This window comes from Chlorocebus sabaeus, chromosome X (assembly GCF_047675955.1).
Source record: "Chlorocebus sabaeus isolate Y175 chromosome X, mChlSab1.0.hap1, whole genome shotgun sequence".
Lineage (NCBI taxonomy): Eukaryota > Metazoa > Chordata > Mammalia > Primates > Cercopithecidae > Chlorocebus > Chlorocebus sabaeus.
In genome coordinates this window covers 102970055-103114233 of record NC_132933.1, presented here as the reverse complement: position 1 = coordinate 103114233, position 144179 = coordinate 102970055, and the positions used below count along the sequence as shown (strand labels likewise).

The following is a 144179-nucleotide window of genomic DNA, read 5'->3' as shown; positions in this document are numbered from 1 at the left end:
TTTGTCAATTGTTTCCTTTGCTGTGCAGAAGCTTTTTAACCTGATGTGATTCCATTTGTCCATTTTTGCTTTATTTGCCTGTGCTTTTGGGGTATTTCTCTAGAAATCTTTGCCCAGTACAATGTCCTGGAGAGGTTCTCCAATGTTTTCTTGTAGTAGTTTTATTTCTCTATTCTGTTCCAGTGATTTTTGTGTCTGTTTCCTTGTCAGTACCATGACATTTTGGTTATTATACTTTAGCATAATTTAAGTCAGGTAATGTGATTCTTCAGTTTTGTTCTTTTTGCTTAGGATAGCTTTCGCTATTCTGGACCTTTTTTGGTTTTATACAAATTTTAGTATTTTTTTTTCTATTTGTGTGAAGAATGTCATTGGTATTTTGATAGGGATTGCATTGAATCTATAGATTGTTTTGGGTAGTATGGACATTTTCACAACAGTGATTCTTCCAATCCATAAACACAGAATATTTTTCCATTTTTTGGTGTCCTCTTCAATTTCTTTCATCGGTGTTTTATAGTTTTCATTGTAGAAATCTTCCACTTCCTTGGTTAATTCCTAGATATTTTGTTTTATTTGTAGTTATTGTAAATGGGATTACTTTTTAAATTTCTTTATCAGATTGTTCACTGATGGCATATATAACTGCTACTGATTTTTTTTTTTTATTTTGATGTTTATATCCTGCAGCTTTACTGAATTTGTTTATCAGTTCTAATAGCCTTTTGGTGGAGTCTTTAGGATTTTCCAAATATAAGATCATATCATCTACAAACAAGGATAATTTGACTTCTTGCTTTCCAATTTGGATACCCTTTCTTTCTCTTGTCTGATTGCTCTAGATAAGACTCCCAGTATGATGTTGAATAACAGTTGGTGAAAGTGGACATCTTTGTTGTGTTCCAGATCTTAGAGGAAAGGCTGTCCATTTTTCTCTGTTTAGTATGATCCTAGCTGTGGGTCTGTCTTATATGGCTATTACTGTGCTGAGGTATGTTCCTTCTATGCCCAGTGTTTTGAGAGTTTTTATCATGAAGGGATGTTGAATTTTATCAAATTCTTTTCAGCATCAATTGAAATGATCATATGGTTTCTGCCTTTCATTCTGTTGATATAATGTATCACATTGATTGATTTGCATATTTTGAACCATGCTTACATCCCAGGGATGAATCCCACTTGATCATAATGAATGACCTTTTTAATGTGTCATTGAATTCAGTTTGCTAGTACTTTGTTGAGAATTTTGGCATCAATGTTCATCAGAGATATAGGCCTGTAGTTTTCTTTCTTTCTTTCTTTTTTCAAGACTAGGTCTCACTCTGTCGCCCAGGCTGGTGTGATCTCGGCTCACTGCAACCTCTGCCTCCCAGGTTCAAGTGATTCTCCCACCTCAGTCTTCTGATTAGCTGGGACTACAGGCATGTACCACACCTAGCTAATTTTTATATTTTTTGGTAGAGACAAGTTTCACCATGCTGCCCAGGCTAGTCTCAAACTCCTGAGCTCAAGTGATCCTCCCACCTTGGCCTCCCAAAGTGCTGGGACTACAAGCATGAGCCATTGTGCCCAGCCGAATTTTTTGATATCTTTGTCTGGTTTTGATTAATACTGGCCTCATAGAATGAGTTTGGAAATATTCCCTTCTCATTTTTTTTTTTTTCTTTTGAGGTGGAGTCTTGCACTGTCGCCCAGGCTGGAGTGCAGTGGCCGGATCTCAGCTCACTGCAAGCTCTGCCTCCCAGGTTCACGTCATTCTCCTGCCTCAGCCTCCCAAGTAGCTGGGACTGCAGGCGCCCGCCACCACGCCCGGCTAGTTTTTTGTGTTTTTTCATAGAGACAGAGTTTCACCGTGTTAGCCAGGATGGTCTCGATCTCCTGACCTCGTGATCTGCCCGTCTCAGCCTCCCAAAGTGCTGGGATTACAGGCTTTAGCCACTGTGCCCGGCCTTATTTATTTATTTATTTTAACAGTAGTACGAGTAAGATTGGTGGTAATTCTCCTTTTTTTTTTTTTTTTTTGAGACAGAGTCTCACTCTGTCACCCAGGCTGGAGTGCAGTGGCCGGATCTCAGCTCACTGCAAGCTCTGCCTCCCAGGTTTACGCCATTCTCCTGCCTCAGCCTCCTGAGTAGCTGGGACTACAGGGGCCTGCCACCTCGCCTGGCTAGTTTTTTTTTGTATTTTTTAGTAGAGACGGGGTTTCACTGGATTAGCCAGGATGGTCTCGATCTCCTGACCTCCTGATCTGCCCGCCTCGGCCTCCCAAAGTGCTAGGATTACAGGCATGAGCCACCGCGCCCAGCCTTTTTTTTTTTTTTTTTTTTTTAAGATGGAGTCTCACTCTGTTACTCAGGCTGGAGTGCATGGCACAATCTCTGCTCACTGCAAGCTCCACCTCCTGGGTTCACACCGTTCTCCTGCCTCAGCCTCCAGAGTAGCTGAGACTACAGGCACCCACCACCACGTCAGGCTAATTTTTTTGCAGTTTTAGTAGAGACGGGGTTTCACTGTGTTAGCCAGAATGGTCTGGATCTTCTGACCTCGTGATCTGCCTGCCTCGGCCTCCCAAAGTGCTGGGATTACAGGCATGAGCCACTGCGCCCGGCCAGTTCTTTAAATGGTTGGTAAAATTCAGCAATGAAGCCATTGGATCCTGGTCTTTTCTTTGCTGGGAGACTTTTTATTACAGCTTTGATCTCATTACTTGCTTTTGGGCTGTTCAGGTTTTGCATTTCTTCACGGTTCAAGTTGAGTAGGTTGTGTGTACTTTTATCAATTTTTTCTAGGTTTTCCAATTTATTGGCATATAGTTGCTCATAGAGGTTTTAATGATTAGAATTTCTGTGGTATCATTTGTAATGGCTCCCTTTTCATCTCTGATTTTATTTATTTGGGTCTTCTCTGTTTTACTTAGTTGGTCTGACTAAAGTTTTGTTGATTTCATTTATCTTTTCAGAAAACCAAGTTTTAGTTTTGTTGATCTTTCATATTGTTCTTTTCATTTTAAGTTCATTTATTTCTGCTTGATCTTTCTCATTTCTTCTACTAATTTTGGGTTTGGTTTGCTATCGCTTTTCTAGTTCTTTAAGATATCTCATTAGGTTGTTTGTTTGAAGATTTTCTACTTTTTTGATGTAGGTTCTTATTGTTATAAACTTTCCTCTTAGTACTGCTTTCATTGTATCCCATAGGTCTTGGTATGTTGTGTTTCTATTTTCATTTGTTTCAAGAAATTTTTCAATTTTCTTCTTAGTTTCTTCACTGGCCTGCTGTTTTTTTGGGAGCATATTGTTTAAATTCCATGCGCTTATATAGTTTCCAAAATTCTTCTTGTTATTGACTTCCAGTTTTAGCTCCTTTTTGTGTTATTTGCTACTTTTGTCTTGATGCTTTTAGGATCCTTTCTTTATTCTTCACCTTTGGGAGTTTGATTATTAAGTGCCTTGATATAGTCTTCTTTGGGTTAAATTGGGTTGGTGTTTTATAACCTTCTTGTACTTGAATATTTATATCTTCCTCTAGGTTTGGTAAATGATCTGTTATTATCCCTTTGAATAAACTTTCTACCCCAATCTCTCTCTCTCTACCTCCTTTTTAGGCCAATAACTCGGATTAGCCCTTTTGAGGTTATTTTCTAGATCTTCTAGGTGAGCTTCATTCTCTTATTCTTTTTTCTTTTATCTTCTCTGTGTTTTCCTTTTATTTCCTTTCCTTTTTTAGATGGAGTCTTCATTCTGTCGCCCAGGCTGGAGTGCAGTGGCATGATCTTGGTTTACTGCAACCTCCACCTCCCGGGTTCATGTGATTCTCCTGCCTCAGCCTCCTGAGTAGCTAGAAATACAGGCGCCCTGCCACCACACCCAGCTAAATGTTTTTGTATATTTAGTAGAGTTGGGGTTTCACCATATTGGCCAGGCTGGTCTTGAGCCCCTGACCTCAAGTGATCTGCCTGCCTCAGCTTCCCAAAGTGCTGGGATTATAGGCATGAGCCACCGTGCCTGGCCTGACTGTGTATTTTCAATTAGCTTGTCTTCAAGCTCACTAATTTTTTTCTTGATTCTTTTAAATTATTTCAATGTCTTTGTGAAATTTATCAGATAGAATTCTGAATTCCTTCTATTATCTTGAAAATCTTTGAGTTTCCTCAATACAGCTGTTTTGAATTCTCTGTTTGAAAGGTCAGATATCTGTTTCTCCAGGATTGGTCCCTGATGCCTTATTTAGTTCACTTGGTGAGGTCATGTTTTCTTGGATAGCCTTGATACTTGTTGATGTTCATCAGTATCTGGGAGTTGAAGAATTAGGTATTTATTGTAGTCTTCGCAGTCTGGGTTTGTTTATACCTGTCCTTGGGAAGGTTTTTCAAGTATTTGAAGGGACTTGAGTATTGTGGTCTAAGTCTTTGGTCACTGCAACCATAGCTGCATTTGTGGTCCCCTAAGCCCAGTAACACTGTGGCTTTTGAAGACTGACAGAGGTACTATCTTGGTGTTCTTGAGTAAGATTTGGGAGAATTCTTTGCATTACATGGCAGACACTCTTGTTCTCTTCCCTTTCTTTCCCTCAAATAAATGGAGTCTCTTTCTCTGTGCTGAGCTGTCTGGAGCTGGGAGAGGGGTAACACAAGCATTCCTGCTGAGAGACAGGACTAGCTGAATTTCCTAGGCCGACTAAGAATCCCTAAGCTTAGCTGGGAAGGTGACCACATCCATCTTTAAACATGGAGCTTGCAACTTAGCTCACACCCGACCAATCAGGTAGTAAAGAGAGCTCACTAAAATGCGAATTAGGCAAAAACAGGAGGTAAAGAAATAGCCAATCATCTATCGCCTGACCGCACAGGAGGAGGGACAATGATCAGGATATAAACCCAGGCATTCGAGCTGGCAACGGCAACCCACTTTGGGTCCTCTCCCATTTTATGGGAACTCTGTTTTCACTCTATTAAATCTTGCAACTGCACACTCTTCTGGTCTGTGTTTGTCACAGCTGGAGCTGAGCTTTCACTCACCATCCACCACTGCTGTTTGCTACCGTCACAGACCCGCTGCTGACTTCCACCCCTCTGGATCCAGCAGGATGTCTGCTGCACTTCTGATCCAGTGAGGCAGTGCCCATTGCCACTCCCAATCAGGCTAGAGGCTCACCATTGTTCCTGCGTGGGCTAAGTGCCCAGGGTTCGTCCTAATCGAGCTAAAAGGAGCTATGTTATGCCCAGACCGTTAGTTCCCCAAAGAAGACCACCAGAGTCCAGTGTCAAAGCCAAGCGGCAAGGATCTTTATTACAAGTTCGAACCTGGTCCCTCCATTCTACAGCATGCAAGAGGGCCCCGAACAATGCGAGTGTTTGCTTTTTATAGCCCGAAAGTCACAGGGGAACAAAGAAATTCTTTTGGTTCCCGCGCTTTCAGTGAAACCTTGAACGGCTGTCTCCTTATCGGAGGCTTTCCAGGTGGTGTTTATACTGGGCTCAGGGAGTTTGAGAGATATATGGCGATATGTGGTGGGATGGGAGGATGGAATGTGTTTGTACTAGGCTCAGGGAGTTTTGAGCCCGGGGCTGAGGAATGTGCCCAGCTCCTTTCAGCTATAACACTCACTGCATAGCCCAAGATTCCATAACTTGGAATCTGTGAGGCCAAGAACCCCAGATCAAAGAACAAGAGGCTTGCTGCCATCTTGGAAGTGGCCTGCCACCATCTTGGGAGCTCTAAGAACAAGAAACCCCCAGTAACATTTTGGCGACCATGAAGGGACCTCCAAAGTGGTGAGTAATATTAGACCACTTTCACTTGCTATCCTTCCTTAGAATTGGAGGAAAATACCGGGCACCTGTCAGCAGGTTAAAAACGATTAGTGTGGTCGCCTCACTTAAGACTCAGGTGTGAGGCTGTCTGGGAAAGGGCTTTCTAACAACCCCCAATCCTTCTGGGTTCGGAGCGTTGGTCTGCCTGGAACCAGCTTCCGCTTTCAATTTTCCTGGGGAAGCTGAGGGCCGACAAGAGGCAGAAAGCTGTCATCCCAAACTCCCGGTGTTAGCCAGTTGAGATCATGGTGCAGCCAGAAGTCTCTACTCAACAGTCGCCCATGTGTACGCCCCTTTCCTTCTGACCCATACCTCCTGGGTCCCGACCATGACTTTCTTGAAAGTGTAGCCCCAAAATTCTCCTTACCTCTGAATCTAGTTCCTCCGATCCCTGCCTCCTAGGTACTAATGCTTCAGAATTTCACTTCCTTTCCCAAGATTAGAGCAGGTTGTATCTCCAAAGGGATCTAAGGAAGTTCTATGCTGTGTCCTTAGGCATGTAGGCTATGAACCCAGGGAGTCTTGTCCCTGGTGTCCCTCTCAGTTTAGGCATACAGCTCTCAACATGGGCAGTTATGTGAGACCTGTTCTCCACCACCCTTGCCAGGGCCCCAAGTTTGTAAATGGCTTGGAGGATTGCTCTCCCATTGTGTAAGATGCTCTCCTCCCCCAATTTCTATCCAGCTTACCCTCTGCAATACAATCTCCAAGGCTTGGCTCCTTGACCAGGACCTTAGAACTGATGACCCAGTACTTTAACAACTGGAACTGGGTCTACAACAACATAATAGATCAGGATGAAAGTGAATTGAGTAAGTCAAAGAGAGTAAGTCAAGACAGAGAGAGAGCAACAGAGAGAGAGAAAAAAGAGTGGGAGAGAGAGAGGAAAAGAAGTAGTAAAGAAAAAACAGTGTGCCCTATTCCTTTAAAAGCCAGGGTAAATTTAAAACCTATGTTCATCATTGAAGGTCTTCTCAGTGACCCTATAACACTCCAGTACTACCTTGTTGTCCATGTAAACAAGGGCGTAGCCTGAAAACACTGAGACTGCTGACAACCAGTAGCCTTCCTGTCAAAAATCCTTAAACCAGGAACCTATGGATGGCCCAAATGCATTCAATCTGTAGTGGCAACTGCTTTGCTAACAGAAGAAAGTAGAAAAGTAACTTTCAGAGGAAACCTCATTGTGAGCACACCTCAGCAGTTCAGAATTATTCTAAGTCAGAAAAGCAAAAAGGTAGCTTACTAACTCAAAAATCCTAAAGTATGAGGCTCTTCTGTTAGAAAAAGGTGATTTAACATTAACCACTGAAAATTCCCTTAACCCTGCAGATTTCCTAACAGGGGATTTAAATCTTAATTACCATACAAAGGTCCCACCAGACCTAGGAGGAACTCCCTTCAGAACAGAACGATAGATGGCTCCTCCAGGGTGATTGAGGAAAAAACACAATGGGTGGTCAGTAATTGATAGGGAGACTCTTGTGGAAGCAGAGTTAGGAGAATTGCCTAATAATTGGTCTGCTCAAAGGTGCAAGCTGTTTGTACTCAGCCAAGCCTTAAAGTACTTACAGAATAAAAAAGACTGTATCTCAATCCTGACTCAAAAGGTTACCTACACTCTCTCTGAAATAAATTTGCATAAGAACTGTTGTTTATGGGAATGCATCTTGATGGGGCAGCTGGGTTGTTATGAAATACTCAGGAACCCAGCTCAGCTTTAGAACTCACCTCTGAGTGCAAAGGCAATGTTGGGCACGCTGGTAAAGGACCACTAGAATCCAGCAGCCCGGACCCCTTTCTTTGTGGTCAAGAAAAGCAGGAAAACAGTGCAGGACTGCTACATCAGTAAGGTTAACTAATCCGATAAGCAGAAGCCCATGGGTGGCTATGCATCCTGGAAAGGAATAAGCATTAGGACCATAGAGGACACTCTAGGACTAATGCTCATCAGTAAATGACTAGGGGTGCTGGCATCCCTGTTTTTTTTTTTTTTTTCAGATGCAAAACTTTCCCCCCAAGGCAAAAATGCCCCAAGATGTATTCTGGAGAATTCGGCCCAGTCAGAGTGTATGTACCTTTTTCCCTGTCAGACTTGAAGCAAATTAAAATAGACCTAGGTAAATTCTCAGATAACCCTGATGGCTATATTGATGTTTTACAAGGGTTAAGACAATCCTTTGATCTGACATGGAGAGATATGTTACTGCTAGATCAGACACTAACCCCAAATGAGAGAAGTGCTGACATAACTGTAGCCTGAGAGTTTGGCAATCTCTGATATCTCAGTCAGGTCAATGACAGGATGACAACAGAGGGAAGAGAACAGTTCCCCACAGGCCAGCAGGCAGTTCCCAGTGTACACCCTCATTAGGATGTGAAAGGAGCTGGGCACATTCCTCAGCCCCGGGCTCAAAACTCCCTGAGCCTAGTACAAACACATCCCATCCTCCCATCCCACCACATATCGCCATATATCTCTCAAAACTCCCTGAGCCTAGTACAAACACATCCCATCCTCCCATCCCACCACATATCGCCATATATCTCTCAAACTCCCTGAGCCTAGTACAAACACCACCTGGAAAGTCTCCGATAAGGAGACAGCCGTTCAAAGTTTTACCGAAAGCGTGGGAACCAAAAGAATTTCTTTGTTCCCCTGTAACTTTCGGGCTATAAAAAGCAAACGCTCGCATTGTTCGGGGCCCTCTTGTATGCTGTGGAATGGAGGGACCAGGTTCGAACTTGTAGTAAAGATCCTTGCTGCTTGGCTTTGACACTGGACTCTGGTGGTCTTCTTTGGGGAACAAACGGTCTGGGCATAACAGATGCAGAATCAGAACATGGAGATTGGTGCTGCAGATATTTACTAACCTGTGTGCTAGAAGGACTAAGGAAAACTAGGAAGAAGCCTGTAAATTATTCAATGATGTCCACTATAACACAGGGAAATGAAGAAAATCCTACTGCCTTTCTGGAGAGACCAAGGGAGGCATTGAGGAAGCATACCTCTCTGTCATCTGACTCTATTGAAGGGCAACTAATCTTAAAGGATAAGTTTATCACTGTGGACATTAAAAAAAACTTCATAAGTCCACCTTAGGCCTGGAGCGAAACTTAGAAACCCTATTGAACCTGGCAACCTCGGTTTTTTATAATAGATATCAGGAGGAACAGGTGGAACAGGACATACAAGATAAAAAAAAGGCCACCGCTTTAGTCATGGCCCTCAGGCAAGTGGACCTTGGAGACTCTGGAACACGGAAAGGCTGGGCAAATCGAATGCCTAAGATGGGTTGCTTCCAGTATGGTCTACAAGGACACTTTAAAAAAGATTGTCCAAATAGAAATAAGCTGCCCCCTCGTCCATGCCGCATTTGTCAAGGGAATCACTGCAAGATCCACTTCCCCAGGGGATGAAGGTCCTCTGAGTCAGAAGCCACTAACCAGATGATCCAGCAGCAGGACTGAGGGTGCCCAGGGCAAGCGCCAACCCATGCCATCACCCTCACAGAGCCCCGGGTTTGCTTGACCATTGAGGGCCAGGAGGTTAACTGTCTCCTGGACACTGGCACAGCCTTCTCAGTCTTACTCTCCTGTCCTGGACAACTGTCCTCTATATCTGTCACTATCTGAGGATTCCTAGGACAGTCAGTCACTAGATACTTCTCCCAGCCACTAAGTTGTGACTGGGGAACTTTACTATTTTCACATGCTTTTCTCATTATGCCTGAAAGCCCCACTCCTTTGTTAAGGAGAGACATTCTAGCAAAAGCAGGAGCCATTATACACTAGAATTAGGAGAAGGAAAAAGGGTAAATATATATACAGACTCAAAGTATGCTTACCTAGTCCTCCATGCCCACGCAGCAATATGGAGAGAAAGGGAATTCCGAACTTCCGAGGGAACACCTATCAAACATCAGGAAGCCATCAGGAGATTATTATTGGCTGTACAGAAACCTAAAGAGGTGGCAGTCTTACACTGCCAGGGTCATCAGAAAGGAAAGGAAAGAAGAAATAGAAGGGAACTGCCAAGTGGATATTGAAGCCAAAAGAGCTGCAAGGTGGGACCCTCCATTAGAAATGCTTATAGAAGGCTGGGAGTGGTGGCTCATACCTGTAATCCTAGCTCTCAGGGAGGCAGGAGCAGGAGGATACCTTGAGCCCAGGAGTTTGAGACCTGCCTGGCCAATATAGCGAGACCCCATTCTCCACAAAAAGGAAGAAAAAAAAAAAGACAAAAATAATGCTTATAGAAGAACCCCTAGTATGGGGTAATCCCCTGCAGGAAACCAAACCCCAGTACTCAGCAGGAGGAATAGAATGGGGAACCTCACGAGGACATAGTTTCCTCCCCTCAGGATGGCTAGCCACTGAAGAAGGAAAAGTACTTTTGCCTGCAGCTAACCAATGGAAATTACTTAAAACCCTTCACCAAACCTTTCACTTAGGCATTGATAGCACCCATCAGATGGCCAAATTATTATATACTGGACCAGGCCTTTTCAAAACTATCAAGCAGATAGTCAGGGCCTGTGAAGTGTGCCAAAGAAATAATCCCCTACACTACAGGCCATACATTTCAATCCCTTTATCTTTAACCTTCTTATTAAGTTTGTCTCTTCCAGAGCTGAAGGTGTAAAACTACAAATCGTTCTTCAAATAGAGCTCCAGATGCAGTCCATGACTAAGATCTACCGCGGACCCCTGGACGGGCCTGCTAGCCCATGCTCTGATGTTGGTGACATTGAAGGCACCCCTCCTGAGGAAACCTCAACTGCACAACCCCTACTCTACCCCAATTCAGCAGGAAGCAGTTAGAGTGGTCATCAGTCAACCTCCCCAACAGCACTTGGGTTTTCCTGTTGAGAGGGGGCACTGAGAGACAGGACTAGCTGGATTTCCTAGGCTGACTAAGAATCCCTCAGCCTAGCTGGGAAGGTGACTACATCCACCTTTAAACATGGGGCTTACAACTTAGCTCACACCCGACCAATCAGGTAGTAAAGAGAGCTCACTAAAATGCGAATTAGGCAAAAACAGGAGGTAAAGAAATAGCCAATCATCTATCGCCTGAGAGCACAGGAAGAGGGACAATGATTGGGATATAAACCCAGGCATTTGAGCTGGCAATGGCAACCCACTTCGGGTCCCCTCCCATTTTATGGGAGCTCTGTTTTCACTCTATTAAATCTTGCAGTGACACACTCTTCTGGTCAGTGTTTGTTATGGCTCGAGCTGAGCTTTCACTTACCTTCCACCACTGCTGTTTGCCTCTGTCACAGACCCACCACTGACTTCCACCCCTCTGGATCTGGCAGGGTGTCTGCTGCACTTCTGATACAGTGAGGCGGCGCCCATTGCTGCTCCCAATCAGGCTACAGGCTCTCCATTGCTCCTGCGTGGGATAAGTGCTCAGGGTTTGACCTAATCGAGTTGAATGGAGCCATAACACTCACCACATGGTGCAAGATTCCAGTCCTTGAAATCTGTGAGGCCAAGAACCCCAGGTCAAAGAACAAGAGGTTTGCTGTCATCTTGGAAATGGCCTGCCACCATCTTGGGAACTCTAAGAACAAAGATCCCTCGGTAACACTGTGGCTACCACCACTGGGACAGCATTGGGTCAGACCCGAAGCCAGCACAGCATTGGGTCTTGTGCAGGGCCCATGGTGACCGCTTCCTGGTTACCACCTATGTTCGCCCTAGGCCCAAGGGCTCTACAATCAGCAGGTGGTGAATCCAGCCAAGCTTGTGTCCTTTCCTTCAGGGTGTTGAGTTCCCTCTAGCCTTGGGTGGGCCAGAAGTTGCCATCTGGAGCCAAGGACTGGAGTTTGGAAACTTAAGAATATACTTAGTGCTCTATTATACTGTGGCTGAGCTGGGACCCAAGCTGCCAGACAAAAATAAATGGGACTTAATTAAACAAAAGCTTCTGCATAACAAAAGAAATAATTAGCAGAGTAAACAGACAACCCACAGAGTGGGAGAAAATATTTGCAAACTATGCATCCAACAAAGAATTAATACCCAGAATCTTTATGGGACTCAAACAGATTGGCCAAAAAAAAAAAAAAAAAAAAAAAAAAAAAAAAAAAAAAAAATCCCATTAAAAAGTAGGCAAAGGACATGAATAGAAAATTCTCAAAAGAGGATATACAAACAGCCAACAAACATATGAAAAAAAAAAAGCTCAACATCACTGATGATCAGGGAAATGCAGATTAAAACCACAACCAGATACCACTTTATTGCTGCAAGAATGGCCATAATTAAAAAGTCAAAAAATAATAGGTGCTGGTATGGATGTGGTAAAAAGAGAACACTTTTACACTGCAGGTGGGAATGTAAACTAGTACAACCGTTATGGAAAACAGTATGGAGATTCCTTAAAGAACTAAAATTAGAACTAACATTTAATCCAGCAATCCCACTACTGGGTATCTACTCAAAGGAAAACAAGTAATTATATGAAAAAGACACACACATGTATGTTTATAGAAGCACAATTCACAGTTGGAAAAATATGGAACTGTTATGCCCAGACCGTTTGTTCCCCAAAGAAGACCACCAGAGTCCAGTGTCAAAGCCAAGCGGCAAGGATCTTTATTACAAGTTGGAACCTGGTCCCTCCATTCTACAGCATACAAGAGAGGGCCCCGAACAATGCGAGCGTTTGCTTTTTATAGCCCGAAAGTTACAGGGGAACAAAGAAATTCTTTTGGTTCCCGCGCTTTCAGTAAAACCTTGAACGGCTGTCTCCTTATCGGAGGCTTTCCAGGTGGTGTTTATACTGGGCTCAGGGAGTTTGAGAGATATATGGCGATATGTGGTGGGATGGGAGGATGGAATGTGTTTGTACTAGGCTCAGGGAGTCTTGAGCCCGGGGCTGAGGAATGTGCCCAGCTCCTTTCAGAACCAACTTAAGTGCCCATTAACCAACAAGTAGATAAAGAAAATGTGGTATATGGAATAATACTCAGACATAAAAAGGAATGAAATAGTGTCTTTGGCAGCAACTTGAATGGAGCTGGAGGCCATTATTCTAAGTGAAGTAACTCAGGAATGGAAAATCAAATATCATATGCTCTTACTTATAAGTAGGAGCTAAGCTATGAGGACACAAAGGCATAAGAATGATATAATGGACATTGGGGACTGGGTTGGGGGGAAGGTGGGGAGGACCTGAGGGATAAAAGACTACATATTGGGCACGATGTACACTGCTTGTGTGACAGATGCATCAAAATCTCAGAACTCACCACTAAATAACTTTTTCATGTAACCAAAAACTACCTGTACCCCAAAAGCTTTTTTAAAAAACCCCAACAGAGCATTTCTGTATTAGTCAGTTCTTGCACTGTTATAAAGAAATACCTGAGACTGGGTAATTTATAAAGAAAAGAGGTTTAATTGGCTTATGGTTCCACAGGCTGTACAGAAAGCATGATAGCGTCTGGGGAGTCGCAGGAAATGTATAATCACGGCAGAAGGCAAAAGAGAAGCAGGCACGTCTTACATGACCAGAGCAGGAGGACGAGAAAGAGGAGGGGGAGGTGCTACACACTTTTAAACAACTACTTCTCATAAGAACTCACTCACTATCATGAGAAGAGCAAGGGGAAAATCTGCCCTCATGATCCAATCCCCTCCCACCAGTCCCCTCCTCCAACATTGGGGATTACAATTCAACATGGGATTTGGGTGGGGACACAGATCCAATTCAGATCCATATCAATTTTCAACTGAAAGAAAAAGACTGTCTTTCCTACCCTCTTCAGTGCCTCTTTCCATGATATGATGTTAAAACCAGGCACTGTGATCACTCATCTTGTTTTTGGTTCTTATGAAGGTCCTTTTTTGTGTGTGGATAGTTGTTCAATTTGATGTTCCTGCAGGATGGACAATAATTGGAAGCTTCTACTTGGCCATCTTGCCCTACCTCCCCTCCTCAAGGGCTGTTTTTGAGCACCTGCTTGCCAGTCCTTGTATTAGGCATTGGGGTTAGAGTTGTGAATGATACTAAAATGGTCCCTGTCCTTCATAGTCCTTATAGTCTAGACTCTAGGCCATCTCTATGGGCAGGTGCTGTGTTGAGATGCAAACATGAATGAAAGCTTTTCCTAGCCTTTTAGGAGCTTCCCCTGTAGGGAGGTGATAAAGAATCTCTCTCCTTGACCAAACTCTACTCAGTCTCCTTTGAACTTTCTTCTCATTGAGGCGCTGACTGTTAGGCTTCTGTGTTTGTCTCTACAGAGTCTAATTTTGGCCAGGATCATGGTAAGTAAATTTAGCCAGAATTCCCGCATTCTTGATATCCAATCATCCTTGCTATCTGATCAGGTTCCTCATCCTCCACCATCCCCCAGGCAATGTCTGATCCCCCTGGCCTGTCTTCAGCAAGAATCCTGTTAGGTCGGTTTAATCAGAATCTTTCCTTACCCTTGATATCTCCTTTCAGTAATTTTTCATTTACTGGACCCCCACGCCACCCCTTGGGTATAAATTCTGACTTTTCCTTGTTGTATTCAGAGTTACATCCAACCCCTTTCCCCTACTGCAAAACTCCATTGTAGTGGTCCCCCTGGATAAAGTCTGTCTTACCATCTTTAACAAGTGTCATGAATAATTTTTTGTTTAACAGGAGGCAGACCCAGACTGACAGATGGTTTTATTATATTGGGATAGCATATTAAAGAAACATATAAGAAATATATATATGTATATAATTTTTAGACCCAACTCATTAAGGAGGTGATGCTTAAGATTGATAAGTGAAAAAGTAAAAAAAGAATGGAAAGCATATTCTAAAGGGCAAGTCATAAAAAGACTTGGAGGAAAGAAACAGCAGAGTGTGTGGGGAGAAATATAAAAATTCCAGTATAATCATTAAAATAAATCGCACAGCAGGAAGTTTCTGGAGATGGTACTGAGAAGCAGGGAAGGAAAAGCCCTGGCAGTTCTTGTGTGCCAGGCTTAGGCTTTCACTTATAGACGATGAAGAGTTCTCATCACAGGAGTAACCAGGTTCCAGGTTAGCATGGTGGATGAGTTACTCTGGTTATACTGTTGTCAACAAGAAGAATCAAACTCTGTAAAATATTTGAAGGGATTTATTCCGAGCCAAATATGAGTGACCATGGCCCATGACACAGCCCTCACAAGGTCCTAAGAACATGTGCCTAAGGTGTTCAGGGTGCCGCTTGGTTTTATACATTTTAGGGAAGCATGAGACATCAATCAAATACATTTAAGAAATACATTGGTTTGGTCCAGAAAGGCAGGACAATTCAAAGTGGAGGGGCTTCCAGGCTATAGGTAAATTTAAACATTTTCTGGTTGACAATTGGTTAAGTTTGTCTAAAGACCTGGAATCTATAGAAAGGAAATGTTCAGGTCAAGATAAAAGATTGTGGAGATCAAGGTTCTTTTGAAGTCTTACCGTGGCTGCCCTTAGAGATAATAGATGACAACATTTTCCTATTCAGATCTTTAAAAGGTGCTAGACTTTTAGTTAATCTCTTTAGGATTGGGAAGGCCTGGAACAAAAAGAGCTAACTGTGTTAATAGAGATTCTTTACAGATGCAAATTTTTCCCCCAAAGGACAACTTTGCAAGGCCATTTCAAGATATAGAAAATAAACGTTTTGTGGTAGAATGTTGTATTTTCTTTCTTGTCTTATAATGTTATGCCAGAGTCAGGTCGGAAAGTAAGTCACGGTATGTAGGGTTAAATAAAACCCATCTGATGAGAATTTATGGTTTGTAGGGCATGACTCCCCAAGGCCCTTAGATGGGAATTTGGGCAAGATAAAAAAATCAGAGCTTAGTCCTCACTGTGCAGGAGGAATTTAAAGGAAACGTGTTGGTTATCCTTTCTGTACTCCCCCAGACCAATTTTCTGCTCTTTCTTTGCCTTGCTCCCTGCCCAAAAGGCTAACCCCCTAAAAAGCTGCATTATGTGGGCTTTCAGACTTCTGGTTGTCTACAGTTGTATAACAAACCACCTCAAACTTAATGACATAAAGCAAACATAACTGAAACTGCCTTTGCAAAATTACGACTGAGACAATGAAAGAGATTTAGCTTAACTGACTCCATCTAGCTTCTAACCTCCAAGCCGTTCTTGCTCATTCCTAGGTGTAGGCAGAACTAACTTTGGGAGGAACTTGCTTATAGTTTATAGTTTAAACAAAGACGGTAACAGCCCTTTCCCAAAGCAGACCTCCTTCTTGCCTGGGGACTAGATTGCCTCTGTAAGACTAACATTAGCCACAAGATTAGAAATTATGGTTTAGGAGTCATGCAGCCGGAGGCTACAAGATTCTGACCCTCCCTAAACTGCTCCTAAGATCAGTGCTGGAGATATTTTGCAGACCCTGCACTTGACGAATCAGCTGGCGCCACCTAGATCAATAAACTGGCTCATCTGATCTTGTGGCCCCCACCCAGGAACTGACTGAGCACAAGAAGAGAGTTTCAATTCCCTATGATTTCATCTCTGACCAATCAGCACTCCTAGCTCACTGGCTTTCCCCCACCCACCAAGTTGTCCTTAAAAACTCTGCTCCCTGAATGCTTGGAGAGACTGATTTGGGTAATAATAAAACTACAGTCTGCCACACAGCCGGCTCTGCATGAATTACTCTTTCTGTATTGCAATTCACTTGTCTTGGTGAATCAGCTCTGTCTAGGCAGTGGGCAAAGTGAACCCCTTGGTCAGTTACATAACCATTTATTATTATGATCTCTCACAGATCTGGGGGTTGACTGGGCTTAGCTAGGCAGTTCTCAGTTGAGAGTCTCTCATGAGGTTACAGTCAGACAGCAGCTGGGGCTGGCATCATCCTGAAGGTATTCTCACTTACTTGTCTGGTGCTTGATGCTGGCTGTCAGCAATTACCTAATGGATACTAGAATATGCCACCCCAAAATATACCTCTTTGGCACATGAATTAGTTTGAGCTAAAGGCCATTGAGAACTAACAGATGCAAGAAAATCTCTAGAAATGGCACAAGTTTTTCTTTTGTAAAGGAAATTTACATTTATAAGGGAAGTTTCTATTTGTGAAAGGTGCCTCCCTCTCCCATATCAGGAAGAGGAGGATTCTTAACTCTTATCAACCGAGAATGTAGACTTAACTCTACATAACTAACCTTACTGAACAACCCTTGTTTACTCTACTTTTCCTGGTCATCTTCCCACAACTTGCCTCCCTTGCCCAGAAGCCCCAAACCCCTTTTCCTTTGTTTTAGCCTAAGGTGGTATATAAATCCAGGTTCTAACCACCACTTTGGGTTACTCACTGCTGGGTAGTCCCATGCATACATGTGCAATGCATATGTTAATAAAAAACTTCTATTTGTTTTTCTCTTGTCAGTCTATTATTGGTGAACCTAATTTACAGGGCCCCACCTGGAGAACCTAAGATGCGTAGAGGAAAAGATTATTTTTCTCTCCTACGGACCTCTGCAGGGGCTTTTGGCCAGAATACTTACCTACACATGTCCTCTTCAAGTGGCTTAGGCTTCCTCATGGCTGTGTTCCAAAGGCAAGCATCCCAAAAGTGAGAGCCAGGCAGAAGCTGTATTGTCTTTTATGGATTAGCCTTAAAATTCATGTAGCATTGCTTCTACTACATTCTATTTGTTAGAGATGAGTCTTTAAGTCTGGCCTGTATTTAAGTGGAGGAGAATTAGACTGCACCCCTTGATGAAAGCAATGTAAAATAATTTGAAGACATGTTTTAAAACTACTATTCCTCTAACTTCAGGTTGAATTTGGACAATGTGTATGTGTGGTGAGGGGAAGGGTGGGGTGGGAGGAAGTGGGCCCCAGCAAATTAGAGTGTGGTTAGCAAGAGATTTTGTGAATATTTATCCCTCCCTCCTTCCCTGCCTGGCTGTGGTTCCATCAGTGGCTGTAGTTCCTTACAGCCCACAGATCCTATCTGGTGGCCCCTCTTCTACTGTTCCAGTTGTAGTCCCTGGGTTCTAGTAATACAACTTCTTCCCCTTGCCCCTCACATCTAGGGATGGTAATGACTTCTTCATGTTGCTATTCCCCAAGTGTCTTATCACTGGTTTCTTTAACTCTGCCAAAACCTTTGGGAATGGCTCATTAATTCAGCTCTTTAAATTTGAACACATTAACCATCTTTTTTATTGCCATGAAGCCTACTAAATCAAGGGACGAAAACGGAGGCAGAGAAACTAGATAGGAATGAGTTATTATTAAAGAAGATAGAATCTTGCTACCCCAAACTCACTATGCCAAAGCGAAAGTTAAACTTGGGAACTGAGTCACACAATACTGCCTTCCTCTTGCTCTGTCGCCCAGGCTGGAGTACAGTGGTGTGATCTCGGCTCACTGAAACCTCTGCCTCCCAGGTTCGAGTGATTCTCCTGCCTCAGCCTTCCGAGTAGCTGGGACTACAGGTGCATACCACCATGCCTGGCTAATTTTTTTGTGTTCTTATTAGAGACAGGGTTCCACTATGTTGGCCAGGATGGTCTTGAACCCCTGACCTCAGGTGATCTTCCCACTTCAGCCTCCCACAGTGTTGAGATTACTGGTGTGAGCCACCGCACCTGGCCAATACTGCCTTCCTTTTGTTCCCAAACAGATAGCTGTAATTTTACAATCCTGTGTCATAGTGTAACTGCCCAGTGGGTTCACCTTGCCTGCTGCCTAGACAGAACCGATTTATCAAGACAGGGGAATTGCAATAAAAAAAGAGTAATTCACACAGAGCTGGCTGTACGGGAGATTGGCGTTTTATTATTACTAAAATCAGTCTCCCCAACATTTAGGGAGCAGAGGTTTTTTTTTTTTTTTTTTGGGGGGGGTTTGTTTTGTTTTGTTTTGTTTTGAGACTGGATCTTGCTCTATCACCCAGGCTAGAGTGCAGTGGCATGATCTTAGCTCACTTCAACCTCTGCTTCCTGGGTTCAAGTAATTCTCCTGCCTCAGCCTCCCAAGTAGCTGGGATTATAGGCGCCTGCCACCACGCCTGGCTAATTTTTGTATTTTTAGTAGAGATGGGGTTTCACCATGTTGGCCAGGCTGGTCTTGAACTCCTGACCTCAAGTAATCCACCCACCTCGGCCTCCCAAAGGGCTGGAATTACAGGCGTGAGTCACCGTGCCCGGCCTGGGGAGCAAAGTTTTTAAGGAAAACTTGGTGGGTGGGGGGAAGCCAGTGAGCCAGGAGTACTGATTGGTCAGGGATGAAATAATAGGGAGTCAGACCTGTCTTCTTGCACTGAGTCAGTTCCTAGTTGGGGCCCACAAGATCAGATGAGCTTCTTTATTAATCTGGGTGGTGCCAGCTGATCCATCAAGTGCAGGGTCTCCAGCACTGATCTTAGGAGCAGTTTAGGAAAGGTCAGAATCTTGTAGGCTCCAGCTGCATGACTCCTAAACCATAACTTCTAATCTTGTCGCTAATTTGTTAGTCCTGAAAAGGCAGTCTAGTCCCCAGGCAGGAAGGAGGTTTCTTTTGGGAAAAGGCTTTGTTTTAAACCGTAAACTATAAACTAAGTTCCTCCCAAAGTTAGTTCAGCATATGCCCAGGAAGGAACAAGGACAGCTTAAGGGTTAGAAGCAAGATAGACTCAGTTAGGTTAGATCTCTTTCAGTCATAATTTTGCAAAGGTGGTTTCAATAGCCTCATCTATAAGGCAGGTTCCCACAGTGACAGAAGGCCACATATCCTCCCAAATGGCCTCCCTCACAAATTGCTCACAAGGAATTTCCTTGTGAGCTCTTAAATCTTTCAGGATACCTATCTCCCCTATAAACTAGCCCTTAAACTAAGTTGTATTGAATTTCACCCTGACAATGTCGATTACCAGCTTATCGTCACAAGTACAGGACAAGGACAAGACCAGAAATCATCCCTCCACCTACCTTGAGACAAATGCATAATTGACTTTTTCCTCTACTCCCTCTTTTCGCATGTCAAATGTAGATTTACTGAGTGCTAATCAGAGTCTCACAAGCATGTAACTGTTTGCCTCACTGCCTAACTTCCCTCTTTTTTCCTTCCTTTTGCTTGCTCTTTGCTCTTTAAATACTGAATTTCCCAAAACCCTCTTTGGAAAAGCACAGGTCACAGATGCTCCTGTGTCCTGTGTATTTCCCAAGCATACCCTCAAACTTTGGTTAATATACCTCTATTGATTGAGAGACCTGTCTCAGTAACTTTTTGGTTAATGTCTTAAAAGCATAAGTGAGAGATGACAAGGGCCTGAGAATAGTAGTTGGATTCTAGATGGATTATTAAGAGAAAATTTGCAAAACTTTTTGGCAGATCATAGATTACGGGAGTAGGTACCATAGATCAGATCCATAAGAGGTCAATTTCAGGAGAAGCAGATGGAAGATTGGGACAGACCAGGCAGTTACCAGAGATCCAGTGGGGTATAGGTCGATCTTTTGTAGGTCATAGGGCAGAGCTAATGATCCCAGGAGCTAGGAATACCCACATGAGCACTGATCCTAAGACAGAAGTTGTTTAGCTCAGTCTTGTCTACTTGTTAGAGTTGAATGAATTCACCTAATTCACACAAAAATGCTCTGAATATTATAAAGCACTATACATGTATGAAAGTCATTGGGAGTTAGTGTTATAACTATAATAATTATAATTTTCGCTGGGTATTTTTATGCCTAGATTAGTACATTTGATCATATACAGAAGAGAGTCTGAGCTCAATTGAAGAAGCGATAGAAATGGTATTTCCCCATGTTTTACAGTTGGGATGTGGTTTGTTTGTCCCCAGAAAATCTTGTATTGAAATGTGATCCCTAGTGTGGCAGTGTTGGGAGGTGGGGCCTAGTGGGAGGTATTTGGGTCATGGGGGTGGATCCCTCATGAGTGGCTTGGTGCCATTTTCAAGGTAGTGAGTGAATTCTCATTCTTGTGAGACTGGATTGACTTTTGCAGGGAATGGGTTATTATAAAGCCAGAATACCTCTTGGGTTTGGTCACCCCTCTTTACCTGTGCCCACTTCTCCTTTGACCTTCTCTGCCATGTTTTGATGCAGCAGAAAAGCCCTCACCAGAAGTCAATCAAATGCTGGCACCACACTTCCTGTACAGCTTGTGGAACCATGAGCTAAGTAAAACCTCTTTCTTTATAAATTACCCAGCCTCAGGTATTTTGCTATAGTAACACAAAATGGATTAAGGCACCATGACTCTTCTGGTTAAACTGGAGAGACTGTAATTAAGTTCCTCTCTTTCTCACAAATGCTCATTATTGTGTCTCTGTCTACGCATTGTCACTACCTAGTGTTCTTTACCTTTAAAAAAGTTTACAATAACACAGATGATCCTCTACAGTCATGTTAGTGCCCTTGCAATTTCCAAATCTCATTCTATGGGATGGATGCTGCCTCTGAATGATGGTGACTAAACAATTTGTCAGGGTGCTGTCAAAGACAAACCACAGCTGGACAGTAGTTAAAGTGGCAAAAACAAATTTTATTCAGGACTATGGCAATAGGAGACCTCAGTATAGAACTGAGCTCAATTTTGAATACATTTATCAGTTCTAAGAACCTTTTGGAGGAGTCTTACGGTTTTCTAGGTATATAATCATATCATTGACAGCAGTCACAGGCTGTTCAGGGCAGCCACTGCCATCACTACAGCTGCAATGGGGTGATGTGGGTGGTGGCAGTGGGAGTGGCTGCGGGAGCAGCAGTGGTGGTGATGGGACCCCTGTGCCCCACGTCCCCTGTGCCCCACGTCCCCTGTGCCCCACGTCCCTGAGGCAGCTGACTACACTGCCCTTACCCTCACACAGCCAGGAGGGGCCCCCTCCCAGGCCCAGAGCCTCCTTTGCTCTGGACCCTGGCCTCACGTCGCTGCTCTTGCCCACCACCACTGTGGGGAGGGTGTGGCAGGGAGGCCAACAGTACCTGGAACTACTTTTAGCAGGGTTAAAAAAGCTGTGATACAAACAGGGCTGAAACACCACATTGCGGGTGACAAGGAGGAGAGCTCCCTGGAAGCTCCTGGAGCCCACCACCCTAGGGGCCACTGTGATGGTGTTGGGCCAAGCTGCCTGCCAGCCACAGAACAATGTGGTCGGACATGGAGGAGTGGCCAGAGATGGGCCCACTGATGACCTGGAGCACTTCCCCACCACAGCTGCAAGGATGGGACTGCTTGCTCCTTGGAGCTGGTGGGAGCCAGGGACAAGCAGGAGCCCTGCTCTTTCTGAGTTGGCGGGGTGGGAACTCCCTGGTGCAGCTGCAGCTGCCCTGCTACGGCTGCAGATGCAGGCATCTATGTACTCTTGGGAGCCTGGGGAGACCCTCTGCCACACTGCAAGCTCAGAAGTGCCTGCTCCTGCTGCCTGGTTTCTCCCCAGTGTCAGTGCCAGCTCCAATTCAGAGCAAAGTCAGGGACAAGCCTGGGTACTGTTGCAACCCAGTTGGGTGTGCACACAGCCGGGGGCAGCACTGACATATCAGCCCCCTGCCGCCTCTGCCCCCTCCAAATTTTGGGTACTGATAAGCATGGGAGGGAGGCTGAGGGGGTGCTGAGGACAGTCCAGTGCTGGTCTGCAGGTGCCCATTGGCATGAACAGCCTGGGTGCCTGAACAGTGGCAGGAGGCAGACAGACCCCTGGGTGGAAGGGGTTGGGTCCCTGGTGAAGTCCCGCCTTCAATCCAGGGAAGTCCTGAAGCCTGGGGGCCGGGCCGCCAATTCCACGGACTGGAGGGAGAACTTGTGGTGCTTTTCCCTGGGCCCACCCGTGGCTGCCCATGGACCAATCAGCATGCACATCTTCCTCTCTGAGGCCCACAAAAACCCTGGACTCAGTCATACTCAAGCAGGGGACAGAGAAATGATGGGGAGATGACAGGACGACCAGCTGCAAAGAGGAGCTACCCCCTCTGCTGAGAGCTGAGCACTTGTTGGGGCACCCTAGCTACGGAGAGGAACTGCTTACTATGGAGAGGAACTGCCCGCTAGGGGTCTTCTCTGAGCTGTTCTATTGCTCAATAAAGTGTCTCTTCGTCTTGCTCACCCTCCACTTGTCTGCATACCTCATTCTTCCTGGACACAGGACAAGAATCCAGGACTCAGCAAATGGCAGGGCTAAAAGAGCTGTAATACAAACAGGGCTGAAACACATCCCTTGCTCATCACATTGTGGGTGACAAGGAGGAGAGAAGAGAGGAGCGAAGGGGAGAAGACCTGTAGCCCTCTGGGGAACACAGACCTGGGAGCTCCCTGAGTCAGGGCTGTGACTCCCCTTTGGGGCCCTGTGGTTCCTGGAGTCTCCAAGCATCTGAGTACCACTCCGTTTCCTGGTGCCAGCTGTGGAAGCTGCTTGCAATGCGCCTGGTCCAGCTGCAGCCTCACAGTGAGCCAGTACCCATGCTGGCACCTATAGCTGCCTGCCCTGCTGCAGCAGCTGGCGTGCCTCACTGTGCGCAGTGGCTGGACCGCACGATTGGCTCGCTTGCTCACATACCCCTCGCTGCTCTGCTTCAGTCTTTTTGGAGGTGTGGGATCCAGGCCAGTAGCACGAGCTGAGCACAGCCTACCAGGCTGAGTGGGCCCAGCAGGCCCAAACAAAACTCATGCAAAAGTGCCACCAGCCACAGAGATTTCTGGCCAGAAAAACAACACCCTCAAGGATCTCATAACATTATCAGCAAACAGTGACAGTGTGACTTCCCCTTTACTGATTTGGATGCCCTTTATTTCATTCACTTGTCTGATTGCTCTGGCTAAGACTTCCAGTACTATGTTGAAGAGGAATGATGAGAGTGGGCATCCTTGTCTTGTTCAAGTTCTCAGGGAACAACTTTCAACTTTTCTCTGTTCGGTATAATGTTGGCTGTTGGTTTGACATAGATGGCTTTTATTACATTAAGGTATGTGCCTTGTGTGCCAGTTTTGGTGAGGGTTTTAATCATAAAGGGATGCTGGATTTTGTCAAATGCTTTTGCTGTATCTGTTGAGATGATCATGTGATTTTTGTTTTTCATTCCATTTATGTGGTGTATTACATGAATATTGTATATGTGACTCAAGTGTATATATTGACTCGCATATGTTAAACCATCCCTGCATCCCTGGTATGAAACCCACTTGATCACAGTGGATTATTTTTTGATATGCTGTTGGATTTCTTTAGCTAGTATTTTGTTAAGGATTTTTGCATCTATGTTCATCAGGGATATTGGTCTGTAGTTTTCTTTTTTTTTGTCCTTCAAGTTTTTTTTTTCTTTTTTTCATTTCAGTTATTGTACTTTTTAACTCTCGAATTTCCATTTGGTTCTTCTTTATAATTTCTATTTATTGATGTTCTCTATTTGATAGATCATTGTCATAAAACTTTAATTATTTAAACATGGTTTCCTCTTAATTATTTGAACAAATTTATGATATCTTCTTTGAAATCTTTGTCTGCTAAGTTCTACACATGGACTCCCCACTTTTTTTTTGAGACATGGTCTCACTCTGTTGCCTAGGCTGGAGTGCAGTGGCATGATTATAGCTCACGGCAGCCTCAACTTCCTGGGCTCAAGCAATCCTCCTGCCTCAGCCTTCAGAGTATCTGAGACTGCAGGTGCACACCACCATGCCCAGTTAATCATTTTATTTTATTTTTGTAGAGATGAGGTCTTGCTTTGTTGTCCAGACCGGTCTCAAACTCCTGGGCTCAAGGTATCTTTCCACCTCAGCCTTCCAAAGTGCTAGGATTATAGGCATGAGCTACTGCACCTGGTCAGCACATGGCCCCTTGAAGGCAATTCCTGTTTTGTGCTTTTTGTTTGAATGATACAAGAATCATTATCCCATTTCTTCCCAAGACTCGTAACTTTTTGTTGAACACTAGATATTTCAGATAATATAGCAACTCTGGATTCTTATTTATTCTGTACTCCCTCTGAGGCTTAGTGATATCACTGGTTTGTGTTAGCTTGTTCGTTTAATGTCTTGCCTAGACCAATTCTATGAAGTATATTTCCCTCTCAGTGTGCAGTCTCTGACATCACTACTCAGTTTGTTTTTTCTCCTTGGCTTTATTTTTTAAGCCTAGTTTCCTAGGAGTTGCCCCTGGGTCAGTATAGCTTAGTGTTCAATCAGTGATTATTCCAAGGTTGTGCTTATGCTCTGTTATGATCCGCATAAGTTCTTCCAAATTCATTTGTTGAAACTTAATTGCCAGTGTGATAGTATTAAGAGGTGAGGCCTTTAGGAGGTGGTTAAATCATGAGTGCAGAGCCCTCATGAATGGGATTGGCAACCTTATAAAAGGGCTGGAGGGAACTAGTGTTCATTCCTTCTGCCCTTCCCTCCCTTCCACCATGTGAGGACATGGAGTCATCCCTTCTGGAGGATGCGGCAACAAGGCACCATCTTGGAAGCAGAGAACAGTTCTTGCCAGACACCGAATCTGCTGGTGCCTTGACCTCGGGCTTCCCAGCCACCTGAACTGCAAGAAATAAAATTTCTCTTCTTTATGAATCACCTGTTCTCAGGCATTTTGTTTTTCTTTGTTTTGTTTTGCTTTGAGACACAGTCTCACTCTATCGCCCAGGCTGGAGTGCAGTGGCACCATCTTGGCTCCCTGCAACCTCTGCCTCCAGGGTTTAAGCCATTCTCCTGCCTCAGCCTCCTGAGTAGCTGGGAGTACAGGCATGTGCCACCACACTTAGCTAATTTTTGTAATTTTAGTAGAGACAAGGTTTCGTCATATTGGCCAGGCTGGTCTTGAACTACTGGCCTCAAGTGATGCACCTGCTTCAGCCTCCCAAAGTGCTTGAATTATAGGCATGGGCCACTGTGCCCAGCCGAAGCATTTTATTATAGCAGCACAAGTGGACTAAGACATGCTCCTTGAGTCAATAAGGGTTCAAGCCTTAGCTGATGGATCTGAGTAGCTTTGGGGATGCTTTCAATTCTGCCACATGCTCTAGTAGGGACCAGTAGCTTTCAAATGCCTGCTTCAGTTGCTCATAGACTGGAGGACTTATCCCTGATTGTAAGGGATAAATATGATTTTAACAGGGTACTTTTTCCCTGTCCATTCCACTGGTTGCCTTTGTGAGACTTCTGGCTGATTTGCTGTTTTGTCTGTTGGTATTGGTTTCATGGAAATATTCGTCTTCTCTTTTTTTTTTTTTTTTGAGACGGAGTCTCGCTCTGTCGCCCAGGCTGGAGTGCAGTGGCCGGATCTCAGCTCACTGCAAGCTCCGCCTCCCGGGTTTACGCCATTCTCCTGCCTCAGCCTCCCGAGTAGCTGGGACTAAAGGCGCCCGCCACCTCACCCGGCTAGTTTTTGTACTTTTTAGTAGAGACGAGGTTTCACCATGTTAGCCAGGATGGTCTCAATCTCCTGACCTCGTGATCTGCCCTTCTCGGCCTCCCAAAGTGCTGGGATTACAGGCTTGAGCCACCACGCCCAGCCTCGTCTTCTCTTAATTGCCTGACACGAAAGTTGTTCTTGTTTTTCACTACTCCTTAAGGCATGGGTTCCTCCACACTCTGTTCCAAATAAAACCAGCCCCTCTCTAGAGCTGTGGAGTTATGAGTCCTCCAGTCCTGCCCTTCCCCTTGGGCAGAACCTCTGTGCATTGCACTAGAGATAAAGCTGGGGCAGGGATGGTGGCCTACATCTCCCAAAATGATGCCTCTACCCTGCAAATTGGAGCTGAAAGGGACTGTAGCTCTTGTCTTGTCTGATTGCCCTTCCCTATATGGAACCTCTTTCCTGTGAGTGGGATCTGGAGTGGGTGTTGCTACTGGGGCCACAGCATTGCCTTGCCTGGGGTACAGCCTCTACTCTGTGAATGGGAGCTGGGTGAGGGGAAGGGAGCCCCCATCTTCTTTGTAGTGGAATAGACCTTGTGTAACACAGAGCTGGTGGTGGGGGGTAGGGGGATGAGAGATGCTTGTGACCTTTCCCTCCACAGGTGAAACTGTAGTCCCAAAACTGGGATCTGTGGGTAAAGGGAGCGCTCATCTTCTTGGCCACACTCTCCTGAGGTTACAACTTCTGTAATATGGAGTTGGGAGGGTTGAGGTGGAGGGGTGAAAGCAGGTTCTAGTTCAGGTGCCATAGACTTGTGCAGTTCTTACGAAGATGTATTAGGTTTTCTTAAATAAATGCCTTTTGATTTGCTTAGATTGACCTCTGAAAACTTTAAATGGCTGTGTTTGATACTTTTCACCAGTTAAATGACTGTTTACTGCAGAGAGGTCCACCAAGCTCCTCACACTGTTTTAGAAGTCCCATTCTGTCTCACTATTCTTGATGAAAGTACCATGATCCATCAAAATGACTTAACAGACAAAATGCAGCAAATGTAATATTCAGAAAGCCCATTTTCTGCAATCGTGTCCACGCTTCAGCTGTGCCTGCTGATGCAGGTCTGTGTTCCATTGGTGACTCATGCTCTCTTTCATCCTTGGAGGCTTGAAAGCCTTGGTTTAAGACCAGAGCAACCTAAGAGGAGTTGTCCTGAAACTGCCTATATGTACACTCTTGCCTCTATAGCAACAGCCCCTTGCTTGCTCATGGATAAAACTGTCATAAGCTATAGTCACCGGTTGAGGACAAAACACCCATGGCCACCTTAAAGTCTTTCACATAGGACAGAGCTGAATATTCTCCTCCAGGTTTCAAGGCTAGAAGCCTTTAGCTACTCAATGATAGTCCAGCCCAAAGCCTATAGGTCCCAGCTTCAACAAGAGCCTCAGTCTGCTATAGTTTGAATGCTTTTATACCCTCCAAAACTCATGTGTTGGAAACTTTTGTGTATGTGTGTGTGTGAGACGGAGTCTTGCTCTGTCACCAGGCTGGAATGCAGTGGCACAATCTTGGCTCACTGAAACCTCTACCTCCCAGGTTCAAACGACTCTCCTGCCTCAGCCTCTCGAGTAGCTGGGACTACAGGCATGCGCCACCACACCCAGTTGTTTCTTGTATTTTTAGTAGAGACGGGGTTTCACCATGTTGGCTAGGATGGTCTTGAATTCTTTTTTTTTTTTTTTTTCTTTTTTTCTGAGATGGAGTCTTGCTCAGTCGCCCAGGCTGGAGTGCGGTGGCGCGATCTCGGCTCACTGCAAGCTCCGCCTCCCGGGTTCAGGCCATTCTCCTGCCTCAGCCTCCCGAGTAGCTGGGACTACAGGCACCCGCCACTACGCCCAGCTAATTTTTTTGTATTTTTAGTAGAGACGGGGTTTCACCAGGTTAGCCAGGATAGTCTCGATCTCCTGACCTTGTGATCCGCCCGTCTCAGCCTCCCAAAGTGCTGGGATTACAGGCCTGAGCCACCGCGCCCGGCCTGGTCTTGAATTCTTGACCTCGTGATCCACCCGCCTCGGCCTCCCAAAGTGCTGGGATAACAGGCATGAGATATCGCGCCAGGGCATGTGTTGGAAACTTAATCCTCACTACAACAGTATTGAGATGTGAGACCTGACTGGCAGTGTTTAGGTCATGAGGGCACCATCCTCATGAATGGATTAATGCTGCTATAAAAACAGGAGCTTGCAGGAGTTGGTTTTCTCTCTCTTGCTCTTCTGCCATGTGAGAAACAGCAATTCTCCCCTCCGAAGGATGCAGCATTAAACATGCCATCTCGGAATCAGAGAGGCCAGGCCCTCACCAGACACCAGATACCAGCACCTTTATCTTAGACTTCTCAGCCTCTAGAACTATGAGAAAATAAAATGTTGTCTTTATAAATTATCCAGTCTCAGATATTTTGTTATAGCAGCACAAAATGGACTAAGTCACAGTTACTTTATGAATTTTTACTTCCCCAAATTCTGGTGTTTTTAATTTTTATATTAATGTTCCCAGATGATATACAAAAACCGTTGAGATCCTAAGCTACTTTCACCAAAATACAGCTCTTTCCCACCTCAGCTGCTCCGTAATTTTTAAGGCAAGCAAACCCTGTCAGAGAACTGGCCAGGGTTTCCCTTTGTCTTCTTTTAGGTATATTCCCATTAGTGTTGTTGAGATCATTTGCTTGATCCTGAGGCCACAGTGTTTATCGTCCCTGCAATGAAACAAACAGATCTCAGTAAGGATGTTGAAAAGATTATGCATTTCTGTGAGTTATAAAAAGCCTGTGAGCATTTCTAGTCACAGGGGTCTCTCCTAGTAAATTCTGCAGTTGAAGATGTTTCTGACTGTATGAATTAAAACATACATTTTAAAAATTGCTGGCTGGGCATGGTGGCTCATGCCTGTAATCTTAGCACTTTGAGAGGCTAAGGCAGGAGGATCACTTGAGTCTAGGAGTTTGAGACCAGCTTGGGTAACATGGTAAAGCTCTGTCTCTACTAAAAATACAAAAAATTAGCTGGGTGTGGTGGCACATGCCTGTAATCCCAGCTCCTTGGGAGGCTGAGGTTGGGGAATCACCTGAGCCTGGGAACTCAAGGCTGCAGTGAGCTGTGATTGCACCAGTCCACTCCAGCCTGGGTGACAGGAGTGAGACCCTGTCTCAAAAAAAAAAAAAAAAAAAAAAAAAAAAAGATTAAAAGTTTGCTGGTGATTAGATGAGAAAGAAAAAGATTCATTAGAAGTTTCTAATATTGCCCGTTGACTCTTGCTGAGAAATATTTGTCACAAGGCAGTTTTGTAATTGATAAAGTTAAAACAATTTTCAGAGGTAGTTGTAGGCCTTTATTTCTGTGTTGACTTTTCTAACAGTTGTGCTGTGATCATGTTTTCACTTATTCCTTCCCCACAGGTGAGGGTCACAAACTTTTGTGCCCAGAGCATGCTGCCAGCACACATTACCACTGCTTCCCCTTATTCTGAGGGAAATGACTCCGTCTTTGCCTGCAATGTTGGTATTGACTATTTTCATAACTTTCATGTTGATTACTTTTATATGTCAACTAGACTGGGCTAAGGGGTGCTCAGATAGCTGATAAAACATTATTTCTGGGTGCCATGATTTAAATGTGTCCTCTCCAAAATTCAGGTGTTACCCATGTGATAGTATTAAGAGGTGACTAGGTCATGACGGTTCCTCCCTCATGAATGGGGTTGAGGTCCTCATAAAAGAGCTTCATGCAGTGTTCAGCTACTTGCCCTTCCCCCTTCCACCATGTGAGGACACGGCGTCCCTCCCCTCCAGAGGATGCAACTCTCACTAGACAACCAAACCTACCGGCACCTTTGATCTTGGATTTCTCAAACGTCAGAACTGTGAGCTGATACATTTCTGTCCTTTCTAAATGATCCAGTCTGTAGTATTATGTTATAGCAGCAAAAACAGACTAAGACACTAGGTGTGTCTGCGAAGGTGTTTCTGGAAAAGATTTGCATTTTAATTGCGGACTAAGTAAAGAAAAATGTCCTCCCCACTGTGGGCAGGCATTATCCAATCTATTAATGGCCTGAATAAAACAAAAAGGTAGAGGAAGAGATAATTTGCTCTCTGCTTGAACTGGGACATCCATCTTCTCCTGCCCTCCTGCTTCTCAGGCCTTTGGGTTTAGACTGAATTACACCAACTTTCTTGAGCCTCCACCTTGAAGATGGCAGACCATGGGACTTCTTAGCCTCCATAATTGCGTGAGCCAATTTCTCACAGTAAATCTCTTTCTATATATTTATATACATCTGATTGATTCTGTTTCTCTGAAGAATGCTGACTAATACAGCTTCTCATTGGAGGTAAGGGGGAAATGGTAACTGAAGTTCTTGATTGAAATCCTCCAGATTGAAGCCTTATACTTCTACCCAAACAACCGGCAGGCATAGAAGTATTCTCTAGGCTGAACATCTTGGTGGTCACTATAGTTTTGGGAAGGCCTGAGGCAGGGTTTGTTGATTCTGCATTCAGAACAGTAAGGCTTCTTAGCAGCAACTCGAGTTTATATCAGAACACTAAATATAGATGCTCAACCACATAGCAGAAGAGAACACTGCCACGAAATAATCAGCATTTTATAACAGTATTTATTATTGTAGAGATTCAGTATTGCTTGTTCACAAAGTCATTCTTAACCACCTACAATCTGGTGAGACTGCCAGGCATACAAGAGAAGCAGAGACAGAAGTGTTTAAAATCTGAAGTAGAGAAAAAATGGATACATATAAAACACATTATGATGAAAGACTATGTATAATTATTAAATTATGAAGGTTCCTTCAAATGCAACAATACTGTGAAATAAATGATTTCTCATGCACTAAAGTTGCTAGAGGGAGTGATAGTTCAGAGTAGCTCATGGATTCCCAGAAGCTCATCTAAGAGTTCTTTGCCTGCCAGGGAGTCCATCCACCCCAGATTAAGAAACTTTAAACTAGCTAGTATCTAGGACCCTTTGTAGCTCCAAAATACTCTGAGCTTGGGCTCCTAGGCTTAATATCAACTTCAGCTCCTTCCTACTTTTGCAAGCATGTTCTCCACTTTCCTGCCTCATGGATCTCCTTCTTTTGCCAGGAAGACAACCCAGTGTGTTCAGTTTCACCCCCTTCCTTGCTCATACCATATTTCATCTGTTCAGTGGCTCAGAAAATATCTGTGGTGCAACCATGAAGCATGGGCTCCATGACACAGCAGGGAAGCACCCAGACAAAGCCTTGCTCCTGCGGATTGACACTCCGTCTCCTAACAGAAATGGCTTTTCCTTTACTTCTTGGCTTCCCACTTATCACCAACCTAGCTGACCATTTTCCCTGCTTCTAAAATTCTGCATTTCCTCAGATGACGCCTGAATGTTCGGCCTTCATTACGAGATGTTTCTGCAGTGGGTGAGCTTACCTGGGCTCAGTCATCGCTTCTCTACAGTTTGATGCCTGTCCTTCAGTGGAGGGATCCTGTCATGTTTCTTCTTTTTTTCTCTTTTCTTTTTCTTTTTTTTTTTCTGAGACAGAGTCTCGCTCTCTCGTCCAGGCTGGAGTGCAGTGGCACGATCTCAACTCACTGTAAGCTCTGCCTCCCGGGTTCAAGAGATTCTCCTGCCTCAGCCTCCTGTGTAGTTGGGACCACAGGTGTGTGCCACCACACCCAGCTAATTTTTGTATTTTTAGTAGAGACAAAGTTTTGTCATGTTGGCCAAGCTGGTCTCAAACTCCTGGCTTCAAGCAGTCCACCTGCCTCAGCCTCCCAAAGTGCTGGGATTACAGGTGCGAGCCACCCTGCCCAGCCCTGTCATGTTTCTTTATCATCTCTAGGCACCTGTTAGATTTTGGTTTTGAAATTCTGTTTGACTGATTATCATATGTGTTATTCTGCCCTAAAACAGTGACTCCAGGCAGAACCTTAAGAAAATACTTTGCATTTGTATGGCTCTTTAATCATTTGTGTTAACATATTATTCTGAGACATTCTCACTATAGCCCTAGGATTTGATGAGCTAACTAGGTGTGGGCGTTATTTCCCATTTTGCATAAGGGAGGGTTGATCCCACAAGAGGTAATTTCAAGAATTTGTTCTCAGTCACAGATCACAGAAGTCACAAAGTAAGAATGGATCTGAGATTTACTGGGTCCTAGCCCTAGTGCCTAGTTCCTTCAACAAGACTCTAGGATTAGGAAACACCCTCCCATCAAGAGCAATCAGCATCTCAGGTTAGAACAGAGTTTGGCGTGCTGGGAATTCTATCACTTCGAATGGAGCGAGAGACATTCAGGCACTGTTGACTGGACTCTACAGATAACTTGCAGACTTCCATTTAATTTCAGTATCCTTCTCCACAAAATCAGTGACTAGATGCACAAATAGGGATTCTCTTTAATCCTTAATTTATAATTGCCGACAGACATTCCAGCTCCACTGCCAAGCTGTGTGGATTCCCATTTTTGGGGCCGGCTTTCTTTGTGACTTCGAGGAAGTCACCAATTGACCCTTTTAGACCTAGACTTTCCTATGTGTAAAATGGGGGATAATTCCACTCTCTCTACTTATGCTTTAATAAATCATAGCTTCTAATATGGATGTGCTGGAATAATACATACTGACCTGAAAGGTTAAAACATCTCCCTATATCCCCTGCTCTGACAAGGTCATTCCACCAAGGTGTGGAGTGATTTTTTTGCTCTATAGTCTTACGAAAGACTTCTGTCTCATCTGTAAATTGTGCATATCATTTATAGCCTTATGCTGATCACAGCCTTGTTTCTCTTTCCTCATTGGATTATAATATATTTGCATTGTCCACTGTTTCCAAAGTAGCGTCTTCCACATTGTTTCACATAATTCCTAAAATAACCCTTGTGACTTAGGCAAGTCTGGTGTCCAAATTTCCATTTTTCTCCCTAGCTTCTTCAACCCATCAGTACCAGCCCTCTCATGGAGCCTCACTTTACCACCTCCTACAGGAAGTCTGCCCTGATTGGAGCCTGGGAGAGCACAACACTCTGCACAAAGGAAAGGCCTGAGAAACACTAGAATAAATACATGAATCTGTGAGCCCCCAGTAGCATCACTCTAACTTGGCAATGAAAAATAAAGGTTCTGACCATTTTTGTTTTTCTGCTTTACCTGAGTGCAAAACGCTAAAAGTTAGAAATGCGAGCATAGTGACATTTGGGGAATGGGCACCATAAAAACTCTTACCATGTTATAACCTCATTATTATATCAGCATCATTTTTTTTTAACGCAAAAGGGAAAGAATGCACAACTGAAAAGCCTTTTATTTCTATTTAAAGCACAGATGCTTTTAAGCAGCACTTACTACATTTTTAAAATGTGTTGAGAGGATGGAAAGTTTGGAGAGCTGCAGACTGTTTTTCAACTTTGATATGGATGGACTATGTGGTACTCTGAGATTTTCCATGTTTTTTTTTTTTCCCCAGGAGGTTAAAATGATACCTTTTTGTATAATGTGAAAGATGTGTTTGAGGGAACCTGGGGAGCAAAGGTAATTATTGTGATGATTCAGTCCAAAAACCATTCTGTCATGAAGGAGGAAAACAAAGTGTGTAGTTGGACCTGAGCTGTCCAGATTGCCAGTTGACATAACTCACATTCACAGAACACATTATTCCTTTGCTTGTTTCGCTAGAGCACCTTTTGGGTGCGTCTCTTAGTTTGTTAAGACTGATAAGTAAATCAGCATCTTATAACCAAAGAATAGCAGAGATCTGAGAAGCTCTGCATCCCTGGAGTTGCTGGGTTTATAAAGCATTTCCACCTTCCAAGGGCATGCCCTAAACTAGCACTCAAGAGGAAGGGAGAAGAAAAGGAGCACCTGTGTGCGGAACAGTGTGTTGGGTGATTTACAAGACTTCGTCCCTCTTTTAATTCTCACAACACCACTCTGAGATCAGAATTTACAGATGACAAGACTAGAGCTCTAATAGATTAAGGTGCTCACAAAGAGTGGGCCAACCTGAGATGAGAACCTCAGAAACTGCAAAGTCCCAATGTCCTTGAGCCATCGACTACAACTCCTCCTGCTTCTGGAGCATTCTAGGTGTGACTCAAGTTAGTGCATTATTAGTCAGATCCATTATTGAGCACCCACAATGTGCAGGAATAATACCAGGAGCTGAAGACACTAAGATGAATAAGGCAAGACCTCACCTGTTGAGGAATCGAGTATGGTACCAGGTGAGCCTGAAACACATCTTCACGACAGTAGCGTTGCTGCAAGACTGCAAAGGAGGAGCTGATCAGCAGTTTCCTAGAAACGTTCTTAAGGGCCACAGCAGGAGGGAGAAATCTGAAACCCTGGGGTCACCTGGACCAGAGTCTCCTCTCTTCTACGCTAGATCACATGGTTATATGGAGAACTTCACCAGAAAGACCCTGGCATTCAATCACGGGAAGACTGGGCTCAAATCCTAGCTGTGGTATTTATAATGTGTGCTGCATGGCACAAGTTACTTAACCTCTCTGGGTCTTGGGGCTTGCTTTTGTAAAAATATTAGGATAAAAATGCCAGCTTTATGGAATTGTTGTGAAGCAGAAATCTCAAGATGCTTTTTGTATTTTAGTCCTTGTCTGTCTTCTTTCCAGTCTGCAATATTGCTTCTTGCTGTGCACTAACCATTGTGAGGTTCTCCGTATAACCATGTAGCCTAGTGCAGAAGAGAAGAGACTCTGATCCAGGTGACCCTGGAGTTTTAGATGAAAATGTGCCAATTTGCATTGAAGGTCTTCCAGACAGAGCACCCTCTGAGGACATAATCTATGGGAAAGCAGGCCAATAATACTCACTACTTCAGGTGAAAAGAGACCAGGCCCAGGAGGCAGGCAGGCTGGGCACCATAAAATAAACTGGAGAAAGATCAGCACCAGGTTTTTGCCAGGATACTCAGGTGTAACACCTCAGTGACTTGGTGGAAAACAAAATGGGAATAACACTTGTCGATGATAATATTTGGGTGCCGATAAAGAGGGGCAGATGATTAATATTAACATGCTAGGGCTGGGAAGACAGACAGAATATCTAAACTCCCCAGGAGGAAGGCTGGCCTTGGAATGGGTTACATTCCCCCAAAGCCCCAGGCTGCTAATGAGATAGATTACCCGGCTGCAGCTAATGAGAAAGGGGCTCATGAATCTGCAGATCGCCTGTCTACTGGCCAGCCTTAGCTGTAGGTCACCAAGCAGGGAGACTACTGCCCTTTTTTATAGAACCATTCATTTGAAATAATAGGTGTGATGTGGTGTTTGCTTCTTGGCTCCTTAATAGTGACACTGATTCCTTATCCTGGCCGGGCTGCCACAGGGAACAGTTCCCTGATTAATTGATTGGAAGGAGATGCCTCCTGGGAAGGCCACAGAGGATTTGTGGGTGGGACAGGGAGACATGGACAGAATGGGGCCCACTGAGAATACAGATATTCTCTAGGCTCTGCAGTGTGAACCCCGGATGAAGGGCACATCCTAGATTCCCAGATTTAGACAGATAGTGGGAGCAGGAGTATATGAATATCTGAATTTTTGCCATGCAAACAACAGTCTGGCTTTATAAGTGACCTTGACCACAATCATGGTTTTGTTTGTGGGTCCCCAATACCACCCTCAGGTTTAATTATTTGCTAGAAGCACTCACAGAGCTAAGCAAAGCTATTGTACTCATGGTTATTGTTTATTACACTGAAAGGATACAGATTAAAATCAGCAATGGAAAAAGGTGCATAGGGAAGAGCCCAGGAGAGACCAGGTGCCAGCTTCCTGTTGTGATCTCCCAATGAAATTTTATGAACAGCACTTAATTCTCCCAGCAATGATGTGTGTATGTTAACTGGTGAAGCTCACTTGAGCCTTGGTGTCCAAGGTTTTGACTGGGGGTTGGTCATATAGGCATGGAATGTCCATGTGATTGATCCTACCTTAATCTCCAGCCCCCAGAGTTCAAACTGATACACAAGTGATCCTCCGACCTCAGCCCCCCAAGTGACTGGGAGTACAGCACGCACCACCATGTCCAGCTAATGAATCACATGGCCCAAGCAATAAGTCACACCATTAGCAGACACTATCTCACCTGACCTCTCAGATGAACAAAGACACTCTCAATAGGCAGGACATTCCAAGGGCTTAGAAGTCCCCGGAGCCTGGGTCAAAGAATCAAACATTTCTTGGGAGCTTGCAGAGTTTGCACAACTCAGACCCTCTGAGTTAATTCTTTACTGCATGATGGAAGAAATAGAAGAGTGGTGGTTCCTCTCCTTTCTAGAGCACAGGATTAGTTTGGCTTGTGGCTTGAAATTTTAAAACATGTGTAAGCCACTTTTCTATTGGACTGAAATCTCACTGGCATGCCACATTTGGCAGGGCCTAAAAGTAGTACTGTGAAGAGGCAAATGCATTGGAGTAGGGAGAAGAAATGTGAGTCACCTTGGAGCTGTATCTCAGCTGACTAGAACCACAGACAAGTCTCTCAGCCTCCTTGGTTCCAGTTTTATCCCATCATACGTGACTGGCAACATTTAATCTACTTCCTGTGAACAACATCTACCCTTTTGGGGAGTATCAAATTAACTAATAAATATGAAATCAACTTGAAATTTGATCACAATACACAAATGAGATATTAAAATAGCAGCTTGCTGTTCAATAGCTTTTACGGGAAGAAATACCACACGATTCCTGACTGAGAATATTGGTTGGGGGCAGTGGTAATTTTTAATTTGACTTTTTAGGTGCAGTGTTATCACTATTCTTGAAATATTGATTTGAAAACCTCAAAGAAGATTAAAAATGTTGTTAAAATCCCTAAAGGTTGGAGACAGAGGGCCTACTAATGCTACCCATCATATTTATTGGTTATATGACAAGCCCCCTTATCCAGGGGGCACCTGCGTCTGCACTGGTTCAAACAGTTCTCTTTTGAAATTGTTATAGCAAGTTGGTCAGCATTATTCTTCCACCTGAGAGGTCTGGAAGGGGCTGCTGCATATGGCCATGCCTATTGTGAACTGCACTATTCGCATAGACTATGACATGAATCACACTCCTTAGAGCTGTGCAATGTGGAAACCCTCATTCTGGGAAGGATCAAAAAGAATATATGTAGGATTTTAAAATGTTTAACCAAGCAGTGCTAAAATCAGATTTTTGTAGTTAAGGTCATTTTTGGATTCCCCTATGTCCAACGAGTGTGAAAAGCAGTTGACTACAAATCATTTGCTTTATTTATTTATTTATTATTATACTTTAAGTTCCAGGGTACGTGTGCACAATGTGCAGGTTTGTTACATATGTATACATGTACCATGTTGGTGTGCTGCACCCATTAACTCGTCATTTACATTAGGTATATCTCCTAATGCTATCCCTCCCCCCTCCCCCCTCCCCCCACCCCACAACAGGCCCCAGTGTGTGATGTTCCTCTTCCTGTGTCCAAGTGTTCTCATTGTTCAATTCCCACCTATGAGTGAGAACATGTGGTGTTTGATTTTCTGTTCTTGCGATAGTTTGCTGAGAATGATGGTTTTCAGCTGCATCCATGTCCCTACAAAGGACATGAATTCATCCTTTTTTATGGCTGCATAGTATTCCATGGTGTATATGTGCCTGTCATGACTGGTCACCTATTTCTCCTTCCAGAATTTTTTTTCCACAGGGTTGACCTAAGGACTATGCTTTCTGTTTTCAGATATGAATATGCCTCAGAGTATGTGGGAATGTTTCATTTTCATAATCCCCTTAGCTCCTGATTGCCACCTAGCTGAGAGTTGATGATGACATTGAAAATATTATGCTACCAAATTGAAGGCTGACACTCATTGTGTCATTAAGTAAACTGCACTTATTTAACTGATTAGGCAAAATATAAATGTGTAAAACTGCTTTAATTTTTTTTCCTTTTTTATACCTGCTAGTAAAGATTCTTAAGGCTTTACTTCAGTGGCAAGCATTCCATAAGCTGGGCTCTTCCTTCATCCTAAATACCTACTATGTCAAAAGCCCTTTTCACTCCAAAGTTAGGAAGAGGTGGCCACTATCTGATCATTTTAATCTTGTCTATACAATCTTAATTTTTAGATAATTGCCATTGCTTTTATCTGTGCTTCATACATAGTTTTTGCCATGTTTTACTTTAGCTAGATTAAAGGTAAAGAGACCAACAAAAGTGGCAACTTTTATTTTTCTCCTTCAAGAATGCATCAGTATATTCCACAAAATAGAAACCAACAATGAGCAATAGTAGCTATATTTATATCAGATAAAATAGACTTTAAGTCAAAACTGTAAAGAGAGACAAATAAGGTCACTAAATAATAATAACAGAATCAATTTAGCTAGGGAATGTAACAATTGTAAATATATATGCACCCAACACTTGAGCACCCAGACATATAAAGCAAATATTGGGTTAGAACCCAATACTGTAATGGTTGTGGGCTTTAACACTTCACTCTCAGCAGTGGATGAATCATCTAGACAGAAAATCACAAAGAAAGATCAGATTTAAATTGCACTACCGATCAAATGGAATTAACAGACATTTATAGAAGATTTCATAAAACAATGACAGAATACACATTCTTCTTTTTTCTTTTTCTTTTTGTCTTTTTAGTCAGAGTCTTGTTCTGTCTCCCAGGCTGGAGTGCAGTGGCACGATCTTGGCTAACTGCAACCTCCACTTCCTGGTTCAAGCAATTCTTGTGCCTCAGCCTCCTGAGTAGCTGGGATTACAGGAGTAGGCCACCACACCTGGTTAATTTTTGTGTTTTTAGTAGAGATGGGGTTTTGCCATGTTGGCCAGGCTGGTCTCAAACTCCTGACCTCAAGTGATCCACCCGTCTCAGCCTCCCAAAGTGTTGGGATTATAGGCATGTGCCACCACACCCAGCCCACATTCTTCTCATCAGCGCTTGGAACATTCTCCTTGATAGACCATATGTGAGGCCGCAAAACAAGCTTCAACATGTTAAAAAATTGAAATCATATCAAGTATTTTTTTCTGACTAGAATGTAATAAAACTAGAAATCAATCACAAGAGGAACTTTGGAAACTGTACAAATACAAGGAAATTAAATAACATGCTTATGAATGACCAATAGGTCATGGAAGAAATTTAAAAGAAAATTTTTTTAAAAATGTGTTGAAACGAATGAGAATAGAAACACAATATACCAAAACCTATAGGATATAGCTAAAGTAGCACTAAGAGGGAAGTTTATAGCAATGAACACCAACATCAAAAAAAGCAGAAGTTTAGAAAGAACAAGATTACATAAAAAAAGAAAAGAAAGCAGAAAAATTTCAAATAAACAACCTAACTATGTGCCTTAAGGAATTAGAAAAGCAAGAACAAACAAAACCCAAATTTGTAAAAAGAAAGAAAGAAAGATCAGAGCAGAAATAAATGAAATAGAGACTAAAAAATACAAAAGATCAACAAATGAAAAGTTGGTCTTTTGAAAGATAAACTAAGTTGACAAACCATTAGCTAGATAACAAAGGAAAAAAGAAAGAAGAGCCAAATAAATAAAATCAGAAACAAAAAGGGAGACATTACAACTGCTACCACAGAAATACAAAGGATCATTAGAGACTATTATGAACAACTAACTCTACACCAACAAATTGGAAAATGTGGAGGAAATGGATAAATTTCTGGACACATTCAACCTACCAAGATTAAACCAGGAAGAAATAGGAAATCTGAACAGACCAATAACAAATAGTGAAATTGAATCAGTAATAAAAAGTTTCCAAACAAAGAAAGGCCCAGGACTAGATGGCTTCACCATTGAATTCTACCAAACTTTCAAAGAAGAATTAACACCGGGTTCCCGGAGCAAGATGGCCAAATAGGAACAGCTCCCAGTGCGAGCGACACAGAAGACGGGTGATTTCTGCATTTTCAATTGAGGTACTAGGGAGTGCTGGAAAATCAGTGCTGGTCAGCTGGTGCAGCCTGACCAGCGAGAGCTGAAGCAGGGCAAAGCATCGCCTCACCTGTAAAGTGCAAGGGGGAAGGGAATCCCTTTTCCTAGCCAAGGGAAATTGAGACCCACAACACCTGGAAAATCGGGTAACTCCCACCCTAATACTGCGCTTTACCAAGGGTCTTAGCAAATGGCACACCAGGAGATTATATCCCACACCTGGCTGGGAGGGTCCCATGCCCACGGAGCCTCCCTCATTGCTAGCATAGCAGTCTGAGATCCAACTGCAAGGTGGCAGCAAGGCTGGGGGAGGTGCACCCGCCATTGCTGAGGCTTAAGTAGGTAAACAAAGCCTCCTGGAAGCTCCAACTGGGTGGAGCCCACCACAGTTCAAGGAGGCCTGCCTGTCTCCGTAGACTCCACCTCTGGGGACAGGGCCTAGCTAAACAAAAAGCGGCAGAAACCTCTGCAGATGTTAATGAGCCTGTCTGACAGCTTTGAAGAGAGCAGTGGATCTCCCAGCACAGAGGTTGAGATCTGAGAATGGACAGACTGCCTGCTCAAGTGGGTCCCTGACCCCTGAGTAGCCTAACTGGGAGACATCCCCCACTAGGTACAGACTGACACCTCACACCTCACATGGCAGGGTACACCCCTGAGACGAAGCTTCCAGAGCAAGAATCAGACAGCAGCACTCACTGTTCAACAATATTTTATCTGCTGCAGCCTCTGCTGCTGATACCCAGGCAAACAGGGTCTGGAGTGGACCTCAAGCAATCTCCAACAGACCTACGGCTGAGGGTCCTGACAGTTAGAAGGGAAACTAACAAACAGAAAGGACACCCACACCAAAACCCCATCAGTACGTCACCAGCATCAAAGATCAAAAGCAGACAAAGCCACAAAAATGGGGAAAAAGCAGGGCAGAAAAGCTGGAAATTCAAAAAATCAGAGCGCATCTCCCCCTCCAAAGGAACGCAGCTCATCACCAGCAACGGATCAAAGCTGGATGGAGAATGACTTTGACGAGTTGGAAAAAGAAGGCTTCAGTCAATCAAACTTCTCAGAGCTAAAGGAGGAACTACATACCCAGCACAAAGAAACTAAAAATCTTGGAAAAAGAATGGCAGAATGGATAACTAGAATAATCAATGCAGGAAGGCCATAAATAAACTGACAGAGATAAAAACCATGACACGAGAAATATGTGACAAATGCACAAGCTTCAGTAACCGACTCGATCAACTGGAAGAAAGAGTATCAATAATTGAAGATCAAATGAATGAAATGAAGCGAGAAGAGAAGTCTAGAGAAAAAAAAGGAAAAAGTAATGAACAAAGCCTCCAAGAAGTATGGGATTATGTGAAAAGACCAAATCTATGTCTGATTGGTGTGCCTGAAAGGGAGGGGGAAAACGGAACCAAGTTGGAAAACACTCTTCAGGATATCATCCAGGAGAACTTCCCCAACCTAGTAAGGCAGGCCAACATTCAAATTCAGGAAATACAAAGAAGGCCACAAAGATATTTCTTGAGAAGAGCAACTCCAAGACACATAATTGTCAGATTTACTAAAGTTGAAATGAAGGAAAAATGTTAAGGGTAGCCAGAGAGAAAGGCTGAGTTACCCACAAAGGGAAGCCCATTAGACTAACAGCAGATCTCTCAGCAGAAACTCTACAAGCCAGAAGAGAGTGGGGGCCAATATTCAATATTCTTAAAGAAAAGAATTTTCAATCCAGAATTTCATATCCAGCCAAACTAAGTTTCATAAGTGAAGGAGAAATAAAATCCTTTACAGACAAACAAATGCTTAGAGATTTTGTCACCACTAGGCCTGCCCTACAAGAGACCCTGAAGGAAGCACTAAACATGGAAAGCAACAACTGGTACCAGCCATTGCAAAAACATGCCAAAATGTAAAGACCATCGATGCGAGGAAGAAACTGCATCAACTAATGAGCAAAATGACCAGCTAGCATCATAATGACAGGATCAAGTTCACACATAACAATATTAACCTTAAATGTAAATGGACTAAATGGTCCAATTAAAAGACACAGACTGGCAAATTGGATAAAGAGTCAAGACCCATCAGTTTGCTGTATTCAGGAGACCCATCTCACATGCAGAGACATACATAGGCTCAAAATAAAGGGATGGAGGAAGATTTACCAAGCAAATGGAGAACAAAAAAAAGCAGAGGTTGCAATCCTAGTCTCTGATAAAACAGACTTTAAACCATCAAAGATCAAAAAAGACAAAGAAGGCCATTACATAATGGTAAAGGGATCAATTCAACAGGAAGAGCTAACTATCCTAAATATATATGCGCCCAATACAGGAGCACCCAGATTAATAAAGCAAGTCCTTAGAGACTTACAAAGAGACTTAGACTCCCATACAATAATAATGGGAGACTTCAACACCCCACTGTCAACATTAGACAGTTCAATGAGACAGAAAGTTAACAAGGATATCCAGGAATTGAACTCAACTTTGCACCAAGCGGACCTAATAGACATCTACGGAACTCTCCACCCCAAATCAACAGAATATACATTCTTCTCAGCACCACATTGCACTTATTCCAAAATTGACCATATAATTGGAAGTAAAGCACTCCTCAGCAAATGTAAAAGAACACAAATTATAACAAACTGTCTCTCAGACCACAGTGCAATAAAACTAGAACTCAGGACTAAGAAACTCAATCAAAACTGCTCAACTACATGGAAACTGAACAACCTGCTCCTGAGTGACTACTGGGTACATAACGAAATGAAGGCAGAAATAAAGATGTTCTTTGAAACCAATGAGAACAAAGATAAAACATACCAGAATCTCTGGGACACATTTAAAGCAGTGTGTAGAGGGATATTTATAGCACTAAATGCCCACAAGAGAAAGCTGGAAAGATCTAAAATTGACACCCTAACATCACAATGAAAAGAATTAGAGAAGCAAGAGCAAATGCATTCAAAAGCTAGCAGAAGGCAAGAAATAACTAAGATCAGAGCAGAACTGAAGGAGATAGAGACACAAAAAACCCTCCAAAAAATCAGTGAATCCAGGAGTTGATTTTTTGAAAAGGTCAACAAAATTGATAGACCGCTAGCAAGACTAATAAAGAAGAAAAGAGAGAAGAATCAAATAGACACAATAAAAAATGATAAAGGGGATATCACCACCGACCCCACAGAAATACAAACTACTATCTGAAAATACTATAAACACCTCTATGCAAATAAGCTAGAAAACCTAGAAGAAATGGATAATTTCCTGGACACTTACACTCTCCCAAGACTAAACCAGGGAGAAGTTGAATCCCTGAATAGACCAATAGCAGGCTCTGAAATTGAGGCAATAATTAATAGCCTACCAACCAAAAAAAGTCCAGGACCAGATGGATTCACAGCTGAATTCTACCGGAGGTACAAGGAGGAACTGGTACCATTCCTTCTGAAACTATTCCAATCTATAGAAAAAGAGAGAATCCTCCCTAACTCATTTAATGAGGCCAACATCATCCTGATACCAAAGCCTGGCAGAGACACAACAAAAAAAAGAGAATTTTAGACCAATATCCCTGATGAACATCAATGCAAAAATCCTCAATAAAATACTGGCAAACCAGATCCAGCAGCACATCAAAAAGCTTATCCACCATGATCAAGTGGGCTTCATCCCTGGGATGCAAGGCTGGTTCAACATATGCAAATCAATAAATGTAATCCAGCATATAAACAGAACCAAAGACAAAAACCACATGATTATCTCAATAGATGCAGAAAAGGCCTTTGACAAAATTCAACAGCGCTTCATGCTAAAAACTCTCAATAAATTCGGTATTGATGGAGCATATCTCAAAATAATAAGAGCTGTTTATGACAAACCCACAGCCAATGTCATACTGAATGGGCAAAAACTGGAAGCATTCCCTTTGAAAACTGGCACAAGACAGGGATGCCCTCTCTCACCACTCCTGTTCAACATAGTGTTGGAAGTTCTGGCTAGGGCAGTCAGGCAAGAGAAAGAAATAAAGGGTATTCAGTTAGGAAAAGAAGAAGTCAAATTGTCCCTGTTTGCAGATGACATTATTGTATATTTAGAAAACCCCATTGTCTCAGCCCCAAATCTCCTTAAGCTGATAAGCAACTTCAGCAAAGTCTCAGGATACAAAATTAATGTGCAAAAATCACAAGCATTCTTATACACCAGTAACAGACAAACAGAGAGCCAAATCATGAATGAACTTCCATTCACAATTGCTTCAAAGAGAATAAAATACCAAGGAATCCAACTTACAAGGGATGTAAAGGACCTCTTCAAGGAGAACTACAAACCACTGCTCAGTGAAATAAAAGAGGACACAAACAAATGGAAGAACATACCATGCTCATGGATAGGAAGAATCAATATCGTGAAAATGGCCATACTGCCCAAGGTAATTTATAGATTCAATGCCATTCCCATCAAGCTACCAATGACTTTATTCACAGAATTGGAAAAAACTGCTTTAAAGTTCATATGGAACCAAAAAAGAGCTCACATCTCCAAGACAATCCTAAGTCAAAAGAACAAAGCTGGAGGCATCACGCTACCTGACTTCAAACTATACTACAAGGCTGTCATAATCAAAACAGCACGGTACTGGTACCAAAACAGAGATATAGACCAATGGAATAGAACAGAGCCCTCAGAAATAATATCATACATCTACAGCCATCTGATCTTTGACAAACCTGAGAGAAACAAGAAATGGGGAAAGGATTCCCTATTTAATAAATGGTGCTGGGAAAATTGGCTAGCCATAAGCAGAAAGCTGAAACTGGATCCTTTCCTTACTCCTTATACGAAAATTAATTCAAGATGGATTAGAGACTTAAATGTTAGACCTAAAACTATAAAAACCCTAGAAGAAAACCTAGGAAATACCATTCAGGACATAGGCATGGGCAAGGACTTCATGTCTAAAACACCAAAAGTAATGGCAACAAAAGCCAAAATTGACAAATGGGATCTAATTAAACTAAAGAGCTTCTGCACAGCAAAAGAAACTACCATCAGAGTGAACAGGCAACCTACAGAATGGGAGAACATTTTTGCAATCTACTCATCTGATAAAGGGCTAATATCCAGAACCTACAAAGAACTCAAACAAATTTATGAGAAAAAAAAAACCAACTCCATCAAAAAGTGGGCAAAGGATATGAATAGACATTTCTCAAAAGAAGACATGCATACAGCCAACAGGCACATGAAAAAATGCTCATTATCACTGGCCATCAGAGAAATGCAAATCAAAACCACAATGAGATACCATCTCACACCAGTTAGAATGGTAATCATTAAAAAGTCAGGAAACAACGGGTGCTGGAGAGGATGTGGAGAAATAGGAACACTTTTACACTGTTGGTGGGATTGTAAACTGGTTCAACTATTGTGGAAAACAGTGTGGCGATTCCTCAAGGATCTAGAACTAGAAATACCATATGACCCAGCCATCCCATTACTGGGTATATACCCAAAGGATTATAAATCATGCTGCTATAAAGACAAATGCACATGTATGTTTATTGTGGCATTATTCACAATAGCAAAGACTTGGAAGCAACCCAAATGTCCATCAGTGACAGACTGGATTAAGAAAATGTAGCACATATACACCATGGAATACTATGCAGCCATAAAAAAGGATGAGTTTGTGTCCTTTGTAGGGACATGGATGCAGCTGGAAACCATCCTTCTCAGCAAACTATAGCAAGAACAGCAAACCAAACACCACATATTCTCACTCATAGGTGGGAATTGAACAATGAGATGACTTGGACTCGGGAAGGGGAACATCACACACTGGGGCCTATTATGGGGACGGGGAGGAGAGGGATGGCATTGGGAGTTATACCTGATGTAAATGACAAGTTGATGGGTGCTGACGAGTTGATGGATGCAGCACACCAACATGGCACAAGTATACGTATGTAACAAACCTGCATGTTGTGCACATGTAGCCTAGAACTTAAAGTATAATAAGAAAAAAAAAGAAGAAGAATTAACACCAATTCTTCATAAACTATTCCAAAAAATCAAAAACTGGGGAATTCTTCTAAACTTATTCTGAGGCTAGCATTACCCTGATACCAAAACCAGACAAGGACACAACAACAACAACAAAATAAAACTACAGGACAATATCCCTGATTAACATCGATGCAAAAATCCTTAACACAATCTTAGCAAACTGAATCCAATAGCACATCAAAAAAAAAGAAAAAAAATATATATATCATGATCATGTAGGATTTATTCCAGGGATGCCAGGATGGTTTAACATATGTAATTCTATAAACATGAACAGAATAAAGGACAAAACCCATATCATCTCAATACATGCAGAAAATCCATCTGATAAGATTCAACATCCATTCATGATAAAAATTCTCAACAAGTTAGGTACAGAAGGAACGCACCTAAACTTTCAATAAATTAAGTACAGAAGGAATGTACCTAAACACAATACCCCACAACCAACATTGTACTGAATGTGGAAAAGTTGAAAGTTTTCTTTCTAAGAACTGGGATAGGACAAGAATGCCCACTTTTACCACTCTTATTCAGCATAGTACTTTAGGAAGCCCTAGCCAGAACAATTACGCAAGAGAAGGAAATAAAAAGGCATCCAAAGTGTAAAGGAGGAAATAAAATTGTCTCTGTTAGCAGACAGCATGATCTTATATATTGAAAAACTAAAGATTCCACCAAAAGACTCTTGGATCTGATGAATGAATTCAGTAAAGTTACAGGATTAAAAAACCAACATACAAAAATCAGTAGCATTTCTGTACACCAATAACAAACTAGCTGAAAAAGAAATCAAGAAAGCAATCCCATTTACAATAGATACAAAAAAAATACCTAGGAATAACTTTAACCAAGGAGGTTAAAGATCTCTACAATGTAAACTGTAAAACACTGACCAAAAAAAAAAAAAAAAAAAAAAAAAAGGAATCCAGCACAACTGGACATGAGGAACAAAAATAAATAAACAAATAAATAAATAAATGAATGAATAAATAAATAAAATAAACTGAAAAAGACACACAAAAAATGGAAAGACATTCTATGTTCAGAGATTGGAAGAATAAATATTGTTAAAATGACTATACTACTCAAAGCCATCTACAGATTCAATGCAATCTCTATTAAAATACCAATGACATTCTTCACAGAAATAGAAAAAGCAATCCTAAAATGTATATGGAACCACAAAGACCTCAGATAGCTAAAGCAAGCTTGGTCAAAAAGTACAAAGCTGGAGGCATCACACCACCTGACTTCAAAATATACTACAAAGCCATAGTAACCAAAACAGCATGGTATTGGCATAAAAATGGACACACAGACCAATGGAACAGAGTAGGGAACCTAGAAAATCCATACATCTACATGGATCTGAATAGACATTTCTCAAAAGAAGATGAACAAATAGCCAACATATATGTGAAAAAAAGCTCAATCCTACTATTCATCAGGGAAATGAAAATTAAAATCACAATGAAATATCACTTTACCCCACTTAGAATGGCTATTACAAAAAAGAGAAAAAATAACAAATACTGGCAAAGATGTGGAGAAAAGGGAACCCTCATACACTGTCAGTAAGAATGTAAATTAGTACAATCTCTATGAAGAACAGTTTGGAGGTTCCTCAAAAAGCTAAAAATAGACCTACCATGTGATCTAGCAATCCCACTACTGGGTATATATCTATAGGAAATGAAATAAGTATGTTGAAGAGATATCTGCACTTCCACATTCATTGTAGCACTATTCACAATAGCTAAGATATGGAATCAACTTAAGTGTCCATCAATGAATGAATGGATAAAGAAAATGTGGTATACATATAATCAATAGAATACTATTCAGCCATAAAAAATAATGAAATCCTGTCATATGCAGCAACATGGATTAACCTGGAGGACATCATGTTAAGTAAAATAAGTCAGGCACAGAAAGATAAATACCACATGTTCTCACTCATATGTGGGAGCTAAAAAAGTTAGCTCATAGGAGTAGAATTGAGAGATTGAGAATAGAAGTAGAAGTAGAGAGTAGAATTGTGAGTATTAGAGGCTGGGAAGGGTAAGGGTAAGGGGAGGTTGTGGAGAGGCTGGTTAATGGATACAAAATTATAGCTAGATAGGAGAAATAAGTTCTAGTGTTCTATAGCCCTGTAGGGTGACTATTGTAAAATACTGTATTTTTCCTTATCGCTAGAAGAGACTTTTTTTTTTTTTTTTTTTTTTTTTTTTTTTTTGGTGAAGTCTCACTCTGTCGCCCAGGCTGGAGTACAGTGGCATGATCTCGGTTCACTGCAACCTCCGCCTCCCGAGTTCAAGCGATTCTCCTGCCTCAGCCTCCCCAGTAGCTGGGACTACAGGCGTGAGCTACCACGCCTGGCTAATTTTTGTGTTTTTTAGTAGAGACGGGGTTTCACCATATTGGCCAGGCTGGTCTCAAACTCCTGACCTCGTGATCCACCTACAATGGCCTCCCAAAGTGCTGGGATTACAGGCTTGAGCCACCATGCCCGGCAAAGAGATGATTTTGAATGTTACCACAAGAAGAAATAATAAAAGTTTGGGTGATGAATATGCTGTTACCCTGATTTGATCATTATACATCATATACATGTATCAAAATTTCACATTGTACTGCACAAATATGTACAATTATTATGTGTCAATGAAAAATATATATTAAAAAATTAGAAAAAAAATTCTGTCTCTAAGCCTGTGGTTGTTGTTGTAGTAAAAATTCTCAAGCACAAATATGCAGGACAATAAAACAAAGCTTAAAATGAAAAAAATAAGGTTGTCAGAAAGGAATTTTTTAAAATAAAAATCTGCTTATAGGCTGTTTAATAAAAAAGGATGCATTGTTAAGAGAATAACATTTTTCCACGTAATTAGCCTAAGAGGCAATGGGTTTGTTTGTGTTACTTGAAGAACTAGCAAGACCTTCAGAACTCCTCAGTCATTCAGTTTAGTAAATAAGTTTGGTCACCTAACATTTTGTTTATTTTGTATACAGTACTTCAGTTTTTTAAAATCATTGCTAATTCCTGGAAATCTGTTCTCCTCTTCATGCTTTTGCTGTTGTATTTGCAGTTACCCCCTCACATATTGCTGGATCTTCTCTTCTTCCTATTCTATTCACCTTGCTAATTTCTAAAGCCCCAGAGCTTCTAATGCAGATCAGGGAGTGCGACACAGGGAACCACTGAGGGTCAGGATCAGACCAATGAACATACAAGGTTCTTGAGAGGGGGCATGTGGACAGCTATGCTGAACTCTCAGTCATCTTCTGCCTCCTCAGAACCTCTTGACACACACAAAGACAGGCAATTGCAGTATCTAAATGACCACATAAATTGCCATTTCTTTCCTTTTCTTAAAGACACATCCTGAGACACTTATGAAATCAAAGTGGAACATATGGTTTTTTTCTCTTTAAAAGCACTGCTTGTCCTCTGTCCCTCTCTGCCAACTCTCTCACATTCCCAACAACATTATCTAACAGTCTTTAAAGGACAAATGCTCACCTCCCCTCTCCACCCAGGGAACAGGAAGAGCCAGAGAAAAACAACTGATGGAGAAGATGCCCTAAGGTTGAATATTTCTTCCCTTGGGGGAGCTGAACGTCCAGAGAAAACAAATTAAATTATCCTCCTTATCCCTGGACTGTGACAGCAAAGTGGACATTGTGTACCAATACCCCTTGCTTTGTTTTATAACCTCAAATTAAAATTAATCTGTTGTCACATTTGTTTATGGTGACTAACCAAAAGCCTGAATTATTCAAGAAAAGCAGTTTGAGACACAAGAACAGGAAGAACGACCTAGCAACCACAGATCATTCTTTTCCTGCTTTCACAGGGGTAACATTTCCCATCCTCTATTTCTGGAAGCCCTAGTAAAGCCTTCCACTCTGCTATCTGAAGTCAAGTTTGAGTGCCTAGAGAGAAGAGAATCCTTTGTGTTGCAGGTCAGTTAATCTGGAGCAGGTCCTACACAGTCTCTCCTATGCATTTATTTAGCAAGGGAGCAGTTATTAAGCACTGATTTTGAGTTCAGCCCTTACCATACATTTTTTTTTTTTTTCATTCATACAGTCATTGGGAACTTGACTTGTGAATTGCTGGGAAGTCGTTTATGAAAAGGTCACGGTCACTGCTATTGAATAGCTTTTAGTTCTGTCATGGAGGAAACAAATCAACAGCTGTATATGTGATACAGCTTGGTGAGCACTATAAGGGACCTGCACAGGGTGCTATAGGAGTATACAGAAGGAGTCTCAAGTGCAGCCATGGGCAATCAAGGAGGAGGAGAAGGTGGCATTTAAACTGAAACCAGGGGAACTGCATACAACAGATAGGGGTTAGCCTGGTGAAGCTGGTGGGCAATGTCCTTCCTGGCAGGACAGCAGAGCAAAAGCTGGGAACTGTATTATGAGTGTAGAAAGCATTGGGAGGTGTCTTAGTCACCTTGGGCTGTTATAACAAAATATCATAGCGTGGGTGGCTTTTCAACAACGTATTTTTTTTCTTACAGCTCTGGAGACTGGAAATCTGAAATCAGGGTGTCAGCATGGTTTTGGTGAGGACCTTTTCCTCTTGCAGACTGCTGACTTCTTTTTGCATCCTTACATGGTGGAAAGGGCATGAGAGAGCTCTCTGGGGTCCCTTTTATAAGGACATGAATCCCATCCATGAGGGCACCATTCTCATCACCTCTCAAAGGCCCTACCTCCTGATACCATCACATGCGGGTTTAGGATTTCAACATAGGAACTTGAGGGAATGCAAGCATGCAGTCCATTGCAGGAGGCAATGTGAAATCATTGAAGAGTTGTAGGGAAGAGCACAACCTGATCAGATTTGCATTTTAGAAAGCTGTCTCTAGCTACAAAAAGTTGACTCTGAAAAGGCAAGCCTGGAGGCAGAGCAAGTTAGTTAGTGGTCTTCATACTTCTTATAAAGGACAGTGGTGGTGGCTGGCTGGAAGGCAATGGAGTTGATGAGGTAGAGAAATTAATGCCTTCAAAACGTATTTAGAAGGAGGAGACACAAGATCGGCTGGCTGATTAGATGAGGAGGGGCAGATGTGAGAAAGACAGAGGCCAAATACAGAGCCTCTGCCTTCCAGGAGCTTACAGAATGCTTGAGAGAGCATAACCTGTAAATGTCAGCCTTGTACATTTCAGGCAGTTCAGTGTAGTGGTAAGAATTTGGTCTTTGAAATCAGCCAAACTTGCTTTGAATTCCTGTCATATCACCGATTAGCCACATGATATAGAAAGATTACTCGAATGCACTGCATCTCAGGCTCCTTATTCCTTACAGGTGGTTATGTGTGTTCATATGTGAAAAGTATGTGGCACCCAAAAGATGTTCTAAAAATATTAGTACATCTTTCTATGGAATGATAATCATTATCATATATACTTATTACTATAACACTAGGAAAATAGTAGTCATTATTATATAAAACCGTGAAAAACACTTTTTGGGGGGATCAAATGTATATTAAAAGGTAATTTTTTTTTTCTCTTAAAAGTTTCCAAGTATCAGAAAACTCCCTCTATTGTGCTGTTAGGAAACTAAATAGAAATATGTATCATTTTTCTGAATATCTGTGGGTAATAAGCTCTATACCTCCTTGGATCAACAGTTTATACCTGTTGACGAAAAGAGTCAAACTCTTTAAAATATTGTAAGAGATTTATTCTGAGCCAAATATGAGTGACCATGGCCCATGACACAGCCCTCAGAAGGTCTTGAGAACATGTGCCCAAGTGGTCAGGGTACAGCTTGGTTTTATATATTTAGGGAGGTATGAGACATCAATCAAATACGTTTAAGAAATACATTGGTTTCATTCAGAAAGGCAGGACAACACAAAATGGGGAAGGCTTCCAGTCTATAGGTAAATTTAAACATTTTCTGGTTGACAATTGGTTGAGTTTATCTGAAGACCTGGGATCGAAGGAAACGTTCAGGGTAAGGTAAAGGATTGTGGAGACCAAGTTTTATTGTGCAGAGGAAGCTCTCAGATAGTAGACTTCAGAGAGAGCAAGTTGTAAAATGTTTCTTACCGGACTTAAACGGGTGCTTGACTCTTGGTTGATAATCTCCTGGATCTGGAAAGGAAGGAAGGAAAACAAAGGGGGAAAGGGATTCTCTATAGAAGGCGGATTTTTCCTACAAGAGACTTTGCAGGGCAATTCCAAGGTATGCCAAGGAAATATATTTTGCGGTAAAACATTTTGATTTTTTCCCTTGTTATATCAGAGTCAGATTGAGAAGTAAGCCATGATATACAGGGTTAAACAAAACCCTTCTGATGAGAATTTATGGTTTGTAGGGCATGACTCCCCAGACCCCTTAGAAAGGAATTTGGGCAAGATTAAAACAAAAACAAAAACTGAGCTTAGTCCTCATCCCTATAACGGTCTGGAAGTTCTTCCATATATCTCACCAGAATCCCTCTTGCTTTATTTTAGCCTGTTTGCTTTTGCTCCATTCCCTTAGATTTCTTCTTGCTGTTCTAAGTGTAGTTACTTTCTTGTCAGGGAATGGTTTATCAAATTATCTTGCACGTTTTTGTGCTGGGACTTTATATTTCTTTGATTTCCTGGTTCTGTCTAAAGAATATATTAACTTATTTTATAGAATTGTCATGGTTTTCTCTATACACCCTGCTCATTACTTTTCTATTTAGAGAAAATATTTATTAATTTAATTTCTTTTTCAAAAGATTCTCTTCCGGTTTTATTTTGATGGCCTAACTTCAATTTGTCTACTGGATCAAAGTATGTGACCTGTGTTTGTTTCCATGTAAAACATTGCCCAATCCAGCATCAAGCAGTTCCAGGGAAGCCGTTCTGGATCCTCGACAGGTGGAAATGTTTATTCTCACTTTGTGTTATAGATAGGAACCTGAGACAAATAGAGGTGCCTGACTGATCCAGAATCACCTCGCTGTCAGATACCCACACAGAATTGATCAGACAGAGCAAGCTGACTGCTCCAGGCATACTTACCGTAATGGATGGAATGTTTGTGTCTCTCCAGAAATTATATGTTGAAACCCTAATCCCCAATGTGATGGTATTAGGAGGTGGGGCCTTTGGGAGGTAATTAGGTCACGACAATGGAGCTCTCATGATGGGATAAGTGCCCATATAAAAAATGGATATGAAAATACAATTAGCTAGTAGGAATAAGATCTAGTGATCTGGTAGCGCAATAGAGCAACTATAGTTAACAGTAATTTATCATACACTTCAAAATAATTCGAGAAGTGGATTTGGAATGTTCTCAACACAAATAAATGATAAATGTTTAAGGCAATGAATATCCCAATTACACTGATTTGATCATTACACATTACATACTTGTAACACATGTATTCCATAAATATGTACAACTATTATGTACCCATAAAAATTTTAAAATAGCATATTCTCAAAAAGAAAAATAACAGACACGAGAGAGTTGGCTTCCTCTCTGCACCATATGAGGATAAAAGAAGATGACCATCTGCAAACCAGGAAGAGAGCCCTCACTAGTAACCAAATAAGTTGGCACTTAGATCTTGGTCTTCCAGAACTGAGAAGTAAATGTTCGTTATTTAAGCCACCCAGTCTCTGAAAATTTGTTACAGCCGCTGGAGCTAAGATAGTGGACTGCACAATTTTCTGTCTTTAGATGCCTTCAACCTCTTTCTCAGGGGGGTCTGCTAGCAGCCCTTGCTGTCTTCTATGTTTTCTTCTTCTGATCAAATCTGCCTCTGAAAATGAGCTGGTCTACCTTTGGTATGTATTTCAGAGAAGGTACTACTCCTCTCTGGGTTACGCCCTTATGTGTATTTATAAAACGGAAGGGGCTGTTGCCTGTGAAGGAAAAACAGGCACTAACAAGCTGGTAAGGCAGCTTAGTGGGGGAATGGTGTGGGCCCTCCCAAGAGCTCTCCAAATGCTGCCACATTGCAGCCATCTATTCTGACTCTGTCCCTACATCCTCATACACACAGTGCATGAGGCTGTGTAGTCAGATAGACACAGTCTCCAAACCTGCACCTGCCCAGAGATTTCTGGGAGACCTTGGGTGGGTTACTCTGAGCCACAGTAACCTCATCTGCAGTCTGGTGACAGCAATCCTTATTTTACAGGATTGGAAGAGAACAAGTGTGGAGTTTCCAGGCTAGCATAATGTCCAGATTGTAGGGTCTTATAAATGCCTTTTCTCCCTGCTTCCAGGTCAAAACCTGTGAGCATGCCATGTTTTCACTGAAGCTTCTATTTGTAGTTCTAGTTCCTGGGGTATGAAGAAAAGAAAAGGAAAATGATTTGGGGATGGCTGCAATTTGTAACAAGTCAGTGTGCCACAAGACATCTTGGATATGCTGCTTGTAGTGGGTTTAATTATGTCCCCCCAAAATATATGTCCAAGTTCTGGCCCCCAGTACTATGAATGTCACTTTATGTGGACACAGGGTCTTTGCAGAGGTAATTAAGTGAAGATGAGTTTATTCTGGATTGAGAGTGGGCCCTAAATCTAATGACTGATGTCTGTATGAGAGAAAGGAGAGGGAAGATTGGGACACAGAGACACAGTAGAGAAGGCTGTGAAGACAGAGGCAGAGACTAGAGTTAGGTTGCCAGAAACCAAGGAATGTCTGGGGCCACCGTAAGCTGAATGGGGCAAGAAGGGATTCTCTCCTAGAGATTTCAGAGGGAGCATGGCCCTGCTGACACCTTGATTTTTGACTTCTGGCCCCCAGAGCTATGAGAAAATAAATTTTGGTTGTTTTAATTTACCAAGCTTGTGGCAATTTGTTACGGTAGCCACAGGAAACTAGTACGCTGCTTAAAAGGAGGACATTTATTCAGGCATCAACATGTCCAGAGAAAACAGCATGCGTATTTGCTAGTACTTTCCCATCTGGTGTGTCCAGAGCATCAGGAGAAGCAGGAACCCTCCCAGCAGCCATCTGGTCTCTCTACCCAGCTCCAGGCAGAGCTGGCACCTGTACATGGATGGTCCCATCCCATGCCCAGGTTGCATATGATAGAGTTTCTGACTGTGATGTGTTACATGAGGGCATCTGTGCACCTCCTCATATGCAGGTAGAATAAACACACCGTCCTTTAAATGTTCTCCAAGCAAGGTCTGGCCGAAAGCACAATGGCAGGTGTGGTCATTGTATTTCCGCAGGAACATGAATTACCAATGAACACAGTGCTAAGAAATAGCTGATTATTTTCATCTTTGACTAAAAGATTTCTTGAAATTGCTTTGATAAAATAAGATCAACACTGATTTCCTTTTTATGCATTGTGCCTATCAATTGAAATGGAAAAAAGAAAGCCACTGCCAACTTTCATGTATTTAAATGTATAGGTAGATAGATACATGCAGATATTTATGATTTCTCCCTAGGATTCACAGATGCAAATGGAAAGGAAAAGTTGCAATGTTAAGTGTACATATTTTGTGGGGAAGACAAATAAGAACAAAGTCCCGCTTGCTCAGATGGACAGCTCTGTGTCTCCGCCTACAGGGCTCTGGGTGTGTGTGCACCAGGGGGAACCTGAAGTGGCCGCTTCTTCACAACCTCCGTTCCATAGACAGTTGCTTACCCCACCCCTTGTCACTGGAATAAAATCATTTGAAATATCTAACACCTGAAATTGCTAAAATGCACAGTGGACCTACGTAACAGCGATTTATGCCTATGAGGGCCTGCAGCCAAAATGATCAAGGAGAGAGCTGGGCTGCTGTCAGTGTTATTGTGGCTCATTGTCTATGCACCAACTGCAGTGCTACAGAGGCAGGTAACATTTATGACTTTCTGTTCGTTTGATGTCACTTTGGTACCTCAGCTCTGAGGTTTCCTTTGAGGAAGAGGGAGTGGAATGTCTGGAAGTTTTGACAGTGAATTTAACCTTCTCTCCTTAGAGAGTTTAAGGGGCTACTCTCTAGAATGATCCCCTCTGACATTTAGATAACACTGGATTCTGTTCATCTCTTGCAGAGGAGCTTACCAGCGTGGACTCTGTCCAAACACAGGAAACATGAGCAGAATCCCCAGCTTGCTTTCTCACACAGGACTCTGAGAAATACTCATCCTGTACATGCTCCCATTTAATGCCTTTTAATGGAACAAATTCGCCATTGGAAATATGCAGGAAGTTGGTTTCTTATGTATTTTGCCATCTTTAACCAATCCCTGGATGGGCTTCCAACATCTCATTGAAGAGAAATATTTGGATGAGATAGGGGAAGTGGAACTCAGGCTTCTCTTTGTATTTCTACTTGGGTAGAATCAAGGAAACCTAAATGGCCATAATGTTTTACCTTTACCCCTTGCTATAGTTTGAATGTGTCCCCCTCAAAATTCATGTGTTGGAAACTTAATTCCCAATGCAGGAGTGTTGGGAGTTGGGACTTGATAAGAGGTGATTGGCTCTGCCCTCATGACTAGATTAATGTCATTATCATGGAAGCAGGTTAGTTATCATGACAGTGGGTTGTTAAAAAGTGAGTTCAGCCCCTGGTGCCTCTCTATGCCTTGAGCACTGGTTTTCACCTCTGCCTTCTGCTGTGGGATAACAAAGCATGAAGACCTTCACGAGATGCTAGCACCAGGCTCTTGGACTTCCCAGCCTTCAGAACCATAAGCAAAATAAACTTTTATTTTTTATAAATTACCTATTCTGTAGTATTCTGTTATAGCAGCAGAAAACAGACTAAGACACTCACGAAATAAATATAACAAACCAGCGTGTGTGCACATATGCGCACATGCACTCATACTGGAGGATACAGTGAGTGTTTGAGTTTTTGTGTCTTGTAGTTGTTGATGCAAGATGGCTTATGGGGTTGAAATTTGTCATCCATACTAAGTAATGTACCAGTTGAAATCGAGCAAAGTATGGAGAAGAGCCTTAAAAATCTGAAAAAATGGGGTGAGCTTAAAATAATTTAATATGTGCAGCTCAGGGAAGCTGCTATTTAGGAGAAGTGGGAATGTGCCTCTGCTTCAAGACTGTAAGTCTCCAAAGAGTAATTTGCAGGTACTAAGAGGGCACTACAAAGAAGGAAACGGGCAGAAAGGAACTGAAGTGTGTCTTAGTTTGCTCAGGCTTCCATAACAAAATATCACAGACTAGGTGGCTTAAACAATAGACATTTATTCTCTCACGTTCTGGAGGCTGGAAGTCCAAGATCAAGGTGCTGGCTGATTTGGTTTCTGGTGAGGGCTCCGTTCTTGGCTCACAGATGGCTGCTTTCTTGCTGTGTCTTCACATAGTCTCCTCTTTGTGAGCAAAGAAGAAAAAGAAACAAAAAAATAGAAAAGAAAGAAAAATAAAGGACAAAGAAAAAGAGAAGAAGAGCAAGAAGAAGAGCTCTGTTATCTCTTCTTTTAAGGACCCACCCTGATTTAATTAAGGTAAAATAACTGTATGACTTCATTTAACCTTAGTTACCTCCTTGTAAACCCTGTCTCCAAATACAGTCACATTGGGGATTAGGGTTTCAACTTACGAATTTGGTGGAGAAACAATTATTTCCATAGTAGAGTGGAAGCTATAGGCAGTAGAATGACCTCCCAGGGAAACAACGGGGACAGTGATGCTATTCCTGAGGAATTAAAAGTGCATTGGGCTGGCCCAGTTCCACAATACGCTCTACGAAGGGCTTCCTTCCCTCCTGGCCCTTTGGAGATGTGAGGAAGGGACTGACAGACTAAACACTTTAGGTTGCTTGGGAGATACCGTCTGATAAAAACTTTAATCTGGTAACCTTTCTCTCTCTCTTTCTCTTTCTCTCTCTCTCTGTCTGGCTCTCCTAATGGAATACTAGTGTATTCTTATTAGGGAAGATAGAATTTGGTTAGGAAGGAAGGAAGAAAAAAAGGCAGGCAGGCAGGTATTGGAGCCAGCAGGACTGGGAGATCGCAACCACAATCTCCTGGGCAAAAGAAAGGGGAAATTAGAGGTAGTGCTTTCTCTTAGTCATGCGGGTAGTTACTGGCAATTTGTTCTGGCCAGCAGAACTTCTGATATCATGGCTATTGAATAATTTATCATCAAAGTTTAATGTGAAACCAGGTGACTAATAACTCAATCTAGGAACAGAAATAGAATCTTCATTTTTTCTGCCTGAAGAAACCTTTTTTTTCTGTCATTTGATTTAAAGGCCAAAGGCTATTCACCATACCACTGAGAATCATAAAACCTTTATGAAATACTCATTACAGTGTTGAAATGAATGTGTGATAGAGAGGAAAGATGGGCTAATTTAAATCCTTACCCGACCCATCTTAATGAGGTAAAGACTCCTGTGAAAGCTATCATACTCAATGCAGTGAGATCACAGCATAGGCTATATATATATATTTTAACCTCTTTCTAGGTTGAATGGAAACCAGGCAGTGGCCAATAGGCGATAGAAATAAACGTTCTTCTCTTACTGTGATCGTGTAGATCTGATGGGGTTTTCAAAATGGCACATGGGTCAGTGTTTCTTGGAGCCTGGACTAGCACTTCCTCCTGGCATCTTAAGAGAAACAGTCTCCAGGCTTGGTAGAAGTCCTTGGCTTTCTTGCTTAGAAATGTCAGAGGCCAATGAATATTTACATCCCCATCTCACCTTTACTCTGATTTGCTAATCTGATCCTTATCAAATCAGGCCAAAAGGAAAGCAGTTAGAAACTTGAACTTCCGTTGTTAGATAAGGACCAATCTCTACATTAAGAACTATACAGATATTTGTAAATTTCTCATTGGGACACAGAATTGGTACATATCTCCAGGTGATCCTGTTCTTTCAGCATGTATATTCTTCTCTTGTGTAGATATCAGTTGCTGTGATGGTCAGAAAGAGACAAAGAGAAACAAATTCATCAGTCTGTATTATATCACAGTAGAACACAAGGCTAGAAAGTAGGTTCGACCCTGTTGGAACCCAGCTGGTCTGCTGCCGTTACTGAGTTTCAGGGTCCCTGTCTGCATATCTGAAAAATAAGTTCATCTTTCCTAAAGACCTATCCAATCTTTCATTCTATAATCATAACTAGGGTGATAAGATGTTATTTCATACTTAGAGGATGGGGAATTTGAAGCCATGCATGGTTATGAAAGGCCCAGAGATGGAATCTCATCTCTGATTCAAGGCTTTTGTTTCTGGCTTCCTGCTGTGTTACTTCAATGAAACCAACCCTTTTAGGGCATATGTCCACACATATTGGCCTATTCAAAATGCCATTCTATGCTGGATGAGGTGGCTCACACCTGTAATCCCAGCACTCTGGGAGGCCAAGATGGGAGGATGGCTTGAGGCCAATGTGGGAGGATGGCTTGAGGCCAAGCGTTTGAGACCAGCCTGGACAGCATAGTGAGATCCCATCTCTACAAAAAATAGAAAAATTAGCTGGGCTTGGTGGCATGTGCCTGTACTCCCAGTTACTTGGGAGGCCGAGGTGGGAGAATTCCTTGAGCCCAAGAGGTTGAGGCTGCAGTGAGCTATGATCGTACCACTGTGCTCTAGCTTGGGTGACAGAGCAAGACCCTGTTGCTTACAAAAAAAAAAAAAGAAGCAAAATGCCTTTCCAAATGATCCCATTGACTGGGCAGAAACGTTACATTGTTAAAATATTTTGTGCCAGCTGCGGTGGCTCATGCCTGTAATCCCAACACTTTGGGAGGCTGAGGCGGGTGGCTCACCTGAGGTCAGGAGTTTGAGACCAGCCTGGCCAACATGATGAAACCTTGTCTCTACTAAAAATACAAAAAAAATTTAGCTGGGTGTGGTGGTGGGCGCCTGTAATCCCAGCTACTTGGGAGGCTGAAGCAGGAGTTTGAGACCAGCCTATGCAAAATGGCGAAACCCCTTCTCTACTAAAAATACAAATTAGCCGGGTATGGTGGCGCATGCCTATAGTTCTAGCTACTTGGTAGGCTGAAGCAGGAGAATCACTTGAACCCAGAAGGTGGAGGTTGCAGTGAGCCGAGATCACACTATTTCACTCCAGCCTGGGCAACAAAAGCGAAACTCTGTCTCAAACAAATAATAATAATAATAATAATAATTTTGCACAGTCTTCTCCATGAGATTTATACTCCTAGAGAGCAGAGATAATGACAAGCCTATAAGTCAATGTAGTATTGTTTTATTTAGTGCCTGCCTATTACCTAAAGAATTTGAAGCAGTTTACACTAAAAACATAAGAAGAATAATCTTGAAAACCCAGGAAGAAAATTTGGGCAGAGAAGTCTCTGGGGAGCATCCCAAAACTAATGGCTACTGAAAATAAACCTCTCTAAACCCCTCTCTGTCTTTCTCTCTCCTTTCTTTTTCTTTCTGCTTCCCTTCTTGATTTGTATTGTGTTTTCTCAATTAATTATTTTCTCTTTCTTATGCCTTCTTTTTCTTCCTATTTGGTTTCAGACAAAATGAGCCAGGTTTCTGAAACCTGAAGCCAAAAGCATCTGTGTTAGTCTGTTCTCACACTGCTATAAAGAACTACCTGAGACTGGGTAATTTATGAAGAAAAGAGGTTTAATGAACTCACAGTTCCACAGGTTGGACAGGAAGCATGGCTGGGAAGGCCTCAGGAAGCTTACAATCATGGCAGAAGGTGAAGGAGAAGCAAGCACCTTCTTCACATGGCAGAGCAGGAAGAGGAGAGAGTGAAGGGGGAAGGACTACACGCTTTTAAACCATCAGATCTCATGAGAACTTACTATCAAGAGAACAGCAAGGGGGAAATCCGCCCCCATTATCTAATCACCTCCCACCAGGTCCCTCCCCTAATATTAAGAATTATAATTCAATATGAGATTTGGGTGGGGACACAGAGCCAAATCATATCAGCATCCTAATGAATACATCATTTGATTTTCGTGGCATGACATTAAGTATGAAGTATTATCACCCCCATTTTACAAATGAAGAAACTGAGGCACAGAGGGGTTGAAGATGAAGACTTGCCTAAAATCAAAATGGTAAATGGTGGAGTGAGGATTTTGGTGAAGATAGTCTGAATCCAGTAGCTACATCATTAACTATTATAATATATACTGCCAGGTATGAAGTCAGATTTTAAACCAGGTCTGTTTAACTGAAACTCCATTGATCTTGACTATTAAACTATGCTCCCTGTGATGAAAATGATGATGATCGTGACAATGGCAATAACAGTAATAATTATAGCTGACATTTACTGAGCTTTTATAGTGTGTCAGCATTAGTTTAAATATTTTTTAAAAATCAACTGATTAAATTTTCACAAAAAGTCTGTGAGTTAGGTACTACTGTTATCCACATTTTAGAAATATTTATTTCTATTCATATTCACAAATTGAGGTATAGGTCATGTATTTAAAACAAATTCTAGTTAAGACATAATTCACATACCATATATCTTATCTTGTTAATCATTTTAATTACTATTTGATTAAGAAATAATACACATCGCCATAAAATTTACAACTGTATACTTTGTACAATTCAGTGATTTTTGTATGTCCACTATGTTGCACAGCTATCACCACTGTCTAATTTTAAAACATTTTCATCACCCCTAAAAGAAACCCTGTATCCATTAGCAGTCACCCTCCACTCCTTCCTCCCCGCAGGCCTTGGCAACCACTAATCTACTTTCTGTCTCTATGGATTTATCTGTTCTGGAAATTTCATATAAATGAAATCATACAATATGTGACCTTTTGTGTCCAGCTTTTTTCACACAGAACAGAGAAAAACAGCTACCATTTATTGGTTGCTATGACTACTATGTCCTACGCACTGTTATTGAGAGCTTTGTGTGCCTTATCTTTAATCCTCCCAATAACCCTGTGGCAGAGTAGAACTATCATCTTCATTTTAATGAGGAGACCGAGGCACAGAGCTGTTCAGTAACTTGCATAAAGAGCAGCGGCGCATACATGGCAGAGTTAAAATGCACATCCAGGTCTGTCTGTATCCAAATCCCACACCCTTTACATTCCATCTCTCTGCCTCAGTGTCACATGGATGTGGGCTACTAATGTGGTGGCATTGCAGCCAGGGCAAAGGAGTTGAGTCAACCACGTGGTGCTGAGAAACACAGCCCTAAGATCTCCTGGACTTGGTGTATCTTAGTGGGGTGGGGGCTGGGGATGCCCCATCTCAAGCCTGTGCTCCTGACCCCAGCAAATTTGCCTGCTGAGGTCCTGCTTGCTTACTTCTTCCTGCAGCTTCCTGGAGGCCCCAGCTGCAGTCTTTGGTTTTACTCAATTTGGATGTGTAGGTTACAGAGCTTGTATCGTGGAGCGTCTGTATTTCTTCATCTGGCTTTGCTTACATATGGAAACATGACACAGCAAGTCAAGCTTTCTATGAGGGGAAGGACAAAAATTCACTGACCTTATTCAAGTATTCCCCCAAAGTCTGCAGCTCAGGCACATTTCCATCTGGGGCCCATTGAATAGCATCAGCTGCCCTTCTCTGGATGGGCACCCGAGGATGACAGCTCATATTTGCTTCCACAAGAGGAGGTTTTGGGGTTGCCCAACGGTTTGTTGCACAGAGAGCCATTTATGCTGTTGACTTAAGTTGATACTTTCTCCCAGTGTTAAGCTCTTCAAGGTGTGGCCTGTGAGATCTGGGGGAATGAACTATTTTGCAAAGAAAGGATTATGCCTGATTGATGAAGCTGATATTTGCACCATGTGGTGGTGATGAGTATTCTTTGATGGCATTGGAGGATTTTATGTAACAGAAAATAAATATTTCAATGAGTTGAGTCCTAGAACGTTAGATCTGGAAGTGATCCTCAAGACTGAGTATTCAGCCCTTCTTTTTAGAGACAAATAAATTTACCAAGTCTGAGGGAGGAGTGTGGCACAGAGCAGGAATGCATGTGGTATCCATGGGCATCATTGAGAGAATGTACTGGGATCATTGCGCTCTGGTCATTTTACCCACTGAAGCCTTGGCTCCAGTGACCCCTGAATTTCAGTGACACACAAACATATCAGGATGCCTCACAGATGACAGCTGGTGCTTGTCGTATCATAGACTTTCGGCCCTCAGTGCTGCTTTGTCACTGGCTTTCTTGGGCAAAAATGTGCCCGCTGCAGGGTGGACCCTAGTCACTACCAAGAACACTGATGACGATGATGATGATGATGATGATGACATCATCTCAGAAAACCCAGAGAGTGATGTACAGCAGTGGGTCCCCAACCTTTTTTACACCGGGGACGGGTTTTGTGGAAGACATTTTTTCCATGTATGGGGCAAGGATGGAGGATGGTTTGGGGATGAAGGATGGTTTAGGGATGAAACTGTTCCACCTCAGCTCATCAGGCATTAGTTAGATTCTCATAAGGAGCAGGCAACCTAGATCCCTCACATGCACAGTTCACAATAGCGTTCGTGCTCCTATGAAAATCGAATGCCTCCACTGATCTGACAGGAGGCGGAGCTTACGCGGTAATGCTTGCTTGTCCGCTGCTCACCTCCTGCTGTGCAGCCTGGTCCCTAACAGGCCAAGAACTACTGGTCTGGGGCCCCGGGAATTGGGGACCCCTGATGTAAAGGACTTATGTGTGCTCTGGTGATTTGTGAGGATGCTTTGAGGACCAGACTGTCCCCAGCTGCTATTTCTCCTCAAAGTCACCTGGTTGATGTGCTCCCTTCTCCCTCTGAAGGACTTAGGGTAGCCTAACGGGGAGAGGAGACAGTGAAGGCCCACAGAACAGGACCAAAATACCCAGCAGTACAATTAGCTGTCTCCACAGACCAGTCCAAGATCTCTTTTATTTATATATTGTACAAACGCAGATGTTTTACATTTTATTTAATAATTGTTTTAGAGACAGGGTTTCTCTATGTCACTCAGGCTGGAGTACAGTGCTGTGATCATAGCTCACTGCAGCCACAGCTTCCCAAGTAGCTGGGACTACAGACATGTGCTACCATGCCTGGATAATTTTTTAAATTAATTTTTTGTTTGTAGAGATGACGTCTTGCTATATTGCTCAGGCTGGTGTCGAACTCCTGGTCTTAAGTGATCCTCCACTTCAGACTCCCAAAGTGCTGGGATTACAGGTGTGAGACATTGCACCTGGCCCAAAAGCAGATGTTTATACTAATAGATATGGACAATGAATAATTAAGTGGTGATTTCCATGCTCTATAAAGATGGCAGAGAAATGGATACTACTTTTCTAAAAATAGTGCCTGCCAAAAGAGTTTGTTTCAATAATTTGGAAAACGCAGGTCCAAACGGCTCATTCTTTCAGATTGCTGAACTGATTTGCTGTTATTGCAGCTACAGGCCTCTAAGAGTCACTGTTGAGCTCTCAGAGGAATGTAGAAGCTGGCAGGGAAGAGAAGGTCTAGAAAAAAACCTTATCTTATATAACCAGAAAATATTTATCAAAAGTAAGGCATTAATCTCGATACAATGTTATTAACCAAACCATAAAAGTTATTCAGATTTCATCAGTTTTTCCAGGATCCATTCAGGATTCAACATGGTATTTGTCGTTTTAGTCATGTCATGTCTCCAGTCTGTGACAGCTCCTCGGTCTTTTCTTGTTTTCCATGACCTTGACATTTTAGTGGTCAGGTGTTTTGTAGGCAGTCCCTCAATTTGAGTTTGTATAATGGTCTGTCATGATTAGAATGAAATAGAAATTTCTCATGATAAGACTGAAGTAGGTTTAAGTTAGTGGAGCCGTCTTGGGGCTAAATTTAAGAAAGGGATAAGTTAATTTTCTCTGTCCTGCTGCATCCTCCTGCATCCTGCCCTCTGTCTCCATCTTCAGTTCACTTCTCTCTGCCTTCAGTTCACTTATTAAGGCCAAGCCTTAATAAACACTTATGCTTGCTCTGTGTCCAAACCAATGATAAGCACTTGGGGCAATGCAGATGGAAGGTATCTGCCTCCATTCCTCTTTCTCTTCTTTCTTTCCATTTCTTTTCTTTCTACCCCTTTCTTTCTTGCTTGCTTTCTTTTTCTTCTTTCTTTCTTTCTTTCTTTCTTTCTTTCTTTCTTTCTTTCTTTCTTTCTTTCTTTCTTTCTTTCTTCTTTCTTTCTTTCTCTGTTTCTCTCTCTCTCCTTCTCTCTGTTTCTCTCTTTCTCCTTCTCTGTTTCTCTCTCTTTCCTTCTCTCTCTCTCTCCCTCTCTCTGTCTGTCTCTCTCCTCCTCTCTCTCTCTGTCTCTCTCCTCCTCTCTGTCTCCTTCTCTCTGTCTCAACAGGTGTCCTCAAACTCTAGGAATGAATTCCAATATCCTACATTGTGACCAGAAGGAGGCCCCACAGTACTCCTTCTGAAAGGGTTTGAGCAGAGGGCAGTCAGTCCTGCAGCTGTAATTCATCATTACATCGCTCATTGTGTGAAAAGCAATAATGTTCCATTAGCAAAGTATTAAATCTGAAATGTTTGTACTGAATTCTGGAGAAACTTCCTGAGGTCACCTTCTCAACTGGGTGGTGTGATGTTTCATCTCAGTGGTCCTGATTTTTCTTACTTTTGGTGGAAGGGGGAATAGTAACTTAGTTTTCTGGAGTTTCCAGAGGGATGGGAAATATTATGAAATCAACAACGTTGTAGCTCAGTACATGATCCTTTCAATTTACACCAATGGCTAAGATTTATTATCATTTTTCTGATAAAAGTTTGGGGCTTTTAATCATAGCCCCATTGAACATCAAGTTTGGAGGAAGATGTTGTTCACAGTTGTGTCATTTTATGTATGAAATCACTGAGGCCAGAGAGGGAAAAACAACAAATTACTCAATGAAATCGATATTGCTCGTTTTCTGTGTGCTCAGTTCTGTACTGGCTGGTAGACGGGTATATAGGTTTATAGGACATTGTGCCTATCTGTAAAAATCTTCAAGATCTAGCATGGGGGTGTTTACTATTCTGTTTAAGGTGAGCAAGAGCAAGGCAGCAGTTGTGGCATTGATGCTAAGTATCATATGAATTCATAGACAAGTCCAACAAAAGTTTGGAAAGGCCTTAAAGAGGGGTAGAAATTGAGCTGGATCTTTCACAATTGATAGGATTAGAGAGAGGAAAAAGCCAGACAGTGGAAGCCTCCAAAAACCAAACAGAAAAGGTTGAATGATTTGAAGCAAGAGTGCCATGAGGGGACCACTGTGGTTTTTTTTTTTTTCTTGTTTGTTTTTGAGACAGGCTATCACTCTGTCGCCTTGCTGGAGTGTAGTGGTGCAATCACAGCTCACTGCAATCTTGACCTACCCAGGGCTCAGTCTCCCAAGTAGCTGGGACTGTAGGTGCATGCCACCATGCCCAGATAATTTTTCCTATTTTTTTTGTAGCGACAGGGTCTCACTGTGTTGCTTAGGCTGTCCTTGAACTCCTGGGCTCAAGTGATTCCCCTACCTTGGCTTCCCAAAATGTTGGGATTACAGGCATGAGCCACCATGCCCAGGTGAGGGGAGTAGTGTTTACAGAAACTTAATCTAACTGAGATGTGCAGTGGGATCAGCTGTTTCAAGTGGGAGAGTCATTGCCAGGCAAGTGTGACATTTATTCTGTGCCTCTCAGGGGCAGCACCAAAGCACTGTGGTCCACTAGTGAGACTAGAAATCAGATAGGAAAGGAAAATTCTGCTATATTGAGGCAGCAGGAGAGACTTTTTGGAGTAAATGTATCCTTGAGTGTTCCTTAAATTTTAATGGAAAAAGTACATTGGTTAACATTTTTAAAGTGCTTTTTCTGTGCTAGCCATTGCTATGTGCCTATTGGTTCACGTAATCTCTCTTATACAGAGGAGGAAACTGAGGCTTGTAAAATAAGTCCCTCCGCTTAAATCATAAGGCCAGAAGATAGCAAAGTAAAGTTTCCTAAATAGACCTGTCTGATTTCAGAGTCCCTATCTCCTGACATCCTACATATTGCGGCATTATTTTTTCTATGTTAGAGCTGGAGGAAATTCTAGTCCAAACTCTTGTTTTAATGAAGAGCAGGTCAAAGGCCAAACAATCAGAGTGGTGCACCTAATCCTTGATCATTTTGTGCTTCTTCAAAATGTTGGTGCCTCTGACATCAGGCATCTGGATGCTGGGGATGGAGTATCTGGTTCTGATGTCACAGAGTAACTTAGGGGAACAAACCCTCTCTAAAAGAGTTCAGGCTTTAGACTTAGCTGACTAACATAGGGGTCCCCATATTATTCAGTGACTCTTTCCCCTCCAGTTATGACTTGAGATCTGGTTCTGGAAAAGACTGAAAGGGGGGGCATTCTTGGCAGGAACCCAAGCTGGGCAGTCATTGGTGGGGATGGGGGAATAGATGTTATCCCACCTTCATATTTTGATTCCTGTGACTCTGAAGGCTTTTCTGTTTGGACAAATATATCATCTAACATGGCCACTGTGTGTCCTTGGGCAAATTGCTTGCTTTTTCTGAATGTCAGCTTTTTCCTTTGTAGAGTGAGAATAGTGATCATACCTACATTTTTAGGGTTGTGAGTGTGAGAATGGAACCGCTTTGGTTAAGTGTACAAAGTAGACACTCAGTGAATGTTAGTTCCCTGAAATACCTTGGTAGGAAAGGCAGTGGGCGGTAAAATGGCAAGATCCCTTATTTGGAATTAGACAACATTGATGATGCATTTAGGATCATCAAACTTGGGTGTGTGGTCTTGGGCAAAGCAGATAAGTTCTGGCTGTAGTCTCACCTGAAAAACAAAGAAGCTCATTCTAAATGGAGCACATGATAATCATTAAGAAACTAAATGGTATGCAAAGTTATGGAGAAGGAGAAGCAGATAAAAAAGGGAGGGGAGAAGGGAATTGTCAAGAAATCCACTTTGCTTTTTTACATCTCACATATTTGCCAAAAGCCTCTGCTTTCATGGAGGCATGAGTCTAATAAAAACAACTGTTGTCTCTAAGGTTAGTTACTGTAAAAACACACACACACACAAACAAAAAACCTATAACTGCAAACTACAGGTAGTTTTAGAGAGACTTAACAATAACAGTAATGATAATATTTACCATTTATTGAATGTATGCTATGACCAATAACCGAGCTGGATGCTTCACACACAGTATGTCCATTTTTCCTAGCAATCCTGCAAGGTGAGAATTACTGAAAACAATTTACAGGTGAGGACACCAAGTTTTCAGACATGTTAAGCTAATCTCCTGCAGATGAAAAGTGATGGAGATGGGATTCCAACTCAGGTTTCTTGAGCTTCAAATGAGTTGCTCTTTCCCTTAGGCCAAGATGTTTTTCATGTGTATCAAGCGCTAATCTTTAAAGCTGGTCTGATGAAGAGGCTCCCTTTATTTTCAGAAGCTGTAGCCAGATCATGAAGCCTTCCTAGTGTTCCTTTTTAGGGTTTTTTTTTTTTTTTTTCCAGAAATACACAAAGAAGTCAGCCATTGCTTTCAATGACAGCCTGTTTAGGGGCCACATTGTATCTGACCTTTGGGTTCCCTACCTTATTCACCACGTATGACTCCAAACATAACTGAATGGTTCCTGAAATGAAAATTCACACTCAAAAGACATACCTTTGCTGCAGTTGTAAATACTTGGAAAAATTATGCTTTGCAATTTGAAGGCAGTTTCAAAAAGAGGTGTTCCAGAAATGCCTTTAGTACTAGCAACACCATTGAGATCATAAGATGACTGCTTTAGAAATGAACAAACCCATCTGGAAGTTGAAGTATTGACATTGAGACTAAAAACAACAAGATATAATTCCTCTCCATCTCCCACCCCAACCAAGGTATTCCATGTCTGTAAGATGAGTGGGCTGTAAATTTGTGTGTGTGTATATGGGGTCCCCCAACATAATAGACCACAGGAGACTGGGAGAGAGATGTGGAGTTTCCCCTTAATCTTCTAGTACCTGAGTTCCTTGCCCTAAACCAAGATAATGGTTTTTATATGCAGAGTCTTGATTTCATAATGCAAAAGCCTTATGAAATCTAGTTGTGAACCTCCAGCTGCTGCTCTGGTTGATATGGAAATGGGAGGGTGGGGAGATACAGCCCTAGCCACATGGAATCTCTCTAGCTGTGGGCAATAGACCTGAAGGGGGCCCAGAACACTCCTGTAGGACACAGTTTAAAAACCACTACTGAGGCCGGTCATAGTAGTTCATGCTTGTAATCCCAGTACTTTGGGAGGCCAAGGCAGGAGGATTGCTTGAGCTCAGGAGTTTGAGATCAGCCTGGCCAACGTGGCGAGACCGTATCTCTAAAAAAAAAAAAAAAAAAAGAAAAGAAAAGCTTAAAAATTAGCCAGGTTTGGTGGCATGTGCCTGTGGTCCCAGCTACTTGGGAGGCTGAGGTGGGAGGATTGCTTGAGCCTGGGAGTTTGAGACTGCAGTGAGCTATGACCTTACCACTATACTCCATCCTGGGTGACAGACCGAGACCTTGTCTCTAAAACAAAAACAAAACAAAATGAAACAAACAAAAAACACTGCTGAGGTAATTCATGGGGTTTCTTGGTGATTTTTTTTTCCATGAAGGAATCCCATATACCAGTTCCTATATTGTTGGGCCCTCGTTTCCTCACCTAAAAAAGAAGAATCTCTCAAGTCTCCTCGAATTCTAATGATTGGGAATTCTAATGTGGTCTAATAATAACCAGGACCAGGCAGTGAAAATGCAAAACCTTTGCTGACAGACCTTACCATACAAGGTTTTAGCTCATTCCTAATGGGGGCTGAGGGCACAAGCTCTGTGGGGCTGAAATGCACCAGCCCTCCTGCTGAGCCCCTTCCTCCCCATGGCTTCTAATGGTTAATGGACAGCTGACTCCACGATACACAGATTTCTCCAGCAAGTCTTCTGTCGTGTTTTTACTGCCTTGGAATTGTGGAATTGCTCAACCGATGCGCATGTGGCTCATTTCACTCATTCACAACAAAAATGCAACTCCTGCCAAGTCAACAGAATGCATTAAATACACTCAAATTATACAACACATCCAACAAGTATTTGCCAAACACAGTTTAATGCTCAGGAGGTAGCTGATCCAAGAGAAGAAAAACCAAAGCTCTTCAAAGATAATATATAATACATCTTCATTAAAAGAGAAGATAAAAAATAGAAAAATGGACTAAGGACACAGACAGTTCACCAAGTACAAATAGTTATTGTTTAGTCTTAAAAAAGTTAGTCTTCCAGGACATCCAGCCAATATAAATAGTTATTATGTAAAAGTAGGGGTCTGCATTGTGACCTCTATCTTGTTATATGATCTGGAGCAAGTTACACTGTCTGGCGCCAGTTTCTTCCTTAAAATGTCCAGGTTTGGCTAGATAAGCCTTAAGGTCTGAGTTCTAAAATTCTCTTGATCTCTTTTTTGTATTAAACACAGAAGAATACAAAAAGACACCTCTTAGAAAAAGTAACATACGGCATAGGTCCTGCTCCTGAAGAAGGATACAGAATCTGATTGAAAGGCAGGTTGGGGCTACATCGTGAATGGCCTTGAAGGACAATTAAAGATGTTTGGACATTATCTCATTGCCAAAAGGAATCACTGAAAATTTTAGATCAGGGCAGTAGTGCTGAGAAAAGTTTGAGATAATACAAAAATAAATCACTAGGAAGAAAGGATAATAGAATGAGGACAGTATGGAAGGAGTCAGAGAGGTCTTCTTGGCAGACTCTAAAAGATTTGAACTGTACCCCTTCTGTTTCCACGGATGCAATTGTTTGATTTTGTTTTTAATAATGTAGCATTGAATATCATCATTTACAAGTTTTTACTTTTTTTCTGGTTTGTTTTTCCTTCATATGATTTACAAGTTTTTAGTTGAAAAAGTAAAATACAGAGAAAGATAGAAAATTCAGTTTCCTCTTTCTCACGTTTTTTTGGATAAATTATGTATTTGACATTTTAAATGTCTTCTCAGAGAAGAGGAGCCATGCGGTATCAGCCTGCTGGCATTGCTGTCCTTAGGGAAGTAGGGACTCTGGAGACAGAATGCTCAGCTCATTTATGGAAATCAATTGATTGAAGGATAGAATAAAGTGATCTTCTCAACATTGATTTAATATGAACATGTTTTATTGACAGCTTCTAAAACAAAGTCTGGCTCCACTCCTTACCAAACTATTCACCCTCTCTACGCCTCCATTTTCTTATCTGTAAAGTTGAGCTACTAAGAGTACCTACCTCATAGGGTTATGAGGATTAAACAATGTAATGTTTTCAAAGTAGGAGTTTTCATTATTTAATAAATGCTGAGGGGAAAACAGTTTCACTGCTGAGAAGAAAAATAATAAATGCAATATTTTAAGATTGCATTTCATACTTTATACCAAAATAAATTCTAGATGAATAAAAAAGGGACATATTTGAAAAGATACTTAATATATAATACATCCTCATTAAAAAAGAAGATAAAGAACAGAAAAATGGGCTAAGGACACAGACAGTTAACTAAGTACAAATAGTTATTATGGAAACTATAGCCCTTTAACTTAGGAGTTTCACTTCAAAGAAAATACAGATGCACAAGTATGTACTCATAAGGATTTCATTCTAAAATATGAACAGAATTACCTTGTAGAATTATAGATGAGTTTTTAGAATTTCTGTTGTGTGTGTTTTTTACTTTTCAATTTTTGTGGGTATATAATAGGTGTATATATTTATGGGGTACAAGAGATATTTTACACATAGGCATGCAATGTGTAGAAAATTGGCTATCCATTCTCTCAAGCATTTGTCCTTTGTGTTGCAAACAATCCAGTTATACTCTTTTAGATATTTTAAAATATACAATTAAATTATTTTGACTATAGTCACCCTGTTGTGCTATCAAATACTAGGTCTTACTCTTTCTAACTAGTTTTTTGGTACCCATTAACCATCCTCGTTTTTCCCTCAACCCCCCACTACCCTTCCCAGCCTCTGGTAACCATCTTCCTATTCTCTATGTCCTTGAGTTCAATTGTCTTGATTTTTAGATCCCACAAATAAGTGAGAACATGTGATGTTTGTCTTTCTGTGCCTGGCTTATTTCACTTAACATAATGACCTCCAGTTCCATCCATGTTGTTGCAAATGGCAGGATCTCATTCTTTTTCATGGCTAAATAGTACTCCACTGTGTATAAGTACTACATTTTCTTTTCTTTTTAAAATTAAGTTAAATTAAATTTTAACTTTTGGGATATATGTGCAGGATGTGCAGGTTTGTTACATTGGTAAACATGTGCCATGGTGGTTTGCTGCACCTATAAACCCATCACCTAGGTATTAAGTCCAGCATGCTTTAGCTATTTTTCTTGATGCTCTCCCTTTCCCCATCCCCCACAGGCCCTGGTGTGTGTTGTTCCTCTCCGCACCCATGCGTTCTCATTGTTTAGCTCCCACTTATAAGTGAGAACACGCAACTTTTGGTTTTCTGTTCCTGTGTTAGTTTGCTGAGGAAAATGGCTTCCAGCTCTACCCATGTCCCTGCAAAGGACATGATCTCATTCCTTTTTATGGCTGAATAGTATTCCATGGCATATATGTACCACTATGGTACATTTTTATAATCCAGTCTATCATTGATGGGCATTTGGGTTGATTCCATGTCTTTGCTATTGTGAATAGTGCTGCAATGAACATATGCGTGCTTGTATCTTTATAATATTGTAATATCATAAAGATTATAATAGTAGAATGATTTCTATTCCTTTGGGTATATACCCAGTAATGAAATTGCTGGGTCAAATGGTATTTCTGGTTCTAGGTCTTTGAGAAATCGCCACACTGTCTTTCAAAATGGTTGAACTAATTTATATTCCCACCAACAGTGTAAAAGCATTCTTATTTCTCCACAGCCTCGCCAGTATCTGTGATTTCTTGACTTTTTAATAATCGCCATTCTGACTGGTGTGAGATGGTATCTCATTGTGGTTTTGATTTGTATTTCTCTAATGATCAGTGATGTTGAGCTTTTTTTTATATGTTTGTTGGACACATAAATGTCTTCTTTTGAGAAGTGGCTGTTCATGTCTTTTGCCCACTTTTTAATGGGGCTGTATTTTTCTTATAAATTTGTTTAAGTTCCTTGTAGATTCTGGATATTAGACCTTTGTCAGATAGATAGGTTGCAAAAATTTTCTTCCATTCCATAGGCTGTCTGTTCACTTTGATGATAGTTTCTTTTCCTATGCAGAAGCTCTTTAGTTTAATTAGATCCCATTTGTCAATGTTTGCTTTTGTTACAATTGCTTTTGCTGTTTTTGTCATGAAGTCTTTGCCTGTGTTTACGTCCTCAATAGCATTGCCTAGATTTTCTTCTAGGGTTTTTATAGTTTGGGGTAGTACTACATTTCCTTTATCCATTCATCTGTTGATGGACATTTAAGTTGGTTCCAAATTTTGGCTACTCTGAACAGTGCTGCAACAAACATAGGAATGCTGATATCTTTTTGACTTACTGATTTCCTTTGAGGTATATACCCAGCAGTAGGATTGCTGGATCATACGGTAGCTCTATTTTTGTTTTTTCCAGGAACATCTAAACTGTTCTCCATAGTGGTTGTACTAGTTTATAATTCCACCAACAGCGTACAAAAGTTCCCTTTTCTCCACGTCCTTGCCAGCACTTGTTATTGTCTTTTGGCTATAAGCCATTTTAACTGGAGTGAGACGATATTTCATTGTAGTTTTCATTTGCAGTTCTCTGATGACCAATGATGTTGAGCACCTTTTCATATGCCTCCTTGCCATTTGTGTCTTCTTTTGAGAAATGACTGTTCAAATCTTTTGGCATTTTTTGGTTGGATTAGCATATTTTTTCCTATAGACTTGTTTGAGCACCTTATATATTCTGGTTATTAATCCCCTGTCAGATGGGTAGTTTGCAAATATTTTCCCCCATTCTATGGGTTGTCTCTTCACTTTGTTGATTGTTTCCTTTGCTCTGCAGAAGCTTAACTTGATGTGATCCCATTTGTCTATTTTTGCTTCGGTTGCCTGTGCCTGTGGGGTATTACTCAAGAAATCTGTGCCCAGACCAATGTCCTGGAGATTTCCCCCAATGTTTTCTTGTAGTAGTTTTATAGTTTGAGGTCTTAGATTTAAATCTTTAATCTATTTTGATTTGATTTTTGTATGTGGTGAGAGACACAAGTCTAGTTTATCCTTCTGCCTATGGATATCCAGTTTCCCTAGCACCATTTATTGAAGACTGTCTTTTCCTCAATGTATGTTCTTGGCAACTTTGTCAAAAATTAGTTAGTTGTAAGTGTGTGGATTTGTTTCTGGGTTTTGTATGCTGTTCCATTGGGCTACACATCTGTTTCTATGCCAGTACTATAGTGTTTTAGTTACTATAGCTCTGTAGTATAATTTGAAGTCAGGTAATATGATTCCTCCAATTTTGTTCTTTTTGCTTAGGATAACTTTGGCTATTCTGGGTCTTTTGTGGTTCTATATAAATTTTAGGGTTGTTTTTTCTATTTCTGTTAAGAATGTCATTGGTATTTTGACAGAGATTGCATTAAATCTGTAGATTGCTTTGGGTAGTATGGACATTTTAACAATGTTTATTCCTCCAATCCATGAACATGGAATATCTTTACATTTTGTGATGTCCTATTCAATTTCTTTCATCAGTGTTTTATAGTTTTCGTTGTAGAGATCTTTCACTTCTTTGATTAAGTTAATTTCTCGATATTTAACTTTATTTGTGGCTATCGTGAATGGGATTACTTTCTTCATGTCTTTTTCAGATTGTTCACTGTTGGCATTTATAAGTGCTACTGATTTTTGTTATTTATTTACTAGTTATTTTGTGGTCTTCTCTTTCTTCTTTCCTTCCTATCTTTCTTTTAATGAAGGTGATTTTTTCTGGTGGTATGATTTAATTTCTTGCTTTTTTTGTATCTGTTGTATGTTTTCTTATTTGAGGTTACCATGAAGCTTACAAATACTATGTTATAACACATTATTTTATTTTTAATTAATTAATTAATTAATTATTATACTTTAAGTTCTAGGGTACATGTACACAACGTGCAGGTTTGTTACATATGTATACATGAGCCATGTTGGTGTGCTGCACCCATTAACTCGTCATTTACATTAGGTATATCTCCTAATGCTATCCCTCCCCCCTCCTCCCTCCCCACAATAAGACCCGGTATGTGATGTTCCCCTTCCTGTGTCCAAGTGATCTCATTGTTCAATTCCCACCTATCAGTGAGAACATGCGGTATTTGGTTTTCTGTTCTTGCGATAGTTTGCTGAGAAGGATGGTTTCCAGCTGCATCCATGTCCCTACAAAGGACATGAACTCATCCTTTTTTATGGTTGCATAGTATTCCATGGTGTATATGTGCCACATTTTCTTAATCCAGTCTGTCACTGATGGACATTTGGGTTGATTCCAAGTCTTTGCTATTGTGAATAGTGCCGCAATAAACATATGTGTGCATGTGTCTTTATAGCAGCATGACTTATAATCCTTTGGATATATCCCCAGTAATGGGATGGCTGGGTTGAATGGTATTTCTAGTTCTAGATCCTTGAGGAATCGCCACACTGTTTTCCACAATGGTTGAACTAGTTTACAGTCCCAACAGTGTAAAAGTGTTCCTATTTCTCCACATCCTCTCCAGCACCTGTTGTTTCCTGATTTTTTTAATGATTGCCATTCTAACTGGTGTGAGATGGTATCTCATTGTGGTTTTGATTTGCATTTCTCTGATGGTGAGTGATGATGAGCATTTTTTCATGTGCCTGTTGGCTGTATGAATGTCTTCTTTAGAGAAGTGTCTGTTCATATCCTTTGCCCACTTTTTGATGGGGTTGTTTGTTTTTTTTTTTCTTGTAAATTTGATTGAGTTCTTTATAGGCTCTGGATATTAGCCCTTTGTCAGATGAGTAGATTGCAAAAATTTTCTCCCATTCTGTAGGTTGTCTGTTCACTCTGATGGTAGTTTCTTTTGCTGTGCAGAAGCTCTTTAGTTTACTTAGATCGCATTTGTCAATTTTGGCTTTTGTTGCCATTGCTTTTGGTGTTTTAGACATGAAGTCCCATGCCTATGTCCTGAATGGTATTACCTAGGTTTTCTTCTAGGGCTTTTATGGTTTTAGGTCTAACATTTAAGTCTCTAATCCGTCTTGAATTAATTTTCGTATAAGGAGTAAGGAAAGGATCCAGTTTCAGCTTTCTACTTATGGCTAGCCAATTTTCCCAGCACCATTTATTAAATAGGGAATCCTTTCCCCATTTCTTGTTTTTGTCAAGTTTGTCAAAGATCAGATGGCTGTAGATGTGTTAATGCATTATTTTAAATGGATGACAACTTAACACTGATTGCATAAACAAAGAAACAAACATGCAAAAAGAAAAGTAATAAAAACTCTACACTTAAGCTTTGTTCCCCTGCTTTTTAAACTTTCTGTTGTTTCTCTTATGTCTTACTGTCCTGTCGATGTCTTGAAAAGTTGTTGTAGTTATTATTTTTGATTGGTTCATTTAGTCTTTCTACTCACAGTAAGAGCAGTTTATGCATTACAATTACAGAGTTATAATATTCTATGTTTTTCTGTATGTTTACTATTACCAGTGAGTTCTGTACCTTCAGATGATTTCTTCTTGTTCAATTAACATTATTTTCTTTCAGATTAAAGAACTCCCTTTAGCATTTCTGGTAGGCACAGGTCTGATGTTAATGAAATTCCTCAGCTTTTTTTGTCTGGGAAGGTCTTTATTTTTCTTTCATACTTGAAGAATATTTTTGCTGGATATACTGTTCTAGGGTAAAATTCTTTTTCCTTCAGCACTTTAAATATGTTATGCCATTCTCTCCTGGCCTGTAAGGTTTCCACTGAAAAGTCTGCTGCCAGATGTATTGGAGCTCTACTGTATGTTATTTGTTTCTTTTCTTCTGCTGCTTTTAGATCCCTTTTTTATCCTTGACCTTTGGGAGTTTGATTAGTAAATGCCTTGAGGTAGTCTTCTTTGGGTTAAATCTGCTTGGTGTTTTATAACCTTCTTGTACTTGAATGTTGATATCTTTCTCTAGGTTTGGGAAGTTCTCTGATATCCCTTTGAATATACTTTTACCCCATCTCTTTCTCTATCTCCTCCTTAAGGACAGTAACTGTTAGATTTGCCCTCTTGAAGCTGTTTTCTAGATCTCTTAAGTGTGATTCATTCTTTTAATTCTTTTTTCTTTTGTCTCCTCTGACTGTGTATTTTGAAATAGACTATCTTCTACCTTCAAGCTCACTAATTCTTTCTTCTGCATTATCAATTCTGCTGTTAAGAGACCCTGATGCATTCTTCAGTATATCAGTTGCATTTTTCAACTCTAGAATTTCTACTTGATTGTTTTTAATTATTTCAATCTCTTTGTTCAATTTATCTGATAGAATTCTGAATTCCTTCTGTGTTATCTTGAATTTCTTTGAATTTCCACAAAGCAGCTATTTTGAATTCTCTGCCTGAAAGATCACATATTTCTCTTTCTCCAGGATTGGTCCCTAGCACCTTATTTAGTTCACTTGGTGACATCATGTTTTCTTTTGTGGTCTTGATGCTTGTTGAAGTTTGTCAGTGTCTGGGTATTGAAGAGGTAGATATTTGTTGTAGTCTTCACAATAAGGGCTTATTTGTACCCATCCTTCTTGGGAAGGCTTTCCAGGTTTTCAAAGGGACTTGGACCCCAAGCCCAATAACACTGTGGGTTTGTCAGACCCATAGAGGCACCACTTTGGTGGTCATAGATAAAATCCAGAATAATTCCATGGATTACCAGGCATAGTTACTTGTTCTTTTTCCTTACTTTCTCCCAAACAAATGGAGTCTCTCTTTTTGTGCTGAGCCACCTGGTACTGGGGGTGTGGTGATGTAAGCTCCCCTGTGGCCACCACCACTGGGACTTCACTGCGTCAGTTCTGAAGCCAGCACAGCACTGGGTCTTGCCTAAGGCTTGCTGTAACCATTACTTGACTACCACCTATGTTTACTCAAGGCCCTAGGGCTCTATGATCAGCAAGTGGTGAAGCCAGTCAAGTTTTGTGTTCTTCCTTTCAGGGTGGTGAGTTGCCCCTGGCCCTGGGTGGGCCCAGATATGCTATCTGAGAGTCAGAGATTAGAGTCAATAATATTAGAAATTTACTTGATATTCTCTTCTACTGTGGCTAAGCTGGCACTTAAACCACAATACAAAGTCATTCCCACTTTTCCCTCCTCCTGTCACAGGTAGAGGGGCCTCTCCCTGTGGCTACCAACACCATTAGCCCGCAGGGGTTTCTGCCAGGCCATGCTGATGTGCACCTAAAGCCTAAGGGCCAAGGGCTTTTCAGTCAGCTTGTGGTGAATTCTGCAAGGTCTGAGACTTACTTTCAGGGCAGTGGGCTCCCCTTTGGCCCAGGGCAAGATCTGGAAATGCTGTCCAAGAGCCTAGGCCTGGATTCTGGGACCCCAAGAGCCTGCTTGTTGCTCTACCCCAATGTGGCCGAGCTGCTACCTAAGGGGCAAGACAAAGTCCCCTTCACTTTTCCCTCTGCTTTTCTCAAGTAGAAGTCTTTCACCATAGCCACCACAACTATGAATATACCGGGTCACATCAGAAGCCAGCATGTCTCAGAGTCTCATCCAAGGCCCATTGTGTACTACCTGGGTGTTGCTGCTGGTTATTCAGGGCCCAAAGGCTCTCTAGACACCAGGTGATGAATCCTGCCAGAACTGGGTCCTTCTCTTCAAGGCAGCAGGTTCCCTTCTGGCCCAAGGTGGGTCTAGAGATGCCATCTGGAAGCTAAGGCCTAGAATGGAGGGTCTCACAACTCTGCCTGGTGCCCTCTCCTACTGTGGCTGAGCTGATACCCAAGAGGTAAGACAAAGTCCTCTTTATCCTTTGCTCTCCTCTCCTTAAGCCAAAGGAGGGAGTCATTTTTTGTTGCTGTGAGCTGCACTTCCTGCAGTTGGAGGAGAGATGGCACAAGCACTCCCTTAGCTGCCCTGGCTGGTGTTTCTCTAGGTCATATGTCACCCTAGTCCACTGGCGCTAAATCCAGCCTAGCACTGGGAGTAGTCTAGAAGTTGCAGTCCTTGTATCCTAGACTACCTTTCAAGTCTACCTAGAACCCCAGAGCGCTTTGACCCACCACAGTGAGGCTTGCCAAGAAACTAATGTCTTGACCCCTGAGATGGACGATTCCCCTCTGGCTAGGTCTGGCCCAAATGCTCCCTCCATTCATGGGTGCTGGCTGAGCCCAGCATGGCTTTGCTCTCCACTGTGACACAGTGGCACTGAGTTCAATGTAAAGTCCCCCAGTTGCTGCGCTCTCCCTCCTGCAAGTTCACAGATTCTGTCTTCACACAGCATGACTGCTGCTGGGGGATGGAAGAGAGGTGGTGTCAGAGACTCAAGACTGTCCATCCTACCCTCTTCAATGCCTCTTTCAGCAATATGAAGTTAAAGCCAGGTACTGTGATTGCTCACCTGATATTTGGTTCTTGTGAAGGTAATTTTCTGTGTGCAGATTGTTGTTAAATTTTGGCGTTCCTGTCGGGGGGAGAGATGAATGGTGGGGGCTTCTATTCTGCCATAGTATTCCACTCTCCTAGATGAGGTGGGTTTTTTTTTTTTTTTTTTAAGACAGAGTCTCATTCTCTCACCCAGGCTGGAGTGCAGTGGCATGATCTCAGCTCATTGCAACCTCTGGCAACGTCTGCCTCCCGGATTCAAGTGATTCTTGTGCCTCAGCCTCCTGAGTAGCTGGGATTACAGGTGCCCACCACCATGCCTGGCTATTTTTTGTATTTTTAGTAGACACAGGGTTTCACCATGTTGGCCAGGCTGGTGTCGAACTCCTGACCTTAAGTGGTCCCATCACCTCGGCCTCCCAAGGTGCTGGGATTACAGGAGTGAGCCACCATGCCTGGCCCTAGATGACTTTTTAATTAATCTTATTCCACCACCTCCTCCTTCTTTTACAACAAATTTCTTCTTCTTCTCCTTCTTTTTCTTCCTCCTCCTCCTCCTCCTCCTCCTCCTCCTCCTCCTCCTCCTCCACTACTTCTTCTTCTTCTTCTTCTTCTTCTTCTTCTTCTTCTTCTTCTTCTTCTTCTTCTTCTTCTTCTTCTTCTTCTTCTTCTTCCTCTTCTTCTTCTTCTTCTTCTTCTTCTTCTCTTTCTTTCTCCTTCTCCTCCTCCTCCTTCTCCTTTAGTCTTATTCCACCACCTCCTCCTTCTTTTACAACAAATATGTGCTACTTTCCTCCTCCTCCTTCTCCTCCTCTTCCTCTTCCTCCTCTGTCTCCCTTTCCCTCTCCCCCTCCCCACCTCCTCCTTCTTCTTCTGAACAAAATGGTGAAAATAAAGTTTTCCTTCACTTTGTGAAATCTGGTTCTTTTTCCACTCTATCCAGTATGTCCCCACTTCCAGTCCAATTCTCCACATGGTTTCAAATATTCAGCCCCAACTCTTAAGCACATCTGGTTCATAATCCAAGTCATAGATTCATCACCTGTCAGCCATTGTGGTACCTCCAAACTTTGCCAACTGCTCCCAGTACTCATTGCTATTGGCTAAAAGAAGGGGACATAGTTGTGTGAGACAATCTTCATTTGTCCATGGATAAGATAGAACATGGTTTGTTCTGATGGAGGAAGGGGAGTCAGTTATTTTATCTTTGCACGGGAGAGATTACACTCTGCATTATGATGAAGTGATTCATATGTCCTGAGTAAAGTGGCGTGCTTGTAGAGGGATGCGGAATGGCCAACATCTGACATTCCTGCCAGCAGCCTCCGTGGCTATTCCCTTGGAGAACATGGCAAGTCTGTTACAGCATTCTTTCCAGCTGATCCCTAATACAACCCCAGAATCTTGACCCAGGAATCTTGGGCACAACGCTTTATTCTAGCACCTCAAAGTATGATCTTAGCGTCAGATAGGAGCTTATTAAAGATGCAAATTCTGAGGTCCCACTCTAAATTTACTGAATCTGAATTTGGCCTCACTTTTAGGAATTCTTGGTCCTTTACAAGCTGTGGTAGAGAATTACCTAAATATAACCCAATCACCTACTCATTTCACTGAGTGGTTTGTGGTCAGTTTGCATTAAATCACCTGGGATATTTATTACAGAAGTTGATTCTTAGGTTCTTCCTGAGAACTAGGATAATGCCAGGAATCTATGTTTTTGACAAATGCCCTGGAGTATTCTTAAATGTAAACTGATGTGGTGGGATTCTAAGTAAACATGGCTGTTTCTCTGGAATGCAATACACTCATTCTAACACACAAGGTAGACAGGGTGGGGTGAGGCAGTGGCTTCCCTAGGTGTATGTTGAAAAAACTCTTGGGGCCAGGTGCGGTGGCTCATGCCTGTAATCCCAGCACTTTGGGAGGCCAAGGTGGGCAGATCACTTAAGGTCAGGAGTTCGAGATCAGACTGGCCAACATGGTGAAATCCTCTCTCTACTAAATACAAAAATTAGCCAGGCATGGTGGCATGCACCTGTAAACTTGGGAGGCTGAGGCAGGAGAATGGCTTGAACCCAGGAGGAGGAGGTTGCAGTGAGCTGAGATGGCGCCACTGCAAACAAACAAACAAACAAAAAAAAAAAAAAAAAAAAAAAGGGACAGAAATAAAAGAAAAGAGAGAGAGAGAAAAAAAAGAAGAAATAAAAGAAAAAGCTCTTGGTCTCTCTGAGGTCAGGCCAAGGCATAAATTATCTAGTGTATGAATGTGGAAAATACAGGCTGTGGAGTCATACACTATTTACTAGGTGAATGTAATTTTGTTGAGTCACAACTATAACATCATGATAATTATGCCTGACCTGTCATGGGGGGATTCTGGCAAGTTTCTGGTGGATAGTAGGAACTCAAGCTTTTTTGTCTATTGATGTGTACTACTATTTCCATTTATTCATCATTTTGAATATACAATCCATAACAAAAATAATTAAATAATGGCTAATATTAATTGAGTGTTAATTATATGCCAGGCACTACATGAAACATTTAATATACATTATCTCATTTATTCTTTACAAAAGCTCTATCAGGGTGGTATTATTATTCTCTTCATTTGACAGAAAAAGGGAACTGAGATGTGGGGAGCAGCCAAATGCTCTTAAGGTCCCTAAGCCTAGACTCTTTCAAGCATATTTGGCACCATGCTAACTTGGTGAAGGTTAAAATGATGTAAGAGACACGATCTTGGAAAAAATCTTTTCGTAATCTTGAAGGCAAGCAAGCCCATGCAAACAAATAACCAAGACGAAGACATACCCAGAATTTCCAAGGCGTACACATGGAACATCACAGACTTTCAGAGGAAGAAGAGGCCACTTTCAGGTTCAATGGTCAGGGCAGATTTCATGAAGAAAGTGCTTCTTAAATGTAACACTGAAAGATATATAGGGTCCTGTTAGAAAGGGATTGAATGAGTTACCACATGGAAAGTATAAAGCTCTTAAATAGAGGGCCGGGTGTGGTGGCTTTCGCCTGTAATCCTAGCACTTTGGGAGGCTGAGGCGGGCGGATCACAAAGTCAGGAGATCGAGACCATCCTAGCTAACATGGTGAAACCCCGTCTCTACTAAAAACACAGAAAATTAGCCAGGCGTGGTGGCAGGCGCCTGTAGTCCCAGCTACTTGGGAGGCTGAGTCAGGAAAATGGTGTGAACCTGAACGTGGTAGGTGGAGCTTGCAGTGAGCCGAGATCGCACCACTGCACTCCAGCCTGGGCGACAGTGCGAGACTCTCAAAAAAAAAAAAAAAAAAAAAAAGCTCTTAAATAGAATCTGGCATAAAGGAAATGCTCCATATTTTAATGTATCTCTACTATTCTAGGTATTATAATGTATCTCTACTATTGCTATTACTATTATTATTACCATTACCCTTTAGTGTGTGTGGTTTATAATGTTTATAACAGTTTTAATGGTTTATAACTCTTTATAATGTGTATTGTGAAAGCCTCTACAGAAGCCGCTTGATGGATACAAACTCACCAACTTCATCTCACCCAGAGTTCGTTTGTCTCTCCATGAGGTCTTTCTGAGAGACTTCATCAAAGACCACATTCCAGATATGAACCCTCCCCTGACATGCCACTCTAGTCTCCATCCAAAATGACTGGGAAAATTGTGTGTGATATGGTTTTTTTGTGAACTCATCTACAGCCTCCCTTGGGGTTGGGGGGAGCGTCACATGGCTGCCATGGGTGCTTCGTGATGATCTCATTGCAGGGAATTTCTTCTGAGTCTTATAGCATCTGTTCCTCTGTTCATCTTGTCCTCAGATGTTTGGGTCCATCTCCCCTCAAGCCTTACTGAGATATCTCAAATAATGCAGGACATGTCGGCTTCAGAGCCTGCAAACCTCATTTTAGAGCCTGGAGTCCTCAACTCCTGGTTGTGTGACTGTCTTAGTCCATTTTTTTTGTTGCTTATAACAGAATACCTGAAACTGGGTAATTTATAAAGAAAAGGAATTTATTTATTACAGTTCTGGAGGCTAAGTTCAAGGTTGCAGGGGCACATCTGGTGAAGATGGTCTTTCTGGTGGGGACTCTGTCAGAGTCCCCTGGTGATGCAGGATATCACATAGCAATGGGGCTGAGTGTGCTAGTTCAGATCTCTCTTCTACTTCTTATAGGGCCACCAGTCCCACTCCCATGGTAACCCATTACTCCATTAACTCATTAATCCATTCATGACAGCAGAGCCCTCATGACCCAATCACCTCTCAAAGGCCCCACCTTGTGACATTACCACATTGGGGATTAAACTTTTACATGAATTTTAGTGGGGACAAATACTCAAACCATAGCAGTGACCTTGGGCAAGTCACCTGTCCTCTCTGAGTCTCATTCAAATGCCCATCTTGGAGGATATCTGTGCATCTTTGCCATGTGTTGTGACATGGTTTGGCTCTGTGTCCCCACCCAAATCTCATCTTGACTTATGATCCTCACGTGTCGAGGGAGGGAAGCGATTAGATCATGGAGGCAGTTTCCCCCATGCTGTTCTTGTGATAATGAGAGAATTCTCATGAGATCTGATGGTTTTTAAAATGGCAGTTTTTTTCCTGTGCTCTCACTTCTCCCTCCTGCTACCTTGGGAAGAAGGTGCCCTTCCACCATGATTGTAAGTTTCCTGAGGCCTCCCCAGCCATGCAGAACTGTGAGTCAATTAAATATCTTTCCTTTATAAATTACCCAGTCTCAGGGAAGTTCTTTATAGTAGTGTGAAACGGACTAATACACATGTAAAGCTCTGGCTCCCAGCCATCCTTCAATAGGAATTTTCCGAGTATCTGTTATGTGCCCAGGTGCTGCTCTAAGTGCTAGGGATACAACAGAGAACAAAACCAACACAGTCCCTAACCTCATAAGTTGATCAGTAAATATAGCAGATCACAGTGTAGCAAGTGCTATATGTAAAAATAAGGCAGGGTCAGGGGAAGGACTATTCTGGTGGTGGAGGGATTATATTTAGGGTGAGTTGGAAAAGCCTCACTGCCAGGGGTCATTTGAGCACAGAGCAGAGAGAAATGATGACAGAGAATCACACTCTGACCTTAGGGTTTGTATCCCGGATGCTTCCCCTGCCTGGGACACTCTATCCCCAGAGAGCCACGTGGCTGACTCCCTCATCTCCTCTGGGTCTCTCTCTTCCATATCTTCTTCATGGTGAGGTCTTCTCTGACACATTTGGAAAATGGTTGAGCATCACAATCAGTCTCTGCTTCCTCACCCCATTTAATTTCTCTCCATAGAACTTATCACCACCTGACGTATATTTATTATATGCTAATTTAATGCTTTTTTTTTTTTTTTTTGAGACGGAGTCTCACTCTGTCACCCAGGCTGGAGTGCAGTGGCATGATGTTGGCTCGTTGCAACCTCTGCCTCCTGGGTTTGAGCAATTCTCGTGCCTCAGCCACCTGAGTAGCTGGGATTACAGGTGTGCGCTGCCATGCCCAGCTAATTTTTGTATTTTTAGTAAGGACAGGGTTTCCTCATGTTGGCCAGGCTGGTCTCGAACTCCTGACCTCAAGTGATCTGCCCGCCTCGGCCTCCCAAAGTGCTGGGATTATAGATGTGAACCACCATGACTGGCCCCACTGCCTGATTTTGTAAATAAAGTTTTATTAGAATACAGCCACACCCATCCCTTTGTGTATTGTGTATGGTGGCTTTCACACTACAACAGCAGAGTTGAGTGGTTGTGAAAGAGACAGTGTGGTCCTCATAGCTTAAACTATTTGTTATTTGGTCCTTCACAGAAAGAAAGTTTGCAGACCCCTCTTCTACAATACAAGCCCTGTGGAAGCAGAAATTTTGTTTCGTTTATTGCTGTCTCCCAGGTCCTAGTACAGTGCTTGGCATGTAGTAGGTCCTCAATAAATATTAGTTTACTGAATGAGTGAATGAATGTAGAAGAGTAATCAAAATAACCAGAAAACCAGGCCAGTCTTGAGTCTTGAATGCTGTGCTTAAAGGGCTTGGCTGTTCTTCCCTGGTGATCGGGGAAGGGGGTGTCCAGTGAGGAGGAGGGTGAGGGAAGCTCCCTGGATTCTGTCAGTGAGGAGGTTAAACAGCTGTTTCTACCATGAGATTACTATTATTCATGTGGCTATTATTCATGCATTACTACTATGCATGTCCAATGTGCATGTTGGAGACATCATATGTAAGTATGGGCATGTGGGCACCATTTCTGAAAACCTGGTACTATTACCCAAAGTGGAATAGAGGCTGTTTAAGGGTAGGACCCCCAGGGTCACAACATGCAGTGGGTGATTCATGCTTCCCCCACCAAGCACCTGTGGAATCTGGAGAATTTAATGAACTTCCCTATACCTCAGTATCCTTGTCTTCGAAATTGGATATTAACAAATCTACCCTCATAGGGTTGTTTATGGATTTAAGGAGTTGGTTAACGTGAAGTGTTTGGATCAGTGACACTCAGTAAACTATTAATGAATATTAGCGATTCTCCACTATTAACAACTCTCCATGATGTCCCCCCATGTGTGTGTAATGTCACATAGTAAAAAATTTAACCTGCAAATTTAACCTCAAAGAGAGGTCTGTCCTTTGCCCTCAGATTCCAGTTGGTAATCTGTAAGGTGTCATGCCTGATAGGAGTGTCTTTATCTGCTTAGGGGCCCTGGGCCAGCCAGATTGAAGCAATGTGATTTAGGGTAGGGGCTTTGAGCCACACCAACAATGTGATTTAGGACAGGGAACTTGGTCCAGCCAGATGGTAACTGTGTGATGTACAGCAGGGACTCTGAGCCACACCAACAATGGTGTGTAGGATAGGGGCTTTGGGTCATGAAACTTTACCTCCTGAGGGCTGGAAACTGAGATCAGCCATGTGGGCAGTAACTGTCCCTACATGATGGAGCCCCAGTAAAGACTCTGGACACCAAGGCTTGGGTGAGCTTCCCTGGTTGGCAACACTACATGCATATCAATGCCAGCAGAGTAATGTTGTCCTAACTCTGTGGGAAGGGGCCAACTGGAAGGTCTGTGTTTGCCTCCCGCCTGGACCCTGCCCTGTTTGTCTCTTCCCTTAGCTTATTTAAATTTTAACCTGTATCCATTCCTTGTAATGAACTATGTAGCTATGTATATAACAGCTTTCAGTGAGTTCTGTAAGTCCTTTTAGCAAATTATCAAAACTGAGGGTGGTTTTGAGAACCCCCCCTGCATTTACAATTGGTGTCAGTAGTAAGGATGGGTTTGTGTGGACTGTTCTCTCTAACTTTGCAGTTGGCTTTTTGAAAATGTGCAGAGTGTGGGTTTCCATGTATGCCTGGTCCATTCCTGGCCTGACCCCTCGAGAGGCAAACTGTCCCATCATATCCTCCTCAGGGGACCTGTACCTTCTTCAGTTTCCTCTGTCACTGAGGCCAATGAGTAGGCAAGGCCACCACATCAGCATCCCAGGTATACCATTTTCTAGGGGGCTACAGGATTGGGTGTTTCTAACCTAAATGGGAACCTGGGAGGGAAGAAGATGTGCATTTCCCTTCTTTCTTCCCCAGACCTTTGTGGTGAATGCCCTGTCCTCACACTGCAGCCTCACACTGGGGCCAGAGATAGACAGATGGGGCCTAGTCTATCATTGATGGTCATTTGGGTTGGTTCCATGCCTTTGCTATTGTGAATAGTGCTGCAATAAAAATATGTGTGCATGTAACTTTATAATAGAATGATTTATATTCCTTTGGGTATATATCCAGTAATGGGGTTGCTGGGTCAAATGGCATTTCTGGTTCTAGATCCTTGAGGAATCACCACACCGTCTTCCACAATGGTTGAACTGATTTACATTTCCACCAACAATGTAACAGAATTCCTATTTCACCACAGCCTCCCCAGTGTCTGTTGTTTCTTGACTATTTATTTATTTATTTTTATGTTTTTGAAACAGAGTTTCGCTCTTGTTGCCCAGGCTGGAGTGCAGTGGCATAATCGTGGCTCACTGCAACCTCCACCTCCCGGGTTCAAGCGATTCTCCTGCTTCAGCCTCCCAAGTAGGTGGGATTATGGGCTCCTGCCACCATGCCTGGCTAATTTTTGTATTTTTAGTAGAGATGGGGTTTCATCATGTTGACCAGGCTGGTTTCGAACTTTTGACCTCAGGTGATCCACCCACCTTGGCCTCCCAAAGTGCTGGGATTGCAGGCGTGAGCCACTGCACCTGGCCGTTTCTTGACTTTTTAATAATTGCCATTCTGACTGGCATGAGATGGTATCTCATTGTGGTTTTCATTTGCATTTTTCTAATGATCAGTGATGTTGAGCGTTTTTTCATGTTTGTTGGCTGCAAAAATATCTTGTTTTTTATTATTATACTTTATGTTCTAGGGTACATGTGCACAATGTGCAGGTTTGTTACATATGTATACATGTACCATGTTGGTGTGTTGCACCCATTAACTTGTCTTTTACATTAGGTTTATCTCCTAATGTTATCCCTCCCCCCTCCCCCAACCCCACAACAGGCCCCGGTGTGTGATGTTCCCCTTCCTGTGTCCAAGTGTTCTTATTGTTCAATTACCACCTATGAGTGAGAACATGCAGTGTTTGGTTTTCTGTTCTTGCGATAGTTTGCTGAGAATGATGGTTTCCAGCTGCATCCATGTCCCTACAAAGGACATGAACTCATCCTTTTTTTATGGCTGCATAGTATGCCATGTGCCATATTTTCTTAATCCAGTCTATCATTGATGGACTTTTGGGTTGGTTCCAAGTCTTTGCTATTGTGAATAGTGCTGCAGTAAATATACATGTGCATGTGTCTTTATAGCAGCATGACTTATAATCCTTTGGGTATATACCCAGTAACGGGATGGCTGGGTCAAATGCTATTTCTAGTTTTAGATCCTTGAGGAATCGCCACACTGTCTTCCATAATGGTTGAACTAGTTTACGGTCCCACCAACAGTGTAAAAGTGTTTCTATTTCTCCACATCCTCTCCAGCACCTGTTGTTTCCTGACTTTTTAATGATTGCCATTCTAACTGGTGTGAGATGGTATCTCATTGTGGTTTTGATTTGCATTTCTCTGATGGCCAGTGATGATGAGCATTTTTTCATGTGTCTGTTGGTTGCATAAATGTCTTCTTTAGAGAAGTGTCTGTTCATATCCTTTGCTCACTTTTTGATGCAGTTGTTTGTTTTTCTCTTGTAAATTTGTTTGAGTTCCTTGTAGGTTCTGGATATTAGCCCTTTGTCAGATGAGTAGATTGCAAAAATTTTCTCCCATTCTGTAGGTTGCCTGTTCGCTCTGATGATAGTTTCTTTTTGCTGTGCAGAAGCTCTTTAGTTTAATTAGATTCCGTTTGTCAATTTTAGTTTTTGTTTTGTAATTGCTTTTGGCAATTTCATCATAAAATATTTGCCCATGCCTATGTCCTGAATGGTATTAAAGAAAATGCGGTACCATGGAATACTATGCAGCCACTAAAAGGAATGAGGTCATGTCCTTTGCAGGGACACGGATGAAGCTGGAAGCCATCATCCTCAGCAAACTAATACAGGAACAGAAAACCAAACACCGCATGTTCTCACTTGTAAGTGGGAGTTGAACAATGACACATGGTCACAGGGTGGGGAACAACACACACTGGGGCCTGTGGTGGCAGGAGAGGAGGGAGAGCATTAGGACAAATAACTAATGCATGTGGAGCTTAAAACCTAGGTGACGGGTTGATAAGTGCAGCAAACCACCCCATGGCACACATATACCTATGTAAAAAACGTGTACGTTCTGCACATGTATCCTGGAACTTAAAGTTAAAAAAAAAAAAAAAAAGGATAAGACAGATGGGGCCTACTCCAAGGGGAATGAGGTTTCCCTCCCATGGGAAAGAAAAACATATCGATGCATAACAATGACAATAATCATAATATTACACATTAATAAAACATGTTGATCCTCTCATTCTTGTGCACATGGCTCTGTGCACACGTAGGTTTTTTTTAGGACACATTCTTAGAACTGTCATTGCTGCATCAAGGGAGTCATTCATTCAACAAACACCTAATGAGTGCCTGTTGTGTGCTGGGCACTGTTCTAGGAAGTTGGGAGATGTCACGGGCATGAGGTCCCTGAGTTCTTTGTCATTTTTCTTCAGAACATAAGCTCTCCGAACTGCTCAAGCTTCTCCGTCCAGAGTTTGTAGTGTGTAAGATGTTATGGGATCTGTGTCCTGTATGAGGTCTTTGAATTCTATGGCAGGGTCTGTATCCCAGGGATGAGGTCCCTGAGTTGTTTGGGGAATCTTTGTCCAGGATATGAATTATCTGGTACATTGGGAGATCTGTGTCTCTGGATGTGAGGTGGGACCTGTTTGTGGCTCTGTGTCTAGGGTGTGAAGGCTTTGAGCTTTATGGGAGTCTCTGTTTGCAATATGAGGTCTCTGAGCTCTTTGCAGGTGGGGGATTCTGTGTCTAGGATATGAGGTCTTTGAGTTGTTTGGGGATTTTATTTTTAACCAGTGGACGAGGTCTCTGATTTGGGGGGATACTTTTTCAGGGTGTGAGATGTTAAAACAGGTTGGGATTTTTTTTTCTAGCATGTAAGGCCTGAGTTCTTTGAGTGTCTGTATCCATGGATGTAATGTTTCTGTGCTGCTTGGGGGTCTGCAGCCCAGGGTGTGAGATCTGTGTTCCTGGGGTGTTTGTATCACAGTGTCTCTGGGCTCTTGGTAGGTCTGTGTTCACAGCATGAGGTGTCTGTATATTTAGGGGTCTGAATCCTGTATTTGAGGTCTCCCAGCTATTTGGTGTAATCTGTGCAGAATTTGAGGTCTCTGGACTCTGGGGTTTCTGAACTCAGAGTGTGACTTCTCTGAGCTGTTTAGGGATCTGTGCCAAAGCGTAAGATCTATTAGCTATTTGGACTCTTTGTTTTATGAGGGTCCTGAACTGGTTGGCCGTTTTGCAGGGTGTGAGGTCTCTGGCTGTTTGGGAATTTGCATTCTTGATGTATATAGTTTTGGGTCTGTGTCTAAGATGTGGCTGTCTGCAGGTCTCCGAGCTGTTTCTGTGTCTGTTCTCAGGCTGTCATGTCTCTGAGGTACCTGGGGAGTCTGCATTCAGAATGTGATGTTTCTGCACACTTTGAGTACCTGTGCTTGAGAAAGTCAATCTCCTGAGCCATTTGGACATCTCTGTTTATGATATAAGATCTCTCAGCTGTGTGGCCATCTTTGTCCAAAGTATAAGATCTCTGAGCAATTTGGAGGTCCCTGTCCAAGGTGTGAATTGTTTCAGCAGTTTGAGGGTCCTCATCTCAAAGTGTGAAGTCTCTAAGTTGATTGTTTCATATTTAATATCTGTCTGTTGTTTGGCGGTTGGTGCTCAGGGATGAGGCCTCTGAACTCTTTGGAGTTCTGTGTTCCAAGGTATGAGTCTGAAGTATTTCAAAGTCTGTGTTGGGGCTATGAAGTCTCTAAACTTTTTGAGGGTCTGTATATCAAGTTGTTTGAATCTGTGGTATTTGGGGTTTTGTATTCCAGGTGTGAGGTCTCTGAATTAATTAAGGGTATGGGTTCCAAGGTGTAAGTCTGAAGTACTTTCAGTCTGTTTAGGGTAGAAGGCCTCTGAAATCTTTGAAGACATTTTTCCCAAGGTTTTAGTCTGTTGTATTTGGGGTCCGAGTTCAGGATCTGGGGTTTTAAATGCTTGAATCATCTTTGGCCTAAGGTCTGAGGTAAGTGTTCAGGGTGTGTGGTTTCTGAAACCTCTGAGTGTGTTTCTTGGGGTTTGAATATGGGAAGGTTGGGTGTCTTTTTCAGAGTGTGAAGTCTCTGAACTTGTAGAGGGTTGCTGACAAGGTTTGGATTGGAGGTATTTTGGGGCCTGTTTTCAGGCTGTGTGGTCTCTGAGCTTTTAGAAGGTCTTTGTCCTAAGGTTTTAGTGTGAGTTATTTGGGCCTCTACTTAGGATGTGAAGTCCTTGAATTTTTAGAAGGTGTGTGTCCCAAGGATAGAGTCTGAGATGTTTGGGCATGTGTCCAGTAGAGTTCTAAGTTTGGGTTAAGGTATTTGGGGCCTGAATTCAGGGTGTGTGATACATGATCTTTAAGGGTCTGTATTCCAAGTTTTGAGTTTGAAGTATTTGGAGGTTTATGTTCAGAGTGTCAGGTCTGAATTCATGGAATGTCTGTGTTGCAAGGTTTCAGTTTAAGGCATTTTGGGATCTTTGATCAGGTTGTAAGTTCTTAAGAATCATTTGAGTTTGCAATCCAAGGTTTGAGTCTGAGATATGTGGGTGTCTCTGTTCAGGATATAAAGTCTCTGAGCTCTTTGAGGGTGTGTGTCTGAATTTTTTTTGTCTAAGCTTTTGGAGGACTGTGTTCAGGGTGTGAGGCCTCTAAACTCTCTGAGGATCTGTGTCCCAATGTTGGAATCAGGTATTCGGGGGTCAATATCTAACTGTGTGATGTCTCTGGAAACATTGAAGGTCGGTGTTTTAATGTTTAAGTCTGACACATTTGGAGGCTCATGTTCAAGTGTGAGGTCTCTGGAACTTTAGGAAATTACCAAGATTTTATGAGTCAGTCATTTAGTAGCAGTGTACAGGGTATGAGGTATCCGAACCTTTGGAGTTTCTGTATCCAAATACTTGGTTCTGAGGTATTTGGGGGTCTGTACTCCGGGTGTGAGATCTCTGAACTTTTAGAGTGTCTCTGTACCATGCTTTTATTTTGAGTTATTTGGAGTCTGTATTCAGGGCAGGAAGTCTCTGAATTTTTGAAGTCTCTGAATGTTTAAAGTCTCTGTCCCAAGATTTGAGTCTGACGTTTCTGGGGATCTGCGTTCAGGATTTGGTGTCTCTACTATTTGAGGGTCTTTGTTCCAATTTTTCAACTCATTGTGTCTGGGAGTCCATGTTTAAGGTATGTTGTGTTTGAAGGCATTAAATCTGAGGTGTATTCGTCGTTTTCACACTGCTGATAAAGACATACCTGAGACTGGGAAGAAAAAGAAGTTTAATAGGGTTACAGTTCCACACGGCTGCAGAGGCCTCACAATCATGGTGGAAGGCAAGGAGGAGCAAGTCACACCTTACATGAATGGCGTCAGGCAGAGAAGGAGAGCTTGTGCAGGGAAACTCCCATTTTTAAAACCATCAGATCTCGTGAGACTCACTCACCATCAAAAGAACAGCATGGGAAAGACCCGCCCCCATGATTCAACCATCTCCCACCAGGTTCCTCCCACAACATGTTGGAATTATGGGAGCTACAAGATGAGATTTGGGTGGGAACACAGAACCAAACCATATTATGAGGCATCTGCTGTGAATGTTCAGGGTGTGGGGTCTCTGAATTTTAGAGGGTCTTTGTTCTAAAGCTTTAGTGTGAATTAGTTAAGGTCTGAGTTGGAGTTTGAGCTGAGTAATTTTTTAAAATCACTGTCCCAAGTTTGGGTTGGTGGTATTTGTGGTCTTTGCTCAGGGTATGAGGTCTCTGAACTCCTTGAGGGTCTATTTTTGCAAGGTTTGAGTCTGAGGACTTGCGGGTCAGTATTCTAGTCAAGAGGCCTCCCAAATTTATGAGGGTCTGATGTTTGAGTCTGAAGCACCGAGGATCCTCTGAACTATTGAGGATCTGTGTCCCAAAGGATGAGTTTGGAGTATTTGGGGGTCTGTGTTTAATATGTTAGTTCCCCGTACTCTTGGAGAATCTTGATTTTAACGTTTGAGTCTGAAGTATAAGAATGTATGTGCAGAGTGGTGTGGTCTATGTACTCATTCAAGTTTGTACCCCATGGCTTGAAACCAATGTGTCTGGGGGTCAATATTTAGGGTGTCAGGTCTCTCAATTTTTATTATGTCTGTGTCTTAATATTTGAGTCTGAGGTATTTGCAGGTTCATATTCAGAGTGCAAGGACTCTGAAATCTTTGAGAGTATGAGTTAGAAGGTTTATGTCTGAGGTGTTGGGAGGTCAATGGTCAGACTGTTTTCTCATATCTTTGAGGGTTCATATTTGAATGCTTGAGTCTGACACATTTTGGGGATCTATATTCAGGGTATACAATTTCTGAACTATTGGGGATCTGTGTCCCAGGGTATCAGTCTATGGTATTTGAGGGTCTCTTCATAGTGTTAGGACTTTGAACGCTGAGGAATCTGATGCATGAGTCTGAGGTCTGGGGATCTGTATTCAGGGAGTATGGTCCTTGAACTCTTTGAGGGTCTGTTTCCTGAACTTTCAACCTGAGCTATCTGGGGATCATTGCTCAGGGTGTGAGGCCTGTAGACTTTTAGAGTGTGACGGAGGCTTTGTGTGCCAATTTTTGGGTCAGTGTTCAGGGTGTGAGGTCTGTGAACTTTCTAGAGAGTCTATATCTTAATGTTTTAGATATAAAACACATATAAAAGGGGTGTGTCGTATTTGAGCTCATTGACTGTTGTGTCACAGGGTTTAAATCTGAGTGTCAGTGTTCAGGGTGTGAGGTCTCTCAATTTTTAGAGGACCTTTAACCCAAATTTTTAGGGTCAATTATTTGGGGGTCTAATTTTAGGGTGTGAAGTCCATAATTTTTATGGGTCTCTGTTTCAAGTTCGGGTCAGTGATTTTTGTGGTGTGTTTTCACAATGTTTGACATTTGAATTCTCTGAAGGTTTGTTTCTCAACACCTAAGACCAAGGTAAATGGGAGTCTGTGTACTCGGCATGAGGTCTCTTTACCCCTTGAGGGTATGTTTCAAGGTTTGAGTCTGATTTGTTTGGGTCTGTGTTCACAGTTTGAGATCTGTGAACTTTTTAGAGGGCCAGTGTCTCAATATTTGAGTCTGAGGTATGTGGGCCTATGTTCAGGTTGTGAGGTGTCTGAGCTCATTGGCGTTTTGTGTCCAAGATATGAGTCAGAGCTATTTGGTGACCTGTGTTCAGAGTTTGAGTTTTGAAAGTCTGAGTTCCAAGGTATGAATCTGAGGAATTTCTGTGTCTACTCATGAGATGAGTTCACGAAACTATTGAGGGTCTGTGTTTTAAGTTTTGACTCTGACATATTTGGGGTGTGTTCTTGGGTGTGAGGTCCTTGAGGTGTGATCAAGGCTTTTTGTATCAATTTTTTGGTCAATGTTTAAGGTGTAAGGACTCTGAATTTTCTAGAGAGTCTGTATCTTAATGTCTTAGTCTGAAGTATTTGGAGGTCTGTGTTCAGGGTTTAAGGTCTCTGAACTCTTTGGTAGTTTGTGTCCCAAGAATTGAGTCTAAGGTATTTTGGGGGCCTTTTTTTTTAAGATTTGAGGTGCCTGATCTCTTTGAGAGTCTGAGTCTCAAGTTGTACCAATTGGTATCTGTTCCAATTTTTGTGTCTAAAATATTTGGGTGTTCATAAGGAAGACGTGTTTTGTTTAAATTCATTGAGGTTCTGTGTTTCAGTGTTTGAGTCTGAAGTTTGTGGGGATCAGTTTCAGAATGTTAAGGGTATCTGAATTTTTATAGGTCTTTGTTACAGAGTTTTAGCATAAATTATGTGTTGTCTGAATTCAGGGTGTGAAGTCTGTGGTTTTTAAAAAGTCTCTTTCCCACTTTTGGGTCAGTGGTATTTGTGGTCTGTGCTTAGGGTGTGAGGTCTCTGCATGCATTGAGGGTTTGTGTTCCAAGGCTGAATCTAGGTACTTGGTGGCCGGGGCAGCGGGGGGTGTCTGTGTTCAGTTTGTGAGGCCTTTAAAATCTTTGCGGGGTTGTACTTTAACGTTTAAGTCTGATATATTTGGGGATTTTCATTCAGGGTATGAGGTTTCTTTATTATTGAGCCTTTGTGTCCCATGGTATATGTTTGTGCTGTTTAGGTTTGAGTTTTAGGTGTTTTTGAGACCTGTATTCAGAGCATGAGGTCTCTGAACCTCAGTCCCAGGGTGTGAAGTTTCTGAGCTATTTGGGATTCTCTAAACCAGTGTCAATGACCTGTTCCTGTTTGTGGGTCTGGTTCCAGGGTGTGTGGACTGGGCACTGTTGTGGACTCTCTAAGGTATGAGAGTCTTGGAGCTATTTTAGGATCTGTGTTTAAAGTGTGAGGTTTCTGAACATTTTTTGGATCTTTTTTCAGAATGTTAGGTCTGTGAACTCTGGGGAATCTCAGTTAATGTTTGAGTCTGAAGTATCTGGGGATATGTGTTCAGAGTGTGAAGCTTCTGAACTCTTTGAAGGTGTGTCCCAAGGTATGAGTGTGATGTACTTGGGCTCTATGTTCAAAGTTTAATGTCTGTGAACTTTTGGAAGGTCTGCATCTCAATATTTGAGTAATTTTAATTTGTAGGTCTGTGCTCAGGGTGTGAGGTCTGTGAATTCTTTGAGGGTCTGAGTCCCAAATCTAAGGTATTTGTGTGTCTCTGTTCACGGGGTGAATCTTGAAGTCTTTGAGGGTCTGCATTCCAAGGTTTTGAGTTGGAAGTGTTTGGTTGTCCGTGTTGAAAGTGTGAGGTCTCTGAATTTTTGGAGAGCCTTTGTTTCAAGTTTTGAATATGAGCTTCCTGGTGGGGTCGGGGGCGGTCTGTTTTCAGTCTGTGAAGTTTCTAAGCTTTTTGGTGTGTGCTCCAAGGTTTGAGTTTTAGGTGTTTTGAGGACTGTATTTAGGGCATGAGGTCTCTGAACTCGGTGAGGTGTGTGTTCCAAAGTTTGAGTTTGAGGTGTTTAGGGGACTGCATTTATGGTGTGAGTTCTCTGAACTCTTTGAGGGTCTGTAGTCTAAATGTTCAGTTTGAGGTATTTGGAGGTCTTTGGTCAGGGCATGAGATCTCTGAAGTCTTTGAGGGTCTGTTTCCCACAGTTCGAGTCTATCATTTTTGGGACCAGTATACAGAGTACGTCTTCTCTGAACTTGTTCAGAGTCTGTGTTCAGGGTGTGAAGTCTCTTAACTCACTGAGGGTCTATGTTCCAAAGCTGAGAATCTCTTAATTCTTCAAGAGCAGTGTTTCGGCCAGGCGCGGTGGCTCACATCTGTAATCTCAGCACTTTGGGAGGCTGAAGTGGGCAGATCATGAGGTCAGGAGTTCGAGACCAGCCTGGCCAGCATAGTGAAACCTAGTCTCTACTAAAAAAACAAAAAACAAAAAACAAAAAAAAAAACAAAAAACAAAACAAAACAAAAAAACATTAGCCAGGCATGGTGACATGCACTGGTAGTCCCAGCTACTCGGGAGACTGAGGCAGGAGAATCACTTGAACCCGGGAGGCAGAGGCTGCAGTGAGCCAAGATCACGCCACCACACTCCAGCCTGGGTTACAGAGTGAGACACCATCAAAAACAAAAAATGAAAAACAAAAAGCAAAACAAAACAAAACAAAAACCAGTGTTTCAAGATTTCAGTCTGAGGTCTAGGGCCTATGCTCCCATGTTTTGTCCCTGATAACTGGGGTGAGAGGGGTGTGTGTCCTTGTTCCAGGGTGTAAGGATGCTGAACTGTTTAGGGCTTTGCGTTCAGGGTGTGAGGTCTGTGATTTGTGCAGAGGTCTCTGTCTGGTTTGAGATCTCTGAGTGTCTGTGAATTTGTGTTTAGTGTGAGAGGTTGCTGAGTTCTTTTGGTGTCTTCATGCAGAGAGTGAAGTCTTTATGCTGTTTGGTCAATTACAAGGTGTGAAGTTTCTGAGCTGTTTGGGATTCTCTAAACCAGCGTCGATGACATGTTCCTGTTTGCGGGTCTGGTTCCAGGGTGTGTGGACTGGGTACTGTTGTGGACTCCCTAAGGTATGAGCTCTTGGGGCTATTTTAGGATCTGTGTTTAAAGTGTGAGTCTCTGAATATTTTTTTAAATCTGTGTTCCCGGTTTTGAAGATTTTTTTTTTTTTTTTTGAATAGGAAAGTGGCAGCCTTTAATTGCAAATATACACACACTCTCGGGCAAGGTTCTCTGGTCCTCAAGTATGGGGCCAGAGAAGTCGCGCTGGCCTCTGCCGGTGGCAGACTTTTATGCATTGGTACTGGAAGGGGGAGGGCAGTGGGCGAGATAAGGGTGTGATAGGGGTGTCTCTGTAGGGGTGGCAGGGTAGTTTCCATCTCTTCCAATTGATGTCACCTGGTGCATGCTCAGTTGTCCTGCACTTTCCCTGGTGCGGGAAAGTTGGTGATGAAGAACCCGGAAGCAATCGGGACTGTGCCATCTTGTTCACCTTCTTCCATTTTGGTCCCTTCTCCCTCACTCAAACACTCTCATCCTCTCTTTGCCCTTCTTCTTTACACCATGTGATGATACAGCAAGAAGGCCCTGGACAAAAACCAACTCCTTGATCTTGGTCTTCCAGCCTTCAGAGCTATGAGGAAATACATTTCTTTTCTCTATAAATAACCAGGTCTCAGGTATTCTGTTATAGCAGCACACAAAACAGACTAAGAAACTTCCCTTAATCAACTAGTTAAGTAATCTGAGGTATGCTTTGTGAATGATAAATAAATCCTGATACTTTCTTATTGTTGGCCAGTCTTAAAAACAATGTGTGTTTTCCTAGTATTCACCAAATGTGACTAGTGCAGGTTTTTGTCTGTTTTTTATGTTTGTTTTTGCTTTTGAGTATAATAGGGATTTTTGAATTAAATATATTTGCCATATTTTAAATAATTATCCTACATACTTAAATTATTTTATCATTGGCTAGTGGGACCCCATCAAACTGGCTCCTAAGCCATTTCAGTATGATCTTAGGGTCTTTAATAACTTTCTTTCTTTCTTTTTTTTTTTTTTTAATTTATTTATTATTATTAAACTTTAAGTTGTAGGGTACATGTGCACAACGTGCAGGTTTGCTACATATGTATACTTGTGCCATGTTGGTGTGCTGCACCCATCAACTCGTCATTTACATCAGGTATAACTCCCAATGCAATCCCTCCCCCCTCCCCCCTCCCCATGATAGGCCCCGGTGTGTGATGTTCCCCTTCCCGACTCCAAGTGATCTCATTGTTCAGTTCCCGCCTATGAGTGAGAACATGCGGTGTTTGGTTTTCTGTTCTTGTGATACTTTGCTAAGAATGATGGTTTCCAGCTGCATCCATGTCCCTACAAAGGACACAAACTCATCCTTTTTTATGGCTGCATAGTATTCCATGGTGTATATGTGCCACATTTTGGAGCACTGTGTTTCACAGTAAGAGGTCTCTTAGATTTTGGGATTCTTTGGCCCGGTTATGAGGTATTTGTTCTGCTTATGGGTCTGTGTTCAGTTTATGAGGTCGTTGGCTAATTGTGTGTCTGTGTGCCAGGTAGAAGACCATTTAGCTTTGGAGTTCATTGTTCAGAGAGTGAACTACCCGGAGTTTTGAAGGTCTCTGGACAGAATGGGGGTCTGTGCCCATGGTGTAAAGTCCATGATCTCTTTTAGTGTCTGTGTCCCAGAAGGTGAGGTTTTAAGCTGTTTTTGAGGTTTTTGAGGGGGCTCTCTGACCATGATGTGAGTTGTCTGAAGACTTTGACAAAGTGGTCCAAGGTGTGAGGTTTCTAAGTTAATTGTGGGTCTGTTTCCCAATGTTCAAGGTCTTTCACCTGTATGGGGATCTGCATTCAGGTTCAGAGGTTTGTAAATCTGTTTTTAGGTCTTTGCACTGGATATTAGATGTCTGAACTGTTTGTTTCTTTCCTAGCATGAGATTTTTCAGCTTTTTGGAGGTTTGTGTTCAGGCTGTGATATCTATAAGCTCTGTGGGGATCTGTGTCCCAAATTTTAAGGTGTCTGAGGTCTTCTGGGTCTGGATTCTTGGTTTGAGGTGTCAGAACACCCCTTGTTCCAAAGTGTAAGGATGCTGAACTGTTTGGGAGTTTGTGTGCAGGGTGTGAGGTCTCTGAATTCTTTAGTTGTCTGAATCTGTGGTCTGACTGTGGGTAAAGTCTTGAGCTCCTTGGGGGCCTTTCTCTCAGGGCGTGAGTTTTTTGTACTTTATACAGTTTTTGTGCTTTATACAACACAGAGTTGTGGTCTAGGATGTAAGATCTACTTACTGTTTGGTGGTCTGATTCTTATGGTATGAGTTCTGTGGCTTCTAGGGAGTCTGTGTTCAGGGCGCGGATTCCTTGAGCTGTTTGCAGGGATTGTGTAGACTCTACACTGTAAAGGGTTTGGGAATCAAAGCTATAAGAGTATATTATCAGCTTTCTGAAGAGTTTGATGGTCTATTTTCCAGTACATGTTTTCTATGGCTCTTTGAGGAAGGGTTCTGTGCCCCAGAATGTGAGGTATCTGAACTTTTGGTGAGTCTGTTTAGCATGTGAGTCTTATGAGCCTTTTGGAGGTCTGTTCCAAGGGCATGAGGTTTTTGAGTTCTTTGGTGTTCTGTTTACAGGATATGAGCTCTCTGAGCTGTTCACATGTCTGTCAAGAGTGTGAGTTGTATGAGTTGCTTGGAAGAAGTGGTCCAAGGTATGGGCTCTCTAAGGTCTTTGGGGTTCTGTATACAGGGTTTTAAGTCTCTGACCTAGTTAAGGGTCTTTGCCTAGGCTTGGAGGTCACTCAACTTTTCTGACATCCATTCCCAAGGTAGTGAAGTCTATAGATATTTAAGGGTCTAGATCCTCAGTGTAAAATGACTTAACTCTAAGGGTGTGTTTGTCCCTGATGTGAGGTCTCTGATCCATCTGAGTATGTGCGACCCAGGGTGTGATGTTAGCAAGCTGTTTGAGGATCCGTGCCAGAGTGTAAAGACTCTTTGCTGTTCAGAATTGTCAATTCTGGGTGTGAAGTCTATGAGTTGCATAGGAGTCTGTGTCCTTCTAGGATTTGGGCTCTGTGTTACTTGTAGATCTGTATCCATAGTGTGAGGCCTATGGGGGTCTCTTTCCACAGTGTGAAGTCCCTCTGCTGTTTCAGGTTTTTTGTCCCGGGGTGTCAGGTCTATGAACTCTTTGGAGTCTGAATCTAGTCCTTTGGCTTCAGCCCCTCCGGGGATTCATCTCTAGAGCACATAAAGGTGGGCAGGGAGTAAGCAGGGGTGGGGATGAGGAGTGAGGGATGGAATAGGCCTCTCCCAGGAGCGGTGATGGAACAGCCCACTTTGGGAATTTCCAATGAGTAGGAGCCACCCATTTCAAGATAAATTATTGTGTGTGTTGGGTTTGGTGCTGGGGAAGACATACAAGGGCCACTTCACCTTGGCAGTGGATCTACGACAGCCATTGATGGACACAAAGGTCATTCTGTCTTGAGTGTCTTAAGTCTCCATCTCCTCCTCCAAGCTGCTTCTACCCAGCTTCATGAAAACACCTGTTTTTGGTTTGCTGTGGCCATATGCTCAGTGTCCTTTAGTGCTATTTCTTTTTACCATTCCTCCTCTCTGTATCTAGGCTATGGGATTGTACCCAGGGTCAGGCAATCAGCTTTGGTATGAGGAAGGCAGGATGGAGGAACTTTGTGGTTCATAATTGACCTATGAATTTCCAGTGAGCAGGTCCTATCCCACCTTCAGGACAAGGTGTTATGTTTCATCCTTTGATAACTTGGCCAGAAACACTGTTATCACCCACTGTGTGATTCCATCACAAGTTAGTTGAAGCCACTGAGTCCACAAATGCAATGAAAAGAAAACGTGAAGGTGATGATGACTGTGACTCCATGTGAAGAGGATGATGAGGGCTTAATGCAAGTCACAGATGGTACTAGCTCCTATTCTGAGGTATAGAAAGGGAGTATTCAGGATCTTACTAAGGATAAGGTATTTGATGCAGTGTGTTCTCTGTACCCTTCCACTCCCTTACACCTCTGGGTTACTCTCTGTATTACCTTTTATTTTACTTGGTTGTAAGTTGTCTGTGAGCTTTTTAGGGTCCCCCACTATACTTTGTCATCTTTGGAGTCGGTGCTAATATCTTAACTTTGTTCCATCAGTGCACAGTCCCTGTATGGAGGTGTTTATGTTAAATTGGAGTTTTGTTATGTTTATGTTAAATTGGCTGAATGCGTTTGTAAAACCTCGGTTAAATATGACTATTTTAATGTCCTTTTAAAATGAAATGATTACAATTGACAAGTCGAATTAGTCAAAGTTCTGGCAAAAAAAACTTGGTTCAAATTTCCATTTCTAAAAACAACTAACTTGGGGAGATCTGGTTTACTATTGCAGCAGAAGTCCATTATAGCCTGTCTCTCTGGTTGACTACAACTCAAAACTCTGGACAAAATATAAAAGCAATTACTTGAGGATTCTGAAATGTAAGCTAAAGCAGTTGGATTGTGGAGGTGAGGCAAAACTTACAGAAGCTATTGGGATTATATTACTGGATGTCTTCATTTTTTATTTCATGATGTTGACCCCAGTCCAGGTAGTGCAGGTGACTAATACTCTGAGAAAAACACTATCCTTTGGCCAGAGGAAACAGGAATAGGGATCCATATGAATCCTGTGCAAGTCTTAGCCTAGCCCCTGAGCTATGCATGTGTAGAACAGACCAAGACCAGTGTAGCAAAGACTGAGGGAACTGAGCTGTGATTTGAACTGCCTTCTCTAGTTTAAGACTAACATCTGAACTATACATGTACAGAATAGACACAAACCAAAGTAGCAAAAGCTTAGAGAGTTGAACCGAGATTAGAACCACCACTCATAGGGGAAGAGATAGAAGTTCAGTTATGACTCTAACTGGGTTGATTTCCTGCTAAAACGAAAATATCAACATTCTTCAAAGGACCCAGAATCTACAGAACATACTATATATAATGCCCAAGGCACCAATCAAAATTTGCTTGACTGTAGTAACTATTTAGCTATGTAAAAGCACATCAAAACATCATATTGCATACTATACATATATAAAATAAAATAGTAACAATAATCAAAAACAAAAAACGACAAAACTACTGGGAAAAAAACCTGCAAAATGCTTCCAGTTCTCAAGGGAAAAGACTAATGCCATCCCCAAGATGACCTAGCTGTTGGAAATTTCAGAAAAAGACTTGAAAGTAGCTATTTTAACTGTGTTCCATGAGGTAAAGGAAAATATACTTGAATTTAATGAAAGTGTAGGAATTCTCAGCAGAGAAATAGAAATTTTAATGAAGAATTACATGAAAATGTTAGCACTGAAAAATAAAGTATCTCAAAAATTTCATGGTATGGGTTAAAATAGAATAATGGAGGCCAGGCGTGGTGGCTCACGCCTGTAATCCCAGCACTTTGGGAGCCCGAGACAGGTAGATCATGAGGTCAGGAGTTTGAGATCAGCCTGGCCAACATGGTGAAACCCCATCTCTACTAAAGATACAAAAAATTAGCTGGGTGTGGTGGCACGCGCCTGTAATCCCAGCTACTTGGAAGGCTGAGGCAGGAGAATTGCTTGAACCTGGGAGACAGAGGTTGCAGTGAGCCGAGATCATGCCATTGCACTCCAGCCTGGCGACAGGGCGAGATTTTGTCCAAAAAAAAAAAAAAAAAAAAGAATAATGGAGAAAATAGAGGAAAGAGTCAGTGGACTTGAACCTAGATCAATAGAAATTATATAATTGTTAGATCAGAGACATTAGTTTTTAAATGGACAGATCCTCAGAAACCAATAGGACAATAGCAAAAGTTTTCACATTAGTGCAATTGGAGTTCGAGAAGGAGAGAAAAAAGAGATTGTAATATAAAAGACATTTAAAGATATGATGGCTGAAAATTCCCCAAATTTGGTGAAAGACCACCACACGCTCAGACACATCATAATCAAAGTGCTGAAAAGCAAAGATGAAGAAAACCTGTCTTGAAAGTTGCCAGAGAAAATGGCACATTCCATAGAAAGGTACAATTCAAATGGCTGCAGATTTCTTATCAGAAATCATGGAAGCCAGAAGATAGTGGAATGCCATCTTTGAAGTCCTGAAAGAAAAGAATGGTCAACCCAGAGATCTATTTCAAGTGAAAATATTATTCAGAAATGAAGGTAAAATAAAGACATACTCAGATGAAAGAAAAAACAGTCCTACTCTATTAAGAAATACTAAAGGAAGTTCTTCAAGCTAAAGGGAAATGATATGAGAAGGAAATGTAGATATTTGGTAATGATGGAAGAGCAACAGAAATAGTAAATAACTAGGTAAATATAATTTTCCCTCTGAAGTTTGTTAAAATATATATGTTTGTTTAAACAAAAAGTTATAACATTGTCTGATGAGGGTTTTCATAGATGTAGATGTAATATATCTGGCCACTGTAACATACAGGTCCCTGGGAGTGGATTAAAGGGAATAGTATGTTTGCAATGTTTCTACATTTCACATGAAGTGGTAGGCTTCTGCTTCTGGCCAAGATGGAGTAATAGGAGCCAGAATCACCCTTCCCTAGACTAGCAGAATCACATACATAAATAGGTAACTCCAATTTCGGTTAAAGGTTTCAATACCTCTTTCAATAATTGATAGAAAAAGCAGACAGAAGATCAGTGAGCATATAGAAGATTTGAACAAGACTCTCAATCAAGTTGACCTATTGGTATTTATAGAACACATCACACAACAAATGCAGAATACATTCTCATTTCAAGTGCCTATGGAACATGCACCAAGATATTCTAAGCTATATAATAGATTGCAATAAGTTTAAAAGGATTCAAGTCATGCAAAGTCTATTTTCTGACTCCATTGAAATTAAGGATCAATAACATAAAGATCTCTGGAAAATCTTCAAACGTTTTGAAACTAAATAACTCTATGTAACCCACGGATCAAAGGGAAATTAAAAAGTATTTGAGCTAGATGGAAATGAAAGTACTGTATATCAAGATTTGTGGGGTGCCATTAAAGGCATACTTGAAGGAATATTTATTACATCAAACTCTCATATTAGAAAAGAAGAAATTCATAGCTAAGAAAGTTATAGACTATAGTTAATAACAATGTATTGTATATTTGAAAATTTCTAAGAGAGTAGATTTTAAGAATTCTCATCACAAAGATTGATAAGTATGTGAGGTAATATATGTATTAATTATCTTGATTTAACTATTCCATAATGTATATAGTTATCAAAACATCATGTTGTATGCCATAAATATATAAAAATGTTATTTGTCAATTAAGAAATGGAAAAGAAAACAAACAAAAAAAGGAAAAAAGAATAAAATTTGCAAAGCAATGACCTTAGCTTTCATCTTAAGAAACTAGAAAAATAATAGCAAATTAAACCCAAAGCAAGTACATCAAGTGGTATGATATAAATTCAAACTAGACACTGTGAAAGGTTAGATGTGTATATTATAATTCTAATAACGAGATGAAAAAGACAACAGATAAATTAAAAGGAAGACCAAATAAATTCAAATAATTCAAAAGAAGGCAGGAAATGGGGGAAAACAACAGATAAATAAGCAAATAAAAGTCTGAAGGAATAAACAGAACAAGTCCCTTCCCAATAACCTCAGAGCCAAAATACAACCCTGCCAACTATTACATTAAATGTTAATAGTGTAAACAATTCAATTAAAATGCAGAGATACATAGAGTAAATGAAAAGCCGGGGTCTACTAAATGCTACACATAAAAGACACACTTTAAATAGACAGAAAATTTCAAAAATAAGTGGATAGAAAAATTATACTATACACAGGAAAAAATATGAGAAGGCTGGAGTGGGTTTTATAAATCAGACAAAATAAACTTGAAGACAGTATTATCACAAATGAAAGGGAAATGTCATAATCATAAAGATGACAGTTTCTTAGAAATATGTAGCAATTATAAATGGTATGCACCTAATGACAGAGTCTCAATGCACATAAAGTAAAAATCGACAGAACTGTAATAGGAGATTTTAACAACCTTTCTTACTTGATAGAATAATGAGACCAAAAAAATTGTAGAAGACGTAGAAGGTTTGAAGATCACTATCAAGCACCTTGACCTAATTGACATCTATAGAATACTTCATGCAACAATTACAGAATATAAAGTCTTTTCAAGAGCACATGATACATTTCACCACAATAGATCAGAGGCTGAACCTTAAAACATACCTCAATACATCTTAAAGGATCAAGGTCATACAGAGTACATTCTCTGGTTACAGTTGAATTACATTAGAAATCAATTGTAGTATGATATGTTGGAAATCTCCAAATATCTGAAAATTAAACAACATACTTTTAAATGACTCATGGGTCAAAAATGAAATCACAAGGGAAATTAGAAAATATTTTGAGCCGAATGATAAAGTAGAACAGATCAAAATTTAGGGGATTGAACTACAGAGATGCTTAGAGGGAAATTTATAGCTTTAAATGATAATATTAGAAAAGAAATACATAGGATCAATTATCTAAGGTTTCCCCTTAAGAAGCTAAACAAAGAAGTACAAAGTTAACCCTTGGTAACAAGAAGGAGGGAAAAATAATGATAATAATAGGACTCAACATTATAGGAAACAGATAATAGAGAAAATTGACAAATCCAAAGCAGATCTTTGAAAATATCAACACAACCTGACAAATCTCTAATTAAACTAAAAAAGAAAACTAAAGAGAGGAAACAAATCACTAATATTAGAAGCACACATGAGATTTTCACCAGAGACCCTGCAGACATTCAAAGGATAATAATAATAAAAAAAAAAAACTAGCAAACAACTTTCAGCCAACAAATTTGACTACATAAATACGTCAAGCGGGGAAAGAAGTCAAACTTTGATTCAGACCAAATTTCTGCATGGTCAACTCCTTGGGAAGCTCTTGAATGGCCCATCAGTTATTCTGAGTTGGGTCTAGATGACCCCATGTTGATAAGTCATTAAATGGGGGCCAGCCAGGGAAAGAATGTGGTCTTGAGTGAGGCATCTGCCTACAGTTGAGACAATCCTTGAAGGGGCCGACAGCTGTCTGATAATAGCACACCGAGCAACTGAGGTAATAAGCCCTTCATTGGAGGGGGATCTGGGTAGTTAATTAATGTCCACCACGGATCCTTATAGGAACACTTGAAAGCAATTCAACACTGTCAGTGACAATGCAGGGCACCTTGAGATGGAGAGAATTAAAGGCATGATGTCTTATTAAAGTAATGGGTCCGGGCACGGTAGCTCACGCCTGTAATCCTAGCACTTTGAGAGTTCAAGGCAGGCAGATTGCCTGAGCTCAGGAGTTCGAGAACAGCCTGGGCAACACGGTGAAACCCTGTCTCTACTAAAATACAAAAAATTAGCCAGGCGTGGCGGCATGCGCCTGTAGTTCCAGCTACTCAGGAGGCTGAGGCGGGAGAATTGCTTGAACCTGGGAGGCAGAGGTTGCAGTGAGCCGAGGATCATGCCACTGCACTCCAGCCTGGGAGACAGAGTGAGACTCCATCTCCAAAAAATAATAAACAAACAAACAAATAAATAAATAAAATAATGGATAAAAACATAACGGCAGAAATATCTACCACCCACTATGGGTCAGGCATTGTGGTAGGGAACAGAAATACTGACAGAAGAAGATATAGTCTTTGCCCTCAGTGGGAAGAGGCACAACAGATAGTGTGAAACTAAATCTCACAAAAAGATTCATGTTATAATAATGCCATAGGAGTGAAGATGGGTGAGTAAGAGGTAAGCGTGGTGAGTGGGCTGGATTTCCAGAAAGGTTTTAGGTAACATTTTAGCATCTACAAGACTAAGGGAGTTTTGTACAGGATGTGGCATTTGGGGTGTTCTTTAAACACAGTCCTGATTTTTAATGTGCTTAGAGTTGGAATATTATTTGGTTTAGAAAAACATGATGTACACAAGAGTTCTTCCTCTAAAACAACCGCTAATGGAGGACATACCTGTATTACTATAAACAGTATATTTTTCTGAGAAATACTTTTCCTGTCAATTATGTGCTGCATTTTAAAAACAACCATTATGCTATCTTCAGGACAAACATTTCTTTTCTCTCTGAAAATATAATGGAAATCTACAGCAAGCAAAATCAAGATTTATTTAGAGCATTTAAATTTACAGACATCATTTTGGAAATGTGCTTATGATTTTTAAAAATTCCCTCTACTACTTGGCTATTCATTTATAGGACCTATCAATAGGAAATGGTACTTCATTCAGTCACCTCAGATTTAAATCTTGGAATACAGAACCCCAAATAATTCAAAGACCTCATACCCTGGACACAGACCCCAAAACCTCACACTTAACCTTGGAATAAAGGCCCTTAAAGATTTCAAAGACATCACACTTTGAACACAAATCAACAAACACCAAAGTCTCTACTTTAAAACATAGACACTCAGTGAGTTAGGAGGCCTCATACCCTGATATGAACTCCCCAAATATCTCAGAGTAAAAACTTGGGACACAGACACTCAAATATACCTCACACACTAAACTTAAGACTCCAAAGATCTTAGACCCAAACTTGGGACAAAGATCATGAAAGAGTTCAGATACCTTGCACACTGAATACAGACACTCAAGTCCCTCGTACCCAAACCTTAGAACACAGAATCTCAAAGACTTCAGAGACCACACAACCTGAATACAAACCCCAGACACCTCAGACTCAAGTCTTGGGGTATAAACCTTCTAAATGTTCAGAGACTTCACCCTGAACAGAGTCTTAAAATGCCTCATATTCAAACCTTGGAAAGCGCTGTAAATGAATTCAGAAACCTCATTCCCTAAAAACAGACCCGTGATTACCTCAGAATCAGGACATCTTTGGAAAACAGAACCCCCAAAGACTTAAGAGACCTCACATCAACACAGACCCCCCAAAACCTCAGAATCACATCTTTTTACGTAGTTTCTGAGAGAGTTCAGAGACCTTATGCACTGAAAGCACATCATCAAACATCTCAGACTCACACCTTGTGACAGACCTTCAAAGAGTTCAGATTCCACAAGCCATTAACTCAGACCCTGAGTTACACCGAATTAAAACCTTGGGACATGACAAAGATGTTCAAAGAATTCTGAGACCTCACACCTTGAGCAGACACCTAAATATCTCAGAGTCAAGCCTTGAGATGCAGACCCCCACAGATTTCAGAGACCTTCTAACCTGAACATAGACTCCTAAATACCTCAGACTAAAATTTTGGAACACAGACTCTCGAAGATTTCAGAGACCGAGACCTAATATCCTGAAAGCAGACTCAACAAATACCTCAGACTCAAACATGGGATACAGACTCACCGAAATTTCAGACACTAACACCCTGAACACAGTCCCTGAATATCTCAGACTCAAATCTTTAAAAGGACTCTAAATAAGTTCATAAACCTCACTTTATGAACACAGGCCACTAATTACCTCAGACTCAAACCTTGAAGCACAATGCCAAAGAGTTCAGGGACCTTACACCATGAACACAGATCCCCGAAATCTCAGCTCCAAAGCTTAGGATACATGCCCTCAAAGAATTCAGAGAGCTCCCAACCTGAACACAGGCAACAAATATCTGACATTCAGATCTTAGAAAACAGACACTCAAAAATTTTCTGGGACCTTAAACACAGATGCCCTAAACATTACATATGGAAATCTTTAACACAGACCCTCAAAAAGTCGGAGACCACAAACTCTGGCCAGAGTACTCCAAATACTTAAGACTTAAAACTTGGTACACAGACCCTCAAAAGTTCAGAGACAACACCTCCTGGACTCAGATCTCTAAAGCCTCAGATTCAAACCACGTGGATATGTATCCACAAAGAATTCAGGGGCTTCACATTCTGAGCACAGACCACCTATACCTGAGATCAAAAACTTGAAAAACAAACCCTCAAAAGATTTTCAGAGACTTCATCTCTTGAACATAGACTGCCCAACACCTGAGACTCAAGTCTTGGTACACAGACCCTCAGGAAGTTCAGAGAACTCACATCCTAACCAGAGTATGCCAAATACTTAAGTCTCAAAATTTGGCACATAGACCCTGAAAAAGTCTGGAGATCTCACACACCTTGAACACAGACTCCCAAGCACCTAAGACTAAAATGTAAAACAAAAAACAAAAAACACCCAGAATTGCAAAGATTTTAAGACCCTCACATCCTGAATATGAACCCCCAAATATCTAATACTCAACCTTTGGGGCATAGAACATTTAAAAGTTCAGAGACTTCACACCTTAAACTCAGTTTCTAATACCTCAGGCTCAAATCTTGGAAGAGGCCTGTATAAGTTCAGAAATCTTACTCCCTTAAAACTCCCCAAATAGCTCAGAATTAAACCTTGTGATACAGACCTTTAAAAAATTCAGACACTTTATACCCTGAAAACAAGTCACCTCAGACTCAAATCTTGGGAGAGAACCTCAAAGATTTGAGAGGTCATACCCTGAAAAGAGATCCCCAGGTACCACTCTGTGAATACAGTCCTGCAAATATCTCGGATTTGAATTCTGGAACACAGGCCCTCAAAGAAGTCAGTGCCTTCACATCCTAAATATAAATCCCCAAATACCACAAACTCAAATCTTGGAACACAGAATCTCCAAGAGTACTGAATTTCTGAGATCTCACACCCTGAAGAGAGATATTAGAACCTCAGAACAAAACTTAGGACGAAAACCTTAAAAGAGTTCGGACCCAAATACCTCAGACTCAAACCTTGTAACAAAGACCCTCAATGACTTCAGAGACCAAAACCCTACAAAAAGGCCCACAATACAGAAACTCAGAATTTTATGTCACAGGCTCCCAGAATTCAAAGACTCCACACGCTAAACACAAAACGACTAATACCTCAGACTCAATCCTATGAAAAAAATACTGTCAAAAAGATCTCACACTTTGAATGGAGATCCCCAAATGATTCAGATTTAAACACTGGAACACAATTAGTTCAGAGACCTTTCATTCTCTGCTCAGAGGAATGAAACACTTCAATTCTCAAGTTGGAACAGAGGTCTTCAAAGATTTAATGATTTATACCCAGAACATAAACAGCCAAATACCACCGAATATAGGAAAAACAAACTTTTTTCTCCCATTATACTCTCACAACACTCAGTACTTCACTTCTGATACCAGATATATGGGAATTTTTGCACACATCAGTTCTCCAGTAGACTCCAGCTGAGTATCCTACAATTTAACTCAATTCTGACACTATCTACCTGGAGTTAGAATCAGATCCCATAGGTTAAGGGCTCAGTCCCACAAGACTGCCCCCCATTTCAGGATCCAATTGCAAGTCCAGGCCTTCAGTAGTTCTGACTGATATAAATCGGTTCCCACCTCCATGGGTTCAATCATTTGCTAGAATGGCTGACAAAATCCAGAGAAATGTTTTCTTACATTTACTGGTTTATTATAAAGGATATTGCAAAGTATAGAGATGGAGAGATGAAGAGATGTATAGGGCAATGTAAGCAGGAAGGGTCATGGAGCTTCTATGCCCTCTCCTGGTGCACCAACCTTTAGACACCTGCGTGAGTTCAGCAACCCTGAAGCTCTCCAAACCCTGTCCTTTTGTGTTTCTATGGAGGCTTCATCAGTTAAATCACTTAATCTTTTTAAAAAACTTTTTATTGGAATTTCATTTGGAAAATATTTATCTTTGTACAGATTTACACTTATGTTCCTTTTTTTTCTTTCTTTTTTTTTTTTTTTGAGACGGAATCTCACTCTGTTGCCCAGGCTGGAGTGTGGTGGCATGATCTCGGCTCACTGCAATCTCCACCTCTCGGGTTCAAGTGATTCTCCTGTGTTTGCCTCCTGAGTAGCTGGAATTACAGGTGCTACCACCACACCCGGCTAATTTTTGTATATTTAGTAGAGATGAGGTCTCACCGTGTTGGCCAGGCTGGTCTTGAACTCCTGACCTCAAGTGATCCGCCTAACTCGGCCTCCCAAAATGCTGAGATTACAGGCATGAGCCACCACACCCAGCCAGATTTACACTAATGTTCCTTTGATTACAACCCAAATCATTTATTTTCACCTTTTATTTTAGGTTCAGGAGTACATGCACAGGTGTGTTATATAGGTAAATTGCATGTCATGGGGTTTTGGTGTATAGATTATTTTACCAGTCAAGTAATAAGCATAGTACTCAATAAGTAGTTTTTTGATCCTCACCCTCCTCTCATCCTCCACCCGCAAGTAGGCCTGGGTGTCTGTTGTTCTCTTCTTTGTGTCCACATGTACTCAATGTTTAGCTCCCACTTATAAGTGATAACATGCCAGTGTTTGGTTTTCTGCTCCTGTGTTAATTAACTTAGAATAATGGCTTCCCACTCCATCCACGTTGCTGCAAAGAACATGATCTTATTCTTTTTAATGGCTGTGTAGTATTCCATGGGTATATGCACCACTTTTTTCTTTATCCAGTCTACCATTGATAGACATTCAGGTTGATTCCATGTCTTTGTTATTGTGACTACTGCTGCAGTGAGCATACATGTGCATGTGTCTTTATAGCTGAATGATTTATATTCCTTTAGGTATATGCCCCAAAATGGGATTGCTGGGTCGAATGGTAATTCTGCTTTGAGTTCTTTGAGAAATTGCCAAACTGCTTTCCACAATGGCTGAACTAATTTACATATACAGCAGCAGTGTATAAGCATTCCCCTTTTTCTGCAGCCTCAGCTGTTATTTTTTGACTTTTTAATAATACCCATTCTGACTGGTGTGAGATGGTATCTCATTGTGGTTTTGATTTGCATTTCTCTAATGATTAGCTGATGTTGAACATTTTTTCATATGCTTGTTGGACAGGATCACTCAACTTTTAGCCCTTCTCTCCTCCAAGGTCAGTGGTGGGACTGAAAGTTCCAACTCTCTAATCATTGCGCCTGGTAACCAGCCCCCATCCTGAGGCTAGCTAGGAGCCCATAGCCACCAATCAATCCATTAGCATGCAAAAGACACTTATCACTTTGGAGATTCCAATGGTTTTGGGAGGGGTGGAGAACAAATATATACTTCTTACTATATCACAAACACACATAAATCTTGGAACACTGATTCTCTAAAGTTCAGAGACCTCACACAATGAACTTAGACAACAACAACAACAAAAACAAAAATCCCAGAAACAAACTTAGGAAACAAATCCTCAAAGAGGTCAGATACCTTCAACCTTGAAAAGAGACTCCGAACACCTCACACTCCAAACTTGGAATACATACCATGAGAGTGTTCTGCCTCATCACCTAAATATTGAATGACAACATCACCTAAATATTGAATGACAACATCATAACCTGAGAATTGAATACTAGTGATTCAATATTTGGAACCTAGAATTCTCAATGAATTCATAGACCTCAACCCAATACACTAGCTTACAGACAAATGAGACTCAAACCTCATGACACAAAACCTAAAAGATTTCAGATATCACATATCCTGAAGGAGATTCCAGACATCTCAACAGCAACCTTGGACCACAGACTTTCAATGAGTTCAGAGAATTTATGCCTTTTAAAAATAACCCAAATACGTCATATAAACATTAAAACACAGACCCTAAAATATTTGTGAGTGCTTACACTCAGAAAACAGATATAAAATGCCTTAGTCTCAAGTCTTGGAACATACACCCTCAAAGATGTCACAGAACTAAAACTCTAAACACATATGTGCAAATACCTCAAATTCATTGTTTAGGACATAGACCCTCATAGACCTCAGAGATCTCACACTCAAAATACAGATGTGCATATAACTCAAACTCAATTATATAGTATATAATTATATACAAATATAAAAAATATAAATACTTATTTAATATAATTATATATTATATATTTATTTAATATATAAAATATTACTATATTATATTTATTTTATGTTATACATTTAGTATATTTATTTAATATATTATATATTAAATATTTAATATTTTATATATTTAAGACATTATATATTAAATATTTAAGATATTATATATTAAAACGTGTTATTATTAAATAAATATGTGTGTGTGTGTGTATATATATATATAAAACCTTCAAAGAACCAGATACCTCATACCCTAATTATGTACCACCAAATACCTAAGATCCCGTGGGGGAGTAGTAATATAACCCCCAATAGGTTCTTAGTTGGAATGGACCCCTGTTACAAAAGACAGATTAACAAGAGAAAAAACAAAAGGAAGGTTTATTAACACATATATTTCATATATACATGGGGAACACCCAGAGAATTAGTAGTTCTTAAAGAGATGGCTTTGAATTACAGCTTATATAGCCTTATTAACAAAGAAGAGTAACTTTTTAGAGAAGTCACAAGACAAAGGAAAAGGATCTTGAGTCTCTATAGGCAGCAAGTTGGGGAAAGACAAACAAATAGCAGATAAAGGTGAGTTAGCAAAACTTGCCAATATAAATTCCTCTGGAACCATCTCCAGGCTGATGAAAGTCTAAAGCTGTCTTCAGTTGTTAACCTTCACTCTTCCTGGTTGTAGCGAGGGGAGCAGGATACCTTTGTTATTGTAGATTATGTCCAGTTTTTAGGCAAATAGAGGGAGGGCAGAAAGCTCTCCTGTGCCTATTTTCTCTTAATTGTCTTCAGCTCAACAATCCTTCTTATTTGGGGGAGGCATATTCTGGTCTCCCACAATCCCGACCCATCAACCTCAAAGAGTAAGAACCCTCACACCCTGAATAAAGACCCCCAGGAGCTCAGATTCAGAATTTGTACCAAAGACCCTCAGTGATTTCAGAGCCCTCATACCCTAAACATAGATCCCTAAATACATCAACTAAAACTTCAGGACACAGAACCTCAAAGAGTTCAGAGACTATCACACCCTAAACATACAGTCCCAAACACCTCAGATTCAAACTCTGGGACATGGAGGCTCAAAAAAAAAAAAAAAAAAAAAAAAAATCAAGAATCTTACTCCCTGAAGTTAGATTAATGCAGGAGAAAACAGGTCACAAATGCTCAGAGTTCAAAGACTTTGTATCTTGAACATTTGCCCTAAATACCGTAGGAAAAAACTTGAAACATAGGTCCTCGACGACTTCAGAGACCTCTCATTCCAAACTCCAATCCTGAAATGCCTCAAACTCAAACAATGAAAGATAAACCCTCAATGATAATCATAGCCTTCAAACACTGAATGCGGAACCCCCAAATCCCTCAGATCCAGTCTTGGAATGCAGATAGAGAAAACATGAAAGCACAGATACTAAGAGTTCTGAGTACTTACAATCTAAATGCTGATCCCAAATGCCTGAGCTTCAGACTTCAAACACAGACCTTCAAAGAGAACTCACACCCTGAACAACTATCTGCAAATACATCAATCTCTACCCTTAGTACACAAACCCTCATAGAGTTCAAAGGCCTTACATTTTAAACCCAGACTCCAGTACCTCGGACTCAATCTTATTTTTAAAAAGTACTTCAACAAGTCAGGCCTCATATGCTGAACTCAGACTTCCAAATATCTCAGGATTAGTACTTGGAAAACAGATCCCCTAAAATTATAGATATCTCACAGCCTAAACACTGACCAATACCGTATCTTTGACTGAAACTTTGAAACACAGACACTATAAGATTTCAGAGACTTCACACCCTCAACACAAATCTCCTAATACCACAAACTCCACACTTGGAAAAAAAAAAAAACCCTCAAAGTATTCGAGACTTCACACTCTGGTTGCTGACTTCCAAACAATTTAGACTAAAAACTTGAAGTACAGACACTCAATGATTTCAGAGACCTAACATACAATCCAGATCCCTTGTTATGTCAGAAAGAGATCTGGGAATACACATAATCAAAGCTCGTCAGAATCTCCAACCCGGAACTCACACCCTCATAGAACACAGGCAAATCTTGGTACTAATACCCTTAGAGCATTGAGAGACCTCATACTCAGATCACAGACCCCAGAATATTTCAGGCTGAAACAATGGAGCACAGACAGTTAATAAGTTTGGACATCAGGCCGGGCATGGTGGCTCATCCCAGCACTTTAGGAGGCAAGGGTAGGAGGATCGCTGGAGTCCAGGAGTTCGAGACGAGACCAGGCAACATAGTGAGACCCTGTCTCTACAGAAAAAAAAGCATTAGCTGGGCATGGTGGTGCATGCCTGTAGTCCCAGCTACTCTGGGGGCTGAGGAGGGAGGATTGCTTGAGCCTGAGAGTCTGAGGCTGCAGTGAGCCACGATCATGCCACTGCACTTCAGCCTGGCCGACCGAGCAAGACCCTGTCTCAAAAAACAAAATGAAACAAAATAAAAAAAAACATAATAAACAAACAAACAAACAAAAAACAAACTTTGGACACCTCTCACTCCCTGTTCACAGACCCCTCAGAACCCCTGATTCAAACCTTGGAACACAGACCCTCAAATAATTTAGAGAACTTATGCTCTGAACATAGACTCAGAAACTATTCAGAGGCCTCACACCCTGAACACTGATCCCCACGTACCTCAGATTCAAACCTAGGGACACAGGCCTCAAAGAATTCAGAGAACATGCACACATAACACAGAACTCCAAATGCCTCACACTCAAACTTGAGAGACTAAAAATTTCAGACTCCTCTCCCTGAACCCAGACTTCCAAAGATCTCAGATTTAAACCTTTATCTGCCAGAGACCCCCAAGTACCTTATATTCACACGTTACAACACACACCCTAAAAGCTTTCAGAGACCTTTCTCTGCAAACACAGACCCCCAAATATCCCAGATTCAAACCTTTAAATGCAGATTCTCGAAGAGATCACAGACATCACGCCCTGAACAGAAATGTCTAAACAACTTAGACAAAAAACTTGGAACCCAGATCTTAAAAGATTTCAAAGACCTAATTCTTTGAATGCAGAGCAAAACTATGTCCAAAATTTGGGAACAAAGCCTAAAATTTCAAAGACTTCGCATGTTGGTCACAGACCCCCAGTTATCTCCAATTCAAACCTTACAATGCAAATACTGAAAAATGTCAGAGACCTTACACTCTGAACACAGAACCACCAGTTACCTTAGACTTTTGTACTGACCCTGAAAGATTTCAGAGAACAAAAGTACACACACCTAAGTATCTCAGACTCAAAATGTGGAACATACTCCCTTATAGATATCAGCGACCTCACACCCTGAGCATGGATTTCCAAACACCTCAGGTAAAAAACTTGGAACAAAGACCTTGAAAGAATCCACAGACCTCACTTCTTGAACACAGACAGACCCAAATATTATACCTGAGATCCAAATGTGGACTTAGACCCTCCAAAAGTTCAAAGACCATGCGTCTTGAACCCAGGCTTCCTAATCCCTACGACTAAAATCTTGGAACAGAAACTGAAAATTTCAAAGCCTTTCAAACTCTGAATGTGGACCCCTAGATAACTCAGGCTTTGGGAAACAGATCCTCTGAAAGTACAGAGACCTCGCACCATGAATTCAGACCTCCAAATATGTGAAACAAACTTTTGGAAACAAACCCCCATAGATTGCAGAGACATCTCACTCTGAACAGAGACCCCCAAATACCTCAGAATCCCAGCACTTTGGGAGGCCGAGGCGGGTGGATCACAAGGTCAGGAGATTGAGACCATACTTGCTAACACGGTGAAACCCAGTCTCTACTAAAAATACAAAAAGTTAGCCTGGCGTGGTGGTGGTGCCTGTAGTCCCAGCTACTAGGGAGGCTGTGGCAGGAGAATGGCGTGAACCCGGGAGGCAGAGGTTGCAGTGAGTCGAGATGGCGCCACTGCACTCCAGCCTGGGCGACAGTGCGAGTCTCCGTCTCAAAAAAACAAAAACAAAGATACCAAAAGATTTGAGAGGCCTCACATCATGAACATAGACCCACAATGACTGTAGATTAAAACCTTACAACACCAGTCCTCAAAGACTTCAGAGACCTCACACTTGTGAACAAAGATCAACAAATACTACAGCTCAGAGTCCAAACCTTGAGTCACAGACCTTAAAGAGTTCGGAGAATTCACACCCTGAATACAGACCTCCAAAACATTCAGAATCAAATCTCAGAACAGAGACTCTCAAGATTTCAGAGACCTCACACTCTAAACACAGATAAAGTATTCAGAGGCCTCATAGTCTCAACGCTCATCCTGCATAACTCAGATTCAAACCTAGGGATTCACAAATGGTAAATATTTGGGTAAATATCATAGATGATTCTTCTCCTGAATTCTTTAAAATATGTTTTGTGCTTAAAAAAGTAAAATGTATAACATTGTCTGATGGGGTTTTCAATGTATGCAGATGTAATACATAAGACAACTAGAGCTTGAAGAAGGGATGGTTAAGAGGCCTATAAGGTGGCAAGGTTTCTACATTCCAATTAAAATTACAAAACATTGAGTCTAAGTAGAATGTGGAGAGTTAAGTATTTATCTCCCTCTCTGTAAGGGAGATAGAAAATATGCACCAGGGTGGAGTTTGGCAGCAGTCATTCCTAGAGTAACTACTAAAAAAACTACAGTTGACCCTCCGTATTTGCAGGTTCTGCATTCTCGAATTCTACCAACTGAGGATAAAAAATATTCAGAAAAAAAACAGTTAAAAATGATAAAAATAATACAAATAAAAGCAATACAGTATAACAAGTAGTTACATAGCATTTACATTGTATCAGGTATTACAAGTAAGCTAGAGATGATTTAAAGTATACAGGAAAATGTGTGTAGGTTGTATGCAAATACTATGCTATTTTATATAGAGGATTTGAGCATCTATGAATTTTGGTATCTACAAGGGTCCTGGAACCAATCCTCCACGAATACTGAGGGACGACTGTGTATGTAAGGATATAGTAAAAAACACAACAGATATATTAAAATGTAATGCTGGAAGTTTTAAATAACCCAAAACAAGGGAGGAAAGGTAAAACAGAGGAATGAAAACCTGACAGAACAAACAGAAAACAAATTATAAAATGATAGGTCTAAATAAAAATATATCAATAATAAATTTAAATGATCTAAATACACCAATTAAAAGAAATTGTCAAAATGAATTACAAACCATGACCTAACTATATGCTGTCTACAAATACAGTGATATAGGTCGGATAAAAGTAAAAGGATGGCTGGTTTCAGTGTAGAGATACAGACGGCTGGAAAGGGTATCACTTCCATCCTCACAACAAGAAAAATGCTGGGCGAACTTCAAATTAAATACTTTTCTTGAAATCATCAAGGAAATAAGTTTTCTGGGAAAACAACTAACCTGAAATCTAGAAAGACAAACACCTATAGGGAGACACAGCACCTGAGCATTTGATTATCTGAGACAGATGCCTCTGAATGCCATATACGTCAGCAAGAAAATTAGGGTAGAAACTTCCAAATAACTTGCTAAGGGCTGAGTGTGGGCTAGTGTGAGAGTGTGAGGTCCTGGAGGCTGCAGACGTGGTAGTTTTGCACTTGCTTGCAGGCTTTCCCTCTAGCAACTCCAGGAGGTACTAACAGGGAAGGTTGGGAGAATCCTGAGAAGACTAAGGAAGGGTGACAGAAGTCGTTGTTGAAACCCCACTCTGCCCAATCTCTCAATGCCCCACATAAAACAAAAGCCTTAATTCACAGGCTGAAGAAAACCTATTGCCTGAGGTCACTGGTGCAACCCCACAGCAGTTGGGAGAAAATATGGAAGTCACCATTGAAACTCTGCCCCAGACGTATCTTCTTTAGTTGCTATAGTGTGACCAGTGCCTGCAGCTTAAGCCTTTATTTCTGTAAGGGAGATAGGAGAAATGCACCAGTGTGGAGTTTGGCAGCAGCTACTGTGCTTGCCAGTGCCATGGGGGAACTTTCTCTGGATTCTCTGTGCAAGCCTAGTGGTAGCCCTAGGTGAAAAGCCTACAAGAGGGTAACCTCACATGAATAAGTCTTCTGGGAGCTTCACATTCTCATGCCAGCTCACACTAGGTTCCCAGGACTTCATCAAAATTTATTGTTTAATCTACACACTGGTTTCTGCCCCTTGTAAGCGTAAGGCACGGAGTCCTGTGTCTTCCTGTAGGTACCTGTCTTTCTCCAGATTTTGGTATAGCATTTACCCTATGACCTTGGTCCTCTGATGGGTCAAAGAAAAGTCAACCAGGTGCGGTGGCTCACAGCTGTAATCCCAGCACTTTGGGAGGCCGAGGCGGGTGGATCACTTGAGGTCGGGAGTTCGAGACCAGTCTGGCCAACATGGTGAAACCCTATCTCTACTTAAAAAAAAAAAAAAAAAGGCAGGTGTGGTGGTGGGCGCCTGTAATCCCAGTTACTCAGGAGGCCGAGGTAGGAGAATCACTTGAACCTGGGAGGCATTGCACCCTAGACTGGGTGACAGAGCAACACTCTGTCTCAAAAAAAAAAAAAAAAAAAAAAAAGGAAAAAAAAAGAAAAGTCATTAATTTACAGTTTAACCAGCTTTTTTCTTGGATGGGATAGGAGCAGAATTTTTTCAGTGCTCCATCTCTGAACTCTTGGGTCATATGGTATGTATATATTTAAGTTTATAGAAAATTGCCAAACTGTTTTTCAGAGTGGCTGTACAATTTTGCGCTCATATCATTAACATATGAGAGATCTAGTAGTTCTACATCCTTACCCATACTTGGTATTGTCAGTAACTTTTGTTTCAGTGAGTCAAGTAAATGAGTAATGGTATCTTTTGCGGTTTTAATTTTCATTTCCCAAATGGCCAGTGATGTTGTGCATCTTTTCCTGTGCTAATTTTCCATCTGTATGTTCTCTTTGGTTTAGTGACCATGACATTTTCCAACTTACAAATTGGGTTGTGTGTTTTTTGTTATTGAGTTTAGAGAGTTCTTTCAATTTTATGAATATAAGGCTTTAGTCAGATAGATGATTCACAAACATTTTCTCCAGTCTATAGTTGTCTTTTTTTTTAAAGTTAGTATTTTATTGTTTTAAGGACATTGAAAAGGCCTCATGAAAATTTAAACATAGGTAGAATTTTATCATACACATATGTCCTCAAATTATAGCCTAATCCTCCCTACTCTTGCATAATCAGAAGCAATTACCCTAGCTTTGACATTTTAAAGATACCTTGAACAATGAATCAAGTGATTTGAAGTTCTAAGGTCAAAATGCTGGGCAGCAAAAGGCTTGACCTTGTAAAGAAAAGATTATATCATTTCAACTTAATGATGTTCTATGATAGAAAAACCTTAATGATCAAGAGAAACTAATAAATTTTTATTCTTCAGGCCTAAGTTTGGCTTCTCTTTCTATCTTAGAGTCTTATTAATGATTAAGTTGGATGGTTTAGGAATCATACTTCAAGGAACCCAGGGGTTCTATAGAGCAGGGGTCCCCAGCCCCCAGGCCATGAGCCAGTACAGGCCAGTGGCCCATTAGGAATCGGGCTAGACAGCAGGAGGTGAGTGGTGGGCAAGCCAGCATTACCACCTGAGCTCCACCTCCTGTCACATCACTGGTGGCATTAGATTCTCATAGGAGAGCTAACCCTATTGTGAACTATGCATGCAAGGGATCTAGGTTGTGTGTACTCCTTATAAGAATATAGCTAACACATGATGATCTGAGGTGGAACAGTTTCATCTCAAAACCATCTCTCCCTACTCCCCAGACTGTGGAAAAATTATCTTTCGCGAAACTGGTCCCTGGTGCCAAAGAGGTTGAGGACTGGTGCTGTAGAGGATTCCCAGAGGCTACCTAAGAAATTGGGAGTGTGGGGATAGAGATGATGAGCCTCTGACTGCTCCTCTCTGGCTTCAAGTGCAGTAGCTCTAATTGTTTTATTATTAGGTTTGGCTACATTTTTTTTTGTTTAATACTCATTTTTATTTTGAAATGATTTATAGAACAGTTGCAAAGATAATACAGAAACTTCTCATATACTTTTCACTCAGATTCACCTAATGTTAACATCTAATATAACCACAGTACACTTGTCAAAACTAAGAGGTTAACATTGGCAATATACTACTAAGTAAATGATAAACTTTATTTGGATTTCATTAATTTTTCCACTAACATCCTTTTAATGTTCCAGGATACCACATTGCATTTAGAGAAGCTTTTCTTTTAATTCTATTAACAGTTATAAGAGCACAAAGCAAAAGTATCAAATTTTTATGAAGTCTGATGTATCAATTTTTTTCTTTCATGAATTGTGCTTTTGGTGTCATGTCTAAGAATTCATTGATAAACTCAAAGTCTCTTTTTATAAAACTTCCTTGAAAAGTTTTATAGTTTTACATTTTATATTTAGATATATGACCCATTTTATGTTAACTTTTATATATGGTGTGAGTTTTAATAATGGTTAATTTTCATTGCATATGACCATCCAATTTTCCTCATACCATTTACTGAAGATACTATCCTTTATCTGTAGAACTGCTTTGGCACCTTTGTCAAACACCAACTGGCCATACTTGTGTGGGCCAATCTCTGGATCCTATTCTTCTTCATTGATCTATGTGCCTTGATTACTGTCACTTTATAATAATTTTAAAAATCATATTGTTCAGTGTACAGATCTTAGTTTCTAAACACCATTTCTTAATACAAGGAAGCCAGAAACCTGGAGAAATGGTTGATTCCAGAGCAGGTGAACTTATCTTATCATGCAGTGCCAAGAAGTAAACAAAAGCTAAAAAACAAAAACAAAAAAGAGGAATGTGATATCAAAAGTGTGTAAGAACCAATCTGAAAGGGGTCCCAATATCTAAGCTAGAACAATTTGAGTCACAAAACACATGGCAAGTGTATTGGAATAGAACTCAAAAAATAAAAAGGAATCCATGAGTCCATGCTGATATAAATGAGCAATTTAATAAGTAAATAAATGGAAAAGGGACAGATCTTTCTTATGGAATAATTCCAAACAATAAATGTTGAAGGAATGAATGAAATAGAAAATCATTATTAGAACAGCACAGTGATAATTGCTCTAGGTAAGGTCCATGGATTAATACTAAAATTAGACGCCTACACTTTAAGAAGAAAAAGGTTACTTGCATTGCCTCAAAGTATTTCCCCTCAAATGCGCATTAGTTACTGTAGAGATTTTAACATATATCCACAATTTTTTTTATATTCTTCCCCCCAGGAGGTGGAGCTTAACTCTCTTCCCCTCGGGTGTGAGCTAGACTTAGTGATACACTTCTAATGAATAGAATATGAAAGGGGGAAAATAGTAATTTTATAGTGGAGAAACTTGACATACATCATCTAAATCAAGTGACGAAGGTTAATGTCACCAGTAAGAATTCGTGTTTATATCATATACCCTCTGATATGATGTGATGAGAAGGGTACTTTACCCCAACAGTATTCTTCCCCAAAATCCATTATCTTAGTCCAATCATGAGACTCTATTAAACTCAAATTGAGGGGCAGTCTAAAAATTACGGGCAAGCACGCTTCAAAACCAGTTAATAAGATTCCTCCAACTTTCTTCCTCTTCTTCAAAATTGCATTAGCCATTCTAATTCATTTGCTTTTCCTTATAAATTTTTGAATCAGCCTGTCTTATATGTACAAGAAGTCCTCCTAGGATTTTGATTAGTATTGTGTTAAATCTATATATCAATTTGTCTTTACTATGTTGGGTTTTCAAATCATGAACATAGCATGTATTTCCACTTACTTAGGTCCTCTTTGACTTTTTTGATCAGTGTCTTATAGTTTTCAGCACACAGATCCTGTACATATTTTGTGAGATTTATATCTAGGCATATCAATGTTTTGACTGTAAATGTTTTCTTAATTTCAGTTTCAAACTGTATGTTGTTTTTGTTTGTTTGCTTTTTTGAGACAGAGGCTCACTTTGTCACCCAGACTGGGGTGCAGTGTGACACAATGTCGGCTCATTGCAACCTCCGCTTCCTGGGTTCAAGCAATTCTCCTGCCTCAGCCTTCGAAGAAGCTAGAACTACAGGTGCGCACCACCATACCTGGCTAATTTTTGTATTTTTAGTGGAGATGGGCGTTTCACCATGTTGGCCAGGCTGGTCTTGAACTCCTGGCCTCAAGTGATTTGCCTGCCTCAGCTGGTCTTGAACTCCTGGCCTCAAGTGATTTGCCTGCCTCAGCCGCCTAAAGTTCTGGGATTACAGACTTGAGCCACCATGCCTGGCCCCAACTGTATGTTGTTAATATATAGAAATCCAATCGATTTTTGTGTGATGACCTTGTATATTGCTGCCTTGGTAAAGTTACTTGTTGGTTCTAAGAAGGGTTTTTGTTTTTTTGTTTTTTTTTTTTGGTAGATTTCTTGGAATTTTCTATGTGGTCAGTTATGTTGTCTGCAAATAGGGTAATTTTTACTTCTTCCTTTCCAATCTGAATGCCTTATATTTCTTTTTTCTTGCCTGATTATGCTGGCTAAGACTCCCAGCATGATGTTGAACAGATGTGGTTAGAATAGAAATCTTTGTCTTGTTTCTGATATTTGGAGGAAAGCATTCAGTCTTTCACCATCAAATACAATGTTAGCTGTCGGTTTTTTGCAGATCTCTTTACAAATTGAGAAAATTTCCTTCTAGTTCTACTTCACTGAGAGTTTTTATCATGAATGGATGCTGTATTTTGTCAAATGCTTCTGCATCAATTGATATTATCATATGATTTTCTTCTTTAGACTGTTAATATCAAAGATTAAATTGATTGATTATTGAATATTGAATTCACATTGCATTCCTGGAATAAACTTCCTATGGTTGTGCTGTATTATTCTTATTGCTAGACTCAATTTGCTAATATTTTGTTGAGGATTCTTACATTTATGTTAGTGACAATCCTAAGAACCCCAAATATTTATGCATCTAATAACAGAGTCACAAAATACATGACGAGAAATACACAAATCTACAATTACAGTCTGAGATTACAATATTTCTTTCTTGATAATTGATAGAACATGTTGGCAGAAAATCAGCAAGGATACAATAGACAATAATCTGAAAGACATAAACCACCAAGGCTTACTCAGGAAGAAATAGATAACCTGAATAACCCTTTATCTGAATAACCCTTTAAAGAAATTAAAATCATAGCTAAAAATGTTCCCACGAAGAAAACTCCAAGCCTAGATGGCACCACTGAAGAATTCTACCAAATAATTAAGGAAGAAATAATACCTATTCTATGCAAAATCTTCCAAAATATTGAAGAGGAAAGAATACTTTCCTGCTTATTCAATGAGGCCAGAATTTCTTGACTCCAAAATTGGACAAAGATATTGATAGAAAAGGAAAGTATAAATCAATATCCTTGGAAAATATACATGCAACAATTCTAAACAATATTTGAACAAATTAAATCCAGCAATACATTAAAAGAGTAATACATCATGACTGAATGGAATTTATTTCAGGAATGCAGGCTGTTTTAATACTTGAAAATGAATCAATAAAATTCACCATATTAATAGCTAAAAAAGAAAAACCATATAATTATTTTAATAGATGCAGAATGTTGAAAACTTTTGCCCTATGATCAGGAACAAGACAGAGATTTCCACTTTCCCCACTTGTATTCTACATTGTAATGGAGGTTCTAGGTAGTGTAGTCGGGGAACAAAGGAAAGTAAAATGCGTGCAGATTAGGAATGAAGTAAAATCATCTATTCACAAATAACACAATTATTTACATAGGAAACATGATAGAATCTAATTAAAACAATGAAAAGCTACTAAAACCAACAAGTGAGTTTAGCAAAATTGCATGATACAAGCTCGATATAAAGAATAAGTTGTGTTTGTGTCCACTAGCAACAAACAGTAAAATTGACATAAAAACAATACCATTTGCAATATCATAAAACATGAAAAACATAAGGGATAAACCTGAAAAAAGATATGAAAAATCTGTACATTGAAAACTACAAAATATTTCTGAGAGAAATTAAGACCTGCATAATTGAAAAACACACACACACACCAAAAAAAAAAGAAAAAAAAAAGACCTACATAAATGAAGAGATATATCTTGTTCACGGATCTGAAGACTCGATATTGTTAAGATGTCAATTCTCCCCAAATTGATCTATAAATTTGGTGCATTCTCAATCAAAATTACTGAAGGTTTTTTGGGGGGTAGAAATTGACAAGCTGATTCTATAATTCATATGGAAATGCAAAGGACCAAGATTAGTCAAAGTAGGATTTCAAGAGTTACTACAAAACTATATCACAGTAGTGTGACATTGGCCTAAAGATAAACAAGTAGGTTAGCAGAGCACAGAGAGTACAGAAACAAACTCACACCTATACAAACAACTGATTTTTGGGAAAGGTATCCAGGTAGAGACATAACAACCAGCGAAGGCCAGCGTGACCAACGTACCCTCACTAATTACCTATGAGGGGATATGTGCGTTAAGAGAAGGCTTGCCCAAGAGAAAGAAGTCCAAAGCCAGATGAGCTTTCTAGCACAAGTGAGAGGCCTGCACACCATCAGTGAAGACTGAAGTGACAAGCACAACTATAAAATGGGGTTCAGTTGGCACAGAAAGGTGAACCTGGAGGTTTCTGTATAAGGAGAGTGGGAAACAAGGGCTTCTCCTTCTGATGGTGGAACTCTCAAAGACAGAATCTTCCTTCCTCTCCACTTGCTTCAGGTGAACTACTCAGAAATGCTGACGCTAAGTTATAGCTATCTGAATAGATGTGAGAATGTGTGCAGCAACTGAATGGGCATGAGTAGTATTTGAAGGAGTTCACAGGTAGTTGGAGTAACAGTTTAAAATAACATACTTTGTCAACCCATGTCAAGATTTCCGGGAACTCTCCTTTGCAATCATGAAAATTGCCTTCATGTTTACCAGTCAGTGTTTAGAAAAATCATCTCACAAAATATTTATATTCATAATATTTCTATTCATGCACTTATTGTGGCATACAGTAGGTAAAAGGACACCAGATGAAAGATCCTCCTCTGACCCAGGGCCTCAGTCTTCAGCTCCAGTGGCCTCTGCAGTCTGCAAGCATGCTTCCAAGACTTAGCACATGATGTTTCTTCTGCCAGTCCTGCATTCTGCACATGTGGGCACCTATACCACATCGCCTCTCATGGATGGTGCTCATGGGGTTGCTAAGCTTCTCCTTGAGCTGAGGGATTCAAAGGAACTACTGGATCCATGGGGTAGCACAAGGTGAAGAAGCATACATGTTTACGTTTATGATTCAGGCTTAAACCAGAATCGGAAAGATACAGATTTAATTCCAGGCATACCTTGCCAGAGGGTGTTACATTAGACAAGTTGTACATACTCTTGAGCCCCTATTTCTTCATGTAGGATTTTTTTTTCATGAAGAAATGTTTAAGGAAGTGGACAGAAAATGATCCATGAGGATGTTTGCTGCAGCATGAATGATCATCTAAAATGATAAATATATGGAAACACATGCGCTAAAATGACAAATAGAAGAGAGGTTTTTAATGAATGCTGGAACTCCAGAGTTGTTTCTTAATTCTCCTCTTTCTGATTTTGTGGATTGTTTATGAGCATGAATTACTTGAATAACAATGTTCAAACATATTATTTATCAAAAGTGCAAATTCAAATAGTAGTGTGGTGTTTTCTTCCATCAAATAGCAGAAAACAGTAGGATTAGTCAATTTTTAGTGATTGGATTATTTGTAAGGAGCAGATATTACCTGTGACAGAAAATGAATACAATGAAAGTGACATCTATAATCACCACAATGATACAAACAGGGGCTTGGGATCACCTACATATCCTTGATCAGAGTGCTTGCTTCACACTAATGTTGCCTGAGGATGAGGTTCTCTGGGAAGGCTCATGGTGCTGGGTAAATCGGGATTTCCTTTTCAGTTCAGATCTAAGCTCTCACATATAAAAGGCCTTACCTGTCCTCTCACTCCTTCACAGCATCCTAGAGAAACTTGATCCTATGCAGAGAACACAGCAGCTGCCAACCGACAGGCACCAAGGTCAGGGAGGCAGCAGACTGCAGATAGCCTTTCCAAGTGATAACAGGAAACACCTAAGAGCTAGTGAAAGCACTTTACCTGAGGAGAAACAGGAGGCTGAGACTAGAGCCCACAGTTTATGCTGATTGCAGAGTGTGAGATCTCAGTCTCTCAATAAATCTTTATTTAATCCACATAAAGATCTGAGTAGTAGGAGCAGCTCCTGCTTAGATATAAAAAGTGGTTGTCTCTGATTGGCCAGATCAAGGAAGAATTATATATTCTTCACACTTGGCTCTGTATTGACTCTACATCTTATCTGTAGGAGAGAGGGAGAAAAGGAGAGGGAGATCTGGCAATTCTACTTCTGCCATGGGGGATCTTTCTAACTCTCAAAGAATGTGCACTTCTTTAAGGGTAACCTGCAGAGTCCGAGAATTGTCCAGGTCCAGGCATGCAAGGACAGAAAGGATATTTTCCCCCCAGGGGCTTAGCGGGGGTGGGAGGGGGTGGACAGGGATGTGCAGGGCAAGCTCCTTTCTGTCCTGCAGGCACCCATCTAACTTTTGCCCAAAGCAGTAACAGTGGGCTTCTGTCCTCCTACTCCCAACCCCCCACACCTTCTCTGACAGCAGAGGATCAGACCACCTAGGCAATGGTGAAGCTCTTTGACGTGCACCAGGTGCAGGAGACCTATGTCCTCTAGCACTGCATTTTATCTGCTGGGTTCCTCTCGGAGAACCATATATCTTTGGAGTCCCAGAACATGCTGGTTGCACAAGAACAAAGCACACTTACTGTCTGAGAGGAAGGCTGGTGTTGTGGTAGCTCTATTGAACCTCTCTTTTCTTTTGAGATGATGTTGTACATACACAGTGCTACATAACCAGATGTTTCAAGTTAATGACTTAAAGTGAATGGCACCACACCACTATTACAGGAAATATTATTCAGCATGGGTTTTGGTAGTCACCCATATTTCATTTTCAAGTGTACCATAATTTACTTATATAGCAAATCCACGACCATGCTATTATAAATTAAGCTGTTTTGGAAGTCCCATGTACCCAAATTTTTGTTCACATGATTAAAGAAAAAAAAATTCAGTGGTAGTTGTTAAAGCACAGTAAGGAAAACCTTATTTAGGACCGTGGTGATGGGTATAGGGACCATTGCAATGGGATCTTGCAGTAGGGGAGAGAGATTGGGCTCAATACTGAATACAGCACAGGCCAGTGGGAATGTATAGCAAAGGAGCAGTATGACGGTCTGTGGGTGGAAAATTACTAAGAGGAAACATCAGGGGTAAGGGGGATTCTGGCTAAACCCACCTAGCAGGATTCTTGCTGAAGACAGGCCAAGGGAAATCAGACATCACCTGGGGGATGGTGGAAGATGAAGAACCCCATGAGATAGCAAGTATGATTAGATATTGAGGATGGAGGGTTCATGCCACATTGACTTAGCAGGGCTCTTTGCTAAAACTGGGTTTTACAAGGAAATGTACAGATGGTTCTAGGAGAAGTTTCAGAAGCCTGACTTAAAAGTTTGGCCAAGCAAAGAATATTTGTCAACATTCAAGACAGTTTCCTTAACATTAAAGTCCTAGAAGTAGAAATGCTGGGTCACAGGATTTTTTATTTTTTGAGACAGGATCTTGCTCTGTAGCCCAAGCTGGAGTGTAGTGGTGTGATCTTGGCTCACTGCAACCCCAGCCTCCTGGGCTCAAGCTATCCTCCCACCTCAGCCTCTGAAGTCGCTGGGACTGCAGGTGGGCACCACCATGCCCAGTTAATTTTTGTATTTTTTGTAGAGGCAGGGTCTTGCCTTTTTGCCCAGGATGGTCTCGAACTCCTGGGCTCAAGCAATCCACCCGTCTCAGCATCCCAAAGTGCTAGGATTACAGGCATGAGCTGCTGCACCTGGCCCGGATTTTTGTGCAAATGTTTAGGCTTATTTATGTATGTGGGTTTATCATCCTTCTTCTTTACATTTTTTTTCTGGATTCCTATCATGCTTAAAATGGCTTTGTACTCTCTGAGAACCTAAGCTTTCACACATCTCTGGGAAGACTGAATACCCTCTTGAGGGCCACTGAGGCAGCAGCACTGAGAAAAAATTAAAGGGTAAATTTGCAGGTGAAATGCAGAGCTGGGAACATTCCTAGATCCAGGACAGAACATTTTGCAAGAGGGGCCAGAAGCCAGAGACAAGCCCTTCCCAGCACCGAGCAGGCCCTTCCTCCAGGTGGCACAGAGCCTCTAGGAGGCGGGAGAGGGCTGGAAAGACAACCCACGTGACACCCTCCCATGTTTGGGATTGGCTGGTGGGATTGACAGTGCTGAGGTCTAAACAAGGAGGCACAAGTAGGTAGGTGCCACTTCTCTTCCCTTCTTCATTCTTCGCCAGGCTCTCTCCTGACTCCAGTCAAGTGTAAGTGAGAACAGGTGTGAATGAGTGAGCCGGCGGGCTTCTGGTGGGTCGGGCACTGTGGTCCCTGGCCTCAGAGAAGGAAGGGCCTTGAGGTCTTCATCCTTCTCCTAGCAGGCAGCTATGTGGCGGGGCAGGGACAGGGGAGGAAGGAGGGCCATGAAGGGGAGGAGGGTCAGCCAAGATGGTGTGAGTTTTGGAGCGGGACACTATCTGAGTCCTGGAGGCATATGAAACTGCCCATAGAGGACGGATGCCGGAGTCCTCAGTGGGGACCAGGGAAAGGGTGGGACGGCCCGCGCTTGACAGCGCCCGCCTCAGTGTGCATATTCACTGGGGGTCTTCCCATCAGCCCCTTCACCCACGAGGTGAACTGCCGCGGAGCTGTGAGGATGTTGTTTGCATTCCAGTTGTCGGGACTCTTTCACCTGAGACTGAGACTCAATGGGTGGGTCCACCGATCGTTCCTCCTGGGAGTTTAAGTGTGAGGAGGAGCTGGTGGGCTTCAGGCGGGTGGGGCAGCACAGTCCGTGGCCTCGATGAAGGAAGGGCCTCACAGGCGGTGGCACCGCCATGACCTTGTGGTTGTGGCAGGGCTGGGGTGAGGGAGGAAGTTAGGCCACGGAGGGGAGAGGGATCAGATGGAGTGAAACTTGGGGGTACTTTTTGAGGTATCTTTGAGTCCCAGAGGCGCTTGAAACTGCCGATAGAGGACAGTGGGGACCTGGGGAGGAGGGGACCTGGGGTGGCTGAATATTAAAAAATCTCTTCATAATGGAATTCAGTTATGAAATTAAGTCTCTTTAGGAAAGACCCCATGTTTTGATCTAGGACTTGAAGATCACTTCTCTGCCAAGTTGGCTGTGGAAGAAACAAAGCAGTTTGCAGATAGATTTATTTGATGTGATTGGAAACCAGGCGTAGTTATTATTAACTCAGGACCTATTATGGAAATCTCACAAAATTTAAAAAAAAATTACAATCAGCAGATGGCCATGGAAAGAGTCGAGTATAATTACTTCTTTTTATTGCAGTCTTCAGTTCACGATCTTCTAGTTGGAGCGATGAGTGCACGAGTGAGATCAAGATCCAGAGGAAGAGGAGATGGTCAGGAGACTCCTGATGTGTTTGCATTCGTGGCTGTGAGTACCTTTCAGTATCTTATTTCCATTGGCAGAAATGTATTTTTCTGAAAGAAAATCGAAAACATTGTTGAACCAATATAGATCTGTTATATAAAGGACTTCCCTGCTGAAAATAGTTGCAAACTAAATCACATTAATGAGATATTGAGCAAGGAGACCTATTTTCTGATATTGTCTGCATATGTATGTTGTTAGGAGTCTGGAAATAGTCCTTATGACTTTCCTATCATGCTTATTAATAAATAATACAGCCCAAAGAAGATGAAGATGGGTTCCAGAATTATCGGTCCTTTCAGGTAACTCCTTAAAGTATTTTCTATATAGGAAGAATAACTTTTCTTAAGAATGCTTATAGAGAGGCTAGGAAAAACCTCTTCAGATTTATTTATGACTAGCTATCTTCACATAGTATGTATATTTGTGACTCCTATTGCCATGGTGTTAATAACAATATTCGATTTGCATCCACTCTCCCCCATGTCTCAAAAGCCCCGTGAATCTCAGCAAGAGGAACCACCAACTGACAATCAGGATATTGAACCTGGACGAGAGAGAGAAAGAACACCTCCGATTGAAGGTGAGAAAGGCATGGAGGAGCATTTTGTATTTCATGTATGATGTTATACTAGTAACAGGAATAAATAAACCATCCCCTAAAAATTGGCTGGAAACCTGTAAGGTAATCCTTCGTAAGGGAATAATGTAGTTTTCAGCTGCCGTAGTCCTTCTTGTGATAAATTTTCTCTTCGGCATTTTACTTATCTTATATCTTAAGAGTTCTTTGGCATACTTGGAAAATACAATCCTTGCCAAACTCTATATTAGCAAACAAAAGGAAACTACATTAAATTTAGAAAAAATTGTAAACTGTTTCATGAGTTAAACTTGGTTTTATTGGGATATTATTTTTCTGGGCATACGTCATTGCATTAAAAGTTTGAGCAAACCTAGATATGTTATGGTTAGCTCTTACACAGCAATTTTTAGAAAATGTCGTAATTCAGAGAAATAAAAATGTGAAATCCTTTTGGTTACCGTTAAAAGTCTTCAATACTTTTGTCTTTCTGAACCATTATCTATTTGTCATATATTCATTTTTTAACTTTTTACTTAGAAAGGATTTAAAATGTAAGGAAAAGTTATCTAAGTACAGTGAACTTCTGTTTATTCTTCACCTTGATTCACCAATTGCTATAACATTTTGCCACTTATCTCCCTGTTTTTGCCTTATTAATATTTTATTGCTGAACCACTTGAGAGTAAGTTTCAAATATCACAACTATTTACTCTGTAAGTAATTCAGTATGTATCTGCTAAAAATATGAATAATCACTTAAATAACCTCAGAACAATTATCAAATTCAGGAAAATTGGCCTTGAGAAAACATCTAATATATAGTCTATTGCAGTTTTGTCAGTTGGCCTAGGAATGTCCTTTATAGGATTTTTTTCCTGATCCAGGATCTAATCCAAGACTACTCATTGTATTTAGTTGTCATATCTCTCTGGTCTTCTTTAATCTGGAAGTGTTCCTCAGTCTTTCTTTGCCTATCATGACATTGACAACTAGAATCCAAACCAGTTGTTTTGTAAAATGTTCTTTAATTTGGGTTTGTCTTATGTTAATGTTTTTACAGACATTTTTTTCATTCATTTACTGGGGCTTACTAGGTGCCGGGAAATGTACTAAGTACTGAGGATATAAATGAGAGAATGATTTCTTCCTTGAGCTTGCAATCTAATCAGGGAAATTCATGTAAATAAATACTGCTCTAATGAGTGATTTACAGTAACAGAAGTATATGCAGATCGTGAAAGTGACAACTAAGTTGTCTTAAACAGTCGTAGGAAAAGAAAACTTCCTAGTAGAGATATTCTTCCCCATTTTCTAGCAGAAAATTCCAACGCCCATTGCACTCATGCCTCACATTTGTTAGAATACAAGCCCACAGACCTTTATTTAATAACACTAATTTATAGTTTACTGCTTACTTATATCAATAATTTTTTTATTTATATGAGAACGTAAAGTGGAAGGTGATTGCCAGGAAATGGATCTGGAAAACACTGGGAATGAGCGTGGAGATGGCTCTGATGTAAAAGAGAAGACTCCACCTAATCCGGAGCGTGCTAAGACTAAAGAAGCAGGTACGTTACTCATTCAGAATGGAAGTCATGGGGTTACTCTTTTTCTATAATATACTTTAATAACAAGTCTCACATACAAATATTATTTGAAAGGTAGTTCACACACCAAATACTTGATTCAAAGACAGTGTCAGGGAAAAAATGAATTAGGTCAAAGCCATGTTGTTGAATTATAAAATATGAAAGTATTATTACTTTGGAGAAGAAATCTTCCAAAACTCAAGGCAAGTGATCAAACATTTTAAAAAGCATATATATTACTTAACATACCCCAGGAGCAATTGGGTATCTAAATGACACATAGTGTTGCTTTAAAAAAAATTTTGCTAGAATTGTTTATCACAAATCGCTTTTAGGCACTAACAAGTAAGATAGATCTGTATGTTTTGAATTTTCCAAGTTGGTTTGTTGTTTTTTTTAAAATTGCAAGCTAGACTGAGAAACAGTAGCATTTTCCCTCACATTTTAATGTCATCTATATGGTAGTAGCTTAAATAAACCAGTAAGACTACGTATTTTTTTTTTAACAGGCATATCTGGCCTCCAACCATATAATTTTTATCATCTAAATCAGGACACTTTTGAGAGGGAAAGAAATACATCAGGTTAACAGGTAGACAAATGGCCACTCTGGTATAAAGAGTCCACATAAAGATTTAACTAGATCAATGAATTATTTTTGCACTTTTGCACAAAAGAGACAAACCAAATGGAATGGCATTCTTTGACCTCTCTTTAGTCAGCTAAACAATTCCTTAGCTAATATATAATTAGTAGAGTGTTTTTAGTCAATACATTTGAGTGACACTGTGTTTGCTTGCTTGTTTTTTGCTTCCTGGAGTTTTTGTTTGATTAAAAAATCAAAACAAAACAAAACTGAAATCAGTGGCTGTTTTTGCCCTCTACTTAAAATTATCTTTAAATGGGCTCATAGCATTTAATCTGTTCTGGCTTGAGAAGTCTTTGTTTCCTCATACCACTAGAGTGATGAATTTTAAAAATTAGTACACATATGCCTGAAAATGTACATTAGCATAGAAGTCTATGCAGTGGCTAGGGTTCTGGTTTTCATTTCATCTTAAAAAACCAAAACTAGTGTTGTTTGTGTGCTTTTAGTATCATCTCAGTAAAGTTCTGCTAAGTAATGAACTCAAATGTTATGTTTATATTTTAGGAGATGGGCAACCATAAGTTAAAAAGAAGACAAGCTGAAGCTACACACATGGCTGATGTCACATTGAAAATGTGATTGAAAATTTGAAAATTCTCTCAATAAAGTTTGAATTTTCTCTGAAGAAGTCATGCGTGTCTTTTGTAAAATTTATTCCTAGGAAATTGATAACTATTGTAAATGGTATCTTTAAAAAATCCTTGTGTTCTGTTTAGAGCTGGTATATATTTTTGTATACTGATTTTGTGTTGGGCAACGTTGCTAAATTTGCTTATTCTGTTGGTTTATCCCTACATCCTTTTGGATTTTCTCCATACACAATCATACCACATGTAAATAATGATAATTCTGTTTTTTCCTTTTGAGGCTTTATACTTTCATTTCTTGTCCTTATGACACTGGCCAGACCCCTCCAGTACAATGTTGATTAGAAGTGATGATGATGTGAATTCTTGTTATATTCCTGATGTCAAGAGGAAAACTTTCAACATTTCACCATGATAGGTTTTAAAAATATATGTAGAGTCCTTCTACAGGTTGAGTATACCTAATACGAAGTCCTCCAAAATCTGAAACTTTTTGAGTGCCTCTGTGATGCTTAAAGGAAGTGCTCATTTCAGATTTCAGATTTTCAGATTATGGATGTTTAACCAGTAAGTATGATGCAAGTATTCCAAAATCTGAAACAGCACTTCAGGGATGGTATACTCAACTTGTATTAGATTAAGGACTTTTCAAAAAAATTCTTAGTTTTCTAAGAGTACTTACCATGCTTACCATGAATATATGTTGAATTTTATCAAACACTTGATCTGCATCTATTGAGGTGTATGATATTTCTCCATTAAGCTGTTAATACAGCATTCCTAGAATAAGCCCAATTTAATTTGTCATATATTGTCCTTTTATGTATTACTGGTTCCTTTTCCTAATGTTTTGTTTAGGATTTTTGCACTTTTGTTCATGAGCTTGACCTATAAATTTTTAATACTCACTCCATTCAGGCCTTGGTATCAAGGGTATTCTGGCTTTGTAATATGAGTTAGGATGTATATTCTCCTTTTATTTTTCTCATGTAGTTCAGCTAACATTGGAATCCTTTCTTAAATGTTTGATAGAATTTGCCAGTGAAGCTATCTGTACCTGGAGTTCTCTTTGTAGGGAAGTTTAAAATTGAATCAATACCTTTAGTCACATTAGGACTATTTCAATTTTCTATTTCTTCACTTTGGGTTTTATTTTTCTAGGATTTTGTCCATATTATCTAAATTTTTGTTATACAAAATAGTCCATAGTATCCTCTCCTTATCCTCTTAATGCCTGTTTTCATTCATAAAACTGATAATTTATGCCTTCTCTCTTGTATTCTTGATCAATGTCAGGGTCTTTTCAAAATAAACTAACTTTTGGCCATCCTATTTTTGTTTTATATTTTGCTAATTTTGGCTCCCATGTTTATTTTTTTACTTTGTGTTTAATTTGTTGTTTTTAACTCCTTGAGATAGATGTTTAGTTCATTAATTTTCAGTCTTCTTTTTAATGTATACTTCATAACTTTCTCTCTAATGAAGGCTTTAGCTGCAGTCCACAGATTATATTTAGTATTTTTGTTATTCAACTCAATATTTTCTAATTCACATTATTTATTTGAACAATAGATTACTTAGAAGTGTATTTCTTCCAAACATTTGAACACTTTCTAGCTGTTGTTGTGTTACACAGTATAGATAACTGACAATAGCTGTTTACAAAAGATACATCCAAAACATAAAAATTTACAGAAGTTGAAAGTAAAAGGATGGACAAAAGATATTCTGCATAAAATAATTAAAATAGGCTTTAAGGCAAATGAGCATTACTAGGAATAAAGTATTTCACAGAGAAAAGGATCAATTCACTAGCAAGATTCGATTTTAAATACGAGCCTAATGTGGCTTCAAAATATGATGGGAAAATTGGCAGAATACGAAAAGAGGTTGGTAACTGAGAGAATAAGCAGACAAAAAGCAATAAGGAGGTGGGGCTCTTCGCTACTGGCAAACGAATCACTTGGCTTTGTCTGCCTTTAAGGTATCCTAGCACTGATTCTTACCCTGAGGAGGGGATGTGGAGTAGACCTGCTGGAGGGTTCCTGGTGGAAGGTTTTACTCCTCCCAGTCCATCACCAGGTATTGGAACTGCTGTGGGTATGCAAGGAAATCTAATACAACCTGGACATCGTTTTTAGTTTCTACATGTGTCACCTGGGGGTAAGAGAGAGGTGGTAGATGGAAGGGAAGGGCCTCATAAACTGAGTGAGTCATGACAGCTAGAAACTAGTTTTAGAGCAAAGGGCAGACATTTATTGAAAGGATGCTGGAGTGCTTCAAACTTACTCAGGAAGGGTAGGGCCCAGGGCGACCCTCAGTTGTATGGAAACCAGGCATCCTCCTTTCAAGGGCTCCTGATTCCTGAGGACCAACTCCTGCTACTAACCCTAGGAAGCCTCCCCGTTCCCTCCCTGGAGGAAGGGGCCAGGTGGAGAGATGATGTCCAGTGCTGGAAGGAGAATGTTGCTAGGGTATGTACAGTCAGGCAGCACGGCTGTACAAGCCAGACAGCGTGCACTAGGCTGTGGCCAGCCACCACCAGCACTCGGGGACTGGAGTCTTCCTAGAACACTCTTTCTCCTCTGGCCCATGTCCTGATGCCTGCCCTGGGCTGCACTGTCTGGGACCAGCAGCTACAAACCGACATCCTCGAGCCATGCCCAAGGTCTGAGCCACTTGCTCTGGGCACACTCCTCGTGGGATTTGGGGTGCTGCTGCCCAGTGCCAGTAGCCCCTTGGCACAGGGGTTCCCAGAGGCCCTTCAGCCCCATGTCTGATCCCCTCTCCCTGCTGGTAGCTCCACAGGCTTCTTTCCACTTCCACCTGCTGCCCACCCCAGGACATTGCCAGGGCTTAAGGGTCTTGGGACTGTGTCCTGTAGTTTAGGCCCCCTCTCAGCTGAAGGGGAGGTGCCAACTGTAGGGATGGCCTTGTCATGCCTCATCCCTCCAGCTGGCCTTGGAGAGAAGAGCTGGATTGTGCCCCCAGGCTGCTCAGCATCTGCTGGGCCAGGAGGCCGGCTGCCAAACTATCAACCCACCCATGGCCTTAGGAGCCCAGAAGGAGACAAGGAGCAGGCCCAGACCCTGCAGAGCGCTGATAAGATGGGCCAGGGACGCGCCTCTCCAGGCCCAGCAGCCTTGGGAACCACAGCCCCTCTGGAGCTGGGGTCCAGGCCTCCCCAGAACTGCAGCTGGAGCTTCATCCTTTTCCGGGAAGGGCAGGACCTGGGGTGGGAGGGGAGACTGGGACAGGGCTGGAGGCAGGCTCAGCTGCCAAAATGATGGCCTGTCACATCTTCTGCCTGTGCTCCTCAGGCAGGCTCCTTGGAGGGGACATTTCACAGCCTCAGAAACATTTCTGGACTTGGCACCCGCTCGGCCTCCAGCCCTGTAGTGGCTGGGGGAAGCCTGCATGGAAGACGGAAAAAATAAGGTAGGAAGATCAGAGCTGTAAAAGGGGATACAAAGCCTGTACTCCACGACCATTGTGTCAGGCACAAGGTACTATCCTGGAAGCCTTTGCTGAAGTGCGGTGGACAGTACCCTGGATGGGGATCAAAAGAACTGAGTTGGCTTTTGGTTCTACTTCTGAAAAGCTTTGTATAATAGCATGTAGATGATCCTCTTTGAGTCTTAGCTTTATTGCTTGTAAAATGCAGATAATTCCTCCCTCCCAAGACTTCTATATAGATTGAGATTTTAAAAAATGCTAATGTGCAAAGTAAACAGCTAGGCCTGCTCTAAAGGCACTGTGAATGTTGGATCCAAATCTGAATTTTGTCTGGGACCAGGGTTAGGGGCCAGAATACACCAGAGGTGAGGGCCAGACCCACCTGAGAACCATCAACAAACTTACCCCACACCCCAATACACCTCCTCACCCCCTGCAGCCTGTCAGCTTCCCCCATCTCCCACACTCACTGTCACCTGGCGCTCCGGTGCACCAGATGACACTGCTTACTCCCTGGTACACAGGTAAGTGCAACCAGTGTCATACCCAAGGCCTATAAATGAGGTCCACAGGCAAGAGCCATCCCAGCCCACATCTGATATCCAAGATGCAATGCTAAGTGGAAAAAGCACTGCAGAACAATGTGTGGAATATGGTCTTGTATATGTGTGTGTGTAAGATATAGGTATAAAATATGCTTGCATATTCATAGAAAATTTGTGGAAGGATACACAAAAATTGTTAACAATGGTTATTACTAGTTCTACAGGGATGATAAACAGGGAGGGGTGAGGACTGTATTTTCACTAGTTATTATCATTTGAATATTTTTGCCATGAACATGTATTACTTTCATAATGTAAAAGCACTTAAAATCAAAATTTTTAGATAGTAAATTAATATGTAGATATAGATAGATGATAGATGGACAATAGTGGTAGATAAATGATATGAAAATAGCTAAAAGCTAAACCAGACAGATATCTCTGTGCGTTGGTTTCCTCACGTGAAATGGTACCTATTTCATAGGATTATTGTGAGAATTAAATGACTTCATACGTTCAAGTCCTTGGAACAGTGCCTGGCACACAGTAAGTGCTCAATAAATGTTCTCGTCTTTCGGATAATACTGGTGTGGAGGTGGTGGAGGAAGACAGGCTGGCTCGATGTGATAATCTCTTTCGCCATCTTGTGGTCAGTGGAGCACAGGCCATAGAGCAACATTAATGCCAGTTGGCAGCGTGGGTTCACTTTGCATGTTTTCAAACCTCTTCATAGGTAAGTGTAGGAGTTCAGGCCTTAGGAATGGAGGACCTAGGACTTTTAAAATCGAAAAAGAGTTTAAAGAAATAAACAAATAAGTTTACAAATGGGTAGCCAGAATAGGACTTAAGAGACCCCTACTCTAGTCATCTTTGATACCAGATGCTCCTGATCCCTAGTGCTGTCGGTGTCAAAAAGAAAACAAATTGGTGGGTCCCTGTTTTTGTTTGTTTGTTTGTTTGTTTGTTTTTTCCAGGTTCCTCTTTTTCTGTCAGGCTTCTTAGTGGCATCAACAGAACCAATTTTAGCTTACTTACTCAGAAAAGGGATTTTTTTTTTTTTTTTTTTTTTTTTTTTGAGACGGAGTCTCGCTCTGTCGCCCAGGCTGGAGGGCAGTGGCCGGATCTCGGCTCACTGCAAGCTCCGCCTCCCGGGTTCACGCCATTCTCCTGCCTCAGCCTCCCGAGTAGCTGGGACTACAGGCGCCCGCCACCTCGCCCGGCTAGTTTTATGTATTTTTTAGTAGAGACAGGGTTTCACCGTGTTAGCTAGGATAGTCTTGATCTCCCGACCTCGTGATCCGCCTGTCTCGGCCTCCCAAAGTGCTGGGATTACAGGCTTGAGCCACCGCGCCCGGCCAGAAAAGGGATTTTTGAACAGCTATTAGGTAGCTCAGGGAAACCTCAAACAGGTCAGAGAATCTGGTTTGGGAGCTAGGTGGCCACGAGTTGCAATCCTACCCCCTCTGCGGACAGGAGCTGCTGAGGCTGAGTCCAGCGCCACTAGGATATCTCTTACAGTTGTTTGTGAAAACTCAGTGTGTCTCAGCCATGATCTGCCACTGTCACCAGGCATAGCTTCTACTGTTCATCTGATTTCCAATGGTCTCTTCACATGTTTCTCCTGATTAAAAATCTGGATGGGGAACATCTAATTGGTGGAGCCTAGGGCTCACACCTCTCCTCTAGGCTGAATTCTGGTTTCCACCTTAGAGCGGAAGGACTTTTTTTTTGTTTTGTTTTTTTTGTTTTGAGACAGATTCTTGCTGTGTCGCCCAGGCTGGAGTGCTGGAGTGCAGTGGCGCAATCTCAGCTCACTGCAACCTCCTGGGAGGAAGGACTGTTAATGTAGGGCTTCTCCAAAATTTAGAAGGGCTATTCAGAAGAGCCTGGGTTGGGTAGGGGATGATGATGCTCTGACTTTGGGAAAATGGCATTGAGCATGTGTGCTTCAGAGTCCCACATCCCTTCTCCAGGTCCTGTCTATCTACCTGTAGGTTCTACATATGACCCAGGCAGTACTGGGAATCTAGGTCTGTTTGACTCAGTGGTCAGGCCAGGTATGGTTGCACATGCCTGTAATCCCAGCTACTCGGGAGACTGAGGTGGGAGGATGGCGTGAGTCCAGTAATTCGAAGCAGCAGTGAACTATAATCATGCTACTGCACTCCAGCCTGAGTGACAAAGCAAGACCCCGCCTCTTAAAAAAAAAAAATTGGTGGTCAGACTCCATATTGATTATTAGGGGACAGGTCATGGTGACACCAGATGGAAGGGTTTTTTTGGACAGGGAAGTCCATGGGGGCGGTGGGGCACAGGGGCCATGGCCGACTGGTTTACTACTGTATTCAACAGCAGCTAGCTTGGTGCCTTAACACATGACTGAAAGGAAGGTAGAATAAAAGAACAAACTAAGCTGGCCACCTTCCTTCTGTAGTTGTAAAATTTCACTGACATTTAGGGCCCCTAATTTCGGAAGAAACCTAAGAGATGTGTTTTGGAGGTGTCTCGTTAGATAAGGGAGATCAAGAAAGGTAACTCCACTCATACCAAGCTACACCTTCATGTAGGGTTTCTGACTCCCCTCCAGGAGGTGACTCCCCTCCACATTTAGTGTCTCCATTCAGAAGGAAAGAACAATCAAGTGTGTGCTCCAAGATTCTACTGTCCATTCACACAGTTTCTTTCTTTCTTTCTTTTTTGCAACAGAGTCTCACTCTGTTGCGCAGGCTGGAGTGCAGTGGCGAGATCTTGGCTCACTGCAACCTCTGCCTCCCGGGTTCAAGCGATTCTCCAGCCTTACTCTCCCGAGTAGCTGGGATTACAGGCATGCAGCATCACACCTGGTTAATTTTTGTCTTTTTAGTAGAAACGGGGTTTCACCATGTTAGCCAGGCTGGTCTCTAACTCCTGACCTCAGGTAACCCACTGACCTTGGCCTCCCAAACTGCTGAGATTACAGGCGTGAGCCACTGTGCCCAGCCCATCCAGATATTTTCTTGAAACAATTCTGCACTTAGGATATATTTCCAGGAGAAATAGATGAAACATTCCCATAGTGAAATTGCTCGAGATTGCTGGGCCTCAAGGCCTATTGGAATTGAACTTCAACATCCAGCAGGTGGGTCAGCCTGTGGCCTCCATATTTGCTTCTATGAATCAGTGATGGCAAGTGCCCATCTCTGGCCACGCCAGCTGAAAGGTACAGACCACCAGAGGGAGCAGGTGTGCCTCTTCCATAGTGGAACAGGGCACTTCCTGTTTGCCGCCCCCCTCAACCTGCCCTGCTCTGGAAAACACCACTGTTGCTTAGCAACAGGGAAGGCAGTCATCCAGGGCCCCATATTTCTATCAGTCACCAACCCAAGTGAGACACAGAATGTAAAGGCCTGCTTTCAGCTCACATCTACTGTAGCACTTTGGAACTTGCTGGCCACTCAAAATGTGGCCTGTGACTGTTCAACATTTCAGGGGTCCCCAAGACCGCCCAGACATTCAGTGAATTAGCTAGGGCTCACGGGACTCAGTATATTATTGTACTCATGGCTGTTATTACAGCAAAAGGTTATACAATATGATCAGCAAGAAATAAAAAGAACAAGTGGGGTCTGGAGAAGTCCACGCACAGACTTCCTCATGCTCTCTTTCTCCTGTGAGGGGGCCCATCGAGCACATCCTTCCCCACGAATGAAAATGCACAATTTGTGGGTAATGTTTTACCCAAGGAAGCTCACTTAGTGCCCCAAATTTGTACTGGGGTCTGGTCATTAGGCACCCCCTGCCTATTATGTACCCGAGTTCCAGACTCTCAGAAGGAAAGCAGATGTTCAGAATCAACTACATTGTGGGTACAAACTGGTCAGGCACTGTGAAGCACCCTTCTCAATTAGGGAACGTGTCAAGTGCTGGCTTAGTTTTCTATTGCTGCCATAACAAATGATCACAAACTTAGAGGCTTAAACTCTACAAATGAATCGTCTAACAATTCTGTAGGTCAGAAGTCCACCATAGGTCTCTGGGCTGAAATCAAGGTGTTGGCAAGGTTGTGTTCCTTTCTAGAGGCTCTAGGGGAGAATCCATTTCCTGCTCATTCCAGGTTGGCAGAATTCAGTTTCTTGACATTGTAGGACAGAGGTCCCTGTTTCCTTATTGGCTGTCACCTGAGGGCCATTCTCAGCTTCCTTAGCTGAGAATTCCTTAGCACCACATTCCTTAGCCTGTAGCATTTTCCTCTACCTTCAAAGCCAGAACAGTGAGTTGAATCCTTCTCAAGTCACATCTCTGTAGCCACAGCTGGGAAAGTTTGTCCATTTTTAAGGACTCCTGTGATTGGATTGGGTCCACCCAATTAATCCAGGATAATCTTCCCATCCCAAAGCCCCTACCCTTAATCATGTCTACAAAATCCTTTTTGCCATGTAAAGTAACATATTCATAGGTCCCAGGGATTAGGACATAGACATCCTTGTGTATCCAGTATTTTGCCTACCACAAGTGCCAAGTTCCTAGATGCCAGCCAAAGGTCTTTCTAAATATAACAGTCTCAGGGATGCTATGTTAACTGTTTTCTGCATACTCATGCATATCTAAAGGAAGGTGACATCATGAGGGATAGGGGATACCCTCTTCCAACATCTTGTAGCCCCTTTCATGCTTACAATGTCTTGGACTTCATAAACAACTGGACCCAGGGCTCAGCCCACAAAGATGCCTTATAACCCAGATTCCAATATGGCATACACATTCTGACCTTGGGACTGCGCAGTGCTATCCCTTCCCTGCTTCAACCTGGATAGGAACCAAGGTCTAGGAAACTGTTAGGTCACGTTCTCTCAAGCATAGGGTTTGACAGAAAGTATATTTCAGTTTAAATTCTTAGCTATGTATCAAGAGCAAGTTATTTGTTCTCTGTAAGTCTCATTTCCTCATCTGCTTCCAGGTATAACACACTGTCTTATAGATTTAAATGAAAGAATACATACAAATGCTTGTATGTGTAAGGCAATCTTTCCAGATCTCAATGGCTAGTGTGCTAAGAGATGGAACATCCAGTAGGAACTAAAACAAGACTAAAGTCTCCTGTTTCAACATGGAGCTTCCTCTTAGGGAGAGAAAGAAGAGAAGAGGCAGAGGTTCACTTTTCGGATCTGCCTGGGTCTTTTTTTTTCCTCCTGAGCTCATCACTTTGTTGACAAACCTATTTCTCCTTCTTCCTGTGAAGGTGTGATATTGTGAATGATTAACCTTTGTTTTTCACCCCAAGCTCCAGCTTGCCCTTGTACTCTTGGCCCTGCTGCAGATGACAGGCCCAAGGCTTCTGCCCCAGGGTAGAGTTATTTCAGCAGAAATGCAAATAGAATCAAAGAGCCCAAGATCAGCTTTTGAGTCACAGAAGAGATTTCAGAAAATGTACACTGAGAAAAGAGAACTAAATGAAAGGCTTTTTGAGTTGGAAGATCTCAGGTCTTTTGAATACCAAGAAATAAGGACCTGGCCTATCGACAGGCATACAAGGATATATGGTTTGTCCAAGGGACTTCCAGCCATCTCAGACTAGATAAAGCTCCCATACACTAAAGGGAGGGCTGAGAGGGAGGCAGAGAGATACTGACGACATTCAAGGCCAGGGGATTTCAACCTCCATTTCAGACTATGTTGAAATCTTAAGGAGAATCAGTCTCTCTCTCTCTCTCTCTCTCTCTCTCTCTCTCTCTCTCTCTCTCTCCCCCCCCCTCCTCTCTTTC

At 41.5% G+C, this 144179-nt stretch overlaps 1 protein-coding gene across 5 annotated transcripts; it reads left to right on the top strand.

Annotated features, from left to right (window-relative positions):
• Positions 1–55792: 55792 nt before the first annotated feature.
• PAGE4 (PAGE family member 4) lies at positions 55793–134799 on the top strand. Of its 5 annotated transcripts, none has more exons than XM_073013210.1 (5): positions 55793–56030; positions 130922–131029; positions 131522–131609; positions 133064–133180; positions 134355–134472. In XM_073013210.1, the coding sequence occupies exons 1-5, from the start codon at positions 55950–55952 to the stop codon at positions 134369–134371; spliced, it is 411 nt and encodes a 136-aa protein (XP_072869311.1). In that variant the 5' UTR covers positions 55793–55949; the 3' UTR covers positions 134372–134472. The 5 variants fall into 5 exon arrangements, with proteins under 5 accessions (XP_072869311.1, XP_007989908.1, XP_072869312.1 ...); XM_007991717.3 differs by having other exon boundaries at positions 133055–133180; XM_073013211.1 differs by lacking the exon at positions 55793–56030 and adding an exon at positions 57027–57649 and having other exon boundaries at positions 133055–133180.
• Positions 134800–144179: the final 9380 nt, after the last annotated feature.

Bases quoted from the DNA above. Each gene is read 5' to 3' on its own strand.
- PAGE4 (XM_007991717.3), top strand. From the start codon at position 55,950: ATGATCAAGGAGAGAGCTGGGCTGCTGTCAGTGTTATTGTGGCTCATT. The intron at 56,031-130,921 runs GTAACATTTATG...TTTTTATTGCAG, and splicing joins CTGCAGTGCTACAGAGGCAG to TCTTCAGTTCACGATCTTCT. The intron at 131,030-131,521 runs GTGAGTACCTTT...ATGTCTCAAAAG, and splicing joins ATGTGTTTGCATTCGTGGCT to CCCCGTGAATCTCAGCAAGA.